This window comes from Lolium perenne, chromosome 3 (genome assembly GCF_019359855.2).
Source record: "Lolium perenne isolate Kyuss_39 chromosome 3, Kyuss_2.0, whole genome shotgun sequence".
In the NCBI taxonomy this organism is placed as follows: domain Eukaryota; kingdom Viridiplantae; phylum Streptophyta; class Magnoliopsida; order Poales; family Poaceae; genus Lolium; species Lolium perenne.
Genome location: NC_067246.2, coordinates 342,833,833 through 342,963,457, shown reverse-complemented (window position 1 = coordinate 342,963,457; position 129,625 = coordinate 342,833,833). Strand labels below are relative to the sequence as shown.

The window sequence follows — 129,625 nt, the reverse complement described above, 5'->3', positions numbered from 1 at the left end:
TTAGGCGTGTCACTGAATTCGGCTCCACCGACACCGAGTAGGGCGGTCGAAGCCGCCACCGGCCGCTGCGCCGGCTCCCGCCTTCACATCACCTCCCACCTGCCCCTTGCCTCGCCGCCTTCCGTCCGACCTCGCCCCTTCGCCTCCACGGCCGGGCCCTCCCTCTGCCTGCTCGGACCCCTTCTGCCCCCGCCCAACGGCCGCCTACAAGAAGCTGCTCGCGAGTCGTGCACCCACAGACAAAAGCAGGGTGAATGCCCCAGGGGCACTAGTTCCGCTGCCGTCGCCGGAGGCGCACTTCAATTCCGCCGCAGGCAGGCCGCAGTCTACTCCACCAGCCGACCACCAAATCAGTGGTAATGATCTAATTCAGTTGGCTAATTTTGCTTGGTCTTATTCAGTCCTTTGCACTAAAATCGGTGCTATGCACATGATGGAGCAACCTAGTTTTTTATGATCTTATTATTCAGTACTACAGAAGTAGAAGGCAGCGGCCTTTGCTAATTTCACTGAATATTTAGTGCGTACCTTATCAGGCCAATGAGACGTTTGTTTCTGTCTGGTTCTGATGATTTTCAGCTAAGACTATTACTGTTCTTCGGATTAGTAATTTTGCCCCAATTAAGTTAATGTCAAAAAATTATTAGGATGAACAAATATATAGGCCAGTACCTTCTCAGGCATGCACCAAAATTCGGCATGGTCATATTCAGGCCTTTGCATGCCATATAGTTTGGTGTTAATACTTTTTAGCCTTAAATATGAGGAATTTAATTTTCCGATAACTGTAGGATTTCATCATCTTTGCTGAGGCTAAGCTGCGATTAACTCTGGGTGCTAGTTTCGTACTTGTACTGTGCATCAATAATGATCTAACAGGCTTGTCGATAATGTGCAGAACTGTATTATCTCTTTGTTAAAGGCAACTTTGTATAAAGTAGTAGAGGTGCTATCATTGTCAGACTACATCCTTTCTGTTTTTTTTCTCGAACACACGCCAAAGCGTGTGTCTTTATGTATTAGAAGAAAACCGCAAGCGGGTGGTACACCAGAGTAGCGAAGCTACAAACGTTAAAGATAAAAAAGCGAAAAAAGAACTGAAGGTTAAGCAAAACAAGAAAGAGAAAAGAAGAAGAAGCTACATCCTTTCTGTTATGTCGATGCAAAAAAAACTTGGTTCTAGAAATGTGTGCATGCTAGAGAGAAGCAATCTTGCTGTGCTAAGTCTCGGTTTGGCTGAACTAGGACTCCAACTGCATAAGAATGTCATCATTATTTGACAGTTACAGGTTAAGATCAGCAATGGTGTTCTCACCACTTATTTTTCATCTCTCATTTTCACCAAATTATTCATCTAAATCAAACACTTTCAATTCTTGATTCTGTTTTTTTTTGTTATATGGTGAAGAAGATGCTTGTTGTGGAATGTATTCTTTCAGTAACTTTACTTGTCTAGTAAAGTGACTAAACTAATTTATCAGCATCATCACCTCCCCACAACAGTAGAAGAAAAACAGTGTGCATGCCTTTCAGGGCCAAACTCCTCTATGCTAGACTAGCTAGATAGATGCTTTATAATTATGTATGGATGGTTGGTGGATTCAACATGCAAATTAAGCATGACCAGTTAGCCAGACATACTCTAGCTCGTTCGTTCATTTGATAGTATTGGCCAGAGATGGACATTCAGCGAGAGAATGTGGCCGTGACACCAAGCTACTGGTGGGATCAACGCTTCCATTTGCGAGATGATATGCTTCAACTTTTGCCAGCTCTCTCTAGTCTCTAGTACATGTCAAAGCTCAAGTAGATGGTATTGGGGCTAATGGTGCCGGAGGGCAAGGCCTCTAGAGACACCGAGAGAGAGAGAGCAACGCCAGCCCAAGAACAGCGAACACCCTGCGCCGCCTAAGCTCCTGACAGGGAGTAGTGTCCTGGTGTCCAAATCCACACGATACATGTCGTATATCGTACCTGGTTTCTTCCATCCGATGTGACAATGCACCAGCATCAACTCTCCACAACTGTTGACGAGGTGGAATGTATCTTCTTTTCTCTTTTTTGGCTGTGTGTATCCGTATTGCCATTAGGGTGTTGCGTTGTTCCAGAGCCTGGGTGTAATTGGTATCTTTTAATATTAATATATTCCCTTTATCAAAAAAAAAATCTCCCAACGTGCAGAAATGCATTTTCCGCTTGGCAGCCACCTCGAGGCGTGGCGGCCCTGTTTCTAGCACCATGACACTGCTGCGGTTAACGCAGTATTAGAATCGGCCTTCAAACATTATGGGCTTAGTTGACATGCCACCACCATCATAGTCGAGCAGCATCTCGTGGTCGTCGCCGGGCTTGGCCATCCCAAGCATATTGAGCTGGTGGAAGCAGAGCACCACCATGGAGTCATCATTGGCGATGCCCGAGCCCCACGCTCGGAAGTATGATCCTAAAGAAAGGCCATCGCGCTTAGGAAGGATGTCGTCGTGGTACTCAGAGGGCACCATCGTGCTGAGTGGTGGAAGCTGGCTGAGGTGGCGGGTGAGCGGGTTGAGCAGGCAGATGGTGGCGTAGCAGGGAGGCATGTGCGCAAGAACAAGGAGGCCCTCGGGGGTAAGGGTGGGCAGCTCTGGTTGTGGAGATCTGGTGGGCACTCACCAGTGGACGTGTTGCGCAGTGGCGGTCCAGCGCGGCAAGTTCATCCTGGAGCATTGTCCAACGCAAGGGATGGAACCGGCGGTCCAGACGCATTGCGCGCGTGTGTCGGCGGAGCACCGCCGCCACGAGCGGCACACTGGGCGGAAGCGGACATAGTCGGAGATGTCGTGGGCGAGGACGTGCTTGGCTATGAGCCCCGTCATTCCATCGGTGAGGTTAGCTCAGTCCCTCCAGCGACGGCGGCAAATCAGGTCGGCATCTGTCGGTGGCGGCAAAGGAGTGTAGCAGGAGGAGGATCGGGCGGCGGCTTCCATGGCGACGACTCTGCACGTTTGCTCCATGGGTGTGTGACGGAGGCCGCAGGTTCCACAAGGCACAAGGTGGTCGGTGTGGGAGGGACTAATCCGAGTTCGACTACAATTCTTTACGGATCATATTCCTTTTGTTTCATAGCACATGCAGGTTCCTTCGCGCCGTGAGCCGTGCTAGGCCTAGCGCAGGAACCAACCTCTATGTGCTCCATGGACAAACCTGCCGGCGATGACCCGGTCCAGTACATGTCGGAAGGCAACGAGTTACGGTAGACTAATGTGCAAAGGCAAGTTCAGTATTATTATGTGAAGATCGATGCACTCCAAAATGTAAAGTAAATATTAACAAATAATGACAAAAGGAACACCCAAATTACGGCACAAATTAATACTTCCTCAGTTCCTAAATATAAGACGCTTTCGGAGTTCAATATATAGTTAGGAACAAACTGATAATAACCAACTTACAACCGGCACACAACAACATTAGTCTCAGAAAATACATATCATGATAATAGCAAATCAATTCCCAATGGGTTCATCACTATCAGTGAAGATACTGTCCTCATCATCCGTTAGTTTTTTTAGACAGGAAAACCAAGTTCATTTTATTTTTAGACGGAACATCAGCATCCCTTTGTAGCAACAACAACAAAAAAACAAAATTCCACTATTTTTCAAACATCATGGCTGCTTTAAACTCACACCTATGGAGTCTTTTGAGATATCTAGAAAGTTATTGAGGATTCAAAGTGAAAGTTGCAAGCACAAACGCACACACAAACAAGTAGATATAGTATATAGCATTAAGGTGTCCCAAATTAATATTTCACAACATGAAATTTTATCCTACGTTTAATTGTTCTCACAACTGACTGGATTGAGTTTAGCTAAAACATATAAAGTGAGAATGTGTCTAAAATTGAAATTAAAGAACATTACAAAGTTGGTTTGAATATAATGTATAGTATAAGTATATTACTTGATAAGGATATCATAAATGTAGAGTAAAGAACATCGTCTATTCATGTGATTCGGTCATATTATGTGTTGTACATTGTCACCTTAGTAATGAAAAATATATAAAAAGTATTAAAGTTTAGTACTGAAATTATTTATTTTAATGTGCTTCAGCTAAAAAAATATTGCGAGACACCCTTATTTGTCCTATATTCCTACCTACTTTCGCACACATAGTTCAGAAGGTATGCATCATAATTCTGGCACAAACTTTGGCTTATAGTATTTCTGCAAAATAGAGAATTCGACAAAGGAAATATGAACTCTTGACGTTGAGGGTAGCTATAAACGGAAAATAACAACAAGATGTGATTTGTACACTATGAGATCACTCCTTAGAGAGGCAAAATTGTTTATAATTCAAGAGAAAAACTAGTTTCTCTTCCTTCCACCATTTCTACTATGAGGGTGGTGAAGAAGCTGCCGAGGAGGAACTACGAGTTTGGGATGTACTATGTCGGAAATTTGCATAGTTCTGGGTATTTGGTGAGATTGTAATAATCTTATGTTTGATCATATTTGAAATAATGTGCTATAATTTGATGATGGATCATATTGGGGATAACTTGTTGATGTCTACGACTACATAAAACTTATGCTAACATTGTTATTATCTATATGTGGTTCATCGTATTATATATGTTTTGTTCTCTTTAGGTATAAGTACTATGTTGTGTTTGTGTTTGTGTAACCTGGTTTCAGAAAAGTATATTCACACAAATTACTGAGTGGGACGTATCATCGGACGTGAGAAAAAAAATGATTTATCTCAACATAGAAAAGTTCAAACTTGGACTATTTCTATGTGCAAAGCATTTGTTTCGATGCATAATAATTATCATACGCATAAACCATCTCGATACATAATTTATTATGTACAAATATTACAAAACCACAACAACTGGTTCAACAAAATATTTCTTCTCGGAGGTTGAATTTAGGTTCAACCAAATATATCTCATCTAGAAACAATCAGGGCATCTATATTTACCAATCTGAACTCGAACACATTTGACAAAGATTCTACTGCATGCATGGTCGCTTCTGAGAAAATAGGTCAAAGTACACTGTGGTGATCGTTTGGATCATATGCCGCAACATATAAGTCAAGGCTGCTGAAGTATAACAAGAAGATCTACCTACCAATTGGACGTATCCTGGGAATCAGATGCGTCTTCGTTGCAGCGTGAAACATCCTCTGTTGGAGTTAATTAGACTCTGACCAATGACTGGGTTGGTAGCGCACAAGGGTTTTCAATAAGAAAACCACCAATAACCTAAGTCTTTGCTGGCTAATGGCTACGGCTCGACCAATTCTGGCTCGGTGATGCTCACTTCTGACCCCGAGCGTCGTTAATTCAGCGGGGAGGAAGTCTCCTCGTCCTAAGTCTAGCTTAACCGGGATTGACTTATCATTGTTTTTTCAGGATTAATTAAACTAGTAATTAACGATGCTAATCACCCTACACGTTCCCATGAAGCCTCACTTAGCTAGGAGGCTGACCATGCACCACCAGGTTGCATGCATGCATGGGCTAGCGTGATCGATGAGATCGCAGATAGATCGCCGCCGTTGGTTTTCTGTTGCTGGATTTGATTGGCCCGGTCAGCCATTGCAGACGGCCGTTGTCTTGCGATGCCATATCCGTTGAGGCGTATAAATAGACCGCAACCCATGCTTAGCAAAATCATCCTTCCAGCAAATAGCGAGATAATTACTGGAAATCACTAACTAAGTTTGCAGAGCAATCAAGCGCATGGCAAAGTTTCCCATGGCGGCGACCGTCGTCTGCGCCGTGGTCCTTGCGGCTTTGGCAGCCGCGGCCGGCGGTGAGGCTGCGGTCGTGGAGCACACCTTTGTGGTGTGTACAACATCCTTTTCTTTTTCTTGACATGCCGTGAATACAATGTCTGGTTATGTTTCATGTGATTTTCCGACGGTATTGCTTTCAAGTGTAATCCATCCGTTTAAATATTGTCTGCTATATTGTAGTATAAATTTTAAAACAAACTAGCAAGTTATTCAAGTCGTACTCTCTCCCTCCGATCCATAACACTTGTTGCTAAACCGAGTGAATAGAAACCCTAACATTTATGTAGATTCATGTGATTCAGCGACAAACAATATAGATCCGCGGAAGTACTACTGAGATATACTAAAATTAAAGAGTTCCAATAAACAGAGCAAGATTGCTTTATAGTATATTATTGTGAAAGGGTGGAGTACATATCTAGTGTCACAGTGTGTGGTCTAGCACTTATAGGACTTGTTTGGATATCCTCTTGACCTGTTTTAACCAACGAATTACCTAATGATGAGCAGGTGCACGAGATGAACCAGACACACCTGTGCAACACGACCAAGATCTACGTGGTGAACGGGCAGCTCCCAGGCCCCACGATCGACATCACCGATGGCGACACGGTGGTCGTCGACGTCGTGAACCATCTCCCCCACGGCCTCACCATCCACTGGCACGGAGTCCGGCAGATAAGGAGCTGCTGGTCCGATGGCGCCGGCTTCGTGACCGAGTGCCCCATCCCTCCCGGCGGCAACCGCGTGTACCGCTTCAACGTCACCGGCCAGGTCGGCACGCTGTGGTGGCACGCCCACGTCACCTGCCTCCGAGCTACAGTTGCGGGAGCCCTCATCATCCGGCCCAAGGGAGGGAGGTACCCTTTCCCAACCCCCACCAAGGACGTGCCCATCATCATCGGCGAGTGGTGGCAGCTCGACCTCATCGAGCTCGACAGGAGGATGAACAGCGGCAACTTCGATGACAACCCGGTGTCGGCGACCATCAACGGCAAGCTCGGCGACCTCGGGAACTGTTCCGGACAGCCCGAAGAGAGCTTCATTCTTGACGTGGTGCGTGGGAAGACCTACCTGCTGCGCATCTTGAACACGGCGCTTTTCTCCGAATACTACTTCAAAGTGGCTGGGCACACGTTCACGGTGGTCGGCGCCGACGGGAACTACCTGACGCCATACAAGACGGACATGGTGACCGTTGCGCCGGGCGAGGCCATCGACGTGCTCATGGCTGCTGATGCCCCGCCGGCACACTACCACATGGTGGCACTCGCAAACCAGCCACCTGAGCCTGACACCCAGATCCCGGCATACGTCTCCCGTGGTCTCGTCCGCTACGCCGGATCCGACAAAAACAACAACGGGTTACCTGTGGCGATGCCGCTCATGCCCGACCAACACAACACCATGCCGTCCTTCTACTTCCACAAGAACCTCACCGGCCTCGCCCACCCGGACCGGAATCGAGTCCCCATGCACGTCGACGAGCGCCTCTTCTTCACGCTCGGGCTTGGCTCCGTCTGCCGGGGCAACGCGACGTCGTGCAAGCGCCGGAGGAGTCCAGAGAGCATCGTGGTGGCCACCATGAACAACGTCTCCTTCCGCCACCCGACCAATGCGTCCCTCCTGGAGAGGTACTACGAGGGCCGGACGAGTGGTCTCTACACGGAGGACCTCCCCGATCGCCCGCCGCACCCGTACAACTACACCGACCGTGACTTGATCCCGTTGGGGCCGCTGGAGGAGGCGCTGGAGCCGACGATCAAGGCCACCAAGCTCCGGAGGTTCCGGTACAACACATCCGTGGAGATCATCTTCCAGAGCACTGCACTGCTGCAGAGCGACTCCAACCCGATGCACCTCCATGGCTACGACTTCTTCGTCCTCGCCATGGGGCTCGGAAACTACGATCCCAAGACAGACCCCAAGAAGTTCAACTACCATAACCCGCAGCTAAGGAATACAGTGGAGGTGCCCAGGACCGGATGGGCTGCCGTGCGCTTCGTAACCGACAACCCTGGGATGTGGTACTTGCACTGCCACTACGAGTTCCACATCATCATGGGCATGGCCACGGCGTTCATCGTCGAGAATGGGCCCACGCCGGAGACTAGCCTGCCCCCGCCGCCACCAGAATTCAAGACATGTGGCGCCAATGGCTTCACCCAACCATAAATCTAATTAACTCCCGTACATGTATACCATGTACAGGCTCGTACGGTACATGGGTCCATGATTTTTATAACTACTAGTAAAAATAAGAACAGATAAATATGTAATACATGGATTTTCATCATTGTATTGGCGAATGATTGTTATTGTAAAAGGATATACTATGTTTATTTTATCTCACTGTATCCACTAGGATTCATTGTTATAATAAAAGTGAGATTTTATGAGAAATTGGTTTTGCTACTCTTGTTCTGCTCTCACGCGACAACTATTTGATTTTGCTCTTGTCAGCTACATAACAAAAATGGCGAATATACTATTCTAGTCGAATGTGGGCGTCTAGCTAGGGGTCATCATGATCGTCAATTCCGTCTTTGAGATCGTGCAATCACTTAACTTGCCAGAGATAACTAACGAACTGTATGTAATTCAATAGAGGCAATGAACAAGGAAATGGTAATGGATGGACTAATAATTTTTTTCTACATGTTCTACACATGGGTATTTGGCCAATTTTAGGAACTTTTATGAAGTATTGTACAGTACAGTCATGTGTCACTGACGTTGAAGACCTTTGTTAAAGAGTGAAACCTCACGTCCAACGACAGTGGTCTCCTCATCATTTTCTCGAGGTCCAGCGATAGTTTTGGAATGTTGGCAGCTCAGTGGTGGTCGGTATGGTTTATATAATCCCATGAGAGGCTTCTCCCCGTCATCAACTCGCTGAGAGAGAGGATGTTGTGAGCAGGTGTTCACTACACACCTCTCGTCTGGGCTGCTTCCTCCTCCTTGGGAACCACCTTGAGTTTCTTGTTCTCTCTTTTCCTCGTGTTAGCAACAATACTAGATGGAGCACCCTTCACAGGTCTCATCGGGTTCTGTGGTCAGCGTGAATCTTCACCTCATCCTACATGAGCCAGAAGATGTCGGGGTGGATCTGAAACCATACAGTGGTCAATTAGAGAAATCAAGACGGAACACTATCTGTGGATAGAATGAAGAACAAACCTTCGGCTCACGATCACCTTGGTCGGCTCCTTGGCGCGTGGTCAGGTCGGTGGTGATTTGCACCAAGGAGAGGCGGCATCAACAATCGGGGAACTGCTTATCGACGCACCATGTACATGAGCTGAAGAAGGCCTACCACTTATGTGGATTTTGCATCGTATGAGTTTTTTTTTTGCTACAAATGGTTATTGTATTTGCACCATACGAAGAATTTTATGTTACAACCCTTATGTGCATTTGTATCATATAAATATATTATTTTGCTACAACCGTTTTACGGTTTTGCACCATACATTTTATGTAGAATTTTTTTGCTACAACCGGCTCCAATAGTTTTGCTAAACTAGTAATATTTTTATTACATTTGTTTTGTGCTTTTACTACAATAGTACAAAATTGTTTCTCCAATGTCTCCAGTGAAATAGTGTTTTGCTACAATTGTCCTGTGTTTTTGCTACAGTAATAGAAATTTGTTTCTCCATGCGTGAGTTTCCGGTGATGCCTCCCGCGAAGTCGGTTTTGCTATAGTGGTGATTTTTTTCTAACATTGTCTCTAACGAGATCAGTTTTTGCTACAATAGATCGGTCGTATTAGTGCAGGCCATATTAGTGTGTGAACAATTTTTTTGGCTATGATTTAAATTTTTTAGTTATAACTCAACTTGGAACTGAAAAATATGTCAGTAGCAAGTGTAAAATTTTGGTTGCTAGCCCACTTGCGACAGAGAATCTTAGTTACATATTAATTTGCAACTCAGGTGGCACAAATCACAATGAAAATTTGTCAATTATAAACTTGACTGAGCAGAATTAGTAATTCCAAATTTTTATTTATAGATTGAAATTAATCCCAAAAGCAGCTAGCCAGACAGGAGTACACCACGGAGTACAAAGAAACAACATCTCTAACTAGGGGGTGGGGTCCTTGCCGCAGCCCATGAGGACGTGGGTGAGCAGCATGGCTCCCCGGCGGCTCGCCTCCGCCACCCGCCCCACCAGTGGGAAGCTCACCGTCTCCCTATTCTTCAGAGGTTTCTTGTCCCACCTACACAAGTTCACACAATTACACTCTAACTAGCCTGTTGCATCGCTCATGATCCGTTCCGGTTACAGTTAGATTACTCATGTACTTACCAGTCTTGGTGTCTGACGACCTTGCCGTCCTGTACGTCGAGCGTGATGAGCGACGCTATGTCGACGGGCTTGCCGAAGACCTTGTAGTGCTGCTTGTTGTCGATCAGTATCTGCAGCATCGAATTGTTGTTGCACGCGTCGTACAAGTGAATCAGATCGATGCGACGGTGCATTGCAGTGGACTTTGTGATAATAACATGCAGGGGTGTATGGTGAGTTGAGTCAGTTTACCTGGGTTTTCCCCGGCCCGGTGGCGTTCTCCTTCACCGTGTACTCCGCGATCTTGGATTCACCGAACACCTGACGATCAGCAGACGCAGAAATTTGAAGTCTGGCAAATGACTGAAAATGTATCCATAGGAGGAGGAGATGGAACGAGGTGTTACCTTGGGGAGCGTGTAGAAGGCTGATTTGATCTGCTTCACCCTGTGATCATAGGAATTAGGAGATTATTGGTGCTGATGGATGGCACAGAAGGGTTGTTCTTCAGATAGGGGAGTATGAACGAGGTGTGTTGGACTTGACTTACCCGTGGGCGCGCATGAGCGGGTCCTCGAATGTGGCGTGCTGCGCGTAAATCTCGAAGTCCCGAGCCGTGGCGCACGATCCGTATCTGTATCATGCGGTTTCTTAGAGGGATCGTGATAGTACTTTGTTGTGTATGCATCATGCTTTGCTTGCTCCACTGAACTAAAGAATCAGATTCGAGCTCAACCACTATTGTGCATGCAGGGCAAACTGAGCAATTGCAGTTTGGAAAAGAAAATCATTGTAGCCGGCAATCCATATGTGCCATCGATCGATCATGGAATCGAATAGCGCGCGGCAGCCATGTCATCCATATACCGGTAATCAAATCGAGCATAGGCTAATCGAGTAGTATAAGCAGAGTAATAGAGCAGAGGCTGATGGAGTAGTTACATGTTGAGGAGGTGCGGCAAGATGCGCTCCGACACGCCCCCGGCCGCTGTCGCCGGCTTCGCTTCCTCACCCGCCGCCATGCCTGCCGTCGCCCCGGCCGCCGTCGAGAACGATCCCTGCTGCTTCAGTGCCGCGAGGGCTGCAACAGCGAGGAGGCTGGGAGACGACGGGTTCGTCCTCGTGGACGGCAGCAGACGCGCGGCGGCGGAGGAGGCGCAGAGAAGAGCTCGCGATGGCATGCGAACCGTGCGACGGTGTGAAGCAAAAACAGGGGATGCTGGCTGGAAGAACAAGTAGACGGACCGAGGGACGGAAGAGTCGAGTTGAAATGTAACAAAGTCGGAGCTACGCGTGGACTGCGTGCGCGGCGGCGGGCGGCGCCACGTCGCCGGCCGATCTGGTGGACGGGGCGGCCTCCACGACGACGCCGGCGGCCGAACAGCAGCCCCTATTTGCCGCTCGACGCGGTACCAATCGTCAAGCGAACGCCAGATGGGCCGGGGCCATGCTGCTTCCTACGACCTGCACATCACTATCGTGCGAGCGATCGAACCCAAGTCCATCAAGCATGTTTTTTTCTGCCCTGAAAAAAAAACATGTGTTTTCTTCGATGTTGCGTTTTTTCTTTCATTCCGAACAAATATATAAAATTTTAACATATTCAAAATCTGAAGAGTTTTCAAATGTAATACCATTTTTTAAATCCGAATATTTTTTAAATTTTGAATGTTAAACATTTTTTTTGATCTAAACATTTTTAAAATCTGATTTTTTTTTCAAAATAGATAGTCAAACAAAAAATGAAGCAAAAAAAACCACCAGAAAACCGCAGCAGAAAAACAAATAAAAACAATAGCGAAAAACCAAAGCAAAAACCCGCGATATGAAAACCAACCAAACTCACGCCAACAACTTAATACAATCTCTAGAGAATTAATGGGCTAGCCAAAAATAGCAAAGAGGGTACACGGTGTGAGCGATATGCATCACATTAAGCACCGGTACCAGGTCGGCGCATACCCTGCGCGCGGTATGGGCCGGTCAAGTTAGGTGGTTGTTGTTTTCTTTTTCAGTTTATTTATTTTTTTCTTCTCTTTTAAGATTAAATTTTTTTTGGAAAACATTCGAACATCCAAATATTTTTATGAGTGTGGATTTTGTACACGGGGGCATGGGTAAGGAAGTAATATGTACCATCCAGAATACTACTAGAAGGTTGCTTTGAGATCCGGAGAGAAGAAAGTAGGAGGATTTCATTTGCGAGCATTTCTTCAGTCGCGTCAGTTGTTGCTTTTCCCCGGCCTTTGCTCCACTCTATACGGAGATTCTGTCCCAGACAAAGAGAGCTGCTTGCTCGGTCACCATTGCCCATCGCCCCTCAAAATGTCTCACCTCAAATCCCTTGTCGCCGCCGCCGTTAGCGCGCCTGCTCCATCTCCTGCCCTCTTCGCTTCGCGTCCAGGGACGGAGACAAGGGGGGACGAGGGGGGGCTGCGCCCCCCTATGCTCATGATTTTCCTTTTAACATAAGCCATGACAACTCCTTATTTTTTTGATTTTAGCTAGTTCGGCCCCCTCGTAGTAAGATTGCTTCCCTTGTACTTTATTTCTCGCTCCGTCCCTGTTCGCGTCCCCTTCTTCTGCCCTCCATTTGTTCTTATCTTTTTTCTCTGGACCGAGCGATTGGACCGACCGGCCACGGCGAGGCGTAGCCGGCAGGAGCGGAGCTGGCGCGCGGCCAGGAGGTTGGGAGCGAGGCACCGCGAGGTGCGGGAGCGGCGAGCGGGCGGGAAAGGTAGTTGGCCGGGCGAGGAGGAGCCGGAGCGGGCGAGGCGCGGTCGGCCGGGAGCCGGCGCGGCGGCGAACCGGGCGGACGCGGGGGCAGTGCACGCAGAGGGCGCAGCCGGAGGTCGGTGACGCAAGGGCAGAACCGGCGCGACCCGGCGCGGGCGTAGGGAGGCCGGCAGGCTCAGGCGGACTGCGCGGGGGAGTCGTCGAGCGCGGCAGCCGGCCAGCCAGAGCGGGAGGTCGGACGGGATGCGCGCGAAGCAGCGTGGTCGGGGCGCGAGGGGGAGCGCGGTGACGCGTAGCGGGCGACGACGCGCGGACAAGGCGGATGCGCAGCGGCCGGCGAGCAGGAGGGCGAAGGCACGCCGGAGCCAGCCGGGGGCGCTGCCACGCGCGCGGGAGGAACGCTGCTGCCTGGGTGCGCTGCCCACCCGCTGCTCTAATTTGCCGTTTTGCTGCTTGCGCATGTGTGGCGTGGCTGTTGTGCTGCTGCACGCGCGGGCCTGCGCGGTCAGGCAACTTGTCTTGCGAAGACGGATGCGCACGTCGAGCGTGTCTGGCATGGAGACATGGCGGTCGTGGCGTTGAGGGTTAGATGGAGGTGCAGCGCCGCCGACGGGAGCTCAGAGATGGCGGCGTGTCAGGCGTGGAGACATATGCAGGCTTGGAAGAGGATGCCTAGTTCAGTTGATTTCGACCCCGTATTGTAATGCCCGCAGCTCCGCCCCAAACGATGTGACTTGAATGTCTGTATGTTGCCATTTGTCTGTTGATTTTTTCTGCTGAACTCTAATGACAAAGCTTTGGCCATTCCCTGTTAATTTCGTTTGTTTGGTGTGATTTTGGAATGCTTAATTATCGTAACCTCCTTTCCTGTTATGTTACTTGTTACTGAAGGAAAATGGTGGTTCTAAGCAAAGTGTTCCGTAGTGTTTCCTATTGCCCGACCAACCGCCATAGAGGACAACTGGAAAAAAAATGTTGGCATTTTCTGACGAGCTATCTGTTTTTACAGTGTACTCATTCCCTGGTTCTATTTATTTGTCTGCTGTAATTTGAGAACCATAAAATTAGAAATTCCTACTCTGTTATTGATACTAGACAGAAACGATGAGTGTGTGCAAAGTGTTCCATTGTACAGACTAACTGATCAACTTCAACTGGTATAGAATGATGCTGGCTGCGCTTGATGGTTGTGTCCAAAATGTTCCATCGTACAGAATACGTGATCACCTAGTATAGAATGATGGGCTTCAAAAGTACACTGTGCATGAGAAAACGGGAAGAGAAAGCAGGAAAGAGGAGGCTTTGCTGAGCTGAACTAGAGAGAGGATGGAGGAAGGAGGTGATACAGAGAAACGCACGTCCCGCGAATCGCGTGTGCCTGCCCGCTGTACAGGGAATCTCGCCTGCCTGCTTTTATGCCTGTCTCACGGTGCTGTCACTACTGTGATAAATTGGTAAGAGAGGTACACAAAGAATTTTTTCTATATTATTTTTCTCCAGATCTCAAAGCAACCTGCTGCTCTGAACGGTAAGGATTACTTCCTCACCCATACCTGCGTGTACAAAGTTATTTCCGTATTTTTATTTTGCTTCCTACGCCCCGCACGTCGTTCTCGTGCGATCGAACATTCGAACACGACCGCAGGTTGCTGGCTCCTCCGGGTTTCTTCTATGTTACATTTTTTTTTGTTTTTCAACAAATTTATAAAATGTTATCAAATTTAAAATCTGAACAGTTTTCAAATGTAATACCATTTTTAAAAATCTGAATATTTTTCAAGTTTGAATGTTAAACATTATTTTAATCTAAACATTTTTCAAATATGAATAATTTTCAGATAGAAAGCCAAACAAAAAACGATCCAAAAAACCGCCACACCAAAAAACAAACTAGGAAACCAACACAAATTGCAGCAACAAACAGAAGCAAAAAACCGCAATAGAAAAACCAGCACTACTAGAAAAATAGTTATACATAGATGTCCTATCCGTGGCTGGTGCACACTACGGCTACATAGGAGTGGCGCATTGACTCTAGGTGCGGCACGCCTAATTATCTTAGCCATGTTGCATGTGGGAGAAAGGCGTGCCACGCCCATTATCTCGCCTGGCTAGCAGGTCCACCCACCCTTAGTTGTGGTGTATCCTAATATAGTGCGCCACCAAATACAGGTGCGACACGGCTATATGAAAATTTGAAATTTGAAATTTGGGAGCAGCATAGGCATGGCGCATGGCCTTGGTGCCTCACGGGTAAGTTGTCCAGATTTTTCCCCCACACCCCATGTGGATCGCCTTTTAAGATTTCAAAAAAATGAAAATGATAGAAATTTTAAAAAATAAAATCCTTCCAGGCACCCATTTGTTACCCATGTGTTATGTTATCTAGTTTGGAGTAAAAATAACAAACATGAATTTCAAGTTTTGTTTTTTTTGCAAAATGGTGCCAACTTTCGTTAAAACGGCTTTTCTGGTTGCATATAATCTCCAATAAAAAAGTTTTTTATATCAAAATGTATCAAGGAAAAAATTTATATCCGATTTCAACCACCTACAAACGTTTAGAGATTATTTAGATTTCTCAAAATCTAAAAGGAAAACAGGGATTTTAAGGTTTTAGATTTTGATGGGAAAAATAAATAAAAAATACTCGTGGTGCACCTAGACCAAATGATGCGCCACGAATAAGGCTCCAAACTATATAAAGGGCACCTACCCCCATTCCACGCCTTCTCACCTCTTCTTTCTCCCCCAGCCCTTCTTCCTCCCTCTCCCACACCTTTGGAGGATTCCTCTTTCTCACATCTTCTTCCTCCTTTCTCCTTCATCTCTTCCTCCTTCCTCTCCCTTACCTCTCACTACTAGGAATAACCTTACCGCCGGCGCACCAGATTGGCCTACCGCCCCGCGCATTCGCATTCGCCGGTGGTAAGGGCTTATCCCCGGCGCCTTCTATTTCGCCGGTGGTAACTGCAACTTATCGCCGGCGCCTTCTCCAATTCGCCAGTTGTATTTGTTACCGCTGGCGCCAAGCCTATTCACCGGTGCCTTATGTCTCTCTTCGCCAGTGATAAGTTGGCTAGCCCTAGCGCATTCAAAACGAACTCGCCGGCGGTAACGTGAGGCGACCCTGGAAGGCCTTACCGCCGGGCACTTTCGCCCGAGTTCGCCGGCGGTAATAAGTCCAGCTATAAGCTTATTCCTAGTAGTGTCTTCTTCCTTCATCTCCCTCACCTTCGCATCGCCATCATGCCTTCTCGTGGTCCCTACTCGTCTTTGGTCCCGCGCTGCTCCCCCTGCCATGGACGTCGGCGACCAACAAGGCCGTCCTCCATCCCTTCCATGCACGCCAGCGACCGACCATGCTCCCGCTCCCTACCTCCCGACGATGATGAGCACCTTGAATAGTGAAGGAGCCGACCACGCTCTTGCTCCCTACCTCCCGAGACGATGAGCACCTTCCAAAAATGTCTGGTGGCGCTCGGAGCTAATCGTAAAACTACCTCTAATCTAGATCTGGGTTTCAAAAAAATTGAAAAAATGTACATTAGCCATGGCGCACCATATAGTGCGCCACGGCTGGCTAGCTGTTACCCATGGCCTGATAGGTTGCACCACGGGTAGCAAAAAGTGGTACGCAATGGGCCGGCCAAAAATAGCGAAGAGGGTACACGGTGCGAACGACATGCATCGCATCAAGTAGTGGTTCCTATCCACCGACCAGATTAGCGTGTACCATGCGCCGCATACCCCGCGCGGTACAGACCGACCTAGTTAGGTACCGGCCTTTTCTTTTTTCAATTTATTTATGTTTCTTTTTTCTGTTTATTTCTTTTTTCTTTTTTAGTTTCCTTTTTCTTCTAAGATTTAAAAATGTTAAAATTTGGAAAATGTGTAGATTTTTAAAATGTTCAAATTTTAGAAACGTTCATATTTTTTCAAATATGTAGATTTAAAATTGTTCAAATTTTAATAAAAATCAAAAAAATTAAAAGTTCAATTTAAAAAGAGTTGGAAAAATGTTCAAAATTGAAAAATGTTAAAATTTGAAAATTCTTGAAATTTGGAAATCTTCAAATTCGAAAGTTGTTCCGATTTAAAAACTATTCAGATTTTTAAAAAATCAAATTTGAAAATAACATAGAAGAAATGGAAAGAAAAAACGAGAAAGAAAAAAATTGGGCCGACCCAACATCCCCCACCTGGGTGTGCGGCGGTCGGCGGACATGACCGGCAATTCCTATACACCGACCAGGTCGGTGGTTACCGCGCGCCGCACACCCCCCGCGCACGGTATAGGCCGGCCTGGTCGGCCCGTTTCGCGTTTATTTTTCGTTTTCTGTTTCTTTTTCGTTTTTTTCTTTTCTTTTCTTTTCCTTTTTCTTTTATGTTTCTTTTTTTGTTTTTGTTTCTTTTCTGTTTATTTTTCTTTTTGTTCAAATTTAAAAAGTTCAAATTTGAAAAATGTTCAAATCTGGAAATCGTTCAAAAAATGTTCAAATCTGAAAATCGTTCAAATTTGAAATTTGTTCATTGTAAAAAAATGTTCAATTTTCGAAAATTGTTTGAGCTAAAAAATTGTTCATATTCAAAAAAAAAATTCAGGAAATGTTCAAATTTTAAAATTGTTCAGATTTAAAAACTGTTCAAAATTTAAAACGGTTCAAATTTGAAACTGTTCAGTTAAAAAAATGTTCAAATTTAAAAAACTGTTCATTTTCAGAAAACTGTTCAAATTTTTGCGAAATATTTTTTCTCAAAAAATTCTTTTAAAAGTTTGAGATTTTAAAAAAAGAAAATATAAACAGAAAAGAAAAAACAGAAAAGAAGGAAGAAAAAAGAAAAAAAAAAGCTCACCTGATGCGATGGGCCGCGGCCCACTGAGCCACCCGGAGCGTGGGGGCTGTGCGGTGTGTTGCACCCACCGATCAGGTCGGTGTATAGGCCCTCCCACATGACCTCCCTGTTAAGCAGTGTATAGGGTTTTCCGCAACAGTTGACATTCTGACTCACTGTGGTGGGTGTGTTTCCGATTGTTCCCGGGCCGTGCTCCCGTGTCAGCTTAGATGTTCATGTCATAATAGTACGATCGACCCAATAATAATTAGGTAGATCCGTTTAGCTAACCGTTTCGCCAAGGTCATGGTAGTATGGGAGTGATAGCTCGAGATGCTTTCGTAAAATTCATAGCAGCTAGCTGTAAGGAGATCCACTTTGTTGCTGATCTGTTCATGGCGGAAGCCTATGCTTGATACTACGAAGAAGGGCGGATTTTCTGCTACCTCTTTGGCAGCTATCTTTGATGATTGTAGACTGCTTGCGACTGGGATTAGAGAGATCACCTTCGAACATTGCAATAGGCAGGCCAATCAGATTGCTCATGAACTACCTAGGGATAGTTTCCATGATCGTATTAATTGTATTTGGGACGATGATCCCCCCTAGCTTTTTTACTTGCTAAGCTGATAAACGATGTAACTGTGTTTGAGAATTAATAAAGTGCGCCAAATGGATTTCCCTCAAAAAAAAAAAGCTAACTGTTTCACCGATCTTTCAAAAAAGTATCACAAACCGAACTTCCATGGCACGCCTCGCAAATGAACCCGACCTTGGAAACCAACGATCCACGTCCACTAGTTGCGTAGGAGGTAAGGAGTTTGTGCTTCGGTGCGAGACCATAGTTCGCTGGCACCACGTTGATATTGGACGTCGGGCTTGTCCCCGAGCGAGCGCGTAACTATGGTAGTGGTACACGACATAGAAGGAAGACTAGATGAAATGGGTGATTTCATGTAAGCACGAGACTTTGTTGACACAACTCACCACGGTTGCTCAGGCGGTAGATCTAGGCAGCGAGGCCCTTATATTCTAGTTGACGATGATGTGTTGGACTAGAGGTGGCACCCCTGTGTGTGTCCCCCGACTTGTTTATTTACCATCAAAATTTGGAACGTAATGATTATGTTTCGTGGATCAAGATTTTGATTATGCCAACCTGTAATACAAGCCATTTAAGTAGAGCACAAGCACAACAAGCTGATGAAGGTCTTAGAATTAAACAAGTTGACTTATTTCTCTAGAGCTGGAGTATCTTCAGTATAACCTAGTCCAACATGAGCAAATGGAGGTGATAGAGTTATCATAGGGATGATGGCCCAGAATTGGGCAAGAAAATTGTTTGTATTCGACGCACACAAGATTTTACACTCAGCATCTCTAAAGAGCTCTAAACTCCCAGGGTTGTGAGAGCTTACTAGCGATCGGAGCGTCGTTGTTGTTACGTCCACTTGTAGGGGAGGCATTGAACAGTTTGGCAGTTTGTATCCCTTGATTTATTCGTGTTCTCTCCCTCACACCGGCACCGCCGGGTCAAATATGTGTCATCATAGCCAAAAGCAGTGTCGTCCGCCTCCTCCAACCCCATCTTCGTTATGCCTTCTCATGGATCCCACACTGCTCCTCCACATGTATACCCCCTCCATAACAACAACTCCCCGGCGAAAGGGTTTCCTGCCGGCTTTGTGAACTTCCAAGGAAAAGGGATCCATCCCATATTCCTCCATCGTGTGACGGCTCTTCCTAGCCTTAACCCTACTTTGAGTGCAAAGATTGTAAAAGCCTCCCAACCATTACTAGGAGAAAAGTTAGAAACATGAAGAGAAAGATTATTTATACTAAACTTTTATATTTCTTATAGATCATCTCTTACATATTGTTTAACCAATATATTTTTATGTTACATATAAACTTCGGAAAAAGACGCAATATTTTCATTACACAATTTTGATGTTAATCTTGGAAATTTTGCTTGAAATAATTTATACAATGTTATTTTAATGAAGTGTTGTCACTTGTTTGTTTTTTGAGGTATGCTTGAAATAATTTAAACAATGGCTTTCCTTATTGGATCAATATGTGTCACTTAGATAACTTGTAGTTATATATGTGTGTACATGTCTATATTACAATCACCACTGCCTATGCGCCTACCTCCTAGTTCCAGAGCTTTGCGCGCCGCTCAAGTCTTTCTCATCCCAGCCTACACCGTGCACCGTCCTGTACGGGAGAAGGGCAATAAGGTTTTTGGGGAGCGCTTTCGCGCGACTACTGGCTTCATCACGGACGCCGCCGATGCCTTCCCCAACAACGACTTCTTCCCGGACGTCGACGACATGGGGGACAACACCAACAACGGTCACGCTGCTATTTCTGCTTCTGTCTAGTATGTACTCATATCTCCTATGTTTAGGTTCATTTTTCAGATCATGTTTCAATTCCTTGTACTAGCATTTGGAGTAGATATGCTCTCCTCAAATTCACTACTGCGTATGATATTTGCCTATTGCCTAAAAGTTCATATGACTAGTTTGATCCATGTTATAGTAGTCATGTTTTATCTACCGTTTTTATGGATTAAATTTTGCGGTAAATTGCTTACTTTTCCAACAGGTATCATAGGGATGCTGGCCTAGAATTGGGCAAGAAAATTGTTTGTATTTGACGCACACAAGATTTTTCTCAACAACATTTCAGTGGAAAGAGCAAAAGTCTGCTATCTTGCGCTAAAAGAGAGGTCTGGAGAATTAAGGGAAAATTTATTAATACTAAACTTTTCTACTTCTTAAATCTCATCTCGACATATCGTTTAACCATTATATTTTTATGTTACATATAAACTTATAAAAAAAGATGCAATATTTTCATTAGACAATTTTGATGTCAATCCTGGAAAATGTATTTGCACTAAGTTTAAACCATATTTTGTTACGAATTGTTTGTCACTTGTTTATTTTTTGAGATATGTTAATATTGGATCAATGTGTGCGACTTCGATGAATTGTAGGTATGTATATGTCTGTTCATGTCTATATTAGAATCATTAATTAGTTATACTGGTAGAGAGCTCCAAATCTTGCATCGTAACAAATATCTCGGTGGATTTTTTGAAAAGTCCATAACTTACAACTTTAATTAGGTGTAGTTGCTTAAAATTTATAGAGTGTAATTTCTAAGGTATCTAAGAGATGATTTACCTATAATCAAATGTACTGCTTGTTTACTGCTTTTTTCTGGTGGCTAGATATCTCTTTCGTGTTCCTTGTTTCAGTAATCAAGTGGCATAGCATGCATATTTTTTTACATGGTCCTAGAATAGCATCGATATTAGTTTTTTAAAGCCTACCAGGGTGTTGGGAGTTTACCCACCTAAATAATTTCCATTATGCTATAAATCACTACGAATATAATTTTGTAGGAGGTAGCTAACAAGGAGACACTAGGGCTAGAAGAGAAACAAAAAAAACTAGCTCTCATACAAAATTATATTTTCTTTGTTGTTATGCTTCTATTCGGATGAAAAGATTACATAGATGCTGAAAAACTTGCTAATCATGTCTTCTTCTTGGTTAACTTGGTCTCAATCCAACCTCGAAAATGAAGGTTAAAGTGCAAATTCTCCATGTGAAGGTTTTGTGTGTTTAATCATAAAATTAGAATAGAATTTTACTATGTGTATTGTGTTGGAGAATTTGTAGATACACGGTGTTCTCATCGTTAGGGTGTAGATGGTAGGTTTTACGTTTTTGTGGGTACGTGCTGCGTGTGAATCTCGATGTCCCAAGCCGTGACGCACGATCCGTATCTGCATCATGCAGCTTCTTAGAACGATAGTAGTGGCAGTAGTATTTTGCGGTGCTTTGCTTGCTCTACTGAACTGAAGAATCACATACGAGCTCAGCCATGCAGGACAAGCTGAGCAATTGCAGTTGAGAAAATTCATTGTACTAGTAGATGCGAACCAGCTGGCAAGCCATATGTGCCATCGATCGATCATGGAATCGTGTTAAGCTTTATGTACTAGTACAATCTAATTATACATTTCAACACCCTCCCTCACGTGTGACGGGAAGACAAGAAGACAAGTCAATACGTGTAGAGAAGCAAAGAGGCAGCGGGAGGCCGGACGCGGCAGGAGGCTGCGGGGAATTTAGAAAAGCGCAAATATTGCGAAAGCCAGGATTTGAACTCGAGACCTGGGGCTCTGATACCATGTTAAGCTTCATGCACTAGCCATTTGAACCAAAAATCCGAACTGATGGAAAGAGCTAGACAATCTACTTATACACTTCAACAAATCGAACATTGAGCAGTGAGAGCCATGGCATGCATCTACCGGCCATCAAATCGAAACTATAACTAAGCTACATATACTACAAGCAGAGCAATAGAACAGAGCAATAGAGCAGAGGTTGATGAAGTAGTTACATGTTGAGGACATGTGGCATGATGCGCTCCGACACGCCCCCAGTCCCCGGCGCCGGCTTCCCTTCCGCGCCCGCCGCCATGCCTGTCGTCGCCCGGCCGCCGTCGAGAACGATCCCTGCTGCTTCAAGTTCAGGGCCGCGAGGGCTACAACTGCGATGAGGCTGGGTGACGACGGGTTCGTCCCCGTGGACGGCAGCAGCAGCAGACGCGCGGCGGCGGAGCAGGCGCACAGAAGAGCTCGCGATGGCATGCAAACGAGGATGCTGGCTGGAACAAGTAGACGGCCGGAGGGACGGAAGAGTCCTGTTGAAATGTAATAGAGCTACGCGTGGACTGCGTGCGCGGCGGCCGGCCGATCTGGTGGACGGGGCGGCCTCCACGATGACGCCGGCGGCCCCTATATGCCGCTCGACGCGGCACCAATCGCCCACGCCGTGTCAAGCGAACACCATATGGGCCGGGCCCATGCTGCTTCCTACGACCTGCACATCACTATTGTGCGATCGATGTTCTGTTTTTCTTTTCATTTTTTCTTTTATTTTTAGTCCTAACAAATTTATAAACTTTGAACAAATTCAAAATCTGAACAGTTTTCAAATGTAATACCATTTTTTAAATCCGAATATTTTATTAAAGTTTGAATGTTAAACATTTTTTGATCTAAACATTTTTAAAAATCTGAACAATTTTTAAAATGGAAAATCAAACAATAAATGAACCAAAATGACTGCAAAAAAACCGCAGCAAAAAACAAACCGGAAAAAAACAAATAGAAATCGTAGCAAAAAAACAAAGCAAACAACTTAATACAATCTCCAAAGAATTAATAGGTCGGCCAAAAATAACAAAGAGGGTACATGTGTGAGAGATATGCATCACGTTCACGTTTTTTTTTTTTCGGGGACATCACGTTCACGATAAGCACTGGTTCCTGTACACCGACCAAGTCTGCGCATACCGTGGGCCACGTACCCACAGTTAGGTGCTGGTTGTTTTCTTTTTTTCAGTTTAAAACTTTTTTGTTTCTTTTAATATTTAAAAATGGTAATTTTGAAAATGGGTAGATTTAAAAAATGTTTATTTATTGAAAATATATAGATTTAGAATTGTTAAAAAAATAAAAAGTTCATTAGTGAAAAATGGTCAAGTTAGAAAAAATTGTTCAAATTTGAAAACTATTCATACTCCAAAAGTGTTCAAATTAAAAAAAATCAAATTTGGAAAGCTTCAAATTCGAAATTTGCTGAGATTTAAAAACTCTTCAAATTTGAAATTATTCAATTCAAAATTTTAAAATTTTAAAAATAACATAGAAGAAATGGAAAGAAAAAACAAGAAAGAGAAAAAACTAGGCCGGCCCAACATCCCCCGCCTGGGTGTGCGTGTGGCAGTTCGTCCGTGCTAACTAGGTCGGCGGACAAGACCTCCATGTTAAGCGGTGTAGAGGGTTTTCCGCAACAATTGACATTTTGACTCAACGTGGTCGGTGTGTTTCTCATTATGGGCATGTAGTTCCCACGTCATTTTATCGTGTTAGCTTACCTATTGAGGTCGTGATAATACGACCGACCCAATAACAATTCAGTAGCTCCACTTAGCTAACTGTTCCGCTCACCGCTCAAAACAGTATCACAAACCGAACTTCCATTGCCTGGAGTTTGCTGGATCGGCTGTATTCGGTCGTGCGCGCCCATGCTTTTATTCCGACCGTTTGGTTTTGGAGGGTGCTGCGCGAAGCTCTTTTCTGTGTTGACACCAAGAGACAACTGATCCATGGTGAAGTCAGAAGAAGAGAATATCACGAAGGCCGGATTTGGAGGACTAGCTAATGGAGGTTCAAGTCTTTGCGCCGTTGAGGGGTTTGCTTGGTGTTCCGGACTTCGCAACAGTGGTATGAAAGTGGGGGCGGCAACACATGTGAAGTTCGGGATCTTACCTTTCAGGGTAAAAATCTAAGGTCTGGCTTTAACTGGTTGTGTCTGGCAATGCTCTTGTTGAAGACATTGTTTTGAGAGTGGAGACTATCTTCAGGGTGAAAACCTAAGATCTTTGATCGGGCGACGACAGCGCTGGTGCACTGTTCCCTTCTTGGAGGTGTTGCTTTTGAAGAGTCTGAATTTCAGGTGTTGTCTCGGTGGTGGATGTATTACTGTTGCTAGGGCTGGGATTCTGTAGCGGGACTTTTATTTCTCAGTTTTCTTTTTCTCTTTTTTGTTGTGTGCATCCGTAAGGTTATTAGAACATTGCGTTGTTGCAGAGGCTGGGTGTAATAGGTATCTTCTGATATTAATATATTCCCTTTATCGAAAAAAAAACCGAACTTCCATGGCACACAACCCAAATGAACCCAACCCTCTAAGTGATATGTAGTTGTTGTCAGCGAAGATGTAAAAAATGGTCCCATTCTTGGAAAGCCACGATCCACAGTGTGTTCGAGCACATCGCGGTCCACCAGTTGTGTAGCGCGCATGGAGCATGTGCTTCGGTGAGAGACCATAGTTTGCTCGACGTTCGGCCTATTCCCCAAGCGCGTAAATATGGTAGTGGTACACGACACAGAAGGTAGACTAGATGAAATGTGCGCTTTCATGTAAGTACAACACATTATTGACACACCTCACCACGATTGCTCAAGCGGTAGATCTCGGCCGACTAGAGGCGGCACCCCTGTGTGTCCACCAACTTGTTTATTTACAATCAAAATTTGGAGCGTAATGATTTTGTTTGATTTTGTTTCCGTGGGTTAAATTTTTTAATATGCCAGTCAACCTATAATACAAGCCATTTAAGTAGGGCACAAGAACAACAAGAGTTAAACAAGTTGACTTATTTCTCTAGAGCTGGAGTATCTTCGGTATAACCAAGTCCAACACAAGCAAATGGAGGTGATGGAGGTATCATAGGGATGATGGTCTAGAATGGGCAATACATTTGTTTGTATTTGACACACACAAGATTTTACTCAACAAAATCTCTAAAGAGCTCTAAGCTACCAGAGTTGTGAGAGCTAACTAGCGATTGAAGTGTCGTTTTCACCGCGTCCACTTGCAAGGGAGGCGTCGCGGACACTACATCGTTGAACAATTGGGTGGTTTGTATCCCTTGATTTATCCATGTTTCCTCCCTCACACCTGCGCTGCTGGGTCAAATCTATGTCATCATAGCCAAAATCAGTGTCGTCCGCCTCCTCCAACACCATCTTGGTTATGTCTTTTCCTGGATCCCGCACTGCTCCTCCACATGTATATCCCCCTATGGACCAACAACTCCCCGACGGAAGAGTTGTCTGACGGCTTTGTGAACTTCCAAGGAAAAGAGATCCATCCCCAATCCCTCCAACGTGCGACGGCTCTTCCTAGCCTTAACCCTACTTTGAGTGGATAAAGTGTAAAAGACCTTTGCTAGGAGAAAAGTTAGAAACATGAAGAAAAAGCTTATTTATACTAAACTTTTATATTTCTTAGAGACCGTCTCTTACATACTGTTCAACCAACATATTTTTATGTTAGATATAAATTTCGAAAAAAAGACGCAATATTTTCATTACACAATTTTGATCTCAATCTTGCAAAATGTGCTTGAAATAAATTTAATTAAACCATGTTTTTCAATGAAGTGTTATCACTTGTTTGTTTTTTGAAGTATGCTAAAATAAGTTTATCAAATCATTTGTCTATATTATAATAAATACAAAAATGGATTTCCTTATTGGATCAATATGTGTCACTTAGATGACTTGTAGTTATATATGTTTGTACATGTCTATATTACAATAATTAGTTCGACATGTAGAGAGGAGAGATTCAAATCTTGCATCCTAACAAATATCTCGGTATATTTGTCAAGAGTGCGTAACTTTTAACTTTAGTTCGATGTAATTGTATAAAAGTTAGAGTGTAATTTCTAAATTATCTAGGAGATGATTTACTTATAATCGTATACAATGCTTGTTTATTGCTTTTTCTGATTGCTAGATATCTCTTTCGTGTTCCTTGGTTAAATAATCAAGTGGCATAACATGCATATTTTTACATGGTCCTAAAATAGCATCAACATTAGTTTTTCTAAGGCCTATCGGGACACTAGGAGTTTACCCACCTAAATAATTTTCATTATGTTGTTAATCATTGCAAATATAACTTTATACGAGCTAGTTAGAAAGGAGAAGCTAGGGGTAGAAGAAACACACACAAAACTAGCTAGACCAAAAATATGCAAATTGTGCTTGTGATGTAGATTACAGGAGGTATACTTCTGGTTACCTGATGACTTGCACAAGGGGAGCAGTGTCATGGCAATCAAGGATGCAGAAATGTGTTTCACTATCAATCACAGAAACTACAACGAAGAGGTAAGAACGGAAAGGTAAAATCATAGTAGGACCCAAACTTTCTATCATTGTCTTGATCCATACTACCATCTTACTCCAACTTGCAGACGGTTCCCCCTCTTAGGCCCTATTATACTAGTTGGACAAGAACAAGGAATCAAGAAAAGGTTATGTAATATACATTTACTTACATCAAACACAATCTGAAAATTAAAATCTCAAATACTCATCTCACAAAAGCAAATACCCACTATAAAGGGATTACAAATAGATGACCATAATTATGCTAGGCACCTCATATGGCACTAGAACATTGATAGCATACGAGAGAGAGATAAAATAAGCTACTTCCACAAACCCATAGTCCGGGGAGGGATTACTCCCTCTTCATCATGGTGATGAAGGAAAGGTAGGAGATGCAAGCCGGCGGTCTTCCGGTAGAGTTTCCCCCCTCCAATATTTGAAGGATCTATGTTTGGTGTTTCCGTCTCCGTGGTGCTTTGCACTCCGATATCACGATCGGGGCAATATATTTAGGCGTTTTTAGGTCAAGAAGAAGCCAAGACCGCAAATATCGAAAACTTCAGAGCTTTGAGGGGAGATGGGTCCCACCACACGATAGGGGTATCGGGCCGTGTGGTGGGCCCTATCTTCGCCCTCTGGCTCCAGGTGAGGCCTAGGTGCTCCAACCCTTCTTCTTCCATAAAACTCGCATGGAAAAGATCCTAGGTCAATTTGAGTTCTTGAAGGTCCCTAAATGTCAAAAACATGCAAATATGGTTTTCCTTTATGCAGAGTTATAATACAAATAAAAGGGATCTTTAGGAAAATCCCCAAAATCGTTCCAAAACATGATTATAACCACTTATATGAATCAATTATGATGGAACATAGCACAATAAACTACAAAGATCATAGATGCATTTTACATGCATTAGCTTCTTATCAAGTGTTTAGACTATTTCCTCCATGAATGTTCGTGGATATACCTGGGCATCCTTCGGGCCAGACCCGGAAAAGCTTGACGCTCAAAAACCCAGCCCGGCCAGACCAAAAATCCCGGAAGCCCACCAGGCCGATGGGACGGGCTAGGACGCCCCCCTCTTTTGCATTTTTGGACTACCTATCCCCGGCTTGGCCCGGCCATCGGGCCAATATTTTTAGGCTCATGCCTGTGAATTTTGGGCCGGGCCTCAGGCTAGGGCGCTAGGCTGCGCATGGCCAAATATGTTGTTGCATATGTTTCCTTCGGACACAAGAAACAATCTGTGAGTTGCACACAGTGGTGATGAAGTTTACAACTTATTCCACTACGTATTTTCATATCACGGTTAAGTGTATGTTAATCTTCAATTAAGGGTTAACCTATTTCCTGATAGTTTTTTCTTGGTTGACCTAGTCTTAGTCCAATCTCGAAAATGAAGGTGAATCGTGTCCCTCATCCTATCTTGCTCCGACTCAACCCAAATCGTTTGCATTACGTATTTAACAGTTTGTCATGCTAAGTCACAATACAATGGACAAAGAGTTTATGCCCCGCTCGTGACCCTCTAGACCTTCTTTTGAACACACGAACTAACTCAAATGGTACTGTCATTATTTTTGTGAAAATCCACAAATTATTTTTGTGAAAATCCAGAACTTATTTTGAGAATACAAAATATATTTTATTACTTTGTTCGTAGGTAAGACTTAATAAGTACTATCTTAGTTAAGTACTCTCTCTGATTCATATTAGTTGTCGCTGATTTATTACAGTGTGTTAAAATATCCGAACATCCTATGGATCAAAAAAAAAAAAAGTGGAGTACGCCCTTCGGTGGAGATAAGAAGGACTTCACTGTATCGTAGAAAATCAAAGGCAATCTATATCCATGAAGCAAAAACTAGATTTTGGCTATACCATGCACACTACTAGTTGATTCTGTGTTTTAGAAAAGGGAGACAAGTGGCTAATTTCCATTGTTTTGTTCCCTCTTTCTGCCACCACGACTCCTTCATTCGAAGCCAAGATACGTCGCGAGTTGGCGTAGTGGTGCAGCGCACGATCGTCGTCCTCGCCGCACCAACCTGTACATCGATCAACCAACCAGAGTTCCTCTTAATTCTAGTCTCCGACCAAGTCTCCGCTCCTCCATTCGTCGTCCGGTACCACCACTACGTACGAGAATACCGCGTCGTCATTGCTGCGGCGCGCGTCAAGGCCCCTCGTCCTGCCGGCACGTACGCGCGCGGGGGCGCCGGGATCGGATCAGATCACCACCATGGACATCGGGGGCGGCGGCGCTGGCGCCGGCAAGGAGGTGGATCAGGTCGCCGGCGGCAGCGAGCAGCCGCAGCAGAGGATGAAGATCGGGTGGCCCACCGAAGTGCGCCACGTCGCGCACGTCACCTTCGATCGCTTCCATGGCTTCCGCGGCGTGCCCGCCGAGCTCCAGCCCGAGCCCGCCCTCGCCAAGGCCCCCAGCGCAAGGTACGCGTGCACATTCTCTCTCTCTCTCTCTCTCGCCGTTCCATCAACGTCTTCTTTCTCCTTCGTGTCTGATCACGGTCGCCGGCGTCTGCGCAGCAAGACGGCGTTCGGCGTGTCGACGGAGTCGATGCAGTGCGCGCACGACGCGCGGGGCAACAGCGTCCCGTCCATCCTGCTCCACCTGCAGCGCCGCCTTTACGACCAGGGCGGGCTGACCACGGAGGGCATCTTCCGCGTGGCCGCCGACGGCGCCCAGGAGCAGCGCGTCCGGCAGCACCTCGACCTCGCCGGCACCATCCCTGACGACGACGACGACGGCGCCGCAGTGGACGTGCACTGCCTGGCGGGGCTCATCAAGGCGTGGTTCAGGGAGCTCCCGGGCGGGCTGCTGGACGCGCTGCCAGAGGAGGAGGTGGCGCGGTGCACAACGGCGGAGGAGGCCGGGAGGCTCTGCGGGAAACTTGCGCCGGCCAAGGCGGCGCTGCTCGACTGGGCCGTGCAGCTCATGGCGGACGTGGCGAGCGAGGAGGGGCGGAACCGGATGGGCGCGCGCAACGTCGCCATGGTTTTCGCGCCCAACATGACACAGGTATAGTTATTACCTTTGTCCCCCTGCAAACTGAACTCTATGATACAGTAAATAAGGTTTCACCAAACTGTAGAAAACTCCAGTCATTCTGAATTTCTGATTGACAACTACCATGGTGCCCAAAAACAATTCCCCGCTAGTGTCATATGAGTTACTAGCTACAGCCAATGTAAAGGCTTTGACAAATTCAGTCAAACATAGGTTGAATTTCAGTCATGTTCTACAAGTTACTGCCTGCGTGTTACTTCCGATTCGTGTAGAAAATCATTAGCAATGGCAGATCGATGCTGCTAATTAATCGTGTGATATGCTCTACTGCAGGCGGCGGATCCTCTGACGGCGCTCAAGTACGCGGTGCAGGTGATGAACTTCCTCAACCAGCTCATCGAGCGAGCGCTCCGGCAAAGACGAGAACAAGCAGCGGCAGCAACAGCCAAACTGATCAGTTGATGACGTTCTAACCAAACGTACGTTACATGTAGTGGAGTGTTGTTAATTCGATTGTTAGTGCCGCGGTCAGTTAGTTTCATTCAGTTCCGGTGTTGATACTAAGCTTACCTGTGCTTGAGCATAGCTAGGATCCAGCAAATCAGCTAGCTGTGTGCATGTGTTAATTTTGTTTCTCCATTCCAATATGCGTGCTATGATGATTTGATTTTGATGTTATATGTGGCCTCATGTTTCTCCTTAATTCTATGACCATAGTACGTAGAGTGGATTTTCAGAACCCGGTCATACTTGTTCTCCATATCTCGGCCTTCGTAATTTTGCGATTCAAGGAGAGGAGTGTTGTAAGACCATCTCCACCGGCGCGTTCCATAGCAACCCCGATAGCGTTTTGGGGACCGGCAGCGAATGGACTCACATCAGCGCGCTCCAAATAGCGCCGGCGCTTTTTCGAGCCCAATAAAAGCACCGGCAACCCGTGGCGGCCCCTTCGCTAAGTGCGCGAATCGGGCGCGCCGGCGTCTCGCGAGACGAATTTTTTTGGCGTGGGAGCCGCCTGTCAGCCACACATCCTAAAAGTCGACACAAGCGGGGAGTGGCAGGACTGACGCGTCAGCGACACATTCAAGTTTAACCTAACCGTCGTCTACCTCGTGACGGAAGTTATTGACACGCAGCGACGATGCAGTTTTCGCAGAGGCGCAGTGAAGCGTCTCGTCGCGCCTAGTTCTCCGTGCCGGCGTTAATGAGCGCCACCTCTCCCCCGCCTCCCTCGGGCCTATAAAAGGGGCGCTCTCACATCGTCCCTCACAAACAAACCCTAGCGCCTCTCTCCCCAACCCTAGCCGCCACCATCTCAAGAGTCGGCGCTATGGCTGGTAGAGGCAGAGGCCGAGGTCGCGGCCGTGGTCGTGGTCGTGGCCGCGGCAGAGCTGCACGGTCGTCGTCGCCTATGACGCCGTTGTCTTCATCGTCCGACCTGCAGGAAGAGCAGGAAGTGTTGTCCGAGTTCGTCGTCGTCCTCAAGGGAGACCCACTCGGCATCTAGAGGCTGCCGGACAAGTTTGCTGACTTCATCGCCGGCAACGAGCCGGTCGCACTGCAGTTGCGGGAGGCTGGCTGCGACTGCTGCCGGTGGACGGTGGACGTGCTTTTCGACGGGCGCGGCAAGATGTACCTCCACACTGGCTTGGAGAAGTTCGTGCACTACCACGACCTCGAAGTCGGCTGCGTGCTCACATTCTCCTACCTTGGCAACGCAGATATGAGCGTCAAGGTTTTCTACGACACGCGCTACCGCAGGCACTACCACGGCGACTGCGATGAGAAGGACGATTGAACACGTCGAGTGTTCTTTCTTCGCAGCGAAAATAGGCACGGAGGTTTCTGTATGTTATTCCTCGAAAGGACCAACAGGGCTATCATCGCTAGCTGGATTATCCATTTGGGTGACTGGGAGTGCCTGGGAGTGTTCTTTCTTAGCAGTGAACACACGATAATGATAGGTCCCCGAAGCTACGGAAGTCCAAGTTGCTTCCCCGTGGTGCTGGTCCTTACAAAGTGCTTGCCAAGATCAATGATAATGCACACTCTATAGATCTTCCAATTGATGAGTTTGGTGTCAGTAATTCTTTCAATTTGGCTGATTTGACACCATGTGATGGAGAAGACCTTGGAGCGTTGAGGTCGACGCCTTTTGAAGGGGGGAGATGATGAGGACATCACTACTACCTCCGTTATTGCAAGATGAAGATGATGCTGCTGTGAAGGTCAATTCCAATGAAGTTAGGATTGGACCAATGACACAAGCTCGTGTGAAGCTACTCAAACAACAGGTGAACTTGTTCCTAAGTGATACTTTGATCGATGAGAGCTTTATACTGCCTAAGTCCTATTATTTATGTATGATCATGTATGAAGAGGGAACAAGCATCACACGAGGAGGAGAGGAGCAGCTGGACAAGAAGCTGGACATGAAGATATCCCATGGACGCGCGAGGGAGGAGAGGGAGGCATGCGCGAAGGAGGAAGAAGTCCAGGCCGGTGCCAGGTCCGGTCAGACCGGCCGCCATGCCGGCGCACCCGGTCCCAGGTCCGTTCAGACCGGGCGCCACACCGGATCAGCCCGGCGCCGACCGGATTCTACGCTGGTGCCAATCGGGCACTATCCAGTAAGCCTGGACCTCTAGCCCGGTCACCATCCGGTGCTAGTCCCGGTTGAAACCGGATGGCCCGGTCCCAGGCCCGGTCGACCGGCCGGATGACCGGCCGACTCCGAGTCTGTCTCGACTAGATCCAATCTGGGTCGGTTTTCTATGTGTGTTTTCGACTTCTGGTCGTCCTGAACTCCTATATAAGTGCCCAAGACGCCCCCAAATTAGGTTTAGACCATGTTTAAGATAAACCCTAGTTCATAGTTGATTGCTTTGTGATGACCCACAAGTATAGGGGGTGTATCGTAGTATTTTCGATAAGTAAGAGTGTCGAACCCAACGAGGAGCAGAATGTGTTGACAAGCAGTTTCGATGAAGGATTCACTGTAAATGCTCACAAACAAGTATTCAGGGGGTTTTGATGTAGCAGTTGAATAAAGTACGAGTAAGTAAAGTGCGAGAGTAACAATTGCAACGAGTGGCCCAATCCTTTTTAGCACAAAGGACAAGCCGGTTTGTTTACTTATAATGACCAAACGTTCTTGAGTACACACGGGAATTTAGTCTAGTGCTTTCGCTTCATACAGCCGATTAATCTTCATTGTTTTGATAAGTGTTGTTTGGGTGAACCTATGCTAATGCACCGCCCTTCCTATGACTAATACATACTTGTGATTATACCCCTTGCAAGCATCCGCAACTACAAGAAAGTAATTAAGATAAATCTAACCACAACCTTAAACTCTGAGATCCTGCTATCCCTCCTGCATCGATATACCAACGGGGGCTTAGGTTTCTGTCACTCCGGCAACCCCGCAATTGGCAAACGAATACAAGATGTATTCCCCTAGGCCCATAAAGGTGAAGTATCATGTAGTCAACGTTCACATGACACCACTAGAAGAATAACACCACAACTTAAATATCATAACATTGAATATTACTCAACCATAATTCACTACTAACATTTAGACTTCACCCATGTCCTCAAGAACTAAACGAACTACTCACGAGACATCATATGGAACATGATCAGAGGTGATATGATGATGAATAACAATCTGAACATAAACCTTGGTTCAGTGGTTTCACTCAATAGCATCAATAACAAGTAGAAATCAATACCGGGAGAGTTTCCCCTATCAAACAATCAAGATCCAACCCAAATTGTTACAGCGGTGACGATGTGCAGCGGTGGAGATGGCGGTGATGATGATGAAGATGATGATGATGATGGTGATGGAGATGATGTCCAGCTCGATGTCGGTGACGATGGCGTCGATTTCCTCCTCCGGGAGGGAATTTCCCCGGCAGATTTCAGCCTGCCGGAGAGCTCTTTTCTCTCTGGTGTTTTCCGCCCCGCAGAGGCGGTTGTGACTCTTCGCGACTATCCTCTGGAGCTTAGGTTTTTGGGACGAAGATGTACGCGAAGGAGAGGAGGCCAGAGGGGGCCGTGGGCCCCCTCCTCACAGGGCGGCACGGCCAGGCCTTGGCCCGCGCCGGCCTATGAGATGGGCCCATGGCGGCCCTCCTCGGCTCCCCCTTCTGGCTCCCTTCGTCTTCTGGAAAAATAGGATTTTCTATATAATTTCCGTCAATTGTTGATCTTCGGAAATATTGCCTTCTGACGACGCTTTTTCCAGCAGAATCCTGACTCCGGTGCGCGATCCTCCAATAATCATGAAACATGCAAAATAGATGAAATAACATAAGTATCATCTCCAAGATGAAATATATCAATGAATAACAGCAAATTATGATATAAAATAGTGATGCAAAATGGACGTATCAACTCCCCCCAAGCTTAGACTTCGCTTTTCCCCAAGCGAAACTGAACTCGGTAAACAGGACCACATGTTTATGGAGTGAAGAGTCGATAAATAAAATACGGACAAGAAGCATCATATCAATTCACACAAGACATTCTAGTAAACAACCTCCTCATATAATTCAACTTGAAACAAGTAGAAGGTAATCACAAATAAAGGTGCATAAGAAATCATAATTGGTGATGGCAAACTTCGTTCTTGGTCAGAGAACAATTAACATAGTATGTTAAAGCTAATATGGCACAACTTGCATACTCAATCATAATAATCTCCTCATAATCATTGATAACCTTCAAAGCTATATTCATTCTGATAAAACTTGTACTAAACAAGGAAGAATAAAAGACACGATGAAATAAATCACAATATAGATGGTTTGATCACAACAACTCAAATGCTTGCTTAAGATGGAGGGAAATAGGTTTACTGACTCAACATAAAGTAAAAGACAGGCCCTTCACAGAGGGAAGCAGGGATTAAATCATGTGCTAGAGCTTTTTCAGTTTTAAATCATATAGAGAATAAAAGTAGCATTTTGAGAGGTGTTTGTTGTTGTCAACGAATGGTAGCGGGTACTCTAACCCCCTTGCCAAACAAACTCTCGAAGAGCGGCTCCCATAAAGTTTTATTTTTGGTTGACACTCCTTCCAACCTTTGCTTTCACAAACCACGGCTAACCGAATCCTCGGGTGTCTGCCAGCAATCTCATACCATGAAGGAGTGTCTTTTTATTTTAGTTTTATTTAGATGACACTCCTCCCCACCTTTGCTTTCTCAAGCCATGGCTAACCGAATCCTCGGGTGCCATCCAACAATCACATACCATGGAGGAGTGTCTATTTGTAAAATTATGAAAGTTAATTAATTTGGGACTGGGAACCCCATTGCCAGCTCTCTTTTGCAAAGTTATTGGATAAGTGGATGAAGCCACTAGTCCACTGGTGAAAGTTTCCCAACAAGAATGAAAGATAAAACACCACATACTTCCTCATGAGCTATAAAACATTGACACAAATAAGGGATGATAGATTTTGAATTGTTTAAAGGTAGCGCACGAAGTATTTACTTGGAATGGCAGGAAATACCATGTAGTAGGTAGTTATGGTGGACACAAATGGCATAGGTTTGGGTTAAAGTATGGATGCACGAGAAGCATTCCCTCTCAGTACAGGTCTTTGGCTAGCAAGGTTAATTAGCAAGCATAAGAGTTGAGGGAAGCAAACAAATATACATGTGATAGAAACAATCATGCATCTTCCTTGTAAGCACAAACAATTTTAACTTCAGAATAATAAGCTATGAGCTAACAAGAAGGGAAGACAATGAAACAACTACATGTATTTCTTTTTCTACTTAAACCTCAAAGTATTGTTGCTATTGACCAATGCTAAGTTTGCCAAAACCAAATAGATTTACTCAATGCTCCCAAAGTGATACCAATACTAATAACAAGATCAATCATATAATAGAGATTGCAAACTAAAATAAGATGTGCAATATGTAAATGATAAGACTTCTCATTAATATTCCATAACGATAACTCACACCAAGGGATACATAGACAACCAACTAAAGGAAAGATACTTCCACACTGCAACCCATCTTATATGATAACTTCCCTACTCATGATATGACACTACTTGATAGTAAAAAGTAAAAGATAGTGATGTGATACCGCGGCACTCCCCCAAGCTTGGAACAAACCAAGGGGATGCCAATACCGATGATGAATTACTCTTTCGGCGGTGGTGGTGATGAATTCTTGACAAGCTTCTCAACAAGCTCCTGAAGCTCATCAATCTTGTAAATGAGGTTGCGGATCATCTCCGAATTGTGCTCGACGCGGTTAAGAAGTATGTCCAACGGCGAGTCCCAACTCTTGGAGTTATTTCCCCATTCTTCAGCTTCAGACTTCATCCTTCCTGCAGTGTTAGAACGATCTATATCCCAATTGCTAGGCAATGCTGCCTTGGGAATCCTTTCAATTTGACCATTGTAAATTAGATTGCGGAAGGGGTTGTAGGTGCCTGAAGAAGATGTCTTTGGAGCTAGGTAATGATGTGGAACATTCCCTCCGGTGCGAATTCTTGCGCTCCTCTTGGCACTGAGAGGGTTCTCCACCACCTCGATGCTTGCTATGGTAGCACGCGAGTACGAACGCGAGTCTTCCTCCACTTCTTCTTCATCTTCTTCCTTGACGCTTGATACGTCTCCGACGTATCGATAATTTCTTATGTTCCATGCCACATTATTGATGTTATCTACATGTTTTATGCACACTTTATGTCATATTCGTGCATTTTCTGGAACTAACCTATTAACAAGATGCCGAAGTGCCGATTCTTGTTTTCTGCTGTTTTTGGTTTCAGAAATCCTAGTAAGGAAATATTCTCGGAATTGGACGAAATCAACGCCCAGGGGCCTATTTTTCCACGAAGCTTCCAGAAGTCCGAAGACGAAACGAAGTGGGGCCACAGGGGAGCCAAACCCTAGGGCGGCGCGCCCCCCCCTTGGCCGCACCGCCCTGTCATCTGGGGCCCCTGTGCCCCCTCTTGACTTGTCCTTCCGCCTACTTAAAGCCTCCGTGACGAAACCCCCAGTACCGAGAGCCACGATACGGAAAACCTTCCAGAGACGCCGCCAACGCCGATCCCATCTCGGGGGATCCAGGAGATCGCCTCCGGCACCCTGCCGGAGAGGGGAATCATCTCCCGGAGGACTCTACGCCGCCATGGTCGCCTCCGGTGTGATGTGTGAGTAGTCTACCCCTGGACTATGGGTCCATAGCAGTAGCTAGATGGTTGTCTTCTCCCCATTGTGCTATCATTGTCGGATCTTGTGAGCTGCCTAGCATGATCAAGATCATCTATATGTAATTCTATATGTTGCGTTTGTTGGGATCCGATGAATAGAGAATACTTGTTATGTTGATTATCAAAGTTATATCTACGTGTTGTTTATGATCTTGCATGCTTTCCGTTACTAGTAGATGCTCTGGCCAAGTAGATGCTTGTAACTCCAAGAGGGAGTATTTATGCTCGATAGTGGGTTCATGCCTGCATTGACACCGGGACAAAGTGTGAAAGTTCTAAGGTTGTGTTGTCTTTGTTGCCACTAGGGATAAAACATTGATGCTATGTCTAAGGATGTAGTTGTTGATTACATTACGCACCATATTTAATGCAATTGTCTGTTGCTTTGCAACTTAATACTGGAGGGGGTTCGGATGATAACCTGAAGGTGGACTTTTTAGGCATAGATGCAGTTGGATGGCGGTCTATGTACTTTGTCGTAATGCCTAATTAAATCTCACTATAATCATCATGATATGTATGTGCATGGTCATGCTCTCTTTATTTGTCAATTGCCCAACTGTAATTTGTTCACCCAACATGCTGTTTATCTTATGGGAGAGACACCTCTAGTGAACTGTGGACCCCGGTCCAATTCTCTTTACTGAAATACAATCTACTGCAATACTTGTTCTACTGTTTTCTGCAAACAATCATCTTCCACACAATACGGTTAATCCTTTGTTACAGCAAGCCGGTGAGATTGACAACCTCACTGTTTCGTTGGGGCAAAGTACTTTGGTTGTGTTGTGCAGGTTCCACGTTGGCGCCGGAATCCCTGGTGTTGCGCCGCACTACATCCCGCCGCCATCAACCTTCAACGTGCTTCTTGGCTCCTCCTGGTTCGATAAACCTTGGTTTCTTTCTGAGGGAAAACTTGCTGCTGTGCGCATCATACCTTCCTCTTGGGGTTCCCAACGAACGTGTGAGTTACACGCCATCAAGCATATTTTCTGGCGCCGTTGCCGGGGAGATCAAGACACGCTGCAAGGGGAGTCTCCACTTCTCAATCTCTTTACTTTGTTTTTGTCTTGCTTAGTTTTATTTACTACTTTGTTTGCTGCGCTAAATCAAAATACAAAAAAATTAGTTGCTAGTTTTACTTTACTTGCTATCTTGTTTGCTATATCAAAAACACAAAAAAATTAGTTTACTTGCATTTACTTTATCTAGTTTGCTTTATTTACTACTACTAAGATGAGTAATCCTGAAGTTGAAGTTCGTACGTTTAAGCAACAAGGGGGAGAATATTTAAGAGATGCTTGGTATAGAATTAGTAATGCCCATAATAGGTGCAGTAAGAAACACTCCACTACTATTTTACTCAGGAATTTTTATGTTGGTATCTCTAGCTGGAATAGGTATGTTCTTGATAGTCTCGCACAAGGTAATTTCCTAAGTACTCCTGCATTAGAAGCTAGTTGCATTATTGAGAGTCTATTTGGAACACCTCCTGTTGATGAAGTTAAAACTGAAATCTCTCTTGAAGATGTTATGAAAAAATTGGAAACCATAGAGAAAAATTTTCCAAGTGTTGAAACTAAATTGGAAATGTTACTTGATAAAACTGATGAACTTGATAAATCCTTAGGAGAAATTGATGAAAGAATTAGTGTCCTAGGAACTTGTGTTATCCATGATGATCAAAGCAATAGGATTGATGAACTTGAAAAAGCTATGGGAACCTTGGGTTCAACATTTTCTTCTCTTAAATATAGGGAGAAAGCTTATGTGGGTAAGGAGCAAAAGTTTATGTATGTCTCTAAAGTGCCTAAACCAAAGAAGTATTATTATAGGCCTAAAATTGACAAAGCCCTTAGTACCACCGCGGATGGGGGAGCTCATAATGCTTCGTCTCTTGATAATACTTGATACACACTTTCTGCGCCTAGCTGAAAGGCGTTAAAGAAAAGCGCTTATGGGAGACAACCCATGTTTTTACCTACAGTACTTTGTTTTTATTTTGTGTCTTGTAAGTTGTTTACTACTGTAGCAACCTCTCCTTATCTTAGTTTTGTGTTTTGTTGTGCCAAGTTAAGCCGTTGATAGAAAAGTAAGTACTAGATTTGGATTACTGCACAGTTCCAGATTTCTTTGCTGTCACGAATCTGGGTCCACCTCCCTGTAGGTAGCTCAGAAAATTAAGCCAATTTACGTGCATGATCCTCAGATATGTATGTAACTTTCATTCAATTTGAGCATTTTCATTTGAGCAAGTCTGGTGCCATTTTAAAATTCGTCAATACGAACTGTTCTGTTTTGACAGATTCTGCCTTTTATTTCGCATTGCCTCTTTTGCTATGTTGGATGAATTTCTTTGATCCACTAATGTCCAGTAGCATTATGCAATGTCCAGAAGTGTTAAGAATGATTGTGTCACCTCTGAATATGTTAATTTTTATTGTGCACTAACCCTCTAATGAGTTGTTTCGAGTTTGGTGTGGAGGAAGTTTTCAAGGATCAAGAGAGGAGTATGATGCAACATGATCAAGGAGAGTGAAAGCTCTAAGCTTGGGGATGCCCCGGTGGTTCACCCCTGCATATTCTAAGAAGACTCAAGCGTTTAAGCTTGGGGATGCCCAAGGCATCCCCTTCTTCATCGACAACATTATCAGGTTCCTCCCCTGAAACTATATTTTTATTCCATCACATCTTATGTGCTTTTTCTTGGAGCGTCGGTTTGTTTTTGTTTTTGTTTTGTTTGAATAAAATGGATCCTAGCATTCACTTTATGGGAGAGAGACACGCTCCGCTGTAGCATATGGACAAGTATGTCCTTAGTTTCTACTCATAGTATTCATGGCGAAGTTTCTCCTTCGTTAAATTGTTATATGGTTGGAATTGGAAAATGATACATGTAGTAATTGCTATTAATGTCTTGGGTAATGTGATACTTGGCAATTGTTGTGCTCATGATTAAGCTCTTGCATCATATGCTTTGCACCCATTAATGAAGAAATACATAGAGCATGCTAAAATTTGGTTTGCATATTTGGTTTCTCTAAGGTCTAGATAATTTCTAGTATTGAGTTTGAACAACAAGGAAGACGGTGTAGAGTCTTATAATGTTTTCAATATGTCTTTTATGTGAGTTTTGCTGCACCGGTTCATCCTTGTGTTTGTTTCAAATAAGCCTTGCTAGCCTAAACCTTGTATCGAGAGGGAATACTTCTCATGCATCCAAAACACTTGAGCCAACCACTATGCCATTTGTGTCCACCATACCTACCCACTACATGGTATTTTCCGCCATTCCAAAGTAAATTGCTTGAGTGCTACCTTTAAAACTCCATCATTCACCTTTGCAATATATAGCTCATGGGACAAATAGCTTAAAAACTATTGTGGTATTGAATATGTAATTATGCACTTTATCTCTTATTAAGTTGCTTGTTGTGCGATAACCATGTTCACTGGGGACGCCATCAACTATTCGTTGTTGAATTTCATGTGAGTTGCTATGCATGTCCGTCTTGTCTGAAGTAAGAGCGATCTACCACCTTATGGTTAAGCATGCATATTGTTAGAGAAGAATATTGGGCCGCTAACTAAAGCCATGATCCATGGTGGAAGTTTCAGTATTGGACATATATCCTCAATCTCAAATGAGAAAATTATTAATTGTTGTTACATGCTTATGCATAAAAGAGAAGTCCATTATCTGTTGTCTATGTTGTCCCGGTATGGATGTCTAAGTTGAAGAATAATCAATAGCGAGAAATCCAATGCGAGCTTTCTCCTTAGACCTTTGTACAGGCGGCATAGAGGTACCCCTTTGTGACACTTGGTAAAAACAGTGCATTGTGATGATCCGGTAGTCCAAGCTAATTAAGACAAGGTGCGGGCACTATTAGTACACTATGCATGAGGCTTGCAACTTATAAGATATAATTTACATGATACATATGCTCTATTACTACCGTTGACAAAATTGTTTCATGTTTTCAAAATCAAAGCTCTAGCACAAATATAGCAATCGATGCTTTTCCTCTATGGAGGACCATTCTTTTACTTTCATTGTTGAGTCAGTTCACCTATTTCTCTCCACCTCAAGAAGCAAACACTTGTGTGAACTGTGCATTGATTCCTACATACTTGCTTATTGCATTTATTATATTACTCTATGTTGACAATATCCATGAGATATACATGTTATAAGTTGAAAGCAACCGCTGAAACTTAATCTTCTTTTGTGTTGCTTCAACACCTTTACTTTGAATTATTGCTTTATGAGTTAACTCTTATGCAAGACTTATTGATGCTTGTCTTGAAGTGCTATTCATGAAAAGTCTTTGCTATATGATTCACTTGTTTACTCATGTCATATACATTGTTTTGATCGCTGCATACACTACATATGCTTTACAAATAGTATGATCAAGGTTATGATGGCATGTCACTCCAGAAATTATCTGTGTTATCGTTTTACCTGCTCGGGACGAGCAGAACTAAGCTTGGGGATGCTGATACGTCTCCGACGTATCGATAATTTCTTATGTTCCATGCCACATTATTGATGTTATCTACATGTTTTATGCACACTTTATGTCATATTCGTGCATTTTCTGGAACTAACCTATTAACAAGATGCCGAAGTGCCGATTCTTGCTGTTTTCTGCTGTTTTTGGTTTCAGAAATCCTAGTAAGGAAATATTCTCGGAATTGGACGAAATCAACGCCCAGGGGCCTATTTTTCCACGAAGCTTCCAGAAGTCCGAAGACGAAACGAAGTGGGGCCACAGGGGAGCCAAACCCTAGGGCGGCGCGGCCCCCCCCTTGGCCGCGCCGCCCTGTCATCTGGGGCCCCTGTGCCCCCTCTTGACTTGTCCTTCCGCCTACTTAAAGCCTCCGTGACGAAACCCCCCCAGATGCGAGAGCCACGATACGGAAAACCTTCCAGACGCCGCCAACGCCGATCCCATCTCGGGGGATCCAGGAGATCGCCTCCGGCACCCTGCCGGAGAGGGGAATCATCTCCCGGAGGACTCTACGCCGCCATGGTCGCCTCCGGTGTGATGTGTGAGTAGTCTACCCCTGGACTATGGGTCCATAGCAGTAGCTAGATGGTTGTCTTCTCCCCATTGTGCTATCATTGTCGGATCTTGTGAGCTGCCTAACATGATCAAGATCATCTATATGTAATTCTATATGTTGCGTTTGTTGGGATCCGATGAATAGAGAATACTTGTTATGTTGATTATCAAAGTTATATCTACGTGTTGTTTATGATCTTGCATGCTTTCCGTTACTAGTAGATGCTCTGGCCAAGTAGATGCTTGTAACTCCAAGAGGGAGTATTTATGCTCGATAGTGGGTTCATGCCTGCATTGACACACCGGGACAAAGCGACAAAGTTCTAAGGTTGTGTTGTGCTGTTGCCACTAGGGATAAAACATTGATGCTATGTCTAAGGATGTAGTTGTTGATTACATTACGCACCATACTTAATGCAATTGTCTGTTGCTTTGCAACTTAATACTGGAGGGGGTTCGGATGATAACCTGAAGGTGGACTTTTTAGGCATAGATGCAGTTGGATGGCGGTCTATGTACTTTGTCGTAATGCCCAATTAAATCTCACTATAATCATCATGATATGTATGTGCATGGTCATGCTCTCTTTATTTGTCAATTGCCCAACTGTAATTTGTTCACCCAACATGATGTTTATCTTATGGGAGAGACACCTCTAGTGAACTGTGGACCCCGGTCCAATTCTCTTTACTGAAATACAATCTACTGCAATACTTGTTCTACTGTTTTCTGCAAACAATCATCTTCCACACAATACGGTTAATCCTTTGTTACAGCAAGCCGGTGAGATTGACAACCTCACTGTTTCGTTGGGGCAAAGTACTTTGGTTGTGTTGTGCAGGTTCCACGTTGGCGCCGGAATCCCTGGTGTTGCGCCGCACTACATCCCGCCGCCATCAACCTTCAACGTGCTTCTTGGCTCCTCCTGGTTCGATAAACCTTGGTTTCTTTCTGAGGGAAAACTTGCTGCTGTGCGCATCATACCTTCCTCTTGGGGTTCCCAACGAACGTGTGAGTTACACGCCATCAACGCTCTCGTCCACCTCTTTCCACTCGGGATCTTGAATATCTTCATCTGAAAGCCCCTTGCGCTTGTTGCTGGAGACCATGGTGCTTCTGGATAAAAGACAAATCCTGGCAGAAACAGCTTGAAACAAAACACGTTGAGAAAACGATATACGGACCTCCAGGGGTCCGGGGGATTATATAGCAGGAATTTTTACGACAAAAGGAAGGTACCAGGTCGAACCAGAGTCGGAAAGGGGCGACTAGGGAGCCACCTCATAGGGCGGCGCGGCCAGGCTGGGGCCCGCGCCGGCCTATGGGGGCACGCCCTCGTGCATCTCCTCCACTCCGTTTCGATCTCGTAATTTTCATATTTTCCTAAAACAGCAAAAACATTGTTCGGAAAGTAGAACACGAACTTTTTATTACCAGTACTGTTACCTATTCAAAGTCGAACTCTGCCGGACTGTCAATTTGACCTTTGATAAAAGCTTCCGGATTTTTCACTCGAATAACATCAACATCTTCATTATAAGAATCACCTGAGATATAATGCTTGAGTCTTTATCCATTCACCACTTGTGTGGCATTGCCTTGGAGAGAGCTAATTTTAATTGCTCCTGAACGATACACCTCCTCAATGACATATGGTCCTTCCCATTTCGAGAGTAATTTCCCTGCAAAGAATCTGAGACGAGACCGATACAATAGGACTTTATCCCCAATATTAAATTCTCTTTTGATAATTCTTCTATCATGCTATTTTTTAACTTTCTCCTTAAAGAGTTTAGCATTTTCATAAGCTTCACTTCTCCATTCATCTAGGGAACTCAATTGTAGCAATCTCTTCTTACCGGCTAATTTAGGATCTTTATTTAGTTCTCTTACAGCCCAATAAGCTTTGTGCTCTAGTTCTAAAGTTAATGACAAGCTTTCCCATAAACCATTTTATACGGTGACATGCCCATGGGATTTTTATAAGCAGTTCTATAAGCCCACAATGCTTCCTTCAATTTACTAGCCCAATTCTTTCTAGATTTATTAACAGTCTTTTGCAAGATAGATTTAATCTCTCTATTTGATAGTTCTACTTGCCCACTAGTTTGAGGATGATAAGCGGAAGCAATTCTATGATTAATACCATATTTAGCAAGAGTTTTTCTAAAACCACCATGAATAAAATGAGAACCTCCATCAGTCATAAGATATCTAGGAACTCCAAATCTAGGAAAAATAATATCTAAAAGCATTCTTAAAGAGGTCTCACCATCAGCACTTTTTGTAGGTATGGCTTCCACCCATTTAGTAACATAATCAACAGCAACAAGTATATGAGTGTTACCTTCTGAAGAGGGGAAAGGTCCCATGAAATCAAATCCCCAACAATCGAATGGTTCAATAACAAGAGTATAATTCATAGGCATTTCATTGCGTCTGGAGATATTACCAACCCTTTGGCATTCATCACAAGATAAAATAAACTTCCTTGCATCTTTGAAGAGAGTTGGCCAATAAAAACCCGATTGTAGAACCTTTTGCGCGGTTCTATCTCCGGCGTGATGTCCTCCATAAGCACTACCATGACATTTACTCAATATCTCTTGTTGTTCATATTCGGGAACACATCTTCGCAGAATACCATCCACTCCTTCTTTATATAAGTGTGGGTCATCCCAGAAATAATGCCTCAAGTCATAAAGAATTTCCTCCTTTGCTGGGCTGAAAAGGTTGGAGGCAAGTACTTGGAAACAATAAAGTTAGCATAATCAGCGTACCAAGGGCTATCTCGCGAGCTCACCTTTATTACAGCCAATTGTTCATTTGGAAAACTATCATTAACAGGAACAGGATCATAAGCAATATTTTCCAATCTAGATAAATTATCAGCAACAGGATTATCAGCACCTTTCCTATCTATAATATGCAAATCAAATTCTTGCAACAGAAGCACCCATCTAATAAGCCTTGGCTTAGCGTCTTTCTTCTGCATTAGGTATCTAATTGCAGCATGATCAGTATGAATTGTAACTTTTGAATCAACAATATAGGATCTAAACTTATCACAAGCAAAGACTACAGCTAACAATTCTTTTTCAGTTGTAGCATAATTTCTTTGAGCAGCATCAAGAGTTTTATTAGCATAATGAATAACATTCAATTTTTTATCTACTCGCTGTCCAAGAACAGCGCCTACAACAAAATCACTAGCATCACACATAATTTCAAAAGGTAAGTTCCAATCAGGAGGTTCGACTATAGGAGCAGTTGTTAAGGCTTTCTTTAGAGTTTCAAAAGGTTCCTTACAATCATCATCAAAAACAAAAGGTACATCTTTTTGAAGAAGATTAGTAAGAGGTTTTGAAATCTTGGAGAAGTCTTTAATAAATCTCCTATAAAACCCAGCATGACCAAGAACACTACGAATACCTTTAACATCCCTGGGATAGGGCATCTTCTCAATGGCTTCAACTTTAGCTCTATCAACTTCAATACCTCTCTCGGAAATGTTATGTCCCAATACAATTCCTTCATTAACCATAAAGTGACATTTCTCCCAATTAAGAACAAGGTTAGTTTCTTCACATCTCTGCAAAACTTTATCAAGGTTCCGCAAGCAATTATCAAAAGAATTCCCATAGACAGAAAAATCATCCATGAATGCCTCTACAATATTCTCGCAAAAGCCATGAAAAATAGCAGACATGCATCTTTGAAAAGTAGCAGGAGCATTACATAAACCAAAAGGCATACGTCTATAAGCATAAGTTTCATAGGGACAAGTGAAAGTGGTTTTCTCTTGATCCTTAGTTTTAACAGCAATTTGTGAAAACCCAGAATAACCATCAAGAAAGCAAAAATGAGTATTCTTAGATAACCTTTCTAGCATTTGATCAATAAAAGGTAAAGGGTAATGATCTTTCTTAGTAACCTTATTAACTTTTCGATAATCAATGCACATTCTATACCCTACAACTACTCTTTGAGGGATGAGCTCATCATTATCATTAGGTACAATAGTCATTCCTCCTTTCTTAGGAACACAATGCACATGACTAACCCATCTACTATCAGCAATAGGATATATAATACCAGCTTCAAGAAGTTTTAATACCTCATTCCTTACCACATCCTTCATCTTAGGAATTAGACGACGCTGATGTTCAACAACAGGTTTTGCATCATCTTCCATATTAATGCCATGTTGGCAAATAGAGGGAGAAATCCCCTTCAAGTCATCAAGAGTGTAGCCAATAGCTCCTCGGTGTTTCTTCAATATTTCCAATAACCTTTCTTCCTCAATCTCTGAAAGCTTAGAACTAATAATAACAGGATATATTTTCTTATCATCAATATGAGCATATTTAAGATTATCAGGCAATGGTTTTAAATCAAAAACAGGATCTTCTTTTGGTGGCAATGTTGTACCTAGATCTTCTACCGGTAAATCATGTTTAAGAATAGGTTGACGAAGGAAAATTTCATCAAGCTCATTTCTTTCTTCCCTAAAAACTTCACTCTCACTATTCTCCAAATGTTGCTGCAAAGGATTATTAGGAGCAAGAGCAATAGATGCACATTGTTCAACTCTAAAATCATTATTAGGCGAATCAGCTTTATAAGGAGTTTTGGCAAATTTAGAGAAATTAAACTCATAAGATTCACCAGCAAATTTAGTCAAAATTTTCTCTTTCTTGCAATCTATAACAGCTCCACAAGTATTTAGAAAAGGTCTACCAAAAATGATAGGATAATACTTACTAGCAGCAGAACCAAGTACCAAAAAGTCAGCAGGATATTTAATCTTACCACATAGAACTTCCACATCTCGAACAATACCAATTGGAGAGATAGTTTCTCTATTAGCTAGCCGAATAACCACATCAATATCTTCAAGTTCACAAGAACCAATTTCGTGCATAATCTCCATGTAAAGCTCATAAGGAATAGCACTAATACTTGCACCAATATCACATAAACCATAATAACAATGATCACCAATTCTAACAGATAGCATAGGAACACTAGCTTTCCTAGACTTATTAGGATATGAAACAATATTAGAGGCATCTTCACATAAAATAATATGACCATCTTCCACATTTTCAGTCACAAGATCTTTAACAATTGCAATAGCAGGTTCAACTTTTATTTGCTTTTCAGGTTCTATAGGTTTCTTTTCACTTTTATTAACCGCACTATTTATAACAGAGTACTCCTTCATTTTATCAGGGAAAGGAGTTTTTTCAATATAAGCTTCAGGAATAACATGATCAACAGTTTCAACTACAACACATTTATTTATGGATGAATCAATTTTATCTTTATACGGTTCATGATACTTATCAAAATTCTTCTTAGGCAATTCATAATGAGAGGCAAAAGCTTTATAAAGATTTGCAGCAACTTGAGAATCAAGACCATAAGTAGCACTCATATTACGAAATTTATCAAGATTCCATAAAAGCTTCAATGCATTTATAATCATAATTTATACCTGATTCTCTATCTTTGTCGTTCTCCCATCCTTCAAAGATTCTCCTGGATCCGATTAAGAAGGTCCCTTTTAAACTCTTCTTTGTTGCGTGTAAATGATCCAGAACAAGAAGTATCCAGCAAGGTCTTGTCTTGAAAAGAAAGTCTTGCATAGAAATTATCAATAATAACATTACCAGTAAGCTCATGAATGGGGCATTTGAGCATTAAAGACTTCAATCTCCCCCACGCTTGGGCAATACTCTCTCCATCATGAGGCCAAAAGTTATATATGCGGTTCCTGTCTTTGTGAATTTCACTTGGAGGATAGAACTTAGAATAAAATCGGGGCACAATATCATTCCATTCAAGAGAATCCCCATCATCCAGTAATTTATACCAATGCGCCGCTTTACCAGACAGCGATATAGAGAATAGTTCCTTCCTCACTTCATCCATAGCAATACCTGCACACTTGAATAAACCGCATAATTCATGTAAGAACAGTAAATGATCTCCAGGATGGACAGTTCCATCCCCTGTATAACGGTTATCCACAACACGTTCAATAATTTTCATAGGTATTTTGTATGGAACCTCTTCCTCGCCTGGCGTCTCATCCACTACCTTTGCAGTAGTAGTAGATTTTCCAAATAAAAATTCAAGAGAAGATCTCTCCATAATGAATTATAGCAGCAGGCAGAAATAAAATCAGCACAAACAGTAAAAGTTTCCCTTACCAATTCCACTTACCAATAGCGCTTCACTCCCCGGCAACGGCGCCAGAAAATAGTCTTGATGACCCACAAGTATAGGGGGTGTATCGTAGTATTTTCGATAAGTAAGAGTGTCGAACCCAACGAGGAGCAGAAGGTGTTGACAAGCAGTTTCGATGAAGGATTCACTGTAAATGCTCACAGACAAGTATTCAGGGGGTTTTGATGTAGCAGTTGAATAAAGTACGAGTAAGTAAAGTGCGAGAGTAACAATTGCAGCGAGTGGCCCAATCCTTTTTAGCACAAAGGACAAGCCGGTTTGTTTACTTATAATTACCAAACGTTCTTGAGGACACACGGGAATTTAGTCTAGTGCTTTTGCTTCATACAGCCGATTAATCTTCATTGTTTTGATAAGTGTTGTGTGGGTGAACCTATGCTAATGCACCGCCCTTCCTAGGACTAATACATACTTGTGATTATACCCCTTGCAAGCATCCGCAACTATAAGAAAGTAATTAAGATAAATCTAACCACAGCCTTAAACTCTGAGATCCTGCTATCCCTCCTGCATCGATATACCAACGGGGGCTTAGGTTTCTGTCACTCCGGCAACCCCGCAATTGGCAAACGAATACAAGATGTATTCCCCTAGGCCCATAAAGGTGAAGTATCATGTAGTCGACGTTCACATGACACCACTAGAAGAATAACACCACAACTTAAATATCATAACATTGAATATTACTCAACCATAATTCACTACTAACATTTAGACTTCACCCATGTCCTCAAGAACTAAACGAACTACTCATGAGACATCATATGGAACATGATCAGAGGTGATATGATGATGAATAACAATCTGAACATAAACCTTGGTTCAATGGTTTCACTCAATAGCATCAATAACAAGTAGAAATCAATACCGGGAGAGTTTCCCCTATCAAACAATCAAGATCCAACCCAAATTGTTACAGCGGTGACGATGTGCAGCGGTGGGGACGGCGGTGATGATGATGAAGATGAAGATGATGGTGATGGAGATGATGTCCAGCTCGATGTCGGTGACGATGGCGTCGATTTCCCGCTCCGGGAGGGAATTTCCCCGGCAGATTTCAGCTTGCCGGAGAGCTCTTTTTTCTCTGGTGTTTTCCGCCCCGCAGAGGCAGCTGTGACTCTTCGCGACTATCCTCTGGAGCTTAGGTTTTCGGGACGAAGATGTACGCGAAGGAGAGGAGGCCAGAGGGGGCTGTGGGCCCCCTTCTCACAGGGCGGCGCGGCCAGGCCTTGGCCCGCGCCGGCCTATGAGGTGGGCCCATGGCGGCCCTCCTTGGCTCCCCCTTATGGCTCCCTTCGTCTTCTGGAAAAATAGGATTTTCCGTATAATTTCTGTCAATTGTTGATCTTCGGAAATATTGCCTTCTGACGACGCTTTTTCCAGCAGAATCCTGACTCCGGTGCGCGATCCTCCAATAATCATGAAACATGCAAAATAGATGAAATAACATAAGTATCATCTCCAAATATGAAATATATCAATGAATAACAACAAATTATGATATAAAATAGTGATGCAAAATGGACGTATCACTTTGCAACTCTATCGAATTCTTACACCATATTGCATTGATTTGGTGTATACCCTGAAAGTCTTGTGTGATCTGCTGTTCCATTGGGAATTAGACGGTTGCAACTTACCGCTTCGTGGTCGGCGGCTACGTGCGCAAGTGTGTGGAGTTGTGAATATCTTGCAGGGTTGATAGTTGTTGCATTGGCGACATGGACCAATCGAGAGACTTCGTTGCGTCATACAAGTTATCATCCACTTCATCATCAAGTTATCTCCGCTGTGTTCATCCCGTGATCATCATCACCACCGTGCTTACTGAGAAGATCGGGCAACCCCTTATCAGGTCCTTAAATATATTCAAGCAGCTCAATTTGCATTACTGTGTCATGTTCTTTTTATATTGTCTGATTTTTTGCGGGAAAAGCAAGTGATATATTAAAGCCTCAGACTTACAGCCAGGTCCAACAAGAAAGAAAAATTACAATCAGGTCCTCTAGACCCCGATGTAGAAGACGGCCCCAATGTCGCCGGTCTTCATCTGCTTCAACGCGATCCGGCCCAACCGCCACGCTGGCGCCGGAGAGGGGAAGAGGAGCTCGACAGATCCGGAGACCCTAGATCTTGGGGAGGCAGAAGCTCGACCGCAGAGCTCATTAGAGCGCCACCGCCAGAGAGGATGAGCTCCTCCCTAAAATGCCGCGCCGACCACACCACCACCTCCTCCGCGCCGCCGGCAGGCCACCTAGATAAACCTACACTATGTACATGCTGTGGATCAACGATTCCCCGTCCTCCCGTGGTATATTTTGTTTGCTTTTCTAAAACACATGAGCATTTTGTTGGATTCAATGGGCGCGGTTGGTAGGTTGCATCTCCTCCAAATATGGCCTGGAATGCAAAAATTAGATGTTTGGATTTCTTGGAGCAAAAAGAAGCATTGGGCCAGCCTAGGTTGTGGGTACTTCCGAATCAGCCATTTTCCTGAATGCAGGCGTCTGTCGTGCGAAAAGTGGAAACGTCGTGCGTGTGGGAGGCTGACACGAGATGGCGGGAGAAAACAAAATCGCTGGCTTTGTTTTGCGGCATAGCTAGTGTCACGTTCTCTTTTCGTTCACCTCCCAGCAAAACACCCCAATTTCCCTTCTCGACACCGGCGGTGGTGTCGGTTCGCCATCTCGCTCTCTGGTTCCGATGACTCTGCCATAGGATCCGCATGCGAGATCTTCTTCTTCTCCGTCTTGCATGTTGCAACAGCTGGTCTCCTTCTTCTCCGGTCGGGGATCGACGGGTGATGCATGTAAAATGCAGGCATGAACTTTGTAGTTTGTTGACACATATTTCCACATATTTGCAATATATATAATGTTTTATCCATGTTTTATATTGATTTTTGGGATTTACCAATGATCTCCTTTGTTTTGGTTATAACACTGCAGGACACAAAAACCCTCTTTTGTGTATTTCATCTTTCAGAGACCTAAACGAAGTCAAATTGAGCTGGAATTCTGGAGATGTCAATATTTCATCAGAAGCATATGGAGCACTTGGACCTCACGAGAAGCGCCAGACGAGCCGAAAGATCCTAGGTGGTGCGCCCAGTTAGGGTGGGCGCGCCACCCATGCCCTTTCCCTCCTCGGTCGTCCGATTCGCTTCATTATTTCGTCCATGGACTCCGCCTGACCTAAAAACCTCTATATAAAAGACTTTCCGAGGCTTCCTCGAGGGGAGCGCCGCAGAAACACCGAAAACACCAAAATAGAGCCAGAACCAGTGAAGATTGGAGTAACAAACTCCGTCGGAGCCGCCGCCAAATGGTTCTCCACCTTCTCCAACGTCTGCATCATCATCACCATGATAAAGAGGGGGTATTCCACCTCTGCAATATAGGTTTGTGGCAGTAGCTTGATCTATTTCTCTTTTGTTCTTCATAGATCTAGTACCATATGAGCTGCCAAACATGATTATGGTCATATATGTAATTTCTATGTGGTGGATCTTTATTCTCTTATTTGATATATGAGTTTGGAACCTATTATGTGTAAGATATATAGATAGATGCATATGATATACCCCGTTCTTAAGTACTTGTTCTGATCCAACTTGTATGCAAGAGCATGTGTGAGAAATGGTTGTAGTGATCGAATAGTGACAACAAATTCAAGATCTACCATGGTATTTACTTTTGTTTGGCCGCCTCACTAAGGATAAAGTAAATTTATGTGCTATAATTATCAGGAGACAGCTTGATAATGTTGTTTGTTCAAGGTATCATATTTGTGATTCAAACATCATGTCTAATTAGTTAGGGTTATACTCTGTTGATTCTTAATTCAAGATTGCTTGGAGTTTTCCCTTTCTTGAGTACTATAAGAGAAATGTGTTGCATCATCTCTATGTTAGGACGTGATGGCCATATGAATGCTTATCAAACACATGTTGAAGTTCTAATCAAACGTGCGTTATATGTAGTGGAGTATGCTTAATTTGATTTTTACTCCCACGGTTAGTTAGTTTCATTCAGTTGTTGATAGTAGGCTTACCTGTACTTGAGCATAGCTAGGATCCATCAAATCAGCTAGCTTTGTGTGTGTGTGTTAATTGTATTTCTCCATTCCAATGTGTGCTATGATTATTTGACTTTGATGTTATATGTGGTCTTACACGTGTAAGTAATGCTTAATTCTATATGACCATTGCACCTCGAGTGGATTTTCATAACCCTGACACTCGATATCTTAGCCTTGGATAATTTAGCGATTCAAGGACAAGAGCTATAACAGTCACCCTAAACTTAGCTAAAAACTTAGAAAAATGGGTGTTTTTTTTTGGAATCTAAATTGTGGCATTATCATCCCCATGTTCCCGCTTAAAAAAAAACAGCGAATGGTCGTATTATTTGACAGAATTTGCATGCTTAAGTTTCTACTCAGTCCATATATGTGCATCCTTTTTTTCAAGGTTTACATAACTAACATGTGTGTTTTTCACTAAGATCTATATTTGCACCATTATTATTATATTGTACGGGTCCTCAAAGGGAATTGGGATGATGGCCTATATTTTGAGTCTACATATCTCTCAGACTAGATTAGCATTTCACCATAGTATGGACACGAGGGTAAGAATCTGCTCTATGTGGTACCACCCACTTAAATTGTTTGACATAACAATGTAAACACATTGCATATGATTTGAAATAATGATCCATCAATGGTTTCCTTACAGTATTTGCGGCGAAAGGGAATCTAATTCGCGCTCACTTAGAGACATAATTTGTTTGGGGTTTCTTCAAAGGAAATTGATAGAATATAGACGCTTCTTAGAAAAAATTTGTGTACATGCAAACGCATTTCTAATCGAACTAACAAAGAGGTTCAAGATATGCCGCTCCCTTGGTAAGGGAGTCGTGGAGATTTTTTATAATTTGTGTGCACGAGATCTCTAACCACCTAAGTTATCATTCACAACCTTTCTTATCCACATGGAGTCTTGCTAAGATGTCAATTTCATCGAGCATAATTAGTTTGAGAACCATCAGAGTCACGAAGACAAAGTTTTATTTGGCTGCTTCAAGTATTGTTCGATGCATAAAAGTTAGTTTAGGCCATTGATGGTCCAAAAACCACATTGTACTTTTTCTCAGTTGACACAACTCTGGCAATTGAATATATATATATTGTATATGCCTCACATTTTTACAAATAGATCATCACATGTGTGAGTGACAATGTAAAAGATACCATTGCATGCCAAAGTAACTAGGTCATGGTACAATATTTTATTTACATGACCGCAATAAATCTTTATTACACTAAGCAAAATTAACCACAATATTTTGCGTTATAGAAATATAATTTCCATCATGGCAGCATCTAAATTATATTTAAAACATGTTTTCTAATAATGTGATGTCAATTTGTTTTAGATATATATACACTTCCTTAAAAACACCTCTTGAATCAGCACACTGTATTAGACAAAATAGAGGTACAGTAGTCACATGCCTTCTTGGAGTAATGTATGTCACTTATATGAGTGTTGTATAATTGTTTATCTCGCCAGGTAGCTCGAAGCGGGCAACTAGACAAATATCTGTATAAAGTTTCGAGAATGCATGGTTGTCTATTTTGGGTGAAATAAATAAAAATTTGTAAGGCCTAGATTGGCATGGCTTGTTTGTCGCGGAAATCCTTCGGCTCACGGGTCCATATCAACCAATTATTGAAAACACATTTTAAAAAGTGAGAAAATCAGGAAGATGTCACATGTACATAAGAACATTCTATGTTGGCGCACATATTTTCCGGGAATTTATTGTGGCCACTAGAAAAGGAAATTCTCGACTAATCACATAACATGTTTTTTTTGTCTTTTTTACGTAGACCATGTGAAATGTTCCTTCCTTTGTATGCGCGAACGTAAAATGCCCAAATGTGCACGAGAAATTTACTTGTAGATTTTTTCGATGTTACAAATTTATTTTTAATGTATGTTTATAATAGGTTTTAATGCGGTCGGATTTAATCGACGCGGAGGAAGGTATGCGCATGTACGTTTTTGGGAGGTGGGTGCGTCGATGTTTTAAGCCCAGAGGTAGTAGGAGCCAATACATCGCCTCGTGTTTATTTGGGTTCAATATGATTGTCCTCGATACCGTCATCCCGAACCAACACGAACCGACATCAGATCCGAACCAAGACGACACAAGTGCAAGGGGCATCCCGCAAAACTCACAGAAAACCCCTTCTCGCGCTCCCTTCCTTCTCCTAGGGTTTCTCCTCCCCGCCGCCGTCTCGCCGCTCCGGTTCACCGCCGCCGCCCCACCTCAGGTAACGAAGGCTCCTACCGCTCCTCCCCGCGCCCCAGCCACCCCGTACTACTCCACTCGATTCGTGCTCGCAACCACGCGCCGCCGAGTTAGCCAGCCGCCGCCAAATCTAGGGTTCACCCTCCCCCTGCCCACCGTCCCGCCGTAGCTCTGGTCTTCTAGCCGGCGACGCTGCGAGAGCTCGTCCAGTCGCTGGTTGGCCTCTCGCGGTGTGGATCTCTCAGGGAGTCGGAACTAATTTGGTTTTCTTCTGCGCGCAGATCGCCGCGAAGCGATGGCGTCCATGGCAGAGGACCCCGCTGCCAATGTAAGCATCTATCGTTCGCGATTTCCCCTCCGTTTATCCCGTGCTGTTCGGGCCATATATGCCCTATCGTGTCAGCTAGCTCTTGTGTATGGTTGGTTAATTGCTTGCTATCTCCGTTCTGCCAGCAGGGAAAGAAGGAGGAGGAGGAGTTCAGCACGGGGCCTCTGTCCGTGCTCATGCTCAGCGTCAAGAACAACACTCAGGTAGGTTGGCGAACCTCTTGCTTACACTGCAATTTCCTTTGTACTGTCTGCGTGTCTGCACCTCTGTTATAATTGAACACCTCCTGGTGTTCTCCTTGTGCGCACGCTGCCAAATAATCCAATCGACCTGATTGCCTGTTGTCCTGATGCGCAAGTGAGCCGTAGTTTTGTGAATTGCCTTTGGTAAACTATGCTGCCCTATGCAGTTAAATGCGCCTGCGCTTAATATGCCATCCATGGTTTTGATAATTGACTTTGATAATAACCGTGTGCTCTCTGTCCTGCAAAGTTTAATGGGTTGGCCGGTAGTCTGCTACTAGTAATCAACAGTCTCTGTGCAGCATCTGTCCTCGTGTTATTGTTGCATATGTAAGGCCCTTATTAACTGACCAAAAATTCAACCCTGTAACCCGTAAGTTCCCTTTTATTAAGTTTACGCATTGGCTAAAATAAGGTGCTGCGGTGGTCTCGGTGAACTGTATGGAGCTGCACTTTGACAAGTGCAAACATGCACGGGTGATATTGCTGTATATTAGGTCCACTACAACTTGGTTCCTAAATTGAAAGATGAAAATGTTTTGAATTGGATTTTTCATGGTCAGTTGAGTTGTTATATACTTCAGTTCATTTTGTTGGTCTGTTCAGTAAATGCGGATAATCTGAATGCAATATAGTTATAGGCTGTATTGTTGAATAATTCATTAATCTTCTTGGTGTGTAGCCATTCATGAACACTTGGATAAGTCCAGTGCAACATAAACCATGATTGTATGGTTCGAAAAATGCTAGGCTATTAGATGCTCTTCTTGGTAGCCCCTACAAGTCTTATTGTCTATATGTCTGCTTGCTTGATGCGATTCTGTAGACCGCTAGGTTGTTTGTAAATTGCACAAGTGTTCTCAGAAGCTTTGCTTGTTGCAAAGACCCTTGTTATATTCTTCTGCACTTCTGCTTATTGTGTATATTTCTGTTTTCGCTTGGTGTGGTTCTGTAGGCACTTGGATTGATGTAAATTGCATGCGTGTTCTCTGAAACTTTGCTTGTGGCTCCACGTCTGTAGTTGCACTAACTAGAGATGGTGCTTTCCATGCCAGCCATTGTTTCTGATAATTTATGATGTCTTTTGCCTTAGGTGCTTATCAACTGCCGGAACAACAAGAAGTTACTTGGCCGCGTGAGGGCATTCGACCGTCACTGCAACATGGTTCTTGAGAACGTCAGGGAGATGTGGACTGAGGTATGAAGCACATCATCCTGACTGGTGCAATTTTTTCCCTTCGATTATTGTATTGCCTATGCTCACTAACATCCGCTGCGCCTTGTCCAGGTTCCAAAGACTGGCAAGGGCAAGAAGAAGGCTCTTCCAGTGAACAAGGACAGGTTCATCAGCAAGATGTTCCTCCGCGGGGACTCGGTCATCATTGTCCTCAGGAACCCCAAGTGAGTCTGAAGACGATGGTGCCCTGTAACGCCAGAAAAGAGCCTCTTTGCTACGTCGCTGTTAGTTTGTAATGCTGAATCCTGTAAGATCAGTCACGATGCCAGAATTTCAGCTGTATTCGATGGCCCAGTGTTGTAGTTCGGGATGTTCTGAGTTTGCCTATCTTGTATCTAACTTGCACCGCTAGTTTCTTTTCGGATCATCAATATATCAGCTGAGGACAATTTCTAAAACAAAATCAGAATGACCGTTTTGCCTTACTTTCTGAGTTGGTGAATCAGTAATTACCCATGTCAGCGGATGGCCCTGTGAAGTGTTCTTGTTTATACCAGATTTTCCATTTACGCTGTATTTACACCGTCGTCAGAGAAGAAAATACTGCTTGCGGCGGAGCTGGTGGGCAGAGAGGAATCTCACGGTATGATTGCTGCACCCCCATGGAGCTCTCACAGGCGTTTGGATTTTGGGCCGTCCGATCGAGCTGACGTGGCGCGATCTCGGCCGACCGTTCCGTCCAGGGCGCTGAGGCCCTCCCACAGACCCACTTTTTATCCATGGGTCACTAAAAGCCCATCCCGGCCCGGTCGTGCGAGGAGACAAAACGAGCGCCCCAGCCACACCCACGCCCGCGCCCCTTCGTTCTCCCTCTTCCTCGCGAGAGGCGGCGGCTGCTGCGCCTCCTCCTCGATGCACCTCCGCCTCCCCTTCGGCCCCGCACACACCACCGCCGCGCGCCATGGCGTTGCCAGGAGGAGCGCCCGCTCGCGCGCCCCCTTCCCCTCCTGCTATTCCTCCCTCCGCAGCCGTCCTCCTAGGGCTGAGAGATGCTAATCTCTGTGAATGCCCCATGGATCTCGATCTTTCGTGGTGCTCTGCTGGCCATCGTCGACAAGCTCGAGATGGAGCAGGGCCGTCGCCCATGTCGTTCCCCTCAGTTTTTGACCTTTTTCGCGGATCCGGTGGAGACGATGCGAGATCTGGTGGCGGAGATCCGAGATCCGGTGGCGGCGATACGGTTGCCGCGGAGGTACCTCGTCCAGGGGATGCGCACCTGCACTCCGGATGGGCGGTGGACCGGGTCATCGTCGCCGAGGACGAGTGGCTCGTCATGATCCGCTTCAGCCACGACTGGGACGAGCCTTGCTTGCAGATGGACGAGACGCTGGCAGGGATGGCCGAGAAAATCAGGAACTTTGCGGTGATCTGCCCATGGCGCCTGATTCTACAGGTCTGAATACACGCCTGTACTTCTTGTTCATGTACTCCCCCTGCACATACTTCATGCGCGTGGAGTAAAACTATTCTATTTGGAGTAGTACTGCATGTTGGTTAATTGAAAATTGTTCTCAGGACACACTTCTGTTTGGAGTAGTATAGTCTTTGATTATCACTAAGCACTGAGTAGTGAGTCTTGATATGGCTTGAGCTGAATAATTTTGATGAAAAAGAAGTGTCAACACAGCAAGCCAAAAGCTTTTTTGTTTACCAATTATACTACTCATATGCAGAACACTCAGTAGCTTGTTACACTCAATTTACATCTATCCAGAACAATTATATGCTGAAATGATGCCTTGAATATCAACCAAATTTTAGAAATGTTATCCAGTAGGCTCCATATTCACGACTGTTTGGTAGGAGTCATTTTTAGCTAATTTTCTTACTTGCTAATATTGTATGAGGTACATCCTGACTTAGTTTTTTTTTCTGTTCAGGAAATCGATTGATTGGATTAGTTTCATATACATGGTGAAGTGCAGGTTCAGCTGTGGTTCTTATATAAGGAAGAGTGTCATAGCTATTGTAAAAATTTAGGTGAGAACCACGAACCTGCAGGTGTATTTGCACCTACGTTGTTTGGCAGTAGTAGTGATAGCTTTGTTAGAAAACAAAATGAAATTGCACTCACGCACATGAACAATTACATTAATTATGTTTCATTCCTATCAACTAGCCGATCTTGTGTATGTGAAACATGATGCTTAATCAGATCTCTGTCTTTATTTACCTTTATGCCATGGAAAATTTGTTTTGGTTCTTCACCTTTTGGTCTTCATGTATCTTGGACTTACTTCTGTGCCTACCAGTCTTGCCTCTGTAGATAACATGGTTTGATGTGATCTATCCTTGCACTAATATAATCATGTACCAAGCCACACACCAAAAAAGATCACATCCTTTGCACTTGACAAAGTTAAATTTGGTTTACTATTACCAGAAGTGATCTTGATTCAGGGGTTTATGTACTTTTAGGTCAGGGTACAAATGCTTGTTGCTATAATAATGTGGTAAAAAATAAATAACTTTTCTATTTTGTGCTTCAGCCTCCTTCGCTTTGAGATGGCCAACTATTGTGTGTTTATGAAGAGAAGTGCCTAATCTCAAGACCAAAGGTGCTACGAGGTGATATTTGTGTCGTGAAACTTATAAGAAGCAGTACATTACCATGCCTACAGGTGATATGTGCTGTTTTTTGATTTCTTCCTATATTTCCGAGTGATCCTTCCTGTGATGGAAGCAAGCTTCCTCTCAAATCCTTCTCAAACTTGTGGAATGCTTTTATCATAAGTGATTAGTCCTAGGTTATATACATTTGATGTAAATACTTTGTTTATTACAATAGAAAATCAACCTTCAGGTATGCATTCTGTTTTAGAGCATGGACCTTCTGCTTATGGATATCTCATATAATTTCAGAGTGCAGTTGTGGCCAAATACCTCTCTAGCAATTTATTAACCGGATAGAAGAATATGCACAATAAGTACCTTGGTTTTACCCCTGTGGTATCAGCATGAATGCACATATTTACTTATATCTAAGCATACACGGCTTCTGGTATTACATTCTGTAATTAACATTGCCTCTGGAGTTGTCTGACATTGTTCTATGTGGTTTTGCAGGAAGAAGTACAACTGATGGTCACTGGATTTCTGAATACACTATTTTTCTCTGTATTTAGTATGTAGTCAGGTGGATATGACTACGTTGAGTCAGATGAAAGACAACGACCTCAAAGATACTATATAAGCACATGGTTAATGGGATGTTTAATGATTTCTGTTCCATTCCTGGCTTTTATTACCTCTTATGGTCAGTGGGATGGTTAGTGCTTATATTGTTTTATTATTACACTCTACTGGTTGCTGTGATTTTGGATGTGAGGTAGTATGACTTATGAATATGATATGATCATGGTCTATGTTTTTCTCTCTGTGCAAAGAGCCTTCCTCTCTTGGTGGTAAGTGCATTTAATCTATATCCTTGTATTTGTTTTGATTGGAAATTAAATGATAGGAGGTATGGGAGGATGTTTTTTCTTGGCTGTTGTACGTCTGCTCAGCTGCCCTATGAGGAAAGCATGTGTTTATTATTTATCTGTAACTAAACAATGCCCCCTCTAAATTTTCATGTGTGTAGTTTCCGGGAATTTGTGCCAGCGAATCCTAGATTCAAATATAGAAATGGAGCCCAGCGAATCCTAGATTTCACTTCTCATTTGTTTTCGGTTATTATATTGTAATGAGGCCTTAAGCCTGTTTCTAACATAAAGTTACCATGTAATATGTTGAGTGAATTATGTTTCTTCATGTTTACTTCATTGGGCAGAAAAATGCACTTTATTTACTTCATCGTGTCTTCTTGCTTATGTACTCATGGTTATTCCAGATGCTACCTATTTTATTGATAGGAACCATGGAATTCTAAACCACGCAACCTTTTTTTGCTGATGGTTGATGGTCTCAGTTTCAGCAAATTTTAATTCATGAGAATATGAGATGATGTGAGAGGTGTTACGTAAAGTTTATATTTCTCAATTTTGCTCTTGTGTTAATAGATAGCGTACTGACCATAGTATGCAGAAAGTTTGACTATAGAAAGGACAACTAAATATGACATCATTGCTCTCAGTAATATAGCTTAATGACAGTAATCGAGAAAGCACTGAAACTAAACCATTACAAATAAACTGAGAGACGGTCTTATAAATTATTGTACAAGCTGCAGTCTTTGTTGCTTGTTATACTTTCGTTGACTGTACAGGAAGTTGTTTTAGCATATCAAAGCAGGTTGACTAATGGACCTGCTAGGACTTGTGTTAAATTAGGCACCGAAGAACATGTTTCAAGATACCTTCCAGAAGCTGCAACTTAGATACCTACCAAAAGCTGCAACTCTCATGTTAATGAATTTTTATTCACATGATATAACACAATCGGGTCAGATTAATTAGGAGGGCAAGCTGCAGTAACTTTACTTGAAAGTGTTGATACTTATACATGAGAGAATGACCTACCTCGATTATAGAGTAATTGTTTTCAGGCTGTGGCTAACACTACTATTTGTTGTCTGTAGCATTGTTAGGTGATCAATTTACCAAGAAAAGGAAGTCAAGATAGCATATCCGATGGCAATGTTCCATGCAATTGTTTTTGACAACTTCTGGCTGGCTGCTCAATCTGTTATGTGGTACCAACCACCTAGTTACGTGCTCAGTAATTGTGTTTCAGTAGTTTAGCACCACAAGCTGCAAAGTATTGGTTGCTATCAATTTGATAGTTTTTAGCCTATAGTTGTTGCCTTCATGAGTAATGCAGTCAACTGAATATCACTGATGACTGCTCTAATTTCTGTCTCAATTAGTTGCCCCTAGGTAGTAGAATTACTTCGAAAGTATAGTCAGTAGCTTACGTTCTGATGTCCCAAAAAACACCATCCTCGTTCGTCGGCACACAGGAAGTTGCAGGTGTGTACACAATGTGCTTGCGTAAATGTCAATGGGCAATAGTGTGCATTTGTTAGTTTTTTACAAGTATTGGTTGAGGAGAGTGAAATATATGCAGATTTAATGTCATTGAGTTCTTAGTTTCTTTTTACATATCTCAGGCTAGCCTACTTCTGTAGTATCCTGATGGTTCAGTTTCTGCCTCACCACTTGACCTCCTGTATATTGATTTTCAGGATAAGCTGATGGATGTTGGATTTGGGCAGACATTAGATGAAATTAGATAAGGTTAGATGACACCTATTTCATCTTATATTTCCTATTGTAAACTCTTTGGCTTACTTATGATTACCACATATCCACATTTTCAGTTGTCGATCCATATTTGGTTAACAGAGACCATATGGGGCCAAATAATTCAGATTCGTTCTCTTCCTCTTTCAGATGTTGGTGGCATTTTTTCACTGCGTCTATCTTCCACGGAAACAACAGGTAATGCAAGGCTAACACCAGCACATTATCCACCTCTGCTTTGTGACACCGATTTGTTTATGCATTCAAAAAGTGGTCCAGCATTCAGTGGCGTAGCTATGTAGCCGCCAGGAGGGGCCGCCGCCCCCCCAGCCCAAGAAAAAGTTGCCTAATACCCCTTCATATTTGACAGTTTTTGGCTAAAAATAGTCTATATTTGGCCCATTTGCCCCCCCAACAGTGGCCCAAAGTGTCTCCCTGGCCCATTTGCCCCCCCAAATTTTGGCCCAAGCTCCGCCACTGCCAGCATTTGCAATAGACTTGATTATGATAGTTTTATGGTTCTTTTGACATGTGTTGCAGACCTCAGTTAATATAGTTAATATTAGATGCGTCTTTTGAGGTCATTATCTGCGAATATTAGATGCGTCTTCATTTCAGAGATTTTCTAAGCATATTTAAGATATTACATGATTTCATTGGATGGTTGGTCTATGATAGGTTAACTCTATAAATGCATAATTTTACATATAATAGTTTTTCATATAAGGTTAATATACTGTTTTACAAATTGTTTCTCAATGCGAAAGTCGGGAGCCGCGTTCCAAGGCGTGCACCAAATATGAAATTGATTGCTCAAAATTGTCAACCTTGAATGAAGACGAACCTTGAATTATATTTTGAAAACCATCTTGATAATTAGTATTTCTCTGCCACCGGTGAATAAGAGCAGAAACCCTTTTATAAGGAAATTAATTTTACTCTATAGTGTCCTGCTTAGTTTGCAAAATAACAAAATTCATCTGCTCTTTTTTTCGACACCACTGCCTACTCGATAAGAATACATATAATCGGGATACACAATTTGTTTATATTTAATGTCTCCCTTTAGGTACTTGCTACTTTTTGGGTATCAAGTTAGGGTGGTCTAGCAGTGCCTGCCGCTTATTATGCGCAGCTTGATCATATATTTTATAGCTTTTTTAGTAACTCAAGGTTTTTTCAGATTGAACATATTGAATCAAATATGCAGCTTGCATAGTTATCTCCTGAATCTTCTCCGTCAGTCTTAGGCAGCAAGTTAGGGTGGTCTAGGAGTGCCTACCGCTTATTATGCACAACTTGATCATATATTTCCTAGGGTTTTTAGTAAGTCAGGTTTTCCCACATTGAACATACTGAATCAAATGAAAGAAGCATGCATAGTTATATGATAGTTTGGTTTGCTCGAAAGAATTAAAGGTTAATAAGATGCTAGACTACTAGGACTACAATGCGTATATCTAATGGTTTGGCTGGTCTCTCATGCCTATATTTTTTTAATCTATTTGCCTTGACAAGGTTCATAGCACAGTTCGGGTCCAGCCAGGTAAATAGCTGAGTACCATTTGTAACATGAATACAGTTTATTTTTGCTCTGGTCCTTCAGCACCTATTGCTGGTCCAAGTTCCATTTCCTGAATTGCTTAGTGTTGTATAGTTGAGGACATGCAAATCATCTGGAAGCTCAGTTATGTTTAATCTTACATGTAAGATTTGCAGGATTTCAGTCACGACTTTTACCGACACGGCTTGCTGCACGCTAGGACCTAAAGTTACCCTTGATTTTCTGGCTTCATCAGAGAAAGTTCTTGGAAGGTTTGTAGTAATCATTTGCAAAACTCGCATAGATCATCATATCAGAATCGATGCAGTGCACTACAGAGTATGAATACTTGAGGAAATGTGTTTCTGTCGATAGGTTTTTAATATAATTGGTGTGATGACTTGAACATAGAAAAGTATATTATGGTACAGGGTATATATAGAACCATACCTGTTAATTACTTCAACCATTTTGGTTGACGAAAGATAGGAAACAAAGCTGAGTTAATTGGGTAACCAATTGAACCAACAGCTAACAGTTCTATTGAACCTATTGGTAATTGAAATGTGCTTCAGATCTTCATTCCTGTGTGGTGGTATCTACCTTTGTTGAACTTGTCTTTCTTGGATGGAATATATTGCCTTGTTGGAATTAAAAATTTAAACGAAACCACTGTTCAGATCCATTTTCCATGTGGTCTGAGATGAGGGCAGTAACCGTAGAAAGACAAGCTAGATGTTCATGAATATAATTGGGCTCTATCAGTCTTTGATGTACTGGTGAATAAGTCTTGCATATAGTAAGCCTATCTGGTTCATTTCCATGTCCTATGCTGATTCAAGTGTTGTGTAAACCATTTGCAGGCAGTTGTCGCATAAAGCTCAGGCGGATGTGGTGGCCAAGAAGAAGAATGCCTAAATAAAAAGCAGGTATAATATCTAAAATGAGTTCCATAAATTTTCTTGCGTCTGGCCTTGCATACTCTTGCAGTTTTAAATAGGTTTCTGTTTCTCATAGGAAGTACATGTTAATTCTATGCTCTCTACTGTATATTAGGTTTCAGTTATGATTTATGACTGGTTGATTTATGGTTGCCTTTTAGGGGTCTTTCTTTTGGTGACACAGATTTCCAGTAGTTGTTTCCTTTCAGTCATCTACTTACCGTGAGATCTGATGGTCGCAGTCCTCCCCTTTGTAGTTGGCATGTAAATATGAACTAAGTTCCTGGTGCAGCGATTACCCTGTGCACCTCGTGTGTATGCTTGTTCTACCATCTCCTAATGCTAGCCATGTGGGCATGCTTTTGGTTCGTCCTGCTATCAGCTGCTTCTATGTAGTTTGTTCTATCATGTAATGCCTTGCTCAGAAAAAGGACTATTGTAAATTCCTGAAACAATTCTACTTTATACTTAATAGTGTGCAGTTTGCTCTAGACCATGACTTGCACAAGGTAAAAACTATTCTGCATCTACTGGTTTGATCCCACTATCTACTTATTATTAACGTTCTTTTATCCATGGTTTCCCACTGCCACTGGGCCTTCCTTAGAAAAAAAAAGATTGTTCTCTATTTTGGGTTTGAAGCAATTATATGTTTATGGACATGGTTTTATTCATATTTGTTTTATGGTGCTTGTGTGCCTTCAGTGTTATCTCTATATTTCCTTATAGATCTTTTCTGTTATGCTTGTATGACCAAGCCCATATAGTTTGTTGTACTGTTGTTTATTACCCTTTTGCATTGCAGCAGTTTTGATGATTGTTGTACACCATGTAGTTACGACGTTCTATAAAATGTTTGATAATGTGAAACCCAGGGAACGTGCGCCTAGGCGCGCTCTATCATCGTTATACAAACTGTAAATCGGTGCGAATTTCACGGGATCGTGCGCCAAGGCGCACATCTAAATCTAGTGTGGAAGAAGAGCCATGCCGAGCGCAATCGCGGCGCGGAAGGATCCCTGCTATGGCCAGCCCGTGGCGTCAAGGCGGTCCTTGGTGAAGGATGCTGCGAAGACGACGAACAGACAACCCTTGGAGCTGGACATCACCGCTGGCGGATATGACTACTGATCAAGATGAACCCTGATGGCTATTCCTCTGATAAATCGTGTGGTTGGGGTTGCATTGGCCGTGATGCTTCAGGGGACGTGCGTGGTGCTGCCGCAGCCCGCTGGGCGTGGTGATCACCATTGCGAGTGAGGCCATGCGAACTGGGTGCAGAGCCCTACTTACAAGGGGCTCAAATCACACAACGGGAGTGTTTGGTAGAGCTATGTTCCAGACCTATTGCTCAAGACTGAAGGCTGCTACTGCCCTTTGGTCGTTCGATGATGCACGTACAGGAGGGCTTTGCTCCGTGAAGCTAAGATACATTTACCAACTTGCTGTCCTTCAGATGATGGTGTGGAACAATGCTTGGCGTCAATAAACATTGCGTAGTACTACGTATTTCTACAATTACTTGCCATATTTTTCACGTCAGGGTCCATAGCTCAGTGGTAGAGCAATTGACTGCAGATCAATAGGTCACCGGTTCGAACCCGGTTGGGCCCTCTATATATATATTTTTTTTTTTTGGAACTAGTTTTCAGACGCACACGCTCGGTCAGAGATTCGCTGGGCATCAAACGATGCGTCGATGCCTGATTGCACTCGTCAACTGGCCAAACAGCACATAAATATCAAGCAACAGTGTGTGCCTAAACATCACGGCAAGCCACTGAGACGTGCCAAGCTCAACTGTGCCATGTCGTAGTACATATATATGGATCCCTGATGGTTAGCAATCTTAGATCAAGGCCTATGTTATAGGATGCTAAGGGCGATGCACCATAAAAATTTGCTCGTGTGCTTATCTCTTGAATACCTATCGATTATATGACCAATCCTTGCAACGAAGACATGAACGGATGTCAAGAAGTTTCCGAATGACCATACGGACAGAATTAGACTTGGTAGCTACACTTCACGTTAACTTTATGCACCCACCATTTATGCACATACGCGGGAACATCATCGATCAAAACACTCTCTCACATCTCCCTACTAAAAAGTCACAAGCGTATAGATTGAGCGATAAGGTTTGAATCCACCAAAATGCTCACGAAATCCTCCAAAAACAATTACCAATTCCCATCAATGTAGGTCAAAATTGTCTATTTTATAACTATTGTTTGCTGCATAAGAGAAAAATATATGTGTAACTATAATTGGTATATCAACTCGAGTAGCGTTAGTCTTGCCTCAAAATCATCCCAGCGACTGAGTAGCATAGACACCTCACGATCTTACCCGAGAGAGGTATGCAACAATCATGTAAGAGAAACAAAATTGGGTTACCATATTGAGATTCAAAAAATGTCATTTTTATTTAGAAAATTCAATTTGTAAAAAAATTCCAATGTGATGCCCAACCCAATGGCAGGTAAGATCACAAGAAGTTATGGCGTGAATCATTACCCTTAACATGACACCCAAACATTTTTAGAAATAACAATGCTCGTGAAAACTTATAAGTTTCTATTTAAGTTGAACAATGAAGATAACTATGATTTTACAATGACCCAAAACTTAACGTAAATAATATGTACTATTTTGTCTATAGGAAACTAAGCAACATTGAAGCAGACGCTTTTTGATTTTGATATTTTACAGAACACCTTAACAACAAATTTAAGAAGTACTAAAGCACTAAATACGAGGCTTTATTTTCCATAACCTTTGAATGATGAAGGACATATCAAGAGGAAAAAGTTTAAGAGTTCACAGAAGCATATGATTTCCTGATAATTAGAACCCGTTATTTGGTACACAAGCTTATGTTAATATTATTTACAATCATCCATGTATACGTGAAGGAATTTATTATCGAAGCTATCAAAGTCTAGTGGTGATAGATTGTTGATGGCATTGTTGAGTTTATACAACCAAGATGCATGATTAGTCCTCACATCCTATAAACCATGTGTTCAAGCTAAAAAAAAGAGTATTTTTTTTACCACTAGACACTTGTATAAGATGGAAGATAGGTCAACCTGTTCTTGAGTTACGAAAGGCAGCCATCAATTTATATTGCCCGACATTTGTTAGATTTGTGAAACATGTCTACCGGACTCAATAATCTAAAATATCTTAATTGTTATGCTCTCCAACCAAATATCTGGACGAAAGAAGCCTTCCAATAGTTTATCCACTATGGAGTGCCCGCTAGAAACATCAATTTGGCATACTTTGCTGTCACTCGTTAACTAATACACTTTTTAACCAAAAAATAGACCTTTTGACAAAACCAAACATGTGTACCACCTCCAAACCCATAGTTGCTTTTGCTAGACAGTGAATTTCCTGCTCGAAACGAATATTTTCGAGAATTGCAGCTGCGCTCTCTAATCATACAGAAAATGTCATCAACGTGCAGAGTTTCAGTTCTTTGACACGGTTGCTCTCTTATGAACCTCTAAGCAGTCCCAAAAAACAACAACACACTTTCCAATCATGTGTCTGCCTCCGAAGTTCCGGTCCACCACACAACCGCATCAACTTTTTTTTTTTTTCGAGAATTACGGGGGGGTTTCCCACCGCTTGTTATAAAACTCGACATGGCTGGCGGCCAGCACAAAGTGTACAGGGTGAAGGAGAGGTACAGGGGGAGGGAGAGACATATACAAGCTACACGGCGGAAAGCAATAGCAAGCTACGGAGAGTATCAAGCCTCCCCCGATCGATGGTTTTATATCGCCATCTCCAGAGCATGAGGTCGTCAGCAGCTCGACGAAGGACCAAACACGCCGTAGAAGCTTTGGTGTTGAAGACGAGGTCGTTACGCGCCTTCCAGAGCGACCAAAGGATCGTCGCAAGGCCAGAGTGCCAAATATGGATCATCGTTCCGGCGGGAGGCCGCAGGTCCCAGATGGAAAACGGGCCCCCGGGGATGGCGGTGCCCATCCGGGCCCAGACCTCCGTCGCCAGGGCGCAGTCGAAGAAGAGGTGTCTCCCAGTCTCAGGGAGATGGCAGGCGGCGCAGATAGCTGATGGCGCGCAGTTCTTGGCGAAGAGGTTGGCCCGCGTGCTGAGCCTGTCGATGTCGGCGAGGTAGGAGAAGATCCTGACCTTCGAGGGCAGCCGGAGCCCCCAAGAGGCACAAGCCGACGCGTCCCGAGGGCGAGGAGGGGACAGTAGCCGGTACGCCTCCCTAGTGCTGAAGGGGGGGGCGGACGGGCTGTCGATGTAGCGGAGGTCCTGTCCAGCGGAGAGGACAGTAGCGCGCACAATGGCCTGGATCGCAACCAGGTCCCGCTCGGCCGCCGTGGTGAGCCGGGGCTGAAGAGAGACCCCGGAGGTGACGACCCGCTCGACCGAAGCATGAGGCCGGGTAACATGTGAGAAGATGGCGGGGTACCGCTCAGCAAGTGGCTTGCCAGGAAGCCACTTATCAAGCCAGAAAGCAGTGGAGGTGCCGCTCACAATCGTGGCGCGGGTGACTGCACGGTAGAGTGGCAGGCACTCCGCCACGATCCTGTCGAGGAAGGAAGGTGAAGCAGTGGAGTCGCCGAAGTCTCGTCCTGAGTGAAGCCAGTACCAGTCTTTCCAAGGGAGAGAGTCAGTATGGTGTAATTTATGGACAAAGTTTAAGAGAAGGCACCTGTTCTGCCGGTGGAGATTCTTGATGCCGAAACCGCCCTCCTGCTTAGACAACATTACCTTGTCCCAGGCGATTAGGCAGCGAGCACCCGAGCACGAGTCTTTACCTGTCCAGAAGAAAGCGCGGCGTCTCTTGTCTATACTCTCAAGCACACCCTGTGGAAGCAAATACGAGCACATATAGTATGAAGCAAGGTTATTTAGCACAGCATTACATAACACCAGGCGACCCCCGGAAGAGAGGAGGAGGGCTTGCCAACCAGACAGCCGGCGGTCGAAGGACAGAATTAGGGGGGCGTAGGCAGAAACGGGAGCTTGGTAGGGGACAGGGGGAGACCCAAGTAAGGCTGCGGGAAGGAGGAGATAGGGCACCCCAGAGCCTCCGCCATGAGGTCCTCATCGGAGCGAGAGACAAACATGGGAAGGAGGCAGGACTTATGGAAGTTTATGGCAAGCCCGGTGGCGTTAGCGAAGTTATCAAGGATAGTTTTGAGGCGGGGGGGCCGCAGAGGCGTCAGCTTTGCAAATGATGAGAGTGTCGTCGGCATATTGGAGAACGGGGTAGGGGCTAGAGGGGGAAAGGGGGTGAGAAAGCTCGCCATCGGCGCAGGCGTTACGAATAAGACGCTGGAGGACGTCAGCGACGATGATAAAAAGGTAGGGGGAGAGGGGGTCTCCTTGCCTGAGGCCGTTACGACATCTAATCCAGTCGCCAGGCACCCCGTTGAGGAGCACAGCCGTATGCCCAGTGTTGAGGATACGAGCCATCCAGCCGCACCACCGATCATCGAAACCGCGGGCTTTCAGAATAGAAAGGAGGCTGTCCCAGTTGACCGAGTCAAAGGCTTTTCGGAAGTCGATTTTAAACACGAGCGTGGGTGCTTTCCTGTTATGGCAGCACCGAAGGATGTCTGCGGCATACACAATATTTTCGGAGATTCTACGACCAGAAAGGAAGCCAGTCTGGTCCGCGTCGACAAGAGCATGGATGGCAGTTTGGAGTCGTGTGGTGAGGACTTTGGTAATGGCTTTCATGATGCAATTTTGGAGGGAAATAGGCCTGAAGAGGGAAGGGTTGTTCGCCGCTTCGGTCTTCGGGAGGAGGACCAAAAAGGCACGATTGATACGAGTGAGATCAATGGAGCCTTCGTAGAAGGACTGAAACACCGCAAGGACATCCGAGGAAACAGTGTCCCAGAAGGAATGGAAGAAGGAGGGGCCAAAACCGTCAGGACCGGGGCTAGAGTGTTTATTCATGCCATTGATAGCCTGTCGGATTTCCTCGAGAGAAAAAGGGGCGGAGAGATTCGTGGGGAGACGGGGGTTGTGAGGGTAAAGAGACTGGAGGTTAAAATGCCAGGCAGTAGGAGTTACTTTACCCAGCAGATCGGTGTAGTATCTTTTAAGGATGGCCGCTTTATCGGCGTGTGAGGTGGCAGTGGCACCCTCAGAACTAAGGACGGAGATGGAGTTGCGACGCAACCGGCAGGTGGCAGAGGCATGGAAAAACTTCGTGTTCTCATCCCCTTCAAGGGCAAACTTGACCTTGGCACGGAGCCGCCAGTAGAGAGCCTTTTCCTTAGCTGCAAGGTGGAGGCTATCCATAGTGAGGGAACGGAGGCTGTTCTCCGGACCGGAGAGGGGGCGAAGTTCCTCAAGCAGGTCCAGGAGATTAATGAGGATGCGGCAGTCGTTCTCGCGCAGCAAGGTGGGGGAGGAGCGTTTGGCCCAAGCTTTACATCTGAACCGACACTGGCGGAGCCGCGCGACAATCTGAGATGTAGGATCAGATCTCGAGGTCCCAGCCCAGGAAGAGCGAATAAGGCTCCTGAACCTATCATTAAGGGTCCAGGCTGCATCGAACCGAAAAACTTGACGCTTCGGGATCAAGGTGGAAATTGTGGCGATGAGCGGGACGTGGTCGGAGGTGTCGCGGGAGAGCGAGGAGAGCGTGGAGGTGGGGAACCTAGAGTTCCAGGCATCGTTAATAAAGACGCGATCAAGCCGCACAAGGGTGGGGGTAGCTCTACGGTTAGACCAAGTGTAGCTACGATCCGTCAGAGGAAGCTCAATAAGACAAAGGCCATTAACGGAGTCGTTAAACAGAGTTGCATCGTCGAGGGAGAAGTTGTCGTTGTTACGGTCACCGGGGTCGCGAGTGAGATTAAAGTCCCCAGCAATGATCCAGGGGATGTTATTATCGGGTTCATGGGTGGCGAGCGTCTCTAAGAAGAGGACTTTGGCGGCCCTATCACAAGGAGCATACACATTCGTGAAACGGAGGGTCGACGCGTCGTCATTCATGACAAGATCTAGCGAGAGGATGTGGCGGGAGGAGAGCTCGTAACTTAGGGAGAAAAGGTTATGATCCCATGCCGAGAGAATGCCCCCGGAGGAACCGACAGCGTCAACCGAGCGGAAAGAGCGAATACGAGGAGGGAGGAAGGTAGCCGCTTTAGAGGGAGACAGGGAAGCCAATTTGGTCTCTTGGATGGCAAGCAGGTCCGGTTTAGCAGACACAAGATCAGAGTACACACTGCAACACTTGTCATCGTCTCCTAAACCTCGAACATTCCACGTCTCAGAAATGAACCTAACGGTAGCATTCATAGGGACACATGAAACGCACCAAGAGAGACAAAAAAAAAAGCTGCATTTCCACTTTTAGGGGAGATTACAAGGACAGCGTCCAGGAACATCAAACAAATGAAAAAAAGGGGCGAGGCTCTCGCGGAGCAAGCGTAGCAGCAGGGACTAGGGTATCTTGCGGAGCAAGACGGGAGCGGCGTGCAGGTGGCACCCAAGCCCTCCACAGTGGGAGGACGCCATGCAGGGCACCGGCCGCGGCGATGCCGTGGCATCATTCAAGCACGGAGGGCACCTCGCCAGCCGCCTCAATGGCGTCCGGGTCAACGCCGCACGCAGCAGCAAGCGCCTGGAGACGCGGCAGGGGGATCGGCCTGGGCACACCGTCGTCCGCGAACCCAGCGGCGGTAGCCGCCGCACGCAGGCGAGGGGAGCCGCCGGAGAAGTCAAAGCGCGAAGCCTTGACAGTCGTGGCCTTGGACAGCATGCTGACGAAGTTATCGGGCTCCTTCGCCGCCAGCCTGGAGCTTCGCCTGGCCTTGAAGGCGGAGTCCACCGCCCGCTTGCGGCGCACGCGCTGCTTGCGGACAGCGTCCTCGTGATCCTCTGGCCCAGCCTCGGCGGCGGAGAAGGGAAGCGTGGGCGGCGGCTCGACGTGGTCACCAACAGGGTCAGCTCCCCCGCTTGAGCACCCAGCCGTGTCCACGGCGACAAGAGGGGTGGCGGGCGGAGCGAGCGTATCGTACCACTGGAGAAGAAGGACAGGGCGGTTAAGGGGTTGATCGTAACTAGGGGAGGAGACGGGGGGGAGGGGGGAGGCAGGTTTCACCTGATCGGCATCGAGGCCCGCCTCCGGGAGCTGCTCGGCGAGGCGGCGCGAGAGGACCCTGTCCCAAAGTTCAGTGGGCGTGGCCTGCGGGGAGAAGGGGGGGCTGGGGGAGCCAAGGTGGTGTGGCACCCCGTCGAGGCCGTCCAGCGCGGCGGCGCGAGCCATGCCGGCCTGCCGCCGGGCGACGATCCGCTGCCAGAGCGCGAGAGCGGCGTTGGGTTGGCCGCGGCCATCAAGGAGAGGGGGCAGAGGCGGAGGCACGCCCATGACAGAGTCGATGTCGATGTCGTCCATGCGAGACGCGTGGCCGGCGGCGCCCCCCGCCGGAGGAGAGTCGTGGTCGCCATCGAAGCTGTCGAAGTGGGCATACGGCATGGTGGCGAGGTCGTCGTCGAAAGGCCAGCTCCGGACAGAGCGCAGAGACACCTCCGCAGAGCTCCCACCGTGGCAGTCCCTCATGAGGAGAGTGTGAGGCACCTCGCCGCCGTCGGCCAGCTTGAGGACGAGGCGGACCGCCGAGAAGTCGAGCTCGTCGAGGCACAGGGGATCAATGCAGCAGACGCTGCCGATCGGGAGGAAAGCAGCGCGGATGCCGGCCTCGTTCCAGTGCTCCAGAGGGAACCCAGTGGCCGACACCTGCACGAGGAGAGAGAAGCTGTAGGTGAACCGGTTGCTCCCCTCCTCCGGGCGCTCCAAGCGGATGGTGTGGCCATCGAAGGAGAGGGGGAACAGGGCCAACGTCTCTTCCCTGGCTTCCGGCGTGGCAAAGATAGCGAGGAGCGCCCCGTAGTCGCTCGCCGCAAGAGCGACGCACGGATTGCCCCCGCGATCCTCCAAGGCGCGGCGGAGCACGAAGCCAGGGGAGGCAGCAGGAGGCTCGATCAGAGCATACGCGAACCGGCGACTGGCCGCGGCAAGCGGCGGCGCCGGCATGAACACCTCAGCGACACCGGCGCCTACACCGCGGAGGGGAGAGGGCGAAGCCGGCCGCGCCAAGAGCGGGGTGACTCCCCCCGCGCTAGCCGGAGCGTGCACGGCGCCCCCAACAGAGGCAAGGCCGGCCTGAGCGGACGCAGCCGTGGATGGCGAGTCAACGGGGAGCATGCCACGGGGAAACGGCGTGGGCGGGCGGGGGGGAAGCCGCGGCACCTTGTCCAGGTCGCGGAAGAAAGGCGCCATCCAATGCTCCGTCGTGGCAGCGGCCGAGCGCTGCGCCGGACGCGGCGTCGAGCGCGGGGACGTGGGCGAGGACGAACGCGAACGGGAGAGGCGAAGCCTGGGGGCAGGGGCACAGGGGGCGTCAGCACAGGAGAGAAGAGAGGGGGCAGAGCAGGAGTATGTGAGGGGAGGGAGCTCACATGGTTGCCGGTGGCCGACGCGCCCGCACGCTCCGCAGCGGACGGGGTCTCTGCACTCCCGGACTGGGTGCTCCGGCGAGAGGCACCGAAAACAGAGAGGGCGCCCACTGACTTTGGAGAAGACAAACCTGGTCGGAGGAGGAGCACGGTGAGGGAGAGGGGAGGACAGCAGGGCTTCCTTATAGGAGAGTCCTGGGGAGCGTCCGCCGCTGGTGGACCGGGCCGGAGAGGGGGCGCCAGCGAGATCCCGGGCGAAAGGTGCCTGCGCGGCCTCCACATCCTCGCCGGCATGGTCGAGAGCGGGAATCGGGGGCACGGGCGTGGAGCAGCCCGCGGGCGATGAAAAAGAGGCGCCGCAGAGAGGGAGGTGGGAGGGCTCGGCCGGCGGACCGCTGGGGAAAAGGATGCGCGCAGTGGAGCAGCGTGGCGAGCCGGCCGAGGCGGCAGCAGGATTCGCGGCGGGGGTAGGGTTGGGGGATGAGATAGGGAAGGTGACAGAAGCGGCAGGAGGGGATGGGGAAGGGGACGGGTTCCGAAAAAAAGAAAAAGGCTGGTCAGCGACACCGGCGCCTACACGGTCAAACGTGGGCTCTGTGGGAACAAGGTCAAACGTGGGCTCTGTGGGACCCGCCAAGTTGCCATCCACCGTCTCACGCAGGAGAGGGGAGGGCTGGTCCACCTGCATGGCCATGCAGGGGTTCTGCACGCCCCAAAACGGCAAGTCTTCGACGGCGCTCGGAGAGAACACCACCAGAGCCCGGCACGGCGGCCATGCCGGCAGCCTGGCGACCGCCGCCGCCGCGTCCCCCGCGGAGCGATGCAGGTGGTAGGTAGACGCTCCAAGCTTGACACATCGACGGGCCAGGATGAAGGCGCGAACGGAGCGGGAGGCGGCCCTGGACGAGTAGATGAAGCTGTTGTGCCGAGCGACGGCGAAGCGATCGGGGAAGGAGGTGAAGTTGTAGTTCAGCGCATTACAGATAGAGAAGGAGTTTGTGCGGGGAGAGAGGTCGCCTGGTGTTATCCAAAACGAGCTAAAACCTGCTTCACCACCAACGGCCGTAGCCACCATGGAGTGGAACATAGAGAGCATAGAGTCGAGAAAGGCCGCACCTGGGGTCCGGTAGGCCACGCCGTCTTTCCTGGACAGGGTCGGGACCTCGTCACCAGCGCGCTCACCCGCCGGCAGGCCTTGGGAGTTCGGGGCGTCGTGGTTTGCAGGAGGGTCGGCGTCGGCGTCAGAAACTCCGGGCACCATGGCCACGGCCGTCGAGAGGACGACAGCGGCGTCCGGTGTCCGTGCCGACAGAAGCAGGGGCAGCTCCAGGGGTCGTGGGAGAAGGAGGAGGCTGGTGGAGATGGATCCTAGACTAAACGGAGGCGGGGCGGCGGCCGGAGCCGAGGCGCCCGGGGGCGACGCGCAGTCGCCAGAGCTGTCGCTCATGCTAGACTCCACCCCGAACCTCAACCGCATCAACTTTAAAATTCAGATAATCTTATTTCCAGTTTCAGGAAAAAAAAGTTAAAATTCAGAAATTCTAACTCTGCTACTGAACCCTTATCATATTAAGAGTTGAATACTCCACTCAGAATGTTTGTCGAGCGCGTGGGAAAGCCGGCAGCGACCCACCGCATGCAACACAGGCTTTCCCCTTTTTGGCATGTTCAAATGCTGATCATTGCCGCCGCAAGCAAGTCTGATGATCAGCGATGTTTCCTCTCCAGGCTCTCCTCCTCCTCCTCCTCCTCCTCCTCCTCCTCCTCCTCCTCCTCCTCCTCCTCCGCCCACGTGGCCGCCGTGCCGGCCTCCAACAAGCTCATCTTCATCATGGCGGGGCAGTCAAACATGGCAGGCCGGGTCATCCTATCCTCGGACTGCTCACCGGCCCCCTCCGTCCTCCGCCTCTCCCCCTCGCTCCGCTGGGAGCAGGTGCGGCAACCGCACCATCATGATCTAGTGTGTACTATAATAATTGGTATATCAACTCTAGTAACGTTAGTCTTGACTCTAAATAATCCCAATGACCGAGTAGCACATACACTTCATCCTACCCGATATAGGTATGCAACAATCATGTATGAGCAACAAAATTGGGTTACCATGTTGAGATTCAAAAAAGCAAAAAATGACATGTCATCTTTTATTCACAAAGTTCATTTTGTAAAAAAAAAAGAATCGTATGTGACGACCAACCCAACATCAAGTCAAGATCAGAAGTAGTGATTATGGCGCGAAACATTGCCCTTAACATGTCACATAAATAATATTAGAAATAACAATACTCATGAAATGGTTATTATAATATTATATTTGAGTTGAACAATGAAGATATCAATATTTTTACATTTAATGCCCCGAAAATCATCTGAATGCTACTGAACGTACGTAAAAACCATGTATTGATTTGATTGTAGAAATCTAGACAACATTCAATGCAATGACTTTTGATTTTAATATTTTACAGAACACCTTAACAAAAAATTTAAGAAATACTAAAACACCAAACATTAGGTTTTATTTTTAAAATATTTGAATGATGAAGAACATACTGAGATGAATTCTGGTACACAAAATGATTTCCTCATAATTACCGGACATTATTTAGTATGCGAGCTTTTGTTAATATTATTTACAATCAGCGCCATGTATATACTTGAATGTATTTGTTATTGAAGCTATCAAAGTCTAGCGGTGAGATATTGTTGTTCGCATTGTTGAGTGTATACAACCAAGACACATGATTAATCTTCACATCGTAGAAAGCATGTGTTTGAGCTATAAAAAAAGAGTGTTGTTACCACTAAGATGGAAGATAGGTCAACCCGTTCTTGAGTTACGAGGGGCACCCATTTATTTATATTGCTTGGCATTTGTTAGATTTGTGAAAGGAACCCTTTGTGAAACATGATAAAAACATCCAAATTATTAAACTCTTCCAACCAAATATCTGGGCGAAAGAAGTCTTCCAATAGTCTAGACACTATCCATAGACTACTCGCTAGAACCATCCATTTGGCACACTTCGGAGAGCCAACATTTTCCATTGACGTCACTCATTAGCTAATACGTACACTTTCTGACAAAAAAGCGGACCTTTTGACAAAACAAAACATGTCTACCACCTCATGCTTGAAATGAATCTTTTCGAGAATTGCAGCGTGTGCTCTCTAATAATACAGAAAGTGTCACCTACGTGCATGGTTTCAGACTTTCAGTTCTTTGATACGGCTCTTATGAACCTCTAAAACAGCAAGATACTTTCCAATCATGTCTGCCTCCGAAGTTTCGTTCCACCACAGACCCCGCATCAACGTTGAAATTCAGATAATCTTCTGTCCAGTTTCAGGGGAAAAGAATCATTAAAATTCAGAAATTCCAACTCCGCGGATCTGAATGTTAATGCCTTATCGCCGATGGACCCAGAAGGGGTCGGAGCTGTACGCGGCGATGGTGCGCCGGCCCGGGTGGCCGTGGAGACCGGCGGCCGGATCGGGGACGTGGTATGGTACCATGGGGGAGAGCGGCATGGTCAGGCTAGCGGACGCGACGAGTATGGGCAATGGATGTGCTCGCTCGTCCGCAATCTCCGCGCCGACCTCGCCATACCTGGCCTCCTCCTCATGCATCTGCTGATTGGTCCATTATTATCATCAAACGTTCCTATGTTTCAGGTTGGCCTCGCGTCAGTGCTCGGGCAGCATACCCAAGTCGTGAGGCCATCTCCAACGGTGGGACTACCCATCCCTCGTTCACGCGTTCAGATGCGTCGAACCGGATAAAATCGTGGCCCAGCGAGCAGACGCATGCATTCCAAAAATAGATGGTCGCGGTGTTCGGGATGACCCAAAGCCGTCCCAAATTTGGATCTAATTTGCGTGGTCACGGACAACGAGGGCTGGCCTCTCGCGTCCTCTCCTTGTCCTCCCTTGGCCCTCGAGTCTGCCTCCCAAACCACAGCCACTCCACTCTAGACCCCCCCAGACCTAGAGGATGGCCGACGAAGCTGCTGCCGCCGCCACCACCATCGGGGACGAGGCCGAGCTCGCCGTTATTGTCGCTCATGTCGTGGAGGAGGCCCCGACCGTTCCGGTGGTTGCGCAGCCCGCGACGGTGACGAAGAAGGCGAAGCCCAAGCTCACCGTAGAGCAGAGGGCGGTCGAGAACAAGAAGCGGGCCGAGCGGCGTAGGGCACTCGATCAACGGAAGAGGGAGGCCACCGCCGCGGAGGAGCGGCAAAGGGCGGCCGAGCAGCTCCAGCTCCTCAAAATGGAGGCGAAGGCGAAGGCCATACAAGAGCATGCCACGCTCTTTTACGCCCACAACGCGCTCGCCCCACCGACTGCCCCGTTTGGATACCCGCCCGGCGTGTACGAACTGATGGCGCCGATGGGGCGGTTCTTGTACCCGCCACGGGATGGGTTACCGGAGGTGGGCGAGTCCATGACGGGGTCCTCGCCTTCGTCTATTGACCTCAATCGCTCGTCGACGCCGCACTCCAACGCCCCGAGGCCGATGCCCACAACAGCGATGGCCGGTGCCCGCACCATGTTCGATGAATTGTTGGGTGAGTGTGCGCTGCCATCTTTGCAGACATCGTCCACGGTGCAGGCCCCTCTGTCTTACGCGCCGATGATGCTGACCACCATGCCACCCCCGTCGACTGAGCAGGCTCTCCCGCCAGCTCCCATTGACATAGAGGAGGACAACATTGACAATGCCGGCACCATGAACATCGACGAGGAGCCGTTGTTTGTTGACGAGCTCATAGAAGCGGCAACTGCACAAACTCGAGGTCGCCGGGTTAGCAAAAGAACTAGCAACTACACGGAGTTGGAGGACAAAATGCTCATCCAGGGGTGGTTGGCCATTGGGAAAGATCCACTAAAAGGTGCCGAGCAGAAGGGGGGCGCATTTTGGCGTCGGATCCATGACTACTTCCATGAGCACCGCCGGTACGGGGAGCACCGATTTAACAGTGACCGCAATGAATGCTCCCTCCAAAAGAGGTGGGGAACGATTCAAGTGGAATGCAACAAGTTCCAGGCGGCGTATGATCATGTGAAGCGGGTGCCCGTTAGCGGCATCGGCATCAAGGACTTGGTATGATTTTTTTTTAACCTCAACTTATTCTTTGGTTGTTTGCACATATATTTGTCATTGTATGTCTCATTTTGCTCTAGGTGTGGCAAGCTTTGGATTACTTCAAAACGGTGAATGACGGAAGGACCTTTGCCTTCTCTCATTGTTGGAAGGATCTCCGGGGCACCCCCAAATTCGACGAGGGGTACGAGGCGTACATGGCAAGCTTGATTGGCAGCAAGACTGCCAAAGATGCCACCTTCATTGACCTTGATGGTGGCCAACCTTGCGGAAGCTCCACTTATTGTGCAAGCCGTCCAAGAGGCCACAAGGCAACTAAAGCCGACATGAAGCGTGATGTTTTGGCCATGTATTCGATCGGCACCTGGAAGGACTTGTATGCTGAAAAAGAGGTGTCCATGGACAAGAGAGAAAAGAGGAAGCGCCGGGAGAAGGAAGAGGCCATGAAAAACTACTATGGTGTTCAAAAGAGGAAGCTTGCCATTGATGAGGCCAATGCCAAGACGAGGGCTAGGGAAGTGGAGCTGAAAGAGAAAGAATTGGAGCTCATTGCATCGTCAAGGGCCAAAGATGTGGAGCTGAAGGAGAAAGAAGTTGAGCTGAAACGCCTGACCGAGGAGCACATAATCATGACCGCCGACTTGACCGCCATGAACGAGGTGAAGAGAGCTTGGTTCGAGAAGAGGCAAAAGGAGATCCTAGACCGCACAAATTGAGTTGACAATCTTAATTTTTAATTATTATGTTTGTTTCCTTCTTCAAACTATGGCACGCTTGTTTCCTGCTCATGGTACATTTTATTTCATATTATTCTATGTTTTTTTAGATGTTATTTATAAATTTTTATGGCCAAATAACCTATTTCCCAAAGAAATAGACCATATCTGAGTCGCATCTTTCTATTCTTAATAGATGATCCCATTTCTCTTCACATGCAGCCTATCCACCTCATCAAACATCCTTGATTAATCCTAACTTGCAAATCATGCAAGCTATACACGTCAGCAAGCTTTTTTATTTTGATCCACATCATTTCTCCTGTTAAGCCATTCATCAGCTAGAAAAAAAAAACCCAAGACTAACCGCCCAGCTGATTGACATGAAACGTATGGTTCTCGACAAGATTATTTCCAATGGTAACGAAAAACCCCACTAGCTAATAACTGAGGTAACACAATGAGTCTTTTATTAGGCGCATCCAATCCATTTGACTCAACGCATGTGTCCACTCCGCTCCCACAGGTTCAACATTAAAGATTCCATCTTTCATCTCCCTATTATCTCTGAGTATAAATCAAGACATACGCCTCCTCCTCCTCCTCAGTCCCAGCTGACGGTGTACACCAGCCACAAGCAGCGTCCGGCCGCTCACATTCGTTCGCGGCGGCAGCAATCAGTGGGCGACTAAATCGTGTACATGTGCGGGAGGTGTCAAGGAAACTTGCCCACTAATCTTTCATCTTCAGTGTTACATAATTTGGATCTAATCTGTTTTTTTTTTTTTTTTTTTTTTTTGGCATGTTGAACGATTGGCATGACATTAGACAAGGTGCGGACATGGCTGATTATGGGATCATTCAACGAGAATAATTTTCTGGTCAAGGTGCGTACTTTGTTATTCGTAATATTAGTTGTTCTTTCTCTCCTGATTGTTGCTCCCTTCAACCTCTCACTGACTGTACCAATATATTTCTCTTCCCGGTCTCTTCTAGGTACTAGAGATTTGGTATGCTAGCCTGGTATTCATTTAGGCTAAAGGTTGCGATCTTCAGGAGAATGATGGAAACTCAATTTATGTAGCCTTCATATATGAAGACATATGCCATATACTGTATTACTGATATGGCAGTCCATTGCGAGCATGGCCGCGTCCAGGGTCGGCGCGCCGTCGCCTTGATCTCCTAGCTCCGGCCTCCTCTGCCTCTGCTCCGACCGGATCCGGAGCCTCCTTGGTCTCCTCTGTCCACCCCTCCCGAGGCCGGGCAAAGTTGTCGCCGGGGTCGCGGCAGTCGTGCCTGTCGCATGGGCGTCGAGCTGTTCCGGCTCAACTCCGTGGCCGAGGCCTCTCCGGCTCCTCCTGCTCCTCCGGCCGCCGCCGTCCAGCTTGCCGCGGCCGCGCTCGCCCACCGCAGGTCTGACCCGTCCAATCGAGGCCGGATGGCTAGGGCTCGCGCCCGCCCACCCCCTGGGCCGGCGACAGCGACCCAGCGCCCGAGATCTCGTGATGCGCCGGCGACGGCCGTGCTGGCCCCAGCTCCCAGCTCCAGCTGCGATGAAGCTGCAGAGTCAACGCTTCTTCCCGCAGCAGCGTCATCAGCTCCTGCAGAGCAAGCTTTGCAGCCGCGTTGTTGTCCCTCAGCTGCTTCGTCGGTGGAGTTTGTCCTCGTCTCGCCCATGCCCGAGTTGGCGGCGCTTCAGCCTACGACCAAGCTGGCCTCAAGTTCGACAGCGCTAACCGCCCCCGTTGCTGCTTCGCTTGAAGACAACACCAGACTGACGAGGAAAATTTGCTCCGCCCCGGAGCCGCTCCTCGCTGGCATGGCCTCGCCTCTTCCTCGCCTCCGCCATAGGTCCGTGATGGCGGCCGCTCCTCCAACTGGTCCTCGCCCTCCCAGCGGGCTGCTATGCGACCCTGCCGTGTTGGTCGAGGGGCTTGGGTCCTTATCGCTGTCGCCGGTTGCCTCGGGTGACCCTGCCAGTGATGCGCTGCTGGCCCCAAGCTTGCTTTGCGCTGCTTCTTTGGGCTCCGACGTGGCTGACGATGATGAAGAGTTGGCTCAGCGGTCGCCGTTGGTTTCCACCAAAAGCATTGTTTCTAGCTCGGTTTGTGTCATCGCTGATGTGCTCCATGATGAGGAGGCGCTAGCAGTGCCCTGCGAACGCCTCTCTGATGTTGTTGTTGATGCTCTTGGTGAGGAGGAGGATGGGGTACAGGTTGGTCGGGGTGGCCGCCCCGGCCGTGAGCCATCGTCTTTGCATCGGAAGGAAGGTCTCGAGCGTAGTCTCGCCTTCAAGCGTTGGGCTCGTGGGAGATGCTTTCGGTGTCACGAGCGTGACCACCAGGTTAGCGCATGCCGTGCGCCCTTCATGTGCATCCGTTGTCGTCAACCTGGTCATCGGGAGCGATTCTGCCGTGCGCGCTTTCCAGCCGCTCGTTCTTGCTCTCCGGACACTCGTACTCGTTCTCCGGACGCACATGCTCCTTGCCAGAGGAGCCACTCTCCGTCCGCTCAGCCTCGTCGTACCTCAGAGTCTCAGAGTTGGGCTGAGGTCGTGTGCAGCTCGTCCTCGCCTGCAACATCACCGCCAGTGCCCCCTCCAAGGTGTTGTGAGGAGTTCAATGTCAACGCCAATTTGGACTCGCGCTTTCAGTGCCAGTTTGCTTTGCTGCGCATGGAGCTCGCTCAGTTGGTTGCTGATCGTGTCGAGGAGGCGTCTCGCCCCCTTCGTGAAGAGGTGACAAGTCTCAAGTTGTTGTTGGCACGCGTTGGTAATTGTTTGGAGCCGACTGAGGCATGTTCTTCTGGTGGGCAGGAGCTTGCCACCATGCAGGATTCGGTACCGCTGGACTCCGCTATGCAGAAGTCATTTGTGGTTGATGAAGAACATCTCTACAGTAGTTTCTCTCCGTGTGGCAGCCCCTGTCAGTCACCACAGCTTGTTGTGCCGGCTCCCTCTATGAGCAAGGGCATTGATGGGATCTTGGATCCGATGTTGCAGATCACGCCAGAGCTACATGAGTTGTGTGAGGATTCTTCTGTGGTGCTTCCGTTGGTGTTGGGCTCTTTGAAGGCCTTGGCGGTGGCTATGACGCCCTCGCCACCGCAGTCGGAGCCTTGCCAGTCCCTCGCCTCTTTGGACTGTGGAGGAGTGTTGGCTGCTAGCTCTGATGCTCTTTTTGCTAAAGAGCTTTGCGGTTTACTCGCTAGTTTAGAAGCGGCCAGCCCTGGATATGGCAAGGATATTGACTGCATCTTGGCGGGGAAGGCTTCGGAGAACATGATCAGGAAGGTGGAGAAGTCTCTCAAGAAAGTATCTATTAGGGGCAAAAGAAGGAAAAGAGCCATAGCAAGAAAAGCTTCGGCAGCTGATTGATCGTTGGACTCTTTTTGAGTTGTTATGTTCTTTTAGTGGGTCTTCCTTGTGTTGTTCTAGTGTTGGCTATGTTGTTCTTGTGTTGGCTAGAGTGGGTACAACTCTGTTAGGTTTGGTTGTGGGTGTATTGTTTGTGTGGGTTTGATCCTATCGCTATAGGTTTTCGTCCGGTTTTCTCCTAAAAACTGGACACCCTCTTCTTAATTAATAGATGAGGCAAAGCTTTTGCCTCCGTTTCAAAAAAAAAATATATGAAGACATATTTCACAATTTAGCAGTATTTATTTTCAGTTAGTGTTGTAAGCGGATTTTTACAAACTACAGGGTGTGTCTGAAATGTAAGAGAAACTCATCATTGATGCTTTTAAACAATATATATGCAGAGCCTCGGAGATTAGGTCATACTGTCAAGATTGGAAAAATATATTGATATAATTGTACCATACAGATAGACTATATTAGCCATATTAAACACAACATTGTTTAAGTTTGTGTGTTTCAGCAGTTCTCTACACAAAATAATACTAGTTTATCATTTCCATTCTCGTGATAATTATCCTCATTCAGTTTTCAAATTAGCAATGTCTGTACCAAAATAATATACATTATAAACTGTAGGATATACTTGCGTTAGTAAAGAATACATAGTAGCCTGGCTTTGCACCATAATTTGAATCAGTGGCTCTAAATAAACATGATTTGTTTTGAGAATAATTTCTAATTGGTTTAACATTTTTTATCAGTAAAATGTTTGTTGCCAATCCCGCAGCAACGCGCAGGGTAGTTGGCAAAATGGGTGGCTACAACGTTGGGTGCAGGCGTGCAACGCGCGACCCAAACAACGCAAACCACTGTTCGCGCCCATGCAAACGTCAAAGGGTGTAAGGACTCGCCCATTTAACTCGCCGGTGTTTGGGCTTCAAAAGGATTAACACTTCCGATCACAAGCGCCATGAGGTTGCCGCTCCAGGATGGCCAGCTGCATCTCACACCCACGCTCAGGTCCAGGTCGGCCATATGTAGGCTCAGTCCCATTTTGATTATTGTACAGGGGCTTCGTACACAGTACCTAAATAACACCAAGATATAAGAAAAAAAATTGACAAGTGGACCCACGTGATTTTGTGGGGCGATTTTCGGTATCTGTTCTGCCTGAACAAAATTTTATACAGGATACCGGTTTCCAGCATACTCGACACTACCAAACCCTTAGGTACTACCATCTAAACCGTTACATGGTCAGCAAAATAAAGATGTTATATTTGCACTTGAGACACACTTGCAGATAACACCCACCCACACAAACACTAAGCGCACTCTGGTGTGCTTGTGCACGGTGGACAACATCAGCTGCAACATCTTGTACACTTCGATATTAAATAATTATACATTTGCATTTGCAACGCATTTGGAGAGAACATTCACTCACAACAGTAAGCGCACTCAGGTGTGCTTGCGCACGGTGGACAACATCAGATGCAACATCTTATAGACTCCTTCTCGCAAAAAAAAAACATCTTATAGACTCCGACATTAAATAATTATAGAACACTCCCATCACTGGAAGCTTAGATCTCTTTAGATATAATACACTCCGATATTAAATAATTATATTTATATACATATGATAATTTGAATTCGACTACTACTTGAACACTTCCCATTGAAGCTAAGGACTCGTCTTGGGATGAAGCTGATGATTGATGGATAAAAGTGATAGCGTAGGTTTCTTGGTGCTGTTCATCTTGCTTGGAAAAACCTTGCATTTTGATCTAGACTGATACCTTGACTATTTTAGCTTGTTTGAACCATGTATGTTTTTGGATCAAAAACATTGTTACATTTTGCTAGTGATAGTGGAATCTGGAGCATATTCTTCATTTGAAAAAGAAGATGATAATTTGAATGCTTATACAGAGGAGAGCTTGGTTTGATTTTGATATATTACAGAACACCTTAACATAAAATCTAAGAAGCTGTAAAACAATAAACGTGATTCTTTTAAATAGTTAATAGGATAAATTTTATTTTGAAAGATAATTTAAGAGTTTCTTTCAATACATGTTTTCCTGGTAATTACCACAAATAATTTGGTTCACATTTCTTGTGTTACTTTTAATTATTTACATTTAAGCATGTATGTGTTTTACTATCAAAGATAAGTGGTAACATATCGTCGTAGCTATTGTAAGGAGGATATGGCCAAGATGCATAATTCATCCTCATAGCGTGTAAACCGTGTGGTTGAGGTAAAAAAAAAGAACATTGTTTTACCACTAGACACTTGTATAAGATGACATATAGGTCAACTTCTTCACAAGTTAATTACAAGATGCACCCACGACGTTTCAAAGATTGAAGCTATCTATATTATTGCCCGACAATTTTTGGATTTGCGAAGCATGTCAACTCTGTTACTGAATGATCTATAATATCTAAATTATTATATTTTTCCATCAAAATATCTGAAAAAGAAGAAGTCCTCTCATGATTTATCCACTATGCATAGACTACTCGCTAGAAACATCCATTTGGCACAGTCTAGAGAGCTAACGTTTTCCATTGCTGTCATTCATTAACTATCATTTGTGGCAAAAAAAAGCAGACCTCTCTATGCATTGATCAAACAAAACCCTACCAGCTCCATGTTTTTTTTGAACAAGGAGCGCCCCGAAGGGCCAGGAAGCTTCTCAATAAAACCAAACGGTGGAGGTACAAAGTATTACAAAGGACCCCATAAGATCTAATATCACATATAGGTCCCTAGCATTTATAGAAAAGACCTCACTGAAAGAAGAAAAAAAGCAATCAGATCCTTCTCTTTCCCCACCGTTGAGCCAGAGGTCTGCTACGCCGCCGTCATGCGAAGAGGCGGGGACGAAACCACTTGCCTCTATGCAGCCGTAGTATGCGGCTGCAAACCTTAGGAGGGGCCTCGCAAAGGAGGTTGATTCGCCGGAAACCATCGCCGGCATTTGGATATGCCATGGAATGGCCTTGGATGTCGGACGGCAACCATGTGCCGCCGAAGAGCTGCTCAAGAAAGTTGCTTCCCACACAGAGACTCCGTAGCACCTTTGAGGCTGAAGTCGATGAAGATGGTCCGGGAGAGGCTCACCGTCGCCTTTCTTCTTACCACCATGGCAAGGAAGAAGACGCCCAAGCCTAGCAACCTCCAGGCACCAGCTGCACCGACAGAGATGACCGGGTCTTGTCCCTCGATCCAGCACCGGCACGCCATGCTTCAACTCCTCCTCGCCACCAAGGCTGGCCAGGAGGAAAGAAAAGGCATACCTTGCAGCTCCGCGAAGAAACCTCACCTCGTCTCCACGGCCGGCCAGGGGAACTTCGGCAGTGCTGCCGAGATAGAGAGGAGAACCCGTCTCCGCAGATTCGATGAGGAAGAAGACGGCGCTGCTTCTTACCCCTTCTCCCTCCGACCACCGGAGTATAGAGAGGGCAAGCATCAGCCCTAGCCTGGTCAAGACCCAGCGGCTCAGATCTTGACCACGGCCTCCACTACAGGGCACCTTATTGTTGGAGTAGCCGCCGAACACCACCCGCGTCCCTCCGACGAGGACGACAGGGAAGAAGAACAACATCCATCGCTAGATCTGGCCCGAGGCGACCGGCGAACTCCACTCAGCATCAAGCCGGCTATTGGCACAGAGGCCACACCTACACCTAATATTTACACTATAAAGGCCACCGCCTTCCCTTAGCGCATCTCGATCGGCGGCGCCGGCGAGAGTGGCCTCGGGTCGGCTCGGCGAAAGAGAGGCTCCTCTCAAAGTACTGTAGCGCGAGGAGAGCAAGGGAGGGGGAAAGTGAGCTCTGGTACACCAGCTCCATGTCATAGCTGGTTTTGCTAGACAGTGAGTTTTCAGGCTTGAAATGAATCTTTACGAGAATATAGTGTGTGCTCTCGCCTCATGCGGAATGTCACCAATGCAACGTGCACATATAGTTTCAGGTGTTTGACAGGGTTCTTTATAAATCTCTAAGCAGTCAACTGCACACTTTCCATTCATGTCTTCAGAAATCCCAACTCCGGGCCACTTTCCATATACAGTATGTCTTTTCCCTGAGTTGATCCCACTGAGAATGTTTGACTCCGGTCGAACTCGAACGCGTGCGAAGGCCGGCAGCGACCAACCTCACAACACGCTTTCTCCTTGTTCTTCGCATATTCAAATGCTTGCTCTGCCGAACGTTGCCGCCGCAAGCAAGCCTGGCATACAGAGCTGCCAGAGATGTTTCCTCTCCAGGCTCTCCTCCTCTGCCTTGCCGCCTCCGCTACGCCGCGCCACGCGTCGGCCGCCGACGTGCCGCCCTCCAACAAGCTCATCTTCATCCTGGCGGGACAGTCCAACATGGCGGGCCGGGGCGGCGTGACGGGCACGCACTGGGACGACATCGTCCCGTCCCCAGACTGCTCGCCATCCCCCTCCGTCCTCCGCCTGTCCCCCTCGCTCCGGTGGGAGCAAGCGCGGGAGCCGCTTCACCAGGGCATCGACGGCAACCGCACCTGCGGTGTCGGCCCCGGGATGGCTTTCGCCAACGCCGTGCTCCGCTCCAGTTCTAGCTCCGTCGTCATCGGCCTCGTGCCCTGCGCTGCCGGCGGGACGCGGATCGCGGAGTGGGCCAAGGGGTCGGAGCTGTACACGGCGATGCTGCGGCGGGCCCGGGCGGCCGTGGAGACCGGCGGCCGGATCGGGGCCGTGCTGTGGTACCAGGGGGAGAGCGACACGGTCAGGCTGGCGGACGCGAATGCGTATGGGCAACGGGTGGGCTCGCTCGTTCGCGACCTCCGCGCTGACCTCGCCATGCCGGACCTCCTCGTCATCCAGGTTGGACTCGCGTCAGGGCTTGGGGAGTACACCCAAGTCGTGAGGGAGGCTCAGAAAGGATTCGCGCTTCCGAACGTGAGGTTCGTCGACGCCATGAGGTTGCCGCTCCAGGACGACCACCTGCATCTCACCACCCAAGCTCAGGTCCAGCTCGGGCATATGCTGGCTCAGTCCTATTTGGATCATGGTGCTACCAAGCCCTTAGGTACTACATCCACACACTAGTTCTAGTACTACTGGCCAGTTCATTTAGCATCATATTTACTTCTCTGAGTTCTCTCTCATTCCAGGGGTGCTAGGGCATGCACATTGTCGAACACTAACAACATGGTGGCTGCAGATCATGCTGGCTTGTTGCTTCATTTTCCTTTGAAGTGAGCCATACGTACATGATTGAGATGGGTTTTTTCTAACAGATCAAACAGAGGAGGTGAAGAAGAAGAAATCCACCAAGCTTTGTGCACATATTACCATACTGACAAACCGCAACGTGATGCCGACAGAAAATTCGTTACCATGTCAGGTCTCACTAGTAGAAAAAAGGCTTTCCATCCCAACCCATTAGTCCCCAAATACTTTGACCCGGGACTAATGAGGTCTTTAGTCCCGGTTCTTCTGGTGAACCGAGACTAATGCTCACCAACCGGGACTAAAGGGCTACGGTGGGCTGCCGGCCGGCGGAAAAACCCGGTTGGGGACACCAACCGGGACTAAAGGTTTTTGCTTTGTAAAATACAAAAAAAATGATAAAAAATTTAAAAAATAAAATATTTTCAGATTCTTGTATGTTATGCAACCTACTATTCGGTGAAATTAAGAAATTCGAATTTTCACTTTTTTTGCAAAAAAGTTAGAAAAATGGTAGAACCGCATTAACTTGTATAATATATCAAAATGATCGTGGGAAAAAGTTACATCCGAATTCACCTGGGTTTACCCGGTTAGCCAATTTTTAGATTCTCAAAATTCCAAATGAAAATATGAAAGCAGGAAGATTTTAGATTTTGCTATAAATTACGGATTTTATATTTTTTAAATTTTTCAAAAAATTAAAATTAATAATTGTATCCTGCATAAAGATTACTATTACTTTTACCCAATTTTTAGATTTTCAAATTTTTTGGTTTTGGGTTTGGCAAAAAAATAAATATTTAAAAAATAATTTTTTTTAGAAATAATACAAATTAAAAAGTTAATATTTATTTATTTATTCAAGATTATTATTACATCATTACTTTTGTTTATTAAAAGATTTATTTGAAATTCAAACAATAAAGAAATGTGACATCGACCAACATGTTAATAGGATTGATATGATACTAGTATCACATATATGTGCGCGAAGCACTTGGATGCGGGGCGGAATGGAACTCGGAAGTTAAGCGTGCTAGTGCTAGAGTAGTGGGAGGATGGGTGACCGAGCGGGAAGTTTGACCACGAGTAAGTAATTTGACTAGAGATAATTGTAGTTAGATAATTCGTAAGCAACCGGGACTAAAGAGGGGGCCTTTAGTCTCGACCCTTTAGTCCCGGTTGCACAACCGGGACTAAAGCCCGTTGTGAACCGGGACTAAAGACCATTTTTCTACTAGTGTCTTGAAAGATCGAGATGTCGCCTAGAGGGGGGGGGGGGGGGGGGAATAGGCAATTACAAACTCTTGCGGATTTGTCTTGTATGAATGCGGAATTAAGCTATCGTTTAGTTTACAAGCACAAACCCTAAATATGCTAAGCTCAACTAAGTGTAACAATAGCAACTAGAGCTAAGCAAGATAGGCACAAGATATATGTAGCACAAGTGATAGCAAGATATATGTACTTCAAGCACGATGGCTATCACAAGGAAAGAGAGCTCGGGTATAGAAATAACCGAGGCACGCGGAGACGAGGATGTATTCCCGTGTTCCCTTGCTTTGCAACAAGGTACGTCACGTTTGGAGGAGTGGAGGTCCCACGAAGGATTCCCCGCGCCACGAAGGCTCACCCTATTCTCCGAACCACACCCACGAAGGATAATGGCCCTTTCCTTATGGTTAGCTTTTCCTCCGCTCCGGAGATGGCAAGCTCCACAACCACTTCACAAGCTCCACGAAGGAGAAGCCCGGGCCTCTTCACAATCTTCTTGAAGAGATCACCGGAGCACCAATCACCAAGCCAACTAGGAGGTCACCCTCCAAGAGTAACAAGCTCACGGTCTCTCACTCGAACAAATCGTGGTGGAGAGCTCAACACTATGCAATGATGCAAAGCAAGAACACCGGAGGTGTTCAAGTCCTTCACACTCAAATCCCACCAAAGCAACAAATGCTAGGATGAGATTGGAGAGGAAGAACAAGGGGAAAAGTCAACCAAAGACTCCAAGATCTAGATCCCAAGAGTTTCCCTCACTTAGAGAAGAAATCGATCGGTGAAAGTGTAGATCTAGATCTCCTCTCCCAAATCCTCAAATATGAGCAAGAATGATTGGAGGAATCAAGGGGGAGAGCAAGTTCTTCAAATAGTAGCAATGGAGGAGAGAGAATGGGAAGAACTACTTGCTCAAGGTGGAAGAAGGGCTATTTATAGTCTAGGGAGAAAAATAACCGTTGGGGAAAAAACCAGGTGAAAATAGGCAGAAAAACGGGCCAGAAAAAGTCCCCAGCCGGCGGCCCAGCCGGTTGACCGGAGCTGTGGCCGGCCAGGCCGGTCTGGGGTCCGGCCCAGCCGGACCAGCAGCTGGGCGAGGCGCGCGCCGCGCCGGGCGGCGGAAAGGCCCCGTGCCGCGCGGGGAGCGGCCCAGCCGTGTGGGCGGCGGCGGCCCAAGCCGCGTGGGCGGAGGCGGCCCAGCAGCGCCGGGCGGCGCGGAGTGCTGGCCGCGCGGGGGCGCGACGGGGGTGCAGGCCAGGTGGGCCGCCGGACTGGGAAGCGGCCCGGTCAAGTTCCCGGTTGGACCGGAGGGCAAGCTGGGCTGCCCGGCTGGTGGGCCGGTGGCCGCCCGGTCGACCGGGTGGGCCGGCATGCGGTCCGGCAGGCCGGGCGGCAACCGGCCGCCTCCCCCCTTTTTCTTTTCTTTTCTTTTCCTTTTTCTCTTTTACCTTTTCTTTAATAACTATTGCTCCCGAACTCCGATTCGCATGAAACCAATTTTGTTGGAAAGATAACGACGAATAGAACCCCAACAAAAACTGGAAATATGGAGACTCCTCTCAGAACATTTTAGATGATTTTAGAGAGGGAGTCTCCCACCGTCAAGAACCGGTGAAGACGTCCAAACTCGAAAACGCAATAGAAGATGCATGCGGATTCCGTTTTCGATGAACTTGGACTTGTTGTAAAGCTAGCAACAAGCTCAAGAAGCTCACATAGATAAACACCAAGAAGCAATAAGGATATGCAAAGTATGCAAAGGATTGAGCTCTCTAAGACGATGCGATCAAGTTACCCAACCGAAAGCCCCTCTTGATAGTGCGGCTATTTATCCTATAATCCGGTCTCCCAACAACCACCTTGAGACCGGTAAAAGGAAAACCTAGCAAGGCCATACCTTTGCCTTGCGCATCCCGCTTGATCTTGATGATAGCTCTTCAAGCTCCACTCAAGCCGGAATGCCTCACTTGATCATCATCGCTTCGTGAAGACTCACAAATGCTCCCCCATACACCATGATGGGAAAGCTCTATTGATGCACATCTTCACATGTCCATTATCACCAAATGGACGGCAAGCTTCAAGCATGTGATCCACTTGAGATGCTCATCTTGAACTTGCCCGACTTAACCTTGTACCTTCTCATACTCTCATAAGATAGAGCATGGCTAATATTGAGTTCCACATAAGAACTCCATCTTCATTTCTTCTTCTTGATCATATCACATATGTATCTTCAAACCGATGATCTTGATGCCAATACACAAGGTATACCTTTATCTTCATGGCATCCATACTTGAATCCAACACATGGAGAACAAGTAGTACCTATGGAATATTCCTTCATATAAACTCAATGAAAACATTAGTCCATAGGGGTTGTCATTAATTACCAAAACCACACATAGGGGCAATGTACCCTTACATGTCTATATATCCAAATTCTTCCCCGGAAATACCATAGGGTTTGCATTATACATGAAATTTTGTACTCACCCACTAGTGGAAAACGGGGCTTCAGTCCCGGTCCGTATGGGCCATCAGTCCCGATTTTCGAACCGGGACCAAACAGGCGGGACTAAAGGCTCCCCCCTTTGGTCCCGGTTCAAATGTACACCGGGTCCAAAGGCCCCACCACGTGGTGCGGCCAGGGGCTCCTGGTGGAGGACCTTTGGTCCCGGTTCGTGATACGAACCGGGACTGGAGGTTCTCTGCCGTGGCAGAGATATTGGCCGTTTCTCTGCCGCGGCAGAGGTTTAAGGTGGAGCAACGTTTCTCTGCCGCGTTTCACGGTTTTATATATATTATTCATTCAAATCTGTAATGCATACATCATTCAAGAAACCACAAATATCATCATGTATATATAGACATCATCATGAAATACAGTACAAGTAATGCATATTTACAATATATGAAGCCGGGACCAAAAGCTATCATATCTATTCATATCCCTAATAATTCTTAAATATGAACTCCCGATGGTGTTCTCCAGTTCGAGCAATAGCTTCGGTAAGAAAGAATCCCGCGAGTTACTCTTGAATTGCTCGTATGCGATCCTCCGTTATGAGAGTGTCCCGCAGGCGTATCATCTATATTAAAAAAAGGAGATCAATATATATGAATGGAACTCAATACAATTGATGGTAATAAGATTAATTGTGAAATATTGTTCACGTACACGAGCGTGGTGTATAGCGTCCTCCGCATCCCTGCGACTTGCCATCTCACGAATGAAGTCGCAGACGTAGTATCCACATAAGTTATTCCCGGATTATTGCCTCATACACTTTACGAAAAAATAGTTCGATCAAACGAATAATCAAGCATCGTATTGAAACAAAATATCAAAGAGATTCACGGACATAACTATATATATAGTACTACTTACAGGGTAATCTTTAAATGTAAGCTCCGGTTTCCATTTACCCGAAACAGTATTGATGAACCGTTTCCAAGCCCTGCCCGGCAAAGAAAAAATGAGTAAATGAGTTATTGATTAGTTGATGATATCGTCGAATTAGAACAGATGAAGATGCCGATACGAAATTGATTGAAATTACCTCTGGAGCATCGCAGCCATGTTCGCCCATTCCGCATGTTCTTTACGTTTCGAGTCCATGACAAGTACGACTCCTTTCTTAAGCTCAATGATTAGGAGAATAAAGTGGAAGCTGCACAAGCATAGCTCAATGATTAGAAGAATAAAGTGGAAGCTGCACAAGCATAATGTATGTTATAACACTCACTTGAAGTTGTAGGGAAAGTATATATCCTCTTTGTTTGCTTGCTTCTGTAAAAACAGTAGCATGTTATCCTCTGTGTCCTTGGGGTACTGTCGAACCGTAACTTCATGAACTGTGTTTGGGTCAATGAACCCGATGTCATGGAGCTTGCCTCTTTTGCATTCGAGCATCTTCATTCTGCATAATTAATATATAGCGTACAAAAAGAATATAGTGAGGATATTTGTTAGTGCAAATGAATGAGCTGAGCTACAGATTTAATTACATAAATAAATCACTTACAGGCGGTAGCAACTGATGACAGCTTTGCCGAGGGCGTCTTGATTGAATAACTGAAATAGTTCTTCAAACTCAAGGTTTATCTCCTCCTTCCCCCGGAAGTAATGCTCATCTCTAACTGCCACCGTGAGGTAGCGTTCACTCTTTCGACAGGCTTGCAGGTACCATTCATGCAACCTTCGCATCTGAGTCCCTAGACGCATGAGCTGGCCAGGTTTGACGAGATCATATCCGTATCTATACTTGTTTACGACTTCAGCCATTGGATAGTAATCTTCGTACTGAACATCTGCTCCCTGACCTCTAGCTTCCCGTTCGATCATCGATGCCATCTCTGGATCATCATAGGAATGCACGACGAAGTGGGGTACCGACTGATTACCCTGTTGCCCAAGCTGGGCAATTTTTCTCTCTTTTCTCGCTCTAGAGGACTGTCCAAGAGAGCGGTCATAATCAGCTGCCAACTCAGCTTTCTTTGCTCTCGTCTCGGCAAAGTGCTTCACTGTATGTGGTGGTATAAACATCTTCTTCGGCGCAAGAAACGCCTTTTGCTCATCAGTCTGCTGATGTGGTAACAACTCTGGAGTCTGTGCCCTCATCGGAGTTGATGATCTCTTCGGAGCTGTAGGAGGTGCCGCGGTTAGCTTCCTCTTTTGCTTAGGTGGAGGCGGCGGAGTCTCCTGACGAGGAGGAGGAGGCGGTGGAGTATTCTCACGCACAGGGGAATCATCACCGCGCAGAGGAGAATCATCACGCGGACGAGACTTCTCATGCACAGGGGAATCATCATCGCGCAGAGGAGAATCATCACGCGGAGGAGACTGCGCAGGCGGCGGAGGAGGTGGAGGAGGCGGCCTGCTTGGTGGCTTCTCACCTGGAAACACAATGTTCTCCTTCCGCCATTGCACGGTGGTTCTATGGACTTCTCCCAGTTTTGTGATTTCCCCATCTTCACCTGCAGGTTGCTCAAGGACCAACTGCTCATAATCTCTCATCACTTCATCCACCATCACAACAGCAAAGTCGTGTTGGACCGGACGGCAATGGTAAGTCCTTGTAGGTAAGAGAATGCCGACCGCTGCCTTGAAGGATAGGTTGAAACATTTAACATGCAGCTCACAAGGACGGCTCTCAGTGAGATCATCCACGGGGGGGTAGCGAGGAGGCTCGACCACCTGGTCATCATCATTATCCTGGTGAGTGGAAGCCACACTGCTTTTTCGGTGTTGAGATTGCAGCTGGACGATAGCATCGACCAATGCAGGATCTACATGCTGCCCCTGAGCCATCTGGGATGTAAGTGCTTGGGTTACTAGGGCAAATTGGGCTTTCATGGCGCTCATAGAATCCTCTAAGGACGCTATGCGGTCTGTTTCCCTTGCCTTTCTCCTCTCATGGCTTCTATCAGGAAATCTCTTCCTTTCCGCAGGAAAGCCATACTTCCACAGAACGGAGCCTTCTGTGCCCCGTGTTCGTCCGCCGTGTTCTTTGTTTCCAAGGGCGCGTGTCAGCTCATCGTTCTCTCTTTCGGGTTGAAACCTCCCCTCCTCCACATCCTTATGTGCTTGTTCCAGGGCTTCAATGGGGTACTTCAGATGTGCTTTCTTATAGATACACTTCCCTGTTTCTGGGTGCAACCTTCCCCCAATCCCGTAGAACCACTCCTTCGATCGTTCGGTCCAACCGTGTGTCCCTAATCGGATCCCTTTCCCGATCAGTTCCACCTCAACTGCCTGCCACTTAGGACGGTTAGCCCTGTATCCACCTGGACCCAAAATTTGGTGATATTTCTTCAACGCAGCATTTGCCTTATTTGTTGCCGACCTTTTCTTAAATTCTTCTGACTCCGTGCTGTACTTCACGAATTCGCCCCAGTGATCTTTTACCTTCTCACTGTCCGGAGTCTTCTTTTTCTTGATAAAGCCGCGCAATCTTTTCTTGTGGTTCTTGAATAGTTCGGCCATCTTCTTCAAAGCAAAGTCACGGACTGCCTTCTCCATCTTTGCCTTTTCATTGGCATCCTCCTCTGGAGGTACTATATTGAAATATGACATGAGCTTGTTCAGAATGCTGCGTTTGGCTACATCATCGATATAAAGACCTTGAGCTACTTCCTCTGCAGACAGCTCTCGTCCCTTCGGCTTGTGCCATTCTCGAACGGTGATCGGGACGCAGTCCCTAACAAGCACTCCGCATTGACTTATAATTTTTTTTGCAGACTTCTCGGGAGCAATCGGTCGGCCACTCTTATCGATTTCAAGGATGTCGTGCCTAACACCGTCGGCCAATGATTTGGCCGGGCCTCGCTTCGACTTTACAGAAGAATTGCTCGATCCGGAGGGCTAAAAAGAAATAATTCATCGTCAATATATATATTAGTTAATGCATCTAGTCAGCAGCGGCTTAATTTATATACCTCGGTGATAACTACGGTTCCATCACCGGAGCCATTATGATCTTCTTCCTCACCGGAGACATTATGATGTTCTTCCTCACCGGAGCCATCTTCTCTTCGGTCAATATTCTCCGCTCCCTCACCGGAGTCATTCAAAAAAGTTGCGGTGACATCGTCACCACCATCATCCGGAATATCGTCGTCGCCATCATCCAGAGTACCGTTGGCTATGAGGTTAGCCATGAATTCTTCTTGGGCCTCGTCTCTGTGTCGTCCCTCCATTCTTTCTACAACGACTTGCAAGTTATAGGAACCATCATATGATCAAATTAAGAATAATGCAGAAAACTGAAATTGGAGTTACATATACAGTTATTAATTAAGGATCGATAATGTAGTGCTGAAAGCAAATAGTGCAGTTACATGCATACATAGCTGGGGTCCACATTTATAATTTAACGCTAATACATCACTACTAGAACCTCTCAACGGCGCCGACCTGCTGAGCCGCGCCGGCTGAACACCCAAAGCCACGGAACAATAACAGGATCATAGCTAATGTGAGATCCCCTCATAACTGACCACCCCCCCTAGATATGGTGTCTAACGCATACATGTAACGGCGAACGTGCTCGTCCTCCTCTGTAATGCGCTGAGCTACCACCTCCTGCGGGGCCAGCTCCCTCTGAAACGACCGTGGCCCACGCGACCTCCACCAGAGAAGATCCGGGTCGACGACGGGACCCGGATTCCGCACCATGGTGCGCGCCCCGGAAGCTAAGACCTCCCAATGCCACCCCGGCGGAGCCCAGTCCCGGACCTCCCCCATCTGCTGCATCTGCTCCAGAATAGACACTCCACGGCGTGGCGACTGTCGCGGCATCGTAGCTACGAAACCAAATCATATATATATGTACTAACATAAATAAAAACTTATAATATTGTGCTAAATAAAATAACTTCACTACTTTTTTACTAACAACTATTTCTAACATATAATTTCACGACCGCTTTCGGGGTTCGGGGTCGACGCCGCGTTCCACGACCCCGGATCGATCGATCCGGATCGGGGGTCGGGAACGACAGCGGGAGCGGTAGCGGGAACGACCGTATTTTGGGGGCACCGGCAGGGGCGCCGGCACTACCGGCACCGTCACGGACTCGGCGCTCCTCCTCTCGCTCTTCTCTCTATTTCTCGACCCTAACTCTATGTCGCGGCGGCACCGCCACGGACTCGGCACCACCACGGACTCGGCGCTCCTCCTCGATGTCGCGTCGACACACGGCCACGGACTCAGCACCATCACATACTACTCCGATCCGTAGTCTATCTTTTGGGGGCACCGGCAGGGGCGCCGGCACTACGTACCTAACTAGCAAATTATTTACTAACTAGCCTAACTAGCCTAATTAACTAACAAAATTATTTACTAACTAGCAGCCTAACTAACAAAATGAACAAACAAAAAAAACAATGCACATATATATAGGGGTCGGCCGCCGGTTGGCCGGCCGGAGGAGAGAGAGGAGAGCCTCACCGGAGGGGCGGCGGTCGGCGGGGAGGCAGTCGGCGGCGACGGTCGGCGGGCGGCGGTGACGTCGGCGTCCCAATCGAGAGGCGGCCGAGGCAGTGGCGGCGGCGCGGAGGGAGAGGGCGGCGGTGGGCGGTGGCGAGGCGATGGCGGTGGCGCGGTGGGCGGGCGCGGTGGCGGAGGCGGTGGCGCACGGCGACGGCGCGGGCGCGGGCGCGGCGCGATTGGGCAGCCTGGCGGCGTGGTTTGCGTCGTCTCCGCGGGATTGATCTCCGCGGAGATGAGGCGGCAGCAGTTATAGGGGAACCCCACTTTGGTCCTGGTTCGTATTACAAACCGGGACCAAAGGCTACAAACCGGGACTAGAGGCCTATTTTGCTGCGTTTTTCGCTGCGCGCGCAAAATAGGACTAAAGGCCAATTTTTTAAACTTTTTTCGTTCCCGCCTTATTTCAAATCAAAAAAGGCTACGTACTGGCCACCGCCACCGTGCCACACGTGTCCACCGCTGCCGCCGCCACCGCCACCGCCATGTACTGGCCACCACCACTGCCACCGCCGTGCCACACGTGTCCCTTCCCCGTGCCACGTGTCGCCGCCGCTTCCACGTGCCGCACCCCACCGCCGCCGGCGTGCGACGTGTAGACGCCGCTGCCACGTGCCATGCCCCGCCGCTTCCACGCGCCACGTGTCAACGCCGCTTCCACGTGCCACCGCCGCCACCGCCGCCGCCGTGCCACACGTGTCCCTTCGCCGTGCCACATGTCGCCGCCGCTTCCACGTGCCTCGCCCCGCCGCCGCCGGTGTGCGACGTGTAGACGCCGCTTCCACGTGCCATGCCCCGCCCCTTCCCCGCGCCACCCATCGCCAAACTTGCTGCGTCGCTTCACGTGCTATAAAGCGCCGCGTGCGCGTGCAACCACACGTCGCCGTCGCCTCCACTCATTCGTCTCCGGGATGCCGCCGCGCTGTCGCGGCTCGTCCGGTTTCCGTGGCATCCGAGCGCGTCCAAACGGTAGGTTCTACGCCGAGATGCGCGCCGGTGGCTTCCGCCTCACCCTGGGCACGTACAACACGCCGGAGCTGGCGGCGCGCGCTTACGACGCAGCCGCGAGGCGATTTCGGCGGCCACGACGCGGCATGAACTTCCCAGACGTCGAATCGCTAGAGGAGGCGGAGTTCCTCGCGCCAACGCCGTGCCTCATCGACGACGAGGACCGTCACCGCCACCACCAGGTGCAGCGCCGGATCGCCATCGCCGAGCACGATGAGGAGTTGATGCGCCAGTGGAGGGCGCAGTTCCCCAATGACGTCGACAACACCGACGCGTTCTTCGCTGACCTCAGGGCACAACTCTGGAGAGTCCGGCCGCGCCACCACAGCCGACGACCGGCCTCGTTGAAGTTCGAACGAGGTGGGCCATCCTCCTCGTGCCTGGCAAGCGCACTCTCATGCCGATTGATGAAGAAGCTTTCCCAAGTCAGGCTGTAGTCGGGATGCCACTGGGGATTCCTCTGCTGCTCTGGCGTGAGCTCGAAGTAGTAGTGGTTCGTGATGGCCATCTCGCGCGTCACACCTAGAGGGACAGGAGGGACCGGTACGCCTCCGACGCTCAGCAACCAGCCGCTCGGGACGCGGTAGCCCAGCGGGCAGGGGTAGTTCGAGGCGCAAAGCGCCTCCGCCTCCCGGGGGGTCAGAGATACGATGGAAGCCATGGGACAGAGTGATGAGAGGTTTGCAGATATGAGTCTAGATGTGATATATGTGTAAATGGAGGCAAAGCCTACATATATATAGTGAAAAAATGGCGGGAAGACGGAGGCGGGAAGCGGTGGAAAGCGCGGGAAGAAAAATAGGCGGGAACGCAGTGACGCCGGAAACATTCATCCCGGGTGGGGACTCAAAGCGGGACAATAGATGGGAAGCTTAATCTGGGGGAGGCTTATCTGGTTTTTGCATTATCTGGGGGGGGGGTTGCTTACTTGAGGAGGATTAGTCAGGCAAACATTAGTCCCGGCTGGTGGGTACAACCGGGACTAAAGATGGTTTTTTTGTCATCTAACAAAACTGTCGGTGGGATAAGGACGTGTGTGTAACCTTTAGTCCCGGCTGGTGGGTGCAACCGGGACTAAAGATGTCGGCAGGATAAGAACGCATGGGTGGACGCACTGCTCGATGAGATAAAGCATGTAGCGCACGACGCCCTGTCGAAGCAACAAGACAAAGTAGAAGCGGTGATGTGCCTATAAAAGGAGCATCGATACGCCTTGCCAAGCAGATCAACAAGCCAAGCAGAGTTTCATTCCCATGGATGAAGGAAAGGGTTGGGAAATCTCCCGTGGCGCACCTTCTCGAAGTTGTCGTTGGTGCACACGCCCTACGGCATCTTCGGAAGCTGCGCCTCGGAATTTTTTCCTGCAAGTCCGTGAATGACTACATCTCCTCTAACAGTGTTGGGGAAAAGGTTGGAAAATCTCCCGTGGCGCAGTTTCTCGAAGATGTCGTTGGTGCACACGCCCTATGGCATCTTCGGAAACTGCGCCTCAGAAAAATTTCCCTGCAAGCCCGTGAACGACTACATCTCCTCTATATATATGGTACAAAAAGCCAACCATCTCCACTTTTAATATCTTACATGCATACAGTTACATGATTACACAAAAATAAATGGGAAATTGATTGCCATGTTGAGATACTCATTTGTGCCATGAACTTGATGATGGAGGATCTTCATCATTTAACCTTCTTAGGCCATAACCATGGAGCATCTTCATCATTTAACTTGATGCTTGGGTCAATGTTCACTGTGAATGGTGGAATTTCACCAAACTTATTATAATCTTCTGACATGTCTTTCTTCTCGTCCACTCCCACGATGTTTCTTTTTCCAGAAAGAACTATGTGGCGCTTTGGCTCATCGTTTGATGTATTCGTTTCCTTATGTTTCCTTTTTCTTGGTTTGCTAGACATATCCTTCACATAGAAAACCTGGGCCACATCCTTGGCTAGGATGAATGGTTCGTCTCTATACCCAAGATTGTTCAGATCCACTGTTGTCATTCCATACAACTTGTCTATCTGAACCTCGCCTCCTGTTTTCTTGACCCATTTGCACCTAAACAAAGGGACCTTAAAAGAAGGTCCATAGTCAAGTTCCCATATCTCCTCTATGTAACCATAATATGTGTCATTTGGGCCTTTGTTGTTAATTGCATCAAAGCGGACACCACTATTTTGGTTGGTGCTCTTTTTATCTTGGGCGATCGTGTAAAATGTATTCTCATTTATCTCGTACCCTTGGAAAGTCAATACAGTCGAAGATGGTGTCTGGGCCAACAAGTACAGCTGATCTTCAATAGTGCTGTTATTCAGGAGATGTTTTTGCAACCAACCGCCGAAGGTCGACATGTGTTCATGTCTAATCCAATCGTTCGATTCCCTGGGTTCTGGGAGCGTACAAAATTCTTGTGTACACTGATATACGGAGCCACCAAGGTGGAACTTTGTAGAATTGTGTAGTGTGCTTGAGTGAACGAATGCCCGTCCCTACATATCATTGATTTCCTTCCTAGCGTGCCATTTCCACTTAGTCTCCCCTCATGCCGTGATTCAGGAACACCAATCGGCTTAAGGTCAGGAATAAAGTCAACACAGAACTCAATGACCTCCTCTGTTCCATAGCCCTTGGAGATGCTTCCTTCTGGCCTAGCATGGTTATGAATATATTTCTTTAAGACTCCCATGAACCTCTCGAAGGGGAACATATTGTGTAGAAACACAGGACCGAGAATGGAAATCTCCTCGACCAGGTGAACGAGGAGATGCGTCATAATATTGAAGAAGGATGGTGGGAACACCAGCTCAAAACTAACAAGACATTGGACCACATCATTCTGCAACCTCGGTAGAATTTCTGGATTTATTACCTTCTGAGAAATTGCATTGAGGAATGCACATAGCTTCACAATGGGCAGTCGAACATTTTTCGGTAGAAGCCCCCTCAATGCAATCGGAAGCAACTGCGTCATTATCACGTGGCAGTCACGAGACTTCAGGTTCTGGAATGTTTTCTTCTCCATATTTATTATTCCCTTTATATTGGAGGAGAAGCCAGACGGGACCTTGATACTGCTCAGACATTCAAAAAATATTTCCTTCTCTGCTTTTGTAAGAGCGTAGCTGGAGTAATGACGTCCTTTATCTGTCTCATGCAGTTTTTTGGGGTCTTTCATACGTTGCTGGTCCTCCCGTGCTTCTGGTGTATCTTTTGTCTTCCCGTACATGCCCAGGAAGCCTAGCAGGTTCACGCAAAGATTCTTCGTCACGTGCATCACATTGATTGAAGAGCGGACCTCTAAGACTTTCCAATAGGGTAGATCCCAAAATATAGATTTCTTCTTCCACATGGCCGCGTGTCCGACTGCGTCATTCGGAACATACCGTCCGGCAGGACCCTTTCCAAATATTACTTCTAGATCCTTGACCATACCAAATATAGCAACACCATCACGATGGGGAGGCTTCTTCCGGTGATCAGCCTCACCGTTGTAATGCTTGCCTTTCTTTCTTACGGGATGGGTATGCCTAAGAAATCAACGATGCCCCAGGTACATGACCTTCTTACATTTATCCAAATACTCACCTTCGAGCTCATCTAAACAGTGCGTGCATGCATTGTATCCCTTGTTTGACTGCCCTGAAATGTTACCAAGAGCAGGCCAATCATTGATGGTTACGAAAAGCAGCGCTCGTAGGTAAAATTCCTCCTGCTTGTGCTCGTCCCACACAGGTACATCTGCTATGGACCACAGCTATAGAAGTTCTTCGACTAATGGCTTCAGGTACACATCAATGTCGTTGCCGGGTTGCTTCGGGCCTTGTATGAGCACTGGCATCATAATGAACTTCCGCTTCTTGCACAACCAAGGAGGAAGGTTATATATACAAAGAGTCACAGGCCAGGTGCTATGGCTGCAGCTCTGCTCACCAAAAGGATTCATGCCATCTGTACTTAGACCAAACCTTAAGTTCCTTGCATCCTCTGCAAAGTACGGGAACTCTCTATCGATTTTTCTCCATTGGGACCCATCAGCAGGGTGTCTCAACATCTCGTCTTTCTTACGGTCTTCTTTGTGCCATCGCAACAACCTAGCGTGCTCTTTATTTCTGAACAAGCGTTTCAGCCGTGGTATTATAGGAGCATACCACATAACCTTGGCAGGAACCCTCTTCCTGGGGCGCTCGCCCTCAACATCACCCGGGTCATCTCGTCTGATCTTATACCGCAATGCAGTGCACACCGGGCATGCATCCAAATTCTCGTACTCATCGCTGTTGAGGATGCAGTCATTAATGCATGCATGTATCTTTTGCACATCTAATCCTAGAGGGCAGACAACCTTCTTCGCTTCGTACGTACTGGCGGGCAATTCGTTACCCCTTGGAAGCTTCCTCTTAATTATTGTCAGCAACTTTCCAAATCCTGAGTCAGTGACACCATTCTCTGCCTTCCATTGCAACAATTCCAGTGTGATGCCTAGCTTATTATGGCCATCTTCGCAAGTTGGGTATAACAATTTGTTGTGATCTTGTATCATCTGGTCGAAGGACAACCTTTCCTTTTCAGTTTCACATTCTCTCCTTGCATCAGCAATGGCCCGACCAAGATCATCATCAGCAGGCTCATCTGGTGCCTCTTGATCTTCTGCTTCATTGTCTTCATTGCCTTCTGCAGTATCACCGTATTCAAGGAACATGGGATAGCTGTCATCATCCTCTTCCTCTTCTTCATTGTTTTACATCATAACCCCTCTTTCTCCGTGCTTGGTCTAACAATAGTAACTGGGCATGAAACCGGATCGCAGAAGGTGGCCGTGAATGGTACTCGAGTGAGCGTAATTTACGATATTCTTACAGTCAACAGATGGACAATACATAAAGCCACCATGTTTGTTTGCCTCAGCCACGGCCATAAAATTACTCAGGCCCGAAGTGAACTCGTCAAAGCGTCGGTCAATGTACATCCATTGCCGATTCATCTGCATGATATAATTAAGCTTATCAAAAACCATTACAGAACATCACGATTAGTGAAACAATGTATATATATATACATGCATTTTATCAATTACAAATGAAAGGATAAAGTTGTTAACCTCAATGGAGAAGAAAAAAACAAGTTAAGTGTGGCTTGATTTGTGTGAACTCAAGTGGCAAAACCTCTTAAGCATTTTATCGAACACCTCTTGTGCATGTGAAGAGAGCAAAGCAATACACCCCTCTTGTGGTAAGAAGTGAAAAATGGCTAAGTGTGGCTCACACTTGGGTAGGGGCAAGGTTATATAGGCAGATGGGGACTTTGTCCTGGTTGGTAATCCAAACCGGGTCCAAAGGGTGGGCCTTTGGTCCCGGTTTGTGATACAAACTGGGACTAAAGGCATCTGAGCCCTGACACAGCCTGCTGCGCCCTGCCGATGAGCCTTTAGACTAGGGATGGCAATGGGGCCCCGTTCCCCGTAAACCCGTGGGGAATTCATCTATTAGGGGACGGGTATGGGGAACTTTGATCCCCGCTATCTAAAATGGGGATGGGGATTAAAAGGTATCCCCATCCCCGTTCCCCGCTATCCCCCGCTATACTTGTATTTACATATAAGTTGGTATATTCGTATATGAAGTATGTTGTAATATTGTGTTTGGTGTAGTACATTTCAATAATATTTAACATATCATACTAATTTGTTGCCATTTAACCAACTACATATTACAAAATTTCGGTATTTCTGTGTGTAAAAAATGTAAGATCGGGAAATTATGAAAAGATCATTTGAATTTTAGTTCTTGATGGGGAACCCGATCCCAGCCCCGAATTCGAAGGGGGTGGGGATGGGAAAAAAGTCTCCCCGATTATTAAATGGGGATGGGGATGAGAAGGCACTCCCCGGTGGGGAGCAGACCCGTTGCCATCCCTACTTTAGACCCGGTTTGTATCACAAACCGGGACCAGTGCCCCCCATTGGACCCGGTTTGGTTCAAAACGGGGACATTTGCTCCTAGAGGCTTGGGACGAAAGGCCTCTTCTCCACTAGTGACCCTGAAATACGGGAACCACCTTTAGCTGTTCTTGGTCTTGGGTGGTTGTTGTTTGATGGTGCCTTGATCATTTCACATCTGAGTTCCCCAACAACATACAACATCTGCTGGAAGTACCGACAGATAGTGTCCGTGGATCGCCTCAATGTGTTATGGATCACTCTAATCTCTGGTTATGACCCACGACATGAAGAAACATTGCGACTTGTCCTTCGACAGAGGTGTGGATGCTATCAACTAGCATCCCACTCTCCCTGAACTTTTTCACAAGTGCATAGGAAGGAGCTCTTCTCATCCGAAGCATTTGGCTAGCCTCTACATCGTTGCAGTTGTAGATTAGTTTTGGTTGGCAATCCTCTCCAGATCTCGTTGTAACATAGGACCGTAGATGACAGGAGGAAAAGCAGCATGCCTGACTGCTCTTTTGTGCACCATCAAGATCTAGGCTTGAATGGCAATGATGAGTGCTGCGGTGTGATGCACAAGCTGTAGCTGGTCAGTCTACTCAAACAAGATCAAAGCATTACGAACGGTCTTATTGAACCCAACTAGTTCTACCTACATGAATCAAACACTAGAGTAGAGCAGAGGAGTTTTCCCTTACCTCTGCCACGGCAGACAATAGAGACGGCCGGAAGTCTGAGATGTGCAGAGGTTCTTCCGCGGGTGGACACGATGACCCTGGTACGGTGCCGGAGACCGAAGGGACGAGCTCCTTGTCCAGAGCACGGCCAGGGTCAGATGCGCGAGTGCAGATCTGGGTCGCTGCAGCCGCCGCCGATGCCAAAATTGGGTAAATGGAAATTTCGGGAGGAGGCTAATGCAGAGGGTAACCGAAGAGGGAGGTTAACCCTACCTTTCCCGCGCAAGACCGCTCGGATTTCGCCTTCTCACTCCATGCCGCGGCCGAGCGCGCGCGAATGGCGTTGTCGATTTTCGTCACGCCTGGGCCTGTCCCTAGAAAAACAACCAAACCGGGCGTTCCTCCCAGACCTGTTCCAGAGGTGCTTTAAGACCCATGCTGTGCAAGAACATGAAGATGAGCGGGCATCTAAACGGGCCAAAAACTGCGCCCCACATGCGAGCCAACTGGTCCCCAAGCTACCAAACAGGACCATAGTGTCGAGCGTACTCAACAGTCTTCAACATTGCTGCTACTCTGTCGACATTCAGAATTTTTGTCGGATGTTCCTTATGCTGCAACGGTTTGTTATACAGGTTTGTCGCAGTTTCCTTGGACCGCACAAGTTCTCTGCTTGTTTGCACCTACGTTACTGATTAAGCCGCTAATGATTCATTGCGGACCAACTTCAGCTAAACTACTAATCATCTTACTAAGAAACACTAAGGGAAAGGCACAAGGGGCAGACGGCCAGGACCTGTGCCGAAGAAAATTATTGGGACCGTCGGCACAGAGACCCTCCACGCGAGCCCTCGAAAGGCGCCATCGACACTGTGGAGTATCTACCGACGGCAACCCTCGGCACAGAATTGGCCATCGGCACACCCGCCATTGTGCCAACGGCCGTCTTCGGCACAGATTGAGCCGTCGGCACATCCACTGGTATGTGGGGCCACGGAAGCCACCGTGATGGCGGGGAACGATGCCTAAACTGTGCCGACGGTATTGCCGTTGGCACAGCTTGTATGATCTGTGCCGATGGCATGCTGTCGGCACAGCTTTCCCAGCCAATTTTTCCCGCCAAGCTTTCCCGCAAGACAAGACAGATGATAATATCAAGACTAGAGTCGATGTTGAGAATCTATGTGATAGGAAGAGACTACACATGCATCCTCGTGACGATAATTGAAAAAATTGGGTCAAGTCGCATGCCAACTACTGCCTTGATAGTCTCCAAAAGGAGGCATTCAGGTGGCTCAAATACGCCGTTATGTTCCCTGATGGTTTTTGTTCAAATATGAATAAGGGAGTCAATCTTACAACAAGAAAAGTAACCGGGCTTAAGAGTCACGACTATCACATATGGATTGAGTGGCTAATGCCGGTGATGGTTCGAGGGTATCTCCCCGAACATGTCTAACCAGGGCTGGCCCATAGGCCGGGCAAACAGTGCGACCGCACTGGGCCTAGTGAGCCAGGGCCCTGACCCAGTTAGTAATACTACTATTAGTAGTTGAAATTTCTAGGTTTTTAATTCTCTAAATAAGGTTAAAGGCCCATGTGCAGCCCATGCTTTCCCACCCAGATCAACGGGAACACAATCACCAATCCATCGATCGATTCTGCTCGGCTTCTCTGCCTGTATATCCTCTCGATCGCTCCCAATAGTTAGAGCAGACGACTCATTTCCTCGACTGCTAAAAGGGCGCCTATGCTAAAAGGGTACCTAATAGTTAGAGCAGACGACTAAATGATGTAACTCTCCTGGATTCGTAGCAGCAAGTTTTTGACGCACTCTTTTCCTTACCAGGGTACCTAAGGGGACTGGAAGGTTTTTAATGAGGCGGCTTGCTTGCTTGGTTAATATATTGTGTTTCAAAAAAAAAAAAGACGACTCATTTCCTCGACTGCTAAAAGGGCGCCTATGCCACTGTGCCTTTCCCACGTTGCGGCCATTAATGGAGGCCAAAGTGCAGCTCCATGTCAAATAACATACCAAATAACAAATGACTCTAATTGTCTGATATGGAAAGTTCATGTGTTAAAACCATTTCTTTTTTCGGGATTGTGCAGCGGATATATGTGTTATTCTCAACTTCTACTAAAAGATGGAAAGTATTGCTTGACCATATTCCAAGTTAATCATGAACTAGTTTATCAAATAGTATCGAATAGTCTGTGAGTGAGTCAAATAAAAAGTGCTAAAACTATTAGATTTCAAGCTCCCGAACTAAGGGTTGCTTTGTCCGAGGTAGGTAAATTTGTGATCACACCAAGTAAAAGTGTGTCACCAAAACTTTATTTGATGGGCTCACTACTAGAAAACAGCTTATTAGTGGCGCACTGGTTTTGGCTATCAGTGGCGCACTAGTGGTGCGCCACTAATATCACGCCACTGTTAACTTTTAGCAGTGGCGCACTACCTGGTGCGCCATTGGTAATCTAAATACCAATGGCGCACCACCTGGTGCGCCACTGCTAGTATTTAGGTCCGCCACTGTTAACATATAGGTGGGCTGCTACTGTGCCGATAGGGTGCGCCACTACTTCTGGTTACTTTAAAAGAGGCAACGTGGCCTAGTGGCATGCGGTCCTGGATACTTTAAAAAAGTTAAACCTGTGGTGGCAGGCAGGTGGATGGGCATTGACCAGTCTAATTGCACTTTTATTATCGATCAGAGGTATTACAGGACCCAAATAAAAAATACAATCAAAATCACTAAACTTTGCAACTAGAACCCTAAAAAGAAAGAAAAAAATGCAATCCAATCCTTCTCATCTCCTCCACCGGACATCACGCATGACTCGATGGTAGCGACCGTGGCGAGCACGGCGGTGTCGAGGATGGAGGACTGCTGGTCGCGGAGCTTGTCCGGCGTCGAGTGCGCGCGCGATGGCGTTGAGCTCGGTCGGGGAAGAGCACCAGGTCGGCTCGGCCGGGGAAGAGCACCAGGTCGGCTCGGCCAGGGAAGCACCAGGCGCGAGGCGAGGGGTAGGACTAGGGCGGCTCGGTGGGGGAAGATGTGGTCGACGCCGCCGAGCTGTGCAGGCCGATGCTCCAGAGGCGGTCACTGGTGGATGTGCTGGTGGCGGCCTCGACACCCACCCCAGCTCCCTCCCCACCTTCCCCCAAAATGGAGAGGCCGCAGCCTGCAGTGGCGGCCGCGGAGGACGGCATCGCTCTGCTCCCGCGCCTCTGCCACCGACCCCGCCGCCCGAGCGCGAGCAGCAGCAGGCACCGGCTGAGAGCAACCTGGAGATGGAGCGAGAGGGCCGGCGGGAGTTGGAGCTGGAGCGACCGGGCTGGGGCACTGCCGGACGCGGAGCGACGAGGCAAAGATGGAGCGACGAGGCGACGAGCCGAAGACGACGCAGAACGAAGGGGAGATGCGGTGGGTGGCTTAGGGAAGAAGTGGTGGGTGGGTTTGGCAGGATACGGGGAGAGAGAAAGTGGATCTGGGGAGGGTTGTGGCATGTGCGTGCGGTGGGTTAGGGTCGGCCGGTTGGTGCGTGCCAGGTTGCGGTGGGGACACGCGTGTGGTGTGGAGGTATGTGCGGTGGCAGGTGGTGCACCACATCTACTGCGCCATTGATACTCGCAGCACAGTGGCGCACCAAATATAGGTGCGCCATTGCTATTCAAATAGCAATGGCGCACCTATATTTGGTGCGCCACTGCTAACCCTAGAACAATTTATAAGTTAGTTTCACAATTTGTAGTGGCGCATGACTAAACTAGTGCGCCATTGGTAATTAACTACTAGTGGAGCACCACTTTTTGGTGCGCCACTGCTATATAGCAGTGGAGCACCTGTGTAGTGGTGCGCCACTACTAGCAATCTTACGGCTAGGCCTTTTCCTAGTAGTGGCTTGCTAAATTTGAGTTTTAACTTGAAATAAAAAAGTGTTAAAGCTATTAGATTTCAAGCTGCTGAACTAAGGGTTGCTTTGTCCGAGGTAGGTAAAATTCGTGATGACCCCAAGTGAAGAGTGACACAACAATTTTGTTTGATGTGATTCGTAAATTTGAGTTTGAACTTGAAATATAGTGGTATGATAGTTTGTGTGTGTGTGAATAAGGGCCCCTTTCACCAGGGCCGCAAAAAAGTATGGGTCGGCCCTGTGTCTGACAAGCTTGCTGAGCGGGCGAACGAGGTTCTGGCTAGGGCTTGTTAGAGGTTGACACGGCAGCAGTGCTACAATCAGAAACATACATGCATCGTTCACTTCAAGGCTAAGCGGGGCAAGAGGGTCAAGAAGGCCGACAATATCAAGGGGGGGTCCTGAGATGGCGAAGGATGATTACATGAGGGTAAGTAAATTGTCAATGAGATTCTATGTTGCTGCATAGTTGGGATTGCATTATCTGTTCTTCAAGTGAGTTTTGATTTTTCATGTTATTGCTCTGCGGTGCGATAATAAAGAAGACGCATATAAGGCGTTGGTTACGAGGTGGGTCAACGAAGATGCCGACTTCAACGCCAAGATAAACCACGGCACCAGAGGAACACACGGTAAGGGAAGCCGCAACACCGAGCACTACAGGAAGCACATGGTACATATATACATGCAACAACTTGCATTTATTTCCCCTCATATTCCTACTTGATACACTTAACATTTCTTTGGTGATGCTGGAGGTGCAACTCGGGGAGCCTCTTACCAAGGTGGGAGGGTGGCAGAAGATGAAGATGAAGCAGCCTGCTCTGAGCCAGCCTCAGCCCTTGCTGCCCGACTACTTCGGCCATGCCGAATCGGAGTTGGACAAGTACTGCTCATCGGTCAAGGGTCTTCATCCGGAGGTGGATGACCCTACTCAGGAGGATACCGACTTGGTGGCATTGATGGTGGCGGGGCGCGGCGCAGAGCATGGCCGTACAAAGATTCTTAGTGGGGTGATCAAGACGAAGAAGAACCTCACGTAGATCAAGGCTACCCTCACTGCCGGCGACCCACCTATCGTGCCTCGTAGACCGTCGTCCCGATGTAAGTTTTTCTCATTTTCATCTTCTTTCCAACATTCATTCCTGAATTTCTAATTTGACGAGACTCCTTATTTTTGAAATTGTAGGCTGAGTTTGAGGCGGCCTACGCGGCCGCTTATGAGAACTATTTGGCGGTTGTAGCCGAGTGGAACCTTCAGAGAGGGGCATGGGAACAACACTAGGATATGACGAGTATGGTAAGTTCCAATCTTTATGGTTGCAAGACATGACAAGTCCTACTTCCCCTAGTTTGAACCTTTATTTCTGCAACGTTTGACATCTAAACTATCTTGCAGGCGCTCAAGACGTATTTCTTGACTGGAGAGAGGATCCCACTTCCGGAAGAGCAACCCCCTAGGTCGGGGACGACTCTAGTGTGCCCATCGAGGGAAGCTTTCGCGGCCACATACTACGCACAGACCCCGGTAAGGTCTGTGCCTAACCATTTGTCACCGCTTTCCTGTTACATGGCTAAGATGCCAACTCTTGCTCAAACATGTAAGGAACGGGATGTTCATGGAACTGACCCTCTCTGAGTTCGCCGCACGAGGGGACACCGATGCACCCCGGCCGCCATTCTCCCTATGCTTCCGGTGTTTCTCCTGGTGGTTCCAGTTCTGGTGCTGGTTCTACCTCTATTCACCTACACCGACGTCTGTCGCCTGATCTTGGGAGTGATGATATCAGTTGGCCTTAGCTAGATGTCGAGCGGGTGTTGTCGATGTGTATGATGATGATATTTTCTACCTTGTGTATGATGATGATCAATCTACCTTCTATATGATGATGATGATCTTGATATGATGATGATCTTCTGATTTAATTGCTATTTTTGCTGCTAATTATTCTGTGAATTAACTGCTATTTTGCTCACTAGAACAAAAAAAAAAACAAATGGCAGCACCTGTGCCGACGGCATTGTTGTCGGCACAGAACTTTAGCCGTGCCAAATGGAAGGGTCATTGTTGTCGGCACATGTGGTATATTTTTTTGGGCAGCCGGCAGTTTCGTGGGCGCGGCTGTGCCGATGAGCCTGTGCCAACGGCACACCGAACAACATATGGACGCGTGGTAGCACGCCGGCGGCTGTGCCTATAGGCTGCGCCGATGACATTGCTGTCGGCACAATACATAGCCTGAGCTAACGGTCGTTAGACGTTCATCGGAACATCGACCACTGTGCCAGTGACAAGCTATGCCGATGGCTCGAGCTGCCATCGGGCTGCGTCATGTGCCGACGGCCAAACCTATGCCAACGGCTACCAGGTCTGTGCCGAGGCTATGTTGTCGTGCCGACGGTGGAAGGATACGGATGTCGTATTATCTGTTGTTGAATGCTTAAAGCATAAAAGAGGAGTCCATTATGTGTTTTCTATGTTGTCCCGGTATTGTAACATCCCAAATTTCAATAAAAAGAAAGTTAGAGAATTCCAGAAAGCAAAATTTCAAACCAACAAAAACTTTTCTATTTGCATATAGTACCATGCATAGGACTTGTGCATTTGAGTGATATGCCATGATGATTGTTATTACTTGTATTTGATATGCTCTAAAACCCTAATGTGATCATACTAAGATCACCAACCAAATAAATCCAAGAGGAAGAAAATCAAATAAAAGAAAAACCCTAAAAACCCTCACATATGCCCTAGGGCATCTTTATAAATTTTGACCCTAGACCATTTTGGTCTTCACCATTAGTTGTAATATGGTACTAAACACTTATTACAACTTCTGGAATCAAAGAAAAACACATCAAATGATTTTCAAACTCAAAATGGGATCACATGAAATAATGGCCATTTCTGCCATTCTTAGCCTGATCACTACTTTGAGCCTTTGCCATTCAATTTTCCCAAACCAAATCTTGCTAACTCCTTGCACCACTTCTAAGTCAACATCAAGGTGAACACTTTTTGTAAAGATCACCATGCCAAAATCTTTCTTGATCATTAGCTATGCTCATCCAAAGTTTCAACTTTTTAACATATGCAACATTCTCCACTTAGCCAATTTTGCAAATTCTTGAATTCTAAAAATTCCACCACCACCTCTAATCACCTCTGGTCAAATACAACTTATCTCAACACCTACATTTCAAATAGATTCACCTTTTGAATTATTTCAAATTTGAACAATTTTGCAAATTCCAAATTTGGGCATTATTTGCAACTATTGCAAATAGTGTTTCTACTCAACCTAATCTACCCCAACCTACACCATTGTGTCCCCTGGTCCCCTCTACCACTAAGTGCTGCATAGCAATGCTAAGGAGAGGAGGAGAGCAGCTAGGGCATGGCCATGCCGGCCATGTCGCCGAGCCCGACGACCTCCCCTCTCTCCCCTTGCTTCCCTGCCCTGGCCACTTCGCCACCGTGCGCCACCGCATCGCCTAGCCCTCCCTAGCACCGCCATGGTCGACGAGAACGACAACAACGGCCGGAGATCGCGCGCCCAGCACACGCCCTGGACGCCGCTCGCGTCGCACATGCACGCCATCGACGCGCTCAGTACACGCGCCGCGCCACCACCTCGCTCTCGCCCTGGACCCGCTCTCGACGCCTTGAGCGTCACCACGACACCTGGACGCTGCCAGACACGCGCTCGACCACGACCCACGCCCGCCGTCGCCGGAGAAGCAAACCCTGGTCCGCCGCGGGCGCCGCAGACACGGACACGATGCGACACAACCAGGCCCTCCCCGACCAAGCTGTCGCCACCATTAGCCTCGCCTGGACACGTAGAGCATCGCCATGACCTCGCCTAGCTCGACCAGCCGCCAGAATCGCCGCGCCATGGTCGACCGCCACCCTGCCCCGCAGCACCCATGCGCTGCTATAAAAGGAGAGCTCCCCTTGCTAATCCAAGAACACCACCAGACTCCCCACCTCTCACCGCTACTCAACCACCTCACCATTCATCTGATTCACGCCAGAGAAGAGCCAATCGAGAGCTCGCCGCCGCGGAAGCTCTGCAGCAATTGCCGGCGAACCAGGCCACCTCAGGCGACGCCACCGGTACCTGGAGCTCCGCCGTCGTCCACATCTACCCCAAGCACACTGCCATCCCTCGCTGGAGCACTGGTTAGCCCGCCGACCCCCTACTGCCGCCGCCAGATCTTCGGGTTCTCATCAGCGACGACGATGAACCACGGCCGTTGATCTGCGTTCTAATCCAACGCTCCACTTTAAAACTTACCGCTTCGGTGACGCTGAGTCACTGACGCGCGGACCCCACCCTGTCAGCGCGCCGCGCGTCTGTGGACCGTGGTTGGGCTGGACTGGGTTGGTTTGGGCCGTTTTTAAATCTTTCAGCCCGTTTAGTTTTCCCGCCGGCCTTTTTATTTAAATTCGATTCAAATATTTTCCAAACTTTTTCAATACTGCCCAAACTTTGAAATTCAATAGATTCAAACTGGCTCAACCAAATTTAATGAACTTTATATGGATGGAAAGCTAATGAAAATATCTACACAATGCCACTGGTCCCATGCCAAGATTTGTTGTAAAATTAATTTGATAAAAAAAAGAAGGTAGGGACTTTTGCATACTCAAATAATTATTAAAAATCAACCAAAATAGATATTAAGTTAATTCCAACTCTAATAGCTCACATTTGACTTACACTAATTGTTTATGCAATAAAATGGTGTGGTCACTTTGCATGATCATGCCCTAGTTTAATTAATGGATAATATGGCTAGTTTAACTAGTTGATATTGTCCAAAACTATTAAGTAAATCATATGAGGTCTTATGCTTCATTTAAATCTTGTCTCAAATGGATTCATGTGATGTTTGGACCCCTGGTCCAAACTCTCTTATATGAATTACGTAGAGAGTTAAATCCTATGTAGTGTTATTAAATGATATGAGGTGATCCACCTCATTTAAATCATTTTCTCAAATAATGATGATGAATGTTTGGCTTAGGTCAATATAAGTTCATATATGATTGTTTGAGAAATTAAATCTTAAGAAGATTTCAATGAGAGGAAATTATTTCTCAAGAACCCTATGGAAACTATCATTTACATATTAAATGAAAAGAGGTAAATTCTCCTCAAGAAACACAACCCATGCACCCTAATTAGATTATTGGTGTGCATAGAATAGTTTGTGTGTTTATATGTGCTACATGGAATAGCCATTGAATGAGTGAGTAATTATACTCGTATTCAAATTTAGACGCTAGCACCGGAGAGTACACCGAAAAAGAAGGTTGCTACCAAGAGGAGGAGGAGGAGAATTTTGAGAACTACCAAGGCAAGCTAATATTCTTGCAAAGTGCAAAGCTCCATCAGGGCAAGGCACACTCAACTATTACTTTATGCTTCCTGATCCCATCCCAAGTTTTATTCTTGCAAAGTTTCTACTTTATTTATTAAAGCTTACTTTTATAGTTAACTTTGGTCTAAGTATAGAGTAGAACAAGAGTATCAAACTTAGCCTAAGAAGCTTATGAGTTAAGTAGCACTCATCAAGACTAGTTGTTAGTGCTAACAAATAAAAATGGCTACTCTAGATGGGAACAGGTGACTTGTGTTGAATTTGAAACCTTGGAATGATGATTCATTCCATTGAATGAATTTTGAAGGTGAATATGACCAAGAGAAGATGGTGAGTTTTGATAAAACTGATATTGGTTTGGATGCGATACCTTTCCAATTTTTGAGTACCCCCACAATACCTGATTATGGGTAGGGCTTAACTAGAAGTTTATACATCTTAGTATGGGTTCCCTCTGAACAAGCGTCATAGGGGTTATGCCGAGGCTGCCTCCGTTGTTGAGGGATGATGTGAATTGAGGTGAATTGTACAGCCAAGCCCTGTGCAGTTCCCAGGTTGACAGTTGGTCTTCACTGGGAGGCCAAGCTCATGGGGAGAGGTGCTCATACTAGGATTTGTAAGTGAAAGGTTATGGTTGATGATCCGCGTACTGTGTTACGATGATTCGGGGTAATCTCGACGGATGAAATCAAATGTTGTGGCACAAGTGTGCAACCTCTGCAGAGTGTAAACCTATTCGAATAGCCGCGTCCACGGTCACGGACGGTTGGAAAGGCCATACAGTTTCTGATGTCATATCTTTGAAAATGATGTTGAAAAGAGATAGTGAAATGAATTGTGGTGAATTGAATTGAAATCACCACTTGAATGGTGGGAATGACACTAATGTTCCCACTTGAGTTAGTTAGCACTTGAATAAGCTTTTTCTCAAACTTTGTGAACTAAAACTAGCTTTCTGCAAATAAACTAGAGCTTAGCAAACCATACTCGAATGTCTAGCACTTACATTAGTATTAGTTTGCGAGTACTCAACGTACTCACGGCTTTGTCCCTGGCTATTCAAATGGCCAGAGTATGAAGATGACCAAGGAGATGACCAGCAGGACGCCTACGACAACTAAGCGCCTTCCGACGTCAAGCGTTGGCCTGTGGACTAGAGAGTCCTTGTATCTTACGCTTCCGCTATGTTGAACTATGAACTTGTGTTTGTTCGTTGATCAATAGGTCAACTATTCGTGCAATAGGGATCATGTGATTCCAAATTTGTAAGACTTATGGTTTGTAATGAATGATGACTGTGATACTTAACTATTATGCCTCACAACAACAATATTCCTGGGATTGCGATGTAGGACATAATAGGCATCCGGACTTAAAAATCCGGGTGTTGACAAGTTGGTATCAGAGCCAAGTTTGACCTTAGAAGACCTTAGTTAGAATGGGCGTTCTGAAAAATTTGACTTTGAAATCAAATGAAAGAAATTATTTGTGAAAATTTACTACACTCTTGTCTTTGAGACTTTGCCAAAGTTTGATGAATCATGTTCTATCTTATTTGAATCAACTTAAAACTTTGCCACACTTTGCACTCTCTAACTTACTCATCCAATTCTCTTTCAGATGGCGCTGAATGAACCCATCAACACCAAGTTTTACCAGCTTGGGAACGGAGAGAGCTTGATCTTCGAGCACGACCTCAACGCCCTCTCTGACTTCCTTGGGCGCCCACACCCCGAGTTTCACGGGGTTCAGCTGGACGACACGCCCGGAGGAGAGTTGCAGTGGGTGATCACTGCCGACTTGAGGGGCAAGATGGAGCCTCCCACTACGGAGAGGATTCTCTTCTCCTTCCGCGAGAGCAACTGGCTCGACAGACTTGCACGTGGTCTTCAGGAGGCACTTGCGCGCCTCTGTGGACAGAACGTGGTGAGCATCCTCGCCTCTCGCTACGCCCACCTTGTGAGGCGTGATGCTGCGGGAGTGCCCATGGAGCTGCAGTCGCACCCGGAGTTGAGGCACCATGCTGAGCACCTGGACTTCATGCTCTACCAGACTCAGAGGGACCTCGACGCCACTCGCGCTTACGCAAACCAGACCCATGCTCACATCACCGAGCAGGGTGAGGCAATCAAGCTACTCAACAATGACCGCAAGAGCCTTCGCCAGCAGCGTGCCAAGAAGGACGCTACGATTCGTCGCCTTCGTGCCCAGATCGCGTCAATTGAGGCCACTGTCAAGGCCCAGGAGGATCAGATTCGCCAGCTGGAGGATGACGATGGAGGCATCGACATTCAGGGAGGAGACGCCTTCCTGAGCGATGACAACGACTTTGAGGAGGACGAGAACACCGAGGAGGAGGACTACGAGTTCCTGGAGGCAGGACCCAACGACTACGTTCCGATCGATGTCGATGATGAGGAGTAGTTGCACTAGTTCACTTATAGTAGGTGTGAGTTGTATCCCGTCCCTTGTATCGTAGCATGAGAATGGTTCTTAAAACCATTGGAGTGTGTGTGCAGTTTGTACTATGTGTTGCATGAATGAATGAATGTTATGTTTGTCATGAAAAGATTACAAGTTTTCAAAAAAAAAATTTAAACTTAACCAAAATGAACCATAGAATGTTCCCTCTTATCTCATAATCTTCTATATCTTCAGATGGCCCCTCCGAATCGCACCAACGACGCGATGCTGCAACTGCTGCAAACCATGCTTGCAGACCGGGAAACCGAAAGAGCCGAACGCCAAGCCAACCTCATCGCCTTGCAGAACATCGCCAACCAAGGCCATGGAAATCATGACCACCCCGGATCCAAGCTCAAGAACTTCCAAAACACCAACCCTCCGGTGTTTAGCAAGACCGAGGAGCCCCTCGATGCTGACGATTGGCTCCAGACTATGGAGAACAATCTGGAGGTAGCCGGAGTGGAAGCCAACGAGAAAGTCTTGTTCGCCACTCACTATCTCGCTGGACCAGCCCGCGCGTGGTGGATAAGCACCCGTGCCATGAACGGAGGTCAATTCATGACTTGGGAGGATTTCAAACTCAAGTTCAGCAAGTACCATGTACCCTCGGGTCTTATCAAGAAGATGAGGGATGAATTCCGTGAGCTGAAACAGGGTCGCATGACGGTGGTTGAATACCGCGACAAGTTTCTCACTTTGTCAAGGTATGCCCCTGATGAGACCGACACCGTTGAGAAGAGGAAGGAGAGATTCTTGAACGGACTGCATGATGAGATGCAGACTGTCCTCGTCAACATCCCCTTCGCCGACCTCGAAGCCCTTGTTGACTCCGCCATCCAGATGGAGGGCAAGTTAAACCAAGCCAATGAGAACCACAAGCGCCGCATGGCGAATCAGAGTGGATCAAGCCACCCCCAGAAGTTTCGCCCTAGCTCAAGCGGAGGTTTCACTCCGAGAAACAACAAGCCACAGATGCAGAACTCTCGCCCCGGTTATCAGAACCGGAGTGGAGGAAACTCCAAGCCCGGAGGCTACAACAACAACTACAACAACAACAACTACAACCGCGCTCCACCCCGAGCCCCTAACAACAACAACACCAACACCGCTCCCAGAACCGGAAGCAATGCCGTTCCCGTTGCGAACAAGCAGGACAAGACCACTATCACTTGTTATGAGTGTGGTGTAGTGGGGCACTACTCCAATGAGTGTCCCAAGCGTCTTGCCAAGCTCGCCGGCAACACCGCTGCACCTGCTCAGCAGCAACGCCGTGTCTCCACCGGCAAGAAGTTCGCCCCCAACAACCCCAACAACCGCAACGGCCGCCTCTACCACATGAACGCTGAAGAAGCCCAGGAAGCACCAGATGTGGTACTGGGTATGTTTTCTGTCAACCACATCCCTGCCAGAGTGTTGTTTGATTCCGGAGCATCTCATTCTTTTGTCACCGAAGACTTTGCATCAACAAGTAAAATTCAACCCCTCAGTTTGAAGCATGTCATGATAGTTCAAATCTCCGGATCAACCACCAAAGCCAGAAAATTTTGCAAAAAGGTGCCAATCAAAATCCATGATGTAGATTTCTTTGCAAATCTAATCATTTTGGGAACCAAAGGTTTGGAAGTTGTCCTAGGAATGGACTGGATGTCCAAACACAATGGATTGATAGACTGTGCCAAGAAAGCCATAACCATGACTAGCAGCACCGGTATCGTAGTAGAGCACGTCTCTGAAAAACTACCCAGAAAATTTACCTGCAACCAAAGTGTATCCAAGCCAACTCTGGATCAAATCAGGGTCATTTGTCGCTACCCTGATGTGTTTCCGGATGATCTACCCGGTATGCCCCCGGATCAGGATATCGAGTTTATCATTGAGTTAATCCCCAGAACTGGACCCATAGCCCAGAGAGCCTACAGCATGAACGCAACCGAGCTTGTGGAGCTGAAGAAGCAAATAGATGACATGTTAGCCAAAGGTTTGATTAGACCGAGAGCATCCCCCTGGAGATCCCCCGTCTTGTTTGTCGACAAGAAAGATGGTGCAAATCGTTTATGCACGGACTATCGCAAGCTTAACGATGTCACCATCAAAAACAAATACCCCTTACCCAAGATTGAAGACTTGTTTGACCAACTCACCGGATCCCGAGTTTTCTCCAAGATTGATCTTAGAACTGGATACCACCAACTGAAGATCCGAGCCACCGACGTTCCAAAAACTGCCTTTACCACCAGATATGGGTTGTATGAGTACAACGTCATGTCGTTTGGACTGACCAATGCCCCCGCTTATTTCATGAATCTCATGAATAAGATCTTCATGAACTTTTTGGATAAGTTTGTCGTTGTGTTCATCGACGACATCCTCGTCTACTCCAAGTCCGAAGAGGAACATGAACAACATTTGGAGATTGTCCTAGAAACCCTTAGACAGCACAAGTTGTATGCCAAGTTTAGCAAGTGTGAGTTTTGGCTGGAAGAAGTTGGATTCCTCGGACACATCTTGTCTGCAGGAGGAATTGCCGTAGATCCCGCCAAAATCAAAACTGTTATGGAATGGCAAGCCCCAACCACCCAAACAGAGGTCCGCGCTTTTCTTGGATTAGCCGGATACTACCGCAGATTTGTAGAAGGTTTTTCGAGCATCGCTCAACCAATGACCCAACTGCTGAAAAAGGACAGAAAGTTTGAGTGGACCGACAAATGCGAAGAGAGCTTTCAACAACTCAAGAGTAGACTGACCACAGCCCCAATCCTGATCATGCTAGATATCGCAAAGCCCTTTGACGTATATTGCGACGCCTCCAAGACTGGACTTGGATGCGTGCTTATGCAAGAAGGCAAGGTTGTGTCCTACCTTTCAAGACAGCTCAAGCAACATGAACAGAACTACCCAACCCACGACCTCGAGCTTGCAGCCGTGGTCTTAGCCTTGAAAGTTTGGCGTCATTACCTCATGGGTAATCGATGCGAGATCTACTCCGACCACAAAAGCCTCAAATACATATTCACCCAGAAAGAGTTGAACATGAGACAACGCCGATGGATCGAACTGATCAAGGATTACGACATGGAGATTCACTACCACCCCGGCAAGGCCAATGTGGTAGCGGATGCTTTGAGTCGACTGCCGTGCCAGTTGAACTCCATGCTCGCAACTGAACAGCCCAGCTTGCATCAAGAGTTTGAACAGTTCAGACTTGAATTTGTAAGTGAAGGATTCCTAGCCAGCATAGAACTGCAACCCACCTTGATTGGTCAAGTCAAGGAAGCCCAGAAGGACAACGCTAGCATTGACAGAATCAAGAAACAGATAGCCGCAGGAAAAGCCCCCGGATTCACCATAGACGAAGCCGGAGTTCTTTGGTACAAAGAACGTCTCTGCGTACCATCGGACTCTGACTTGAAACAAGTCATTCTGCAAGAAGCCCATGACACCCTTTATTCAATCCACCCCGGAGGTACCAAGATGTACCAGGACCTAAAAGAACAATTTTGGTGGCACGGAATGAAGAGAGAGATCGGTAGCTATATCGCTAAGTGTGACATCTGTCAGAGAGTCAAGGCAGAACATCAACGACCCGCCGGACTGTTACAACCCCTCCAGATTCCGGAATGGAAATGGGACTCCGTAGGAATGGACTTTATCACCGGACTGCCCAAATCCAGCAAAGGCAATGATTCAATATGGGTAGTTGTCGATAGATTGACCAAAGTCGCCCATTTCATCGCCGTCAAAACCACCTATCAAGGCCCAAAGTTAGCTGAACTTTACATCTCCAGAATAGTCGCTCTGCACGGAACCCCCAAATCGATAGTGTCAGATAGAGGATCACAGTTCACCTCAAGGTTCTGGCAGAAAGTGCATGAAGGACTAGGCACTCGCCTAAATTTCAGCACCGCCTATCACCCTCAGACCGACGGACAGACTGAGAGAGTAAACCAGATACTGGAAGACATGCTTAGAGCATGCGTACTGGAATACGGATCCAAGTGGGAAGACTGCCTACCTTACGCAGAATTCTCTTACAACAATAGTTATCAAGCCAGCCTACAGATGGCCCCCTTTGAAGCCTTGTACGGAAGGAAGTGCCGTACCCCCCTGAACTGGTCAGAAGTCGGAGAGAGCCAAGTTTTCGGCCCAGAGGTTCTTCGTGAAGCCGAAGAGAAGGTCCACAAGATCCGAGAGTACCTCAAAACGGCGCAATCGAGACAGAAGAGCTACGCCGACAAGAGACGTCGGGAGATGACCTTTGGGATCGGAGACTTCGTCTATCTCAAAGTATCCCCCTTGAAAGGAATGCAAAGGTTTCAGGTGAAAGGAAAGCTTGCACCCCGCTATGTAGGACCTTTCCAAGTCCTCAGCCGCCGAGGTGAAGTATCTTATCAACTGGAGTTGCCTGAAGAAATGTCGGCTGTGCACGACGTGTTTCACATCTCACTTCTCCGGAAGTGCCTTGAAGTCCCGGAGAAGACCGAAGTGTTCAAGAACATCGATCACCGATCGGTGGATATCAACAAGGACCTGACCTACCGCAAAGTGTCGATTCGCATCCTGGAGGAAGCTTATCGAACCACCCGCACCCGAAGCATCAAGTTTCTGAAGATACAATGGAGCAATCATACCGAGGATGAAGCCACATGGGAACGCGAAGACTTCATGAAGAAGGAGTACCCAGATCTTTTTAGTACCTAACTTTCTTTTCGATCTCGGGACGAGATCTTTTGTAAGGGGGAAGGGCTTGTAACATCCCAAATTTCAATAAAAAGAAAGTTAGAGAATTCCAGAAAGCAAAATTTCAAACCAACAAAAACTTTTCTATTTGCATATAGTACCATGCATAGGACTTGTGCATTTGAGTGATATGCCATGATGATTGTTATTACTTGTATTTTATATGCTCTAAAACCCTAATGTGATCATACTAAGATCACCAACCAAATAAATCCAAGAGGAAGAAAATCAAATAAAAGAAAAACCCTAAAAACCCTCACATATGCCCTAGGGCATCTTTATAAATTTTGACCCTAGACCATTTTGGTCTTCACCATTAGTTGTAATATGGTACTAAACACTTATTACAACTTCTGGAATCAAAGAAAAACACATCAAATGATTTTCAAACTCAAAATGGGATCACATGAAATAATGGCCATTTCTGCCATTCTTAGCCTGATCACTACTTTGAGCCTTTGCCATTCAATTTTCCCAAACCAAATCTTGCTAACTCCTTGCACCACTTCTAAGTCAACATCAAGGTGAACACTTTTTGTAAAGATCACCATGCCAAAATCTTTCTTGATCATTAGCTATGCTCATCCAAAGTTTCAACTTTTTAACATATGCAACATTCTCCACTTAGCCAATTTTGCAAATTCTTGAATTCTAAAAATTCCACCACCACCTCTAATCACCTCTGGTCAAATACAACTTATCTCAACACCTACATTTCTAATAGATTCACCTTTTGAATTATTTCAAATTTGAACAATTTTGCAAATTCCAAATTTGGGCATTATTTGCAACTATTGCAAATAGTGTTTCTACTCAACCTAATCTACCCCAACCTACACCATTGTGTCCCCTGGTCCCCTCTACCACTAAGTGTTGCATAGCAATGCTAAGGAGAGGAGGAGAGCAGCTAGGGCATGGCCATGCCGGCCATGTCGCCGAGCCCGACGACCTCCCCTCTCTCCCCTTGCTTCCCTGCCCTGGCCACTTCGCCACCGTGCGCCACCGCATCGCCTAGCCCTCCCTAGCACCGCCATGGTCGACGAGAACGACGACAACGGCCGGAGATCGCGCGCCCAGCACACGCCCTGGACGCCGCTCGCGTCGCACATGCACGCCATGGACGCGCTCAGTACACGCGCCGTGCCACCACCTCGCTCTCGCCCTGGACCCGCTCTCGACGCCTTGAGCGTCACCACGACACCTGGACGCCGCCAGACACGCGCTCGACCACGACCCACACCCGCCGTCGCCGGAGAAGCAAACCCTGGTCCGCCGCGGGCGCCGCAGACACGGACATGATGCGACACAACCAGGCCCTCCCCGACCAAGCTGTCGCCACCATTAGCCTCGCCTGGACACGTAGAGCATCGCCATGACCTCGCCTAGCTCGACCAGCCGCCAGAATCGCCGCGCCATGGTCGACCGCCACCCTGCCCCGCAGCACCCATGCGCTGCTATAAAAGGAGAGCTCCCCTTGCTGATCCAAGCACACCACCAGACTCCCCACCTCTCACCGCTACTCAACCACCTAACCATTCATCTGATTCATGCCGGAGAAGAGCCAATTGAGAGCTCGCCGCCGCGGAAGCTCTGCAGCAATCGCCGGCGAACCAGGCCACCTCAGGCGACGCCACCGGTACCTGGAGCTCCGCCGTCATCCACATCTACCCCAAGCACACTGCCATCCCTCGCTGGAGCACTGGTTAGCCCGCCGACCCCTACTGCCGCCGCCAGATCTTCGGGTTCTCGTCGGCGATGACGATGAACCACGGCCGTTGATCTGCGTTCTAATCCAACGCTCCACTTTAAAACTTACCGCTTCGGTGACGCTGAGTCACTGACGCGCGGACCCCACCCTGTCAGCGCGCCGCGCGTCTGTGGACCGTGGTTGGGCTGGACTGGGTTGGTTTGGGCCGTTTTTAAATCTTTCAGCCCGTTTAGTTTTCCCGCCGGCCTTTTTATTTAAATTCGATTCAAATATTTTCCAAACTTTTTCAATACTGCCCAAACTTTGAAATTCAATAGATTCAAACTGGCTCAACCAAATTTAATGAACTTTATATGGATGGAAAGCTAATGAAAATATCTACACAATGCCACTGGTCCCATGCCAAGATTTGTTGTAAAATTAATTTGATAAAAAGAAGAAAGTAGGGACTTTTGCATACTCAAATAATTATTAAAAATCAACCAAAATAGATATTAAGTTAATTCCAACTCTAATAGCTCACATTTGACTTACACTAATTGTTTATGCAATAAAATGGTGTGGTCACTTTGCATGATCATGCCCTAGTTTAATTAATGGATAATATGGCTAGTTTAACTAGTTGATATTGTCCAAAACTATTAAGTAAATCATATGAGGTCTTATGCTTCATTTAAATCTTGTCTCAAATGGATTCATGTGATGTTTGGACCCCTGGTCCAAACTCTCTTATATGAATTACGTAGAGAGTTAAATCCTATGTAGTGTTATTAAATGATATGAGGTGATCCACCTCATTTAAATCATTTTCTCAAATAATGATGATGAATGTTTGGCTTAGGTCAATATAAGTTCATATATGATTGTTTGAGAAATTAAATCTTAAGAAGATTTCAATGAGAGGAAATTATTTCTCAAGAACCCTATGAAAACTATCATTTACATATTAAATGAAAAGAGGTAAATTCTCCTCAAGAAACACAACCCATGCACCCTAATTAGATTATTGGTGTGCATAGAATAGTTTGTGTGTTTATATGTGCTACATGGAATAGCCATTGAATGAGTGAGTAATTATACTCGTATTCAAATTTAGACGCTAGCACCGGAGAGTACACCGAAAAAGAAGGTTGCTACCAAGAGGAGGAGGAGGAGAATTTTGAGAACTACCAAGGCAAGCTAATATTCTTGCAAAGTGCAAAGCTCCATCAGGGCAAGGCACACTCAACTATTACTTTATGCTTCCTGATCCCATCCCAAGTTTTATTCTTGCAAAGTTTCTACTTTATTTATTAAAGCTTACTTTTATAGTTAACTTTGGTCTAAGTATAGAGTAGAACAAGAGTATCAAACTTAGCCTAAGAAGCTTATGAGTTAAGTAGCACTCATCATGACTAGTTGTTAGTGCTAACAAATAAAAATGGCTACTCTAGATGGGAACAGGTGACTTGTGTTGAATTTGAAACCTTGGAATGATGATTCATTCCATTGAATGAATTTTGAAGGTGAATATGACCAAGAGAAGATGGTGAGTTTTGATAAAACTGATATTGGTTTGGATGCGATACCTTTCCAATTTTTGAGTACCCCCACAATACCTGATTATGGGTAGGGCTTAACTAGAAGTTTATACATCTTAGTATGGGTTCCCTCTGAACAAGCATCATAGGGGTTATGCCGAGGCTGCCTCCGTTGTTGAGGGATGATGTGAATTGAGGTGAATTGTACAGCCAAGCCCTGTGCAGTTCCCAGGTTGACAGTTGGTCTTCACTGGGAGGCCAAGCTCATGGGGAGAGGTGCTCATACTAGGATTTGTAAGTGAAAGGTTATGGTTGATGATCCGCGTACTGTGTTACGATGATTCGGGGTAATCCCGACGGATGAAATCAAATGTTGTGGCACAAGTGTGCAACCTCTGCAGAGTGTAAACCTATTCGAATAGCCGCGTCCACGGTCACGGACGGTTAGAAAGGCCATACAGTTTCCGATGTCATATCTTTGAAAATGATGTTGAAAAGAGATAGTGAAATGAATTGTGGTGAATTGAATTGAAATCACCACTTGAATGGTGGGAATGACACTAATGTTCCCACTTGAGTTAGTTAGCACTTGAATAAGCTTTTTCTCAAACTTTGTGAACTAAAACTAGCTTTCTCCAAATAAACTAGAGCTTAGCAAACCATACTCGAATGTCTAGCACTTACATTAGTATTAGTTTGCGAGTACTCAACGTACTCACGGCTTTGTCCCTGGCTATTCAAATGGCCAGAGTATGAAGATGACCAAGGAGATGACCAGCAGGACGCCTACGACAACTAAGCGCCTTCCGACGTCAAGCGTTGGCCTGTGGACTAGAGAGTCCTTGTATCTTACGCTTCCGCTATGTTGAACTATGAACTTGTGTTTGTTCGTTGATCAATAGGTCAACTATTCGTGCAATAGGGATCATGTGATTCCAAATTTGTAAGACTTATGGTTTGTAATGAATGATGACTGTGATACTTAACTATTATGCCTCGCAACAACAATATTCCTGGGATTGCGATGTAGGACATAATAGGCATCCGGACTTAAAAATCCGGGTGTTGACAGGTATGGATGTCCTCAAGTTGAGATCTATAAAAATTGAGAGATCAAATGCGATCTATCTCCTTGGACCTTTGTACAGGTGGCATAGAGGTACCCCTTTGTGACACTTGGTTGAAACATATGTAATGCAATGATAATCCATGGAAATCCGAGCTAATTAGGACAAGGAGCGGGCACTATTAGTATTCGATGCATGAGGCTTGCAACTTATAGGAGGTTTTATGCATAACACATATGAATTATTACTACCGTTGACAAAATTGTTTCCATGTTTTCAAAATAAAAAGCTCTAGCACATGAGTAATCCCTGCTTCCCTCTGCGAAGGGCCTATCTTTTACTTTTATATTGAGTCAGTAAACCTATTTCCCTCGATCTCAAGCAAGCAATTGAGTTGTTGTGATCCAACCATTTATATTGTGATCTATTAATCATGTCTTTTATTCTTCCTTGTTTAGTACAAATTTTATCTGAATGAATATGACTTTGAAGGTTATCAATGATTATGAGGAGATTGTTATGATTGAGCAGGTAAGTTCTGCCATATAAGCTCTAATATAAAGGCTCTGCTCCAAAGATAAGTACAATCTGTTAATTGTTCTTTGACCAAGAACGAAGTTTGCCATCACCAATTATGATTTCCTATGCACCTTTATTTGTGATTTCCCTTTACTTGTTTCAAGTTGAGTTATATGAGGAAGTTGTTTACTAGAATGTCTTGTGTGAATTAATAAATGTGATGCTTCTTGTCCGTATTTTATTTATCGACTCTTCACTCCATAAACATGTGGTCTTGTTTACTGAGTTCAGTTTCGCTTGTGGACAAGCGAGGTCTAAGCTTGGGGGGAGTTGATACGTCCATTTTGCATCACTATTTTATATCATAATTTACTGTTATTCATTGATATATTTCATATTTAGAGATGATACTTATGTTATTTCACCTATTTTGCATGTTTCATGATTATTGGAGAATTACTCACCGGAGTCAGGATTCTGCTGGAAAAAGCACCGTCGGGATACAATATTTCTGAAGATCAACAATTGAAGGAAAATATACCGAAGTTCCTATTTTTCCAGATGACGGAGCCAGCTAAAAGGGGAGGCCGAGGAGGGCCGCCATGGGCCCTCCCCATAGGCCGGCGCGGCCACTAGGGCCGGCGCGCCGCCATGTGGGGAGGGGGCCCACGACCCCCTCGGCCATCGCCCTTTCGCATACTTCATCTCCCGAAAACCCTAAGGTGCGATAGATCATCGAGGAGAGTCATAGCCGCCTCCACGGGGCGGAAAACACCAGAGAGAAAAGAGCTCTCCGGCAGGCTGAAATCTGCCGGGGAAATTCCCTCCCGGAGGGGGAAATCGTCGCCATCATCACCGTCATCGAGCTGGACTTCATTGGGATCATCATCATCATCATCTCCACCACCGACACCGTCATCTCCATCGCTGCACCTCGTCTCCGCTGTAACATCTAGGGTTGAATCTTGATTATTTCATAGGGGAAACTCTCCCGGTGTTGATTACTCCTTGTTATTGATGCTGTTGAGTGAAACCATTGAATCAAGGTTTATGTTCAGATTGTTATTCATCATCATATCACCTCTGATCATGTTCCATATGATGTCTTGTGAGTAGTTCGTTTAGTTCTTGAGGACATGGGTGAAGTCTAAATGTTAGTAGTGAACTATGTTGAGTAATATTTAATGGTTTGATATTTAAGTTGTGGTGTTATTCTTCTAGTGGTGTCATGTGAACGTCGACTACATGATACTTCACCTTTATGGGCCTAGGGGAATGCATCTTGTATTCGTTTGCTAATTGTGGGGTTGCCGGAGTGACAGCAACCTGAACTCCTGTTGGTATATCGATGCATGAGGGATAGCAGGATCTCAGAGTTTAAGGCTGTGGTTAGATTTATCTTAATTACTTTCTTGTATTTGCGGATGCTTGCAAGGGGTTTAATCACAAGTATGTATTAGTCCTAGGAAGGGCGGTGCATTAGCATAGGTTCACCCACACAACACTTATCAAAACAATGAAGATTAATCAACTATATGAAGCGAAAGCAATAGACTAAATTCCCGTGTGTCCTCAAGAACGTTTGGTCATCATAAGTAAACAAACCGGCTTGTCCTTTGTGCTAAAAGGATTGGGCCACTTGCTGCAATTATTATTCCCGCATTTTACTTACTTATATTTTATTTATCTGCTATATCAAAACCCCCTGAAAACTTGTCCGTGAGCATTTACAGTGAATCCTTCATCGAAACTGCTTGTCAACACCTTCTGCTCCTCGTTGGGTTCGACACTCTTATTTATCGAAAGTACTACGATACACCCCCTATACTTGTGGGTCATCATTGCTCGATGCACACCAACGCCACAAAGGCCTCACCCCAAGATGCGGTAGTCACACCACACACCGAGCGCCACGAAGGCGCCTCACCTTATTCTCCGGTGACCCTCGCCACAAAGGCCTAGGTCACGGTTCCACTAAGGGATTTCCTTCGAGGCGGAAACCGGGCCTTACACAAAGGTTGGGGCACACATCCACAACTTAATTGGAGGCTCCCAACAAATCACCACAATGGCCTAAAAGCCGTCTAGGGTTCCAAGAACCCAAGAGAAACAAGCTCCTCACTTTCACTTCCACGAATCACCGTGGAAAGCTCACACCGATGCACCAAATGCAATGGCAAATCCTTCACTCCCAAATTCCACCAAAGCTACAAAATCTTGTGGGGGAATAAGAGAGGAAGAACAAAGGAAATTCACAAAGAACTCCAAGATCAAGATCTAGAGGATTCCACTCACAAAGAGATGGATTTGATTGGTAGAAATGTAGATCTAGATCTCCTCTAACTTTTCCCTCAAGAAGATTCAAGAAGCATAGGAGGAATGGAGGGAAAGGGGGAGCTCTCAAGGTCAACAATGGTGGAGAGCACAAAGGGGAAGAGGTAGCTGTCCAAGGAGGGAGAAGGGGGTCTTAAATACCCCCTCCCATCAAAATATGACCGTTTGAGACCTCCCAGGCCGGATTATCCGGGGCCAAACATCCGGCCCCCGAAAAACGGCTAAGGACTTGAGGAAACTGCTCGCAGTAAGGGGCCGAATATTTTGGCCGGATATTTGGCCGGATTATCCCCCCCCCCCCCCCCCCCCGAAAACTGGCAGAAACATCAACACGAGAATGAGCATAACTTGAGTATCCGGTCTCCGATTTTGATGATCTTGGGCTCGTTTTGAAGCTAGTAACAAGCTCTACAAGATCATGCAGGGAACCATCATAGTACAACAAAGGAGGATACAAATAAATGATAAAAGGTTTTGACCTATCTATAAAAGACAAACCGGTAAAACTTCCAACCTCGAAAATGCAACAAGTTTCCCGTCCAAAAACCATTCTCGATGAGCTAGAGCTTGCCATGAGAATAAGCACAAGCTCTAAGACATCAAATGGATAAGATCCAAATAACAACCAAGAAAGATGATGCAAGGATGCAAAGGTTTGAGCTCTCCAAAGGATACGATCGAGTTACTCACTCGAGAGCCCTCTTGATAGTACGGCAACTAAACTATAAACCGGTCTCCAACTACACCATGAGACCGGTAAGAAAGAAACCCTATCAAGAGCAAACCTTAACCTTGTGCGTTCCTCTTGAGCTTGATGATGACGATCTTGACCACAACAAGATGGAACACCTTTCTTGATAGTGCTTGCTTGACAAAGTCTTGTGGATTGCTCCCCCATAATCCACCATGGGAGAGCTTCTTCTTCGGTGCATCTTCACATATCCATGATCACCATATGGATGGAAAGCTTCAAGCAAATGATCTCTTCGAGATGGCTCATCTTGAACTTGCACTTCATTTCTTCATTCTTCGTCATGTTGATGTCTTGAAGTTAAATTTGAGGGCTCACTTCATCTTCATCTTCAAGACATACTTGACACTTGATATTCTTCATCAATTTCTTCTTATTGCAACCTTGAAGCCAACATATGGTTCAAGCATTGCCTATTGACAAATCCTACAAATATAACTCAATGCAAACATTAGTCCATAGGGATTGTCATTAATTACCAAAACCACACATGGGGGCTCCATGCACTTTCAATCTCCCCCATTTTGGTAATTGATGATAATCTCTTTGAGAGGGTTTATATAAGGAATTTAAGTAACAAACAAGTTGAATAAAT

The 129,625-nt window shown here is 46.3% G+C and overlaps 6 protein-coding genes, 2 long non-coding RNA genes and 1 other non-coding gene across 10 annotated transcripts; 8 read left to right on the top strand and 1 right to left on the bottom strand.

The window, feature by feature from the left end:
• The first annotated feature begins 5,740 nt into the window (after nt 1-5,740).
• LOC127338974 (laccase-19-like) lies at nt 5,741-8,083 on the top strand. Its single transcript, XM_051364897.2, has 2 exons — nt 5,741-5,845; nt 6,307-8,083. The coding sequence occupies exons 1-2, from the start codon at nt 5,741-5,743 to the stop codon at nt 7,969-7,971; spliced, it is 1,770 nt and encodes a 589-aa protein (XP_051220857.1). The 3' UTR covers nt 7,972-8,083.
• Nucleotides 8,084-9,786: 1,703 nt separating this feature from the next.
• LOC127346053 (uncharacterized) lies at nt 9,787-11,303 on the bottom strand. Its single transcript, XM_051372582.2, has 6 exons — nt 11,032-11,303; nt 10,640-10,723; nt 10,497-10,536; nt 10,342-10,410; nt 10,111-10,220; nt 9,787-10,021 (listed from the first exon to the last, which is right to left on the bottom strand). Exons 1-6 carry the CDS (start codon nt 11,268-11,270, stop codon nt 9,886-9,888), a joined length of 678 nt encoding a protein of 225 aa, XP_051228542.1. The 5' UTR covers nt 11,271-11,303; the 3' UTR covers nt 9,787-9,885.
• Nucleotides 11,304-28,546: 17,243 nt separating this feature from the next.
• Nucleotides 28,547-30,147, top strand: LOC127346052 (rho GTPase-activating protein 2-like). The gene is made up of 3 exons (XM_051372581.2): nt 28,547-28,892; nt 28,989-29,481; nt 29,803-30,147. The coding sequence occupies exons 1-3, from the start codon at nt 28,684-28,686 to the stop codon at nt 29,929-29,931; spliced, it is 831 nt and encodes a 276-aa protein (XP_051228541.1). The 5' UTR covers nt 28,547-28,683; the 3' UTR covers nt 29,932-30,147.
• A 24,113-nt stretch (nt 30,148-54,260) lies between these two features.
• On the top strand, nt 54,261-56,602 carry LOC127346051 (uncharacterized). 2 transcript variants are annotated; one of them, XM_051372579.2, is made up of 5 exons: nt 54,261-54,392; nt 54,652-54,698; nt 54,824-54,901; nt 56,034-56,138; nt 56,229-56,602. In XM_051372579.2, the coding sequence occupies exons 2-5, from the start codon at nt 54,666-54,668 to the stop codon at nt 56,343-56,345; spliced, it is 333 nt and encodes a 110-aa protein (XP_051228539.1). In that variant the 5' UTR covers nt 54,261-54,392; nt 54,652-54,665; the 3' UTR covers nt 56,346-56,602. The 2 variants fall into 2 exon arrangements, with proteins under 2 accessions (XP_051228539.1, XP_051228540.1); XM_051372580.2 differs by having other exon boundaries at nt 54,263-54,392; nt 54,827-54,901.
• A 2,653-nt stretch (nt 56,603-59,255) lies between these two features.
• Nucleotides 59,256-61,640, top strand: LOC127346050 (uncharacterized). The gene is made up of 4 exons (XR_007879240.2): nt 59,256-59,581; nt 60,697-60,810; nt 61,303-61,354; nt 61,511-61,640. It is a non-coding gene; the product is annotated as an uncharacterized lncRNA (long non-coding RNA).
• A 1,416-nt stretch (nt 61,641-63,056) lies between these two features.
• On the top strand, nt 63,057-64,212 carry LOC139837743 (uncharacterized). Its single transcript, XR_011754409.1, has 3 exons — nt 63,057-63,175; nt 63,767-63,832; nt 64,006-64,212. It is a non-coding gene; the product is annotated as an uncharacterized lncRNA (long non-coding RNA).
• A 1,174-nt stretch (nt 64,213-65,386) lies between these two features.
• TRNAC-GCA (transfer RNA cysteine (anticodon GCA)) lies at nt 65,387-65,458 on the top strand. Its single transcript has one exon. It is a non-coding gene; the product is annotated as a tRNA-Cys (tRNA).
• Nucleotides 65,459-79,752: 14,294 nt separating this feature from the next.
• On the top strand, nt 79,753-82,878 carry LOC127346049 (uncharacterized). Its single transcript, XM_051372578.2, has 3 exons — nt 79,753-79,847; nt 79,964-80,022; nt 80,132-82,878. Exon 3 carries the CDS (start codon nt 80,442-80,444, stop codon nt 82,512-82,514), a length of 2,073 nt encoding a protein of 690 aa, XP_051228538.1. The 5' UTR covers nt 79,753-79,847; nt 79,964-80,022; nt 80,132-80,441; the 3' UTR covers nt 82,515-82,878.
• Nucleotides 82,879-86,746: 3,868 nt separating this feature from the next.
• LOC127338972 (probable carbohydrate esterase At4g34215) lies at nt 86,747-87,885 on the top strand. Its single transcript, XM_051364895.2, has 2 exons — nt 86,747-87,569; nt 87,655-87,885. Exons 1-2 carry the CDS (start codon nt 86,768-86,770, stop codon nt 87,735-87,737), a joined length of 885 nt encoding a protein of 294 aa, XP_051220855.1. The 5' UTR covers nt 86,747-86,767; the 3' UTR covers nt 87,738-87,885.
• Nucleotides 87,886-129,625: the final 41,740 nt, after the last annotated feature.

Coding starts and splice junctions, on each gene's coding strand:
- LOC127346053 (XM_051372582.2), bottom strand. CDS start 11,270: ATGCCATCGCGAGCTCTTCTCTGCGCCTCCTCCGCCGCCGCGCGTCTG. Junction 10,411..10,496: donor CCTTCTACACGCTCCCCAAG/GTAACACCTCGT, acceptor GCTGATCGTCAG/GTGTTCGGTGAATCCAAGAT. Junction 10,022..10,110: donor GTCGTCAGACACCAAGACTG/GTAAGTACATGA, acceptor GAACTTGTGTAG/GTGGGACAAGAAACCTCTGA.
- LOC127346049 (XM_051372578.2), top strand. CDS start 80,442: ATGGGCGTCGAGCTGTTCCGGCTCAACTCCGTGGCCGAGGCCTCTCCG.
- LOC127346051 (XM_051372579.2), top strand. CDS start 54,666: ATGGCGTCCATGGCAGAGGACCCCGCTGCCAAT. Junction 54,902..56,033: donor GCGTCAAGAACAACACTCAG/GTAGGTTGGCGA, acceptor CTTTTGCCTTAG/GTGCTTATCAACTGCCGGAA. Junction 56,139..56,228: donor TCAGGGAGATGTGGACTGAG/GTATGAAGCACA, acceptor CGCCTTGTCCAG/GTTCCAAAGACTGGCAAGGG.
- LOC127338972 (XM_051364895.2), top strand. CDS start 86,768: ATGTTTCCTCTCCAGGCTCTCCTCCTCTGCCTTGCCGCCTCCGCTACG. Junction 87,570..87,654: donor TGGTGCTACCAAGCCCTTAG/GTACTACATCCA, acceptor CTCTCATTCCAG/GGGTGCTAGGGCATGCACAT.
- LOC127346052 (XM_051372581.2), top strand. CDS start 28,684: ATGGACATCGGGGGCGGCGGCGCTGGCGCCGGCAAGGAGGTGGATCAG. Junction 28,893..28,988: donor GCCAAGGCCCCCAGCGCAAG/GTACGCGTGCAC, acceptor GCGTCTGCGCAG/CAAGACGGCGTTCGGCGTGT. Junction 29,482..29,802: donor TCGCGCCCAACATGACACAG/GTATAGTTATTA, acceptor GCTCTACTGCAG/GCGGCGGATCCTCTGACGGC.
- LOC127338974 (XM_051364897.2), top strand. CDS start 5,741: ATGGCAAAGTTTCCCATGGCGGCGACCGTCGTCTGCGCCGTGGTCCTT. Junction 5,846..6,306: donor TCGTGGAGCACACCTTTGTG/GTGTGTACAACA, acceptor AATGATGAGCAG/GTGCACGAGATGAACCAGAC.